Here is a 132,054-nt window from a genome sequence, read left to right as displayed (position 1 = left end):
TCTGCTTTCTGATACAATCTACCAGCCCAGGAGGACAGCTGTCCTGAGGACAAGCCATCCTGAAGCTACCAGCACTTCAGGGTGGATTCCTTTAACAGGGAAGACAGGGAACACTCACTTTTGGATGAGTGACTAAAAGTACTAAGATCCTGATAAATACAGATATACAATCTTGAATTAGCTATATAGGTGCTCTCTTGCTTTACAATTGAGAATTCTGCAAGGCAAAGACTGTAAACTTATACATTTCTAGCCAAACCTCCTTATATTTATAACCCTTCAGACACTATAATCCATTTTAATAGATGATAAAGCTTTTATTTATATGCTGCATTGGCAATATTTATATACTGTACTAGCAATAAATCTGATCATGATCATGCATACATTGATTGTGTCCTACTTCTCACACCTGGCTGAGAACACTCCCTCAACTCCTCTGCTACACCTCCCACCCTCCGAGTCCCTCATTAAGGGAAAGGTTGCAGAGGATCCACGCAACAGCCGCAAGGCACAGCAGAGATGTCTGTCTGTATTATTACAAAGATGTTTCCTGGAGGAAGCTGAGTTACCAGCAATTCAGCCTTCTAGGACATGGGCTTAAAAAGCTTGCCCTGTGCTGCACAGAACTAGCGCTGTGCTGGGGGAGGTAGGGTTCATCTCACCTGTCTTAGACTGCCTAGAAGTTAGGCATGTAATTCCAAGTTTGTTTTCTAAACCGAATGACATGCTGGTGACAGAGAAGCATTCAAAACAGAGAAGATGAATCACACTTTCACCACTGGCTACAGACAGAAAAGAGGCAATTATCCCACCAAACCTATCCTCTACAAAATCGTCTCTCTGTGTAATAAAAATGTTTCCCTTCTGACCTAAATTGCCTTCATGCTCAGCTCAGAGGCCTATTGCTCCTTTAACTGATGGGAGCCCAGAACCAGCCTGACAGCATCAGCCCACTAACACAGCAGGGAGCTCCACAGAGCTACTAACCTCAGCATGACATTTTTTCGAAACTAAACATCAGAAGTGACAGAGTTTGCTTGTATTGCAGGATCTTCCATTGCTTACCAGAAATGTCTAACAAGCTGCATGAAATAATGGAAAAAAGTCCCTGCACAATGCAAAGTTAATTCTGCTACAACCTGGTTTTATCACCTATAAGAATTCTCTTGCATACTGCTTTTATCTGTTTCTCTTTAATCAAAACTCAGGTAAAGCACAGGTTTTAACATGTCTGTGAAAATTAAACAAGAGTTCAAGTGGCAATTTCAGGAAGCATTCATAAACATTCTTAAATCAATCAATTTTCATCACTACACAGTTATACTGTCTGATTCCATACTTTGTCCCTGAAATAATTTCTCCAAATTACAGCTGAGATTACTTCCAACACAGGAAGGAAAGGTTTTGGCTGTCCTTTCTAATAAGCCAGCTGAATTTTTTATTCAGCTTCATTTTGAACACAGAGAAAGTCAAATACCTATACCTTCAATAAGCATGTACTAATAACTGCTGTGGTATTAGTAGTCTGCAAAGATCTGCATACACACAGGCAAGTCATTAACATTTTGAATACATCAAATCCACTTCCACAACTGAAGACAGAACCAGCACACAGTAGATGCTACTTCAATTTTTTGAAAGCTGAAATTGCAAGCAAGACAAAGTGATGCTTTTATCAAAGTATGGAAGTGGGTGACAATTGAGCACTAAATACTAAATTATTAATAACAGTCTAGTAACACATGTTTCAGTATCAACTTTGAATCTCTTTTCCCCTCCTCCACTGAATGAGAGCCATGTTGGTTGCTCTCCAGATCTTTGTCATCTAGAGATGCAACTTGGAATCACAGTGCTTGTATCTGTTTTTCTTCTCCTTGATTTCTTACTCAATTTCTGATTACTGACAATGCTTGACTATGCACTAGAGGTCTCTGATGTAACAAAACATTTTCCAACAGACAAAATCACCTTGGAAATAACAGGCAATTGAGCTGTCTTCAAGGATCCAGAAACAATATATAACTGCCATTGGAAGAACGCATCACCTGAAATGAAGCAGCTGACCGTCTTGCACAGCAGCAAAATAGAGCTATTTCATCTCAACAATGGACTGAGAACAGCTTAGTTACTTGCATCACATCAATTTAAATTAAATTTAAAATGCTAAGTGAGCACATCTTTTGGACACAATATTAATTCATCAGTCTGTGCCATTTTAAGGACAGCAAGCCCTGCTATTCCATCAGTTAATGGTCTTGCACTATTCAATGCTCATTGGTTACACTAGCTAATTTTACTCTCCATTTCTCTCTTGCTTATATGAAACTGCTATGTGTAGCAGGGCAAGGAACAAGTCAAGTGATATTGACACAGCATACATGGAGTAATACTGCTAGATTAAATATGACTTATTAGGACAATTAGAGTGGTATGAAACCTGCTGCATTTCAAATAAAAGAAATATTATAAAAAATAGAGTTTCTGCAATAATGAGGTTGACCCAGATGAAGTAGCACTGAAACCAATGGTAACACCCTCTTACAGAGGCCAAGTCAGGGCAGCTCTTCAGCCAAGCAAAAGCCACATTTGTAGCTTTTCAGGTGATTTCCTCAAACTCCCATCATTCAGAATGCTCAATCATGTGTGCTTGGATAGGTCAGGCCTGAGCAGGGTCTGACAAGCCAAGTCAAAGCACTTTTACTGCTGAAAGTCTCTGTGCCTGTCCCTGCAAATCCCACTTCAGTTGGTGACCTGGTCCTTAATTGGTTAAATGTGAACAAGGATGAGATTTATAAGGTCATGGCTTCAGCTTGTAGGCAGTGCTGTACAAAAGCACTGGTACATGAGGCTAAGATCTCCAGAAACTTTTATGGTTAATGGAGACCCTGTTCTCTATCACCAAACCCTGTGTGCCACATGGAAAGCAAAGAGGAATACATCTCTCTTCTCTCACTTTCTTAGCCGTTATATCTGTTGCCACAACAGATGTCAGCTGATGTGAGTCTAATGTTTAGTGCAAACAAACCACAAATATCTTACTCATGCTTATCTCCCCAGGAAACACAAAGCCCCATGCCAGCCCAGCCTCAGTGTTTGCCACAAACAAATACCCCTACAAAATGCTAATCTACTTGTTCTGCCTTTCCACAGTTGCATTTTCCTTGCAATTAGGCAGAAAGATCTTGGATACCCTGATAGAAGACCAGCACTGGTCTTCTTGTCTTCCTTCCTCTTTCTTTCAAAACCTATCCATGCCCTTTCCTTTCAAGTCTTGATGCTTCCCCTTATTTCTATTACGCTGATCACTTTCTAAGTAGGAGGATAGACCAAAACAGCCTGTGGGGAAAAAAACCCCAACAAACCCAAACAAACCAAATCCCTAGAGTTTCTTCTGGCTTTATTACTTTTACCTAAAAGACTTCAGGAGGGCATTGATGCCACCTGTGATACTTTTATTTCTACTCTATTAGTCCTTCCATGTTATGATCCAGGCAGGGAGAATATGGCAAGCACATACAACTTCAAACTGTTAAGGAGCAATACTTAGCAATTTTTTTCCTTTTTAAAGCGACTCAAAATAATCTACTATTAAACAGATAATTTTAACTTTCAAGTATTAAACAAGCTATTTCAATGTAATTTGTTCTTTCAGGATTTCACGGAAATTTTTTGTTCAGGATTAATTGGGGCAGCTTGATATTTCATCCCTAGACACATACTGCTGTTGTCAGCCCTCACCCACTAAAGATTTTGATAAGCAGAGTACACAGAAGACCTAAAGAGATTAATTCAAGAACTGCAAAAACCTACTTGACAGGGAGGGGAAACAGGAAGTTAATCCACCTAATTTGATAAGGAAAAGTTTCACAAAGTATTTTTAGTGTTTGAATAACAAAGCTCTACTATTCCCAGATAACTTACAAGGAAAATCTGGTGTTCAGAATAAAAACCACATGGAAGCACAGACAAGCCTGCCAAGATGAACTGCTCGTGAGGGCTATTAACCACGGATGTAATTAACCAAGAATTGCACTGGCTCCTATTGAACAAACAGTCCTGTTGCAATTTTATTATTTTTTTCCAGAGATACTCTTGATGTTCTACCTAGGTCACTGCAGTCTTCTCTGACCTTGACATCTTTGGGTACTGGCAGGCAATTTCTTTATCTCAGCTGCAGGGATGTTAATCTTCATTAAGGGTTGATCACCAGCTGAATATCTGCTTGTGCCCTTGGGAAATAACAGAAAGAAGTTAAGAGGATCTGGACTGATGGAAACAAATGAAAGTCTAAATATAAAACTTGCTACTGTGATCCACACAAGCTGCATTTTCTCTCCTGCCTGCTAGATTCTGCATTACAGAGATTGCTGTTTGTATGTTGGTTAGAGAAGCAGGACTTCCAGGGTTGGATATGGGCATGTTCTGCATGTGGCAATGTCCTTACACATTTGCTGCCCTGTGAAGAAACTGTAAGGAACTTTAAACAGGAGGGAGCTACAGCTCTGTCTGCTCCATTTACAGTATAATCATTTTTTTTAAAAAAATCTTACTGTAGTTTGAACTACAGCTGAGGGGATTTGGTTTTGTTTTTATGTTTTGTGTCTGCCATGTGGAAGGTCAGCAGAAACACCATTTCCATCTGCTTTATCTCCACACAGCCTCAACACAAAGAGCTTGTGAACCTTTCTTCAGCCCCATCATGTTATCCAGCTCCATCAGTCAACATTTCACAGCAACACCCCTTGAGCCAGCTTTTTGAACAAAAGCTTTACTTGGAATTTAAATACTGTATTTTCCCATAAGCAGGTCCTATCCCATATTCTTCAAGAAGCTTCAACTGTCCCAATGTTAGAGCTAATCACCTTGTAAAAAGTAAAATGAAACTAATCAAGACCATTGGGGAAATCAGTCTTATCAGCAATTTGCCAAAACAGGCAAGCCACCTGAGATTTGTTTAGGGATCAGGTGGATATCACAGCACACAAGCTGATCACACATGTACAAGTACAGTGCAAGTAAGGGTAGCTGCTCACATAAGCAGCACCTGCCTACTGCAGCGAAATTTCAGTATCCTTTGTTGTCTGGAAAGCATGGGAGAAGATCCCCACACTAAATCCTTTGTGTACAGTAATGTCAGAACCTGCAAAGACCGCACTTCCTGCATGTAACACAGAAGTGCTGAATGTCTGTCCCTTGACCTTCAGACACAGGGAGCTCCCTATGATCACTTCCACGTTGGCTACCTTTTGCTTGTCCAGACTTGTAGTGGATTTATTTTAACAGGCCAGCTGGATTCCTCATGGTGTTTTGATGAGTCAAAAGGAGCAGAGAGCTAATTTAGGATCATCTGAGATGCTGGCAGAGCCACCTTTTTTACTGCTATGGCCACAAAACAATATGTTTTATTATTTTATTTAAACAAAATTATACAAGACAAAAAAAAACACCCTACACTTCTATAAGGACAGCCTGGGCCCCTCCTCACACAGTACAGAATTTTGTGCACCCTCATGTTGTCTCAGCTCTTAGTTTTGCAAGTGACATGCAGGGCTGCCAGTATTTCTCCTCCAGCGCATTCATTACACACTGAACCTATCACATGGCTGGGATCCTGTTCAAGACATCAAATCTCAGAGCTTGCCTTCAGCCTCATCATTTCTCAAACTTCTTTCTCATTATATTTCAAAGAATATATTTAACTCAAATTTCCCTTTGGGGTGGACGTGGGGAGGTGAGGACATGACACATAACCGTATGTGCATGATTTCAAATTGGTTATAGATACTGTATTTTTCAATGAGTCTTCATAATACCCTGCATTTTCAGTGCAGCCCACTTCATGATGATTATAAAGAGCTCCCAGACACAATAATAAGGCTGAGAAGTGCTTTGCATTTGTAATAAATCCTAAGAGAGGAAACATGATTCATTCTGTAAAACACTGAGCACATGGCAATAGCCACATCCTTGATCCCAAAGGACAAAGGGTAGTTAAAAGCACCCAGCTCATAAGTAAATCAATAGTAAGAACTATTTTTGTTAGTTTTCCTCACTCCAAGGAGCAAAACAGTGTTCTTAAACATAAAATTTTAAAAAAATGTTCTTTTAGAGGTCCTGGTTGCCTTTTGATGGATAGACACTCGTCTACATTGGATTAAAAACACCTTAGTCAGACCGCTGTCTTTTATTTCTTTGTTTATTGAGTAGCTCCTGCTGGACACAGGAACAGTTTTTCCCAGTGCAGCAGCTCTGCCTGCACAGAGGGGAGGATCTGGAGATATAATGTGCTTTTTGCTGTGCATTCAGTCTTATTTTAAGACAGCCAAATAAACAAGCAAATGCCAGTTCTCTTTAAGCAATGCACATTACTGGTCTCTGCTATGAACAGCTTCCCACAAATGTGAATAAAGATCTGCCTTCCCTAGTTCCCAGCCAAGATGACAGGACATGCACCTTCACTTGCTATATATAGATTTAAATTAGAAATACTAACTGAGCCTATACAAACATTGACCAAACCAAAATCTGAGGCCCCTGGTGACCTTTGTTGACAGAAGAGGTGGTATTGATGACATTAAATATGACTGGTTTACGTTGCCATTTGTAGAAATCCTTCATTTCCTTCTCCCAAATGAGGGAGATGCTCCTTTTTTCTAAAGGAACAGCTGGTTACCCTCCACTGTAGTCTGTAGCAATGGGGAACAAAGAGACACAGACCCCCTTATGCATCTGAAGGAGATCACTTTATTGTAGAAATCACCCCCCTTTATACCTTTAATCTCAACCAGACAAAACCCAGACTTGACAGAAGAAGGGCACCCACTGGCTGGCTCAGCTGCAGTGCTGCTGTCCATGAGCCATGACTGCCTCTCACCCCCCAACCCACTTCCAACCATGCAGCCTGCAGCTGTGCCTTCCCACAGGGCCTTCTGGTGAGCATAAGCCTTAACCACTTCAACAATTATAACCCCATATCTCACAGTAGTCTTTTGTTCCCAAGAATTTACTTTATTCTGTTCATATTTTCCTGTGTTTTATGGGTTAATTTTCCCTGTATTTCACTGGTTTTTTCAAGTCTGCTTACAGGAAAGAAAGCTTTAAAATCATTTATTCTTCCAATTAATTTTTCTTCCTAATTTGTATTTTTTTTTTCCTAAAGACCTACCACATGTATAAAACAGGCAGGTTACCAGCAGGTAGAAATTGTTTGCACTTAGTTTTTATTTGCTGTAAGACTGCATCTGCTCCCCTTTTCAGAGTTAAGCAAGGTGCTCAGGAATAATAAGCCAAATAAAATAAGCCAGGAATAAAAGCCAAAACCAACAAAAAAACCTCTCTTGTTTGCTCTGCCCATTAGAGAGTGTTATCTTCCTCAGCCCCACCTAGGCCAGCCATGACCACTGCAGTTCAGTTCCCTGAAGGCTTTGCTGACCACACTGTACGGGTTCACATCTCACCACCATGACACAACAAGCAAACAAGTAAATCCAGCTGTTTCCATGCTCCATCATCTCATACTCTAAAAATACCACTGTAAGGTTTGGAAGTATAAAGCATGTTAACTGTTCTCTGCTAGCCTTGATCACACGTGTTACACCTCCAATACAATTAAACTAACTATCATTTTAAGGAGGTTCGCCTAAACACAAAGCTAAAATGCCCCTTTTATTTCAAAATCAGTATAGAGAATGTAGCGTTTTCTGAAATTCACTGTGCTCAAAACTAAAGCTTCATTCTAGATGTATGTAAAGGTTTATGATTCATCCCATTAGAGCTAGTACAGAGCCTCTGAAAAGAAGAAGACAATGTTTAGAACTAAAACCTCCTTCCTTTATCCCTCCTGCTTTTGTAAGAGCCAGCATTTACACTTAGCTGAAGGGCAAGAGCATCATTGCTCCTGCAGTTAAGTGCTCCCTGGGCCCATTCATCTCCAGCTAATAATCCAATTTGCCTGGATGTACTTGACTCCAGTAGGAGTGCAATTCACAGAGCAACTGCAGAAGGTAGTTCTTAAGGGACTCATCATATTACACGGAGACAGGCATTTTAAATAGAGAACATATTCTGCTAGAGTGAGGTACACTCATGCAGCCTGCTTCAGTGACATGGCAGTACTATGGCTTGCTTTATTTCACAACTCCCACTTAAAAAGCAAGCAGCACAAAAACTGTTTAATCATTCATGGATTCATTTTACAGAATGCAGAGGCTGTAAACAGTAATTTTACTTTTGATTCTCATCCTACGCCAAGTATAAAGAAAGAAAGTGAAAAAGACAGAAGTAATAAAAAATAAGGAAAATAGCCACTTATTGTAAAAGCATCACTCTCTTTTTTCTACTTACTTTCATTCAATGGGTTACATGTGTCTCACATCCAGAGAACACAGAAATATACCACAACAATCACTTTCACATAATACTTCATATTCTTTCTTGAAAGGTTATGGAAAAGCTTGACTTATTAATGCATAACCCTCCTCACCACCACAAAAAATCCCCCAAAAACATCTCTGTTCTAACCATTGTATTTGGCACCTCATAATCCAGCTCACATTATGGCAATGCTTCTGGGGGAAGTATTTACATAATTAAACATGTCACAGCACAAAAAGATTTGGGCTTTTGAGCAAAACCTCAAGGGCCAAGTAAATTTCTTACAAAACACAGTATGATTTTAGTGGATCTCTTTTTGGGACCCAAGCAGAAATGTTTTTTAATTGCAGTAAGAAGCCCTAAAGAGAAGATCTCCAAGAAAAAAAGGTACAGAATGAAACCGAATGCATAGAACCTGAACAAAAAAAAAAAACAAAACAAAAAAAAAAAAGGAAAAAAATTAAAATTCCCAGTACTCAAAAGCTGCAGGTCTGTTGCCTAAACCTCAAAGCATTGACCTTCACAGTGGCGGCCAGCACATGCGAGCGGGCCGGGCCGGTGTGGGGGAGGCGGCCCCGGGCCGCGGGCCTGGCCTCGGGCCTGCCGCCTCACACGGCCGCGTGCAGCGCTGTGCCACGCTGCCTCTGTTTAACAACAGCTTCACCGACATCCGGCAACAAAACACACTCGGTAATAAACAGCCAGCGAGGATTAGTAGCTGCTTTGCCACAGTCCCAGCAGCACCTGCCCCTGCTGAGCCCTTTTAGGGACATTCTCTAGAGCAAAGTCCCCCACAAAGTTCACCTCAGCTTACACACGTGAGGCTGGGTGTTGTTTACCTCACCTTCTGTCTCCTCAGGTAGTTCACTGCAGTTCCTTCATGCACTCTAGCTACCAAATTCACCTGGCTACAGCCCTAGCTCTTGCTTTTCAGCAGCAAAAACCTCTTCAGCTGCTACTTGTGTGGGGACACAGCTGAAGCTCCTCTTCACAGAAATCATACAGTTATTTAGGTTAGAAAATACCCTAATACTGAGAACTTTAATTGAGTCTGATCATTATCCATAATTCAAAATACACTTCTTAGGTAGGGGAATCTAAGAAATACTGCTTTGATTTAACATCACTGTCAGAGCTGTTGTGGCAGATTCAGGGAAAAGAAGAAAGGTTTTTAAGAATGCCAGGAGATGATGAACATTCCTGGCACACACACAGATTCACTTGACCTCTCATTTGCACCTTCCAAACCTGAATTATTGATTTTCCCTCCTTGAATCAAAAGGTTTTTCTATTCTCTCAGAAGACTAATGTTGCCATGGTATCCCAGCACTTTAAAGCCAAACCTGAATTTATATGACTTTTCCTGAAGGTGAGGAAGGGGATTTGCCCCCTTTTTCCAAGAACCACACCAACAAAGACCATGTCCATTGCTTAGCAGCCCTGGGAGTGCTGGGACATATCCATGGGTGCCAGCACTCCTCCAGCAGATTTGAAAACCTGGTCAAAATAATGTTTGGGCTGAGTGCTGGAAGTTGAGTGCTGGGAGGAGCTGGGGAGGAGTTACCCTTACATTTACATTATGTGTGGGACCTAATACAAAGAAACGTAGAATGAAGCGTTGACTCATAATGACACTAATACAAAACCTGTTCCTAAAAACAAACCCTGTTCATTTTTGCTGGCCTTTCCGTGTCTTGACAAGAAATGAGAAAAACAGCATTTAGTTGATTCTTGTGCAAACAAAAAAGCTTTTATCCATCTCACATCTTTGCTGACAAGATGACAATGCATGCCCTTTCTTCAAATTCAGTTTGGAAGTACCCAACAGTGATGCCTGAAGATTTTTGCTTGTCATATATTTTTCATATACTTGTAGTTTTGTAGCCCGTTAATACATAGTTATATAGCTTCTAGTACTTTTCCTGGCATTTCTCTCGCATTTTAGAACAACAAGCTAACCCTTTCTAACACATTCCTGAAATTCTGTTTAGTCTTATTTTCAAGAAGAGGAATTCTAAAAAGGACACTGTTTTGCACTAGAACTTAGAAGACATTACAAGAAAAAAGGACAAAGAAATGCCTGGAAGAACTCCAAGGTGCAGACCCCAAGGGTGGGTTGCTGGGGCAACTGGTCTCTTATTGGCTGTATCTGCTAGATACACTAATTAATTAACCTTATAAAATTTGTAGTAAATCAATTGTACATGTGTGCAGAGCCGTCTTTGTGCGTCTGAAAGCTTTCATTAAAGATCTGGTTTTTATATTAGCACTCTTAATACCATTTGGAAAGTTTTTGTCTTTGATTATGGGCAACAGCAGTCTCAGACGTGCTGCTTCCAGCCCCCAAAAGCCACATGCCTGGAGTTGCCTGCTCCTTCCCTCTAGCACTCTGCCCCTTCCCTCACCAGAAAGCTGGGCACTGCAGATCTCAGCAAAGCAGAACTCTCGCCTGAGTTTCTGGACATCACTTCTTCTGAACCTAGACATAAACATTGAAGCTGCCACATGGTCTGCAGAGCACTGACTCACTGGAGCATGAGATTTACTGCTGCCCAATAACAGAGTAACATTTCTACCAAAGTGAGCCCTTTAGCAGAAATTTCATTAGGGAGAAAGGTCACCTCTCTAATTTCCCCCATAAATCCAATAGTACCACAGACAAATCTATTTCTACAACTGAGGAATGGCTTTATAACTGCACTTGAATGTCACAGCAACACACACAGTGTGGTAGTACAAACAATGCAGGTGAAAGCAGAAGAATTTCCTTCCATCCAAGGCAGTGATTTTCCCTCTGTGGTAACAGTTAATACTTTTTTTGTCCCCCTCTGCCATTTTATCTAATGGTTTTGTACTGCTCAGCCTTAGTTGTAGAACTGTGGTAGTTTTATTTTGGAGATTCATGTGGGAAGAACAACCTCAGCAAAGTTAAAATAGATACATTGATTTGTTAGAGTGGGAAGTAGTGGCTGCCTCTGAATGTTTTCCTACTAGTGGCTTGTGCTGTCTTCTTGCCTGCCCTTTCTGCAGGATGACAAGCCCCATAGAAGAGGAAAATAGTTTGTTTCCCATCAAGAGCATATTCAAAATTCGTGCTCAAAAACTCATGCTGACAAAATTGTCTGTTACTCTGTCTGTTTGGTGACAGCCTTAAATATAGGGTTGTTTCCTTTGGTAGCTCATGCATGCATTAAAACTATCAGCTTTTATGTTTCTCTTAAAGTTTATAGAAGACGGAATAGCTGTAGGAAGGTCTGTGTACACAGGCTTGTCTGCAGCCTTGGTAACTCCTTGCTCCCTTGCTCAGGATCTACCATGGCAATCACAGAACACCCTTAGAGTAAATGACCGAATTTCTTTCCTCTAAAGGTGCTCACTTCCCTTCTCAGTATATTTAAACCTTATTTCTAGTTAGGAGACACTACCATATCAGTTATGCTATTAATATCTGAGCTGTTCAAACCATCACTATTGTTAGTATTTCCCATTAGAGGAATGGAGGTAGCCAATTCCAACAATGCAGCTAGAGCCAAATGCAATCAATTACAGACATAGAAATGCAACTTTTATTTCCTGGGTCCTTATCCTTGCTCCTTGGAGACTCTGTTTTGGCCTAAGAAGTCAGTAAAACAAGACAGCTTGGTCTGAATGCATTGTGGCCTGTGAACAGCCCAAACAGACAGCTCCCAGGTGACAGGGACAGGGCTACTGCTGCCCATTGCTGCAAGTAGCACCTTCCTTCTCCTTTGAGCCCTGCTATGTGTGGGAGAGGCTGTTTAGCACAGGCATCTTAGAAAGTGGTGCTGCAGGCTGATTTACTGGAGAGTGAAGCCTCTTCATGCTGTTCACCCTCATTAATTTTTATTTTAAACATATCTTATGATAATAAACATATCATGTTTATTTTGCCTGACAGTCCTCAAACTCCAGCTTAATTGAACTGGCCAAACTTAATACTTTCTGTGCATTGTATTTTCTTTCTGCTCTTCTTATACATGGAGATAAACTTGGATCCTATACTCATGTATGCAGTTCTTCCTCCCTCACACAGCTGTTGAGCATCCTTTCAGAAGGTCATTAGATGCCAACTTAATGTTAAAAATAAGTTATTTAGCAATTGTCCATAATGAGGTCATGGTCTCAAAACCTCTATAAAGGCAGATAAACGTCATTTACTTGTCTACAAGTATGGCAAATTGAAGCTCACAGGTGACAATGTTTAAGGTGTTTCTGGTCCAGCCTGCTCTGATGGGGCTTTCTCTAGGACAGCTGTTGAAGGGGATGATATCATGATATTTGAAGCACTTTATTACAAAAATATTCTATTCTATTCTATTCTATTCTATTCTATTCTATTCTATTCTATTCTATTCTATTCTATTCTATTCTATTCTATTCTATTCTATTCTATTCCATTCCATTCCATTCCATTCCATTCCTGGGATAGCTCATCAAGTTACAACCAGTCTTCAAACAGGATTATAGGCAGTGTGTGGAAAATCTTGTCTTGGCTTGTCCTTGCTGTCAAACTGAGTCCAAAGCCTCAGGAAGGAAAGGAAAACCCTCCCCTAAGCATTAGAGAGCTAAGTGGGAAAACACATAAACCCCTCCTCCCAAACACACACTCTACCCCTCAATGTTCAAAGCTCCTGTATGTCTTTATTCTAATGTATATCAAGGCTTTTAACTAGTAACAATGCAGAAGGTTATCACATAAATTAATTAGTCTTCTGGGAGACCTGCATAGGTGCTTTTGATGCCATAGAAGCAAATTTACAATGGCTTATTGCTAATTTAAGAGAAGTGATGATGTTTTCTGCTAACTTGGTTGCAACTAATAATGTACCGTATTAATTTACTTCTCAGCTTAGGATGTTAGTAAACTTAGTAGTTAGGATATCTGAATAGAAGAATATTAGTAGGCCAGAGCATATTAATAGCATTTAATTAACAATAACATTAATATTTCTATATCTGTCATATGGGGATATGAAAGGATAAAGCTAACTCCCAGAATAAAGTCTACTTTGCAGCACTGACTGCCAGATATTAACAGCTAGATTAGTTTGATTGATTAAGGTAATGAAAGAATATGTTATCATCTTGGGGATGGGTTGCCAAAAATAAGATCCTGGGGAATCAGTATTTTTGGCCATTGTTCCCACACCAACCAGGTCCTGTGTCTGGAGCTACATGGTATAGATTTTCTTTCCTGGAGCACTTAGGGTTTTTTCTCCCTAATATAGTTGGTAATTTTTATTTTTTAATATACAAGCACACAATGTTTTCTATAACTTCAATGAGAAGTTATAGACCTCATTGTTCTATATTAGAATCAGAAATAGAGAAATATACCCTGGGAATTTAATTGTCATGTAGCTCTTAAAAATGGTGTTTTCAGGAAGACATGTGAGTGGAAAATGCAATGAAAATTCTGCAGCCAGAGAGGGGAGGCCAAGGTCACCAAATTCGGGATGGATCCTGCAGGCTGTGTCCCCTCTGAGGGTGGTGTGGGGTAGAGGGTCAGGTTGGGACCTCTCAGACCTCTTACCTACCTGCAAGGCAGTTCTTCCAGCTCCTCCCATACAGCCGTTTCGCCCGCTATGACTTTGTAGTTTTGATTAGAGGAAGGTGGCTGCCGTTCACATTCACCAAGGTGAAATTTCTGGTGGCGGGCATTTGTCTTGCCATCAGCCCAGATTTCTTTATTCAGTTTGTTTGGTTTTAGTAAGAAAACCTGCTAGTCTCTTCATGCTACACAAATGTCTTATCTAGGGGGAAGTTATGTACTATTCTTTGCACTGAGCTACTGCCCTACGATAGCTGAAATGTGAGCTCCCCTACCGGAGATGCACCATCTGGAGTTGTCATCTGCTCCTGTGCAGAGTTAATTCACCTGGGTAACAGAAGAATAGCCCTGAACAGGGCTACACTTTGTAGTGTACTTTTATACTGCACTTTGTAGTAAACACAAACCAGTGAGGCAGTAGGACAGTGGAGGAGCCAAGATGTCCTGGCAGCTGTAAAAGGAGGTACAAGTGGGAACAAGACCTTTTCAGTGGCAGGTACTGCAGATCCACACAGTCCCAGTGATATAACATGACCTTCACATCACTTTCTCTGCAGTGCTTGGCTGAAGTGGGGAGATGTTACTGTCTTCTTCTGACAGGGAAGATTGAGTTTCCCATGAGCTGGAGGAACCATCCTTTCAGTTTACACAGTGGTAGAAATTTTTGAAGCCACATGAATCTGTGTGTGGCTGGCCCTAGGGCTACTTAGTAAACACCTAGCTGTCAGCATGTGTCACTGGGTTCAAAGCCAGACAAAAATCACCCTATCTATGTATGTAGGCACTCAGAGAGCTGTCAGAACAGATTAATCTTCATTTGATGCCTGCCTAGATATTATGTTTTCAGGCTTTCTTGGAAGACTGTTATGAATTAAAAAGAAAAAAACCAAACAAACAAAGAACCCATAGAGTTCAATGATTATGTTTCTCTTCCCTCTTGCTTGTGGGGAAGAAGTGAATGGGCTTTGTGAGTGAAAGCCCAGAGACAGTCAATAGCAAGGAAACCCTGCAGAGAAAATGGTGTGCACCCCTCAAGTGGGTGTGGGGCTCAGCCCCAAGGCAGTTGTGCTGACTGTCAAGTCAAGTACTCAGAGAATGCTCTGGTAATCTTTGGTGGCCAAGTGACTGTGTCAGCCACTTCTTCTGTTGACACTCCAGCAAACTGTCTCCAAATGAACCACTAGCCGCATTTATAGTATATTTTATGCCCTTCATAGATAAGCATAACAGATTATTTGATTTTTAACTGTGGGTGTTTCTCAGGTCAGAAGCATTCTGGTACTTTTGTTCTATTTCTTGCTTTGCATATTAAAACACAACTTGTTTTTTGCTTTGCTTGGTATAGTACCAACTATACCAAGCCTGTTCTCACCTCTGACAGACTGGTCATTCATAGTGAAGAATTCCTTAAGTTTGGAGACTCACCTGCTGCTGGGTGTACTGAATCTGGCTGGGTGCTGTGCTTTGGACGGGGGACTAAAGAAGTTGATAACTCACCAGTAGTGGCTACTGCCAAACTGCCTGCACAGTGCCAAGGTCTTTTCTCTTTCTCATTCTGTCCCCACAGCTGGGAGTAGGCGAGAAGCTGGGAGAGCTCACCTGGCCAAAGGAAATCCCATACATATTGTGTCATGGTCAGCAGCAATAGCTCAGGGAAGAGGAAGAAGGGAATAACTGTGGTGACAAGCAACCATCATGCATGCTGAGGCCTTGCTTTCCAGGAAGTGGCTAAATGTCTACCTGCCAATGGGAAATAGTGAATTAATCCTTATTTTGCTTTGTTTTCATACATAGCTTTTGCTTTCCCTATAAAAATGATTTTAGCTCAATCCGCAAATTTGTGGGCTGCAGATGACCCAGTACACTAGGTCAAGAAAAATCTGAGCTAAACTGGCTGGGACTACATGAATCAGACTCATTGGATAATAAATATTTTCTTCTTTTTAGGGAAAAACTTTGGGTGTACCTTCAGGCAAACACTAAATTGAACATGTAACACAGACTGCAAACACTATAGCAGGGAGTCACTCGGAGAGGGTTATGGGTTAGAGATAAGAGAGATTGACCATTGAAAGTATTTAACTCATCTGCACTGTACCATGTGGTCCTTGGTTTTGGCTTCTACCTCCATTAAATAACGAGTCCTTGAGGTGTCTTTATTTGTCTTTATTCTTCAGTCAAACAATATCATCACTGAATTGAAGAACGAGGTTACTGGTTGAAATACAAGTGCAGTGTGAGACAAATATGGAAGATAACACTTTGCAAATAAATTAATACAGAATAATTGTCTTTGCATAGTTCAGAAGTGAAAAGTAGGAGGCAGCAGTGCGCACGTGCTGTGAACTGACACACACCACCACAAAAACCCAAGTTCCTAGGCGAACTCTTGCAGCTGCAAAGAAAACAAACCAAACCAAAAATGCCCCAAACCTTAGAGAGCACTAACTATTAAAAACCAGGCAGAAAGGGAACTAATAAGCATTTTTTTTCTTTTTCTTTTTTTTTTTTTTTTTCCCTTAACAGACCATGCTGCAGAAAGAGTGTTTTCTCCACAGACAGAGATGCTTTTAGATAATCTGCCTTGGCATCCCATAGCCTGTCATACCCGACTGTGACGCTCCTTTGTTGCTGCCCATCTGAAGGCCTATTACGTTCTGTCCCTGCCGAAGCTGCTCTTCTGAAAATCCTCGTCGATTCTGCTGTGCTTTCCTGTCCAGATACACACACAAAAAAGCAACATACTTACATACCATCATTCTGTGTATGATCATGAAATCACAAAGGAATTGTCATCATGAGAATCTGAAACTGGCTCACATCCCTTGTAATGCAATAAGTCATGTGCACCACCCCATGTGCTGGACAATACTGTCTGGGCTAATTGCTTTCCTGCAAACAGAAGTAATGCTTTAGTCAAACTGACAACACTTTAGACTTTCACTGTCACTGTTATTCCAGAACTCCAAGGGACTTCTCCAGAAGCTGTGACAGGTAAACTATTTATGCAGTGTTGTGTATTAAACACAAAATAGGGTTAATTTGTGTTGAGCCTTATAGCTCTTAAGAGCTGTAGTCCATGGGATCTGATCCATGAGACACTTACCTGTGCTGTACTACAAGTTTATACCCATCTAGAGCAACAGTAAAAACTAAAAACTGGTATAATTTAACTCAGTGGAGTAAATAAAAGCTGAGTGTACCCAGAGCAGCAATGGGTCAGAAAAGGGACTTGCTTGTTTTTGCAGAGGGGACATTGGTTGTCTGCAGGACAGAATGTTTGCTTTGTTGCCATTTCCAGATCTCTCACCTCCTAAGCAATAGACTTTGCACCTGTGTCTTAACTGTATGACAGTCCTTTATCTTCTGTCAAAACACACCGACCACTTTTGTTCAGTGTCCCTGGTCTCAAAAGCTCTTTGGATCAATGAACCTTTGTTGGAGTATAAAAGGAGCCTTTTTTCTCCCTGAAAATAGCATTGAAGGCCAAAGTGGCAGCTAAGAAGGACAAAAGTTTGCACTCTGCTGCCTCACAAGAAACTTCATCTTGGATTCATCTTTCATTTCTACTAAGTGGGGAAAACAAGCGATTTACAGTGGAGAAGGATCAGTCTGTTGCTATCAAATGCTACCATATGAATACCATATTAAATCATATGAATCTGCAGAGTCCCAGACTGGGTGAGGCTTTCCATCGACCAGCCCCTACTCCCACGTGGGTAGAATCTATTTGCCTGCTGTGTCTGTTTGTCCTGCCATCAGGTTACAGGTTACTCTGCAATATGGCATCGAGTTACAGTCCCCCTTTCCTTCCCCACCCCTCCACTAGATAAGAATAATAGATTAGGTACCTGCTGTGATTGAAAACCATCAACATGATCCTCTCTATGAGGCTCAGATCTTGCTGGGAACCCTGGCTCAAGTCCAAAAAAACCACTTAAACTCTCTGCTGGGCTCAGGGTGTTCAGGGCATTGCAGGAGACGAACCCATGTCCACATGAAAGCCCAGCAAAGCAGAGGGGGGAGAAGGATCCTCAGGACACCAGGACTGACAAGTCATTTTTCAGAGTGAGTCCTCAAGTGGTGAAGTACAGACTAGTAAGAGGGCTTATAGAGGCCCACCACAGGCTCTCAGATCCCACAGCTCTTGCCAGAAAGCTCAGAGTTTTGGGGGAGGCACACAGAACTGTGGTGCCTCAGAAAGCGGGCCCCTCTCACTGCTGCTTAATTTCTTTTCCAGAATACTTACACAGGCAGCAAGCTACTGCCAGGATGTCCAGAAGAGGATGTTTTTAGATCAACTCCTATTACCTAATTGAATCTCAGGTTCACTGTGTCTGCCTCTATTTTAATTAAAAAAACAGGAAAGCATTCTACTGTTCTTTTCTCTTTTGTCCTAGAATTTTTTGCTATGTTGATGAATACTTCCACAGAAAGTCAAAGAGTAATTAAACAGGGAAAAAAATGAGAACTGCAAAGAAGAAATAAAAGAAGAGACTAAAGTATAGGCTGGATATCCTAATAAAAGTTGATTACATATATAGCTTGGATCATATAGTGTTATTTTTACATTCATAAGCCCCACATTTAGTATATGAAGGTCTCAGAGATAACTTGTACAATATTTGTTTTTAGGTGGGTGGAAATGGCCTTAAATGAGACTAAGAAAAGAGGTGAAGGCAAGTCTACTCACCATGTCTCACACTATGTCCAGTTCTGTTTGGCCAGTCTGGCATCACTCGTACCTAAAGGCCACCAGAGCTGTCAAATTTTTGTGCCAGCTTTACACCAGTGCTTGTGTTTGTCAAGCCACAGGATAACAAACAGCTATGGATCCACGAACCTTGCTAAGGCATGCAAGGAAGGGGGCATCAGTCTGATGGCTCTGGGCATGTGAGACACTGGCAATGGAAAGTTAAATGGCTTAGCTCAAGTGTGGCATTAACCTAATCACTGCAGATCCCTGCAAGGATACTCTTACGCCGTTTGATATTGGTGCCTCAATTTAACTTAAGGTGATTAAGAATCAGCCTGAAAGCCCTGAATTATGAGTAACACTGGGTGGCAGTGAGGGAGTTTGGTCTGCCCGAAGGGATAGGGAAGCTTCTCAGAAAACAGGTCCTAATTGGCAACATGCCCCAACACCAGCTTTCCTTAAAGCAGCAGCTATAACATGGTATTTCACAGGGACTGCAATAGATATGGGTTGGCTATCCAAGCAGCTAGAAGAGAAGGGAGGTGATCACATCTTCATCCATGCCAACAAAAACTCTTCCCACCCACAATTAAGAGTCCAGATGAAAATTAATTTTTCCATGTGGGACTTTGTTTTAGTTACGTAAAACAAATAAGTCTGTCTGGGTCATAGTGATTTCATGTCTGGTTTATATTAAAAAATGTAACTGGATTTGAAATCAATTTTAAACCTAATTATACTCCATAAATATAAATCTATTTGTGCAGTGTATTAAGTGAATGCAACCTGATTTCATAAAAACAATGCATAAGAGTTTGCACTTATTCACCTAAAATCCAAATCTCAGTTTCAGTTTAACCAGCTCAGGGTTTAAGACAAACAAAGTGAAGTTTGCTTTATTTTTGCTGAGCCTCACCTAGACATCAGAAAATTCAGGCAAAGAAAAGACAAGCAGTCAGCACTCTTACTTTCTAACCTGCCTTCGACATTTCTGTGTAAGGGATACTCTTGGATGGCAGAAACTCGTGTCAATAATATGCCTGTGGGGCAGGAGAGTAACTGCAGGAGGATTTCCTTTTCTTCCTGTTCCTGCTTTACAGCCTCCCTAGCCAAAACAAACGGAATTTCAGAACAAATAAGCAGCTTTGCCAAGACAGAGAATTCTTCACAGATAAGAGGTGCTCCCAGAGAAAAAAAAAGCCTAGGAAATTAAATCATTTGTGGTTTGATGAAAAAAGTAGAGAGACTTCATGCCTTCTCTTTGCTCAGTGAAGGGGTCACTACTTGGGGGTTCACAGACATCCTTAACAGCCTTGTCTTCATTAGTCTTTCCGTATGCTATCTGATGTGAGAGAGCAAACCTGATGACAAAAGTACATTTTCCTGCTTCCCTTCTCCAGCCTCCAGAGAGAAAAACCTCCCTATTACAAGGAAACTTGGGAAATATTCTTCCTTTCCTTTCCCAATAAATTTCCCTAAAGCCTAAAGGCAGATGATATTACCAGCTCCCCAGGGAAGACATCTCTGAGCAGCTGAGCTCTGGACTTTACCTGTGGAACCAGGATGGATCTCCTTTGTAGCAGCCGTCATCCTTGGTGACTGCCAAACTGCCCAAAGCCATTAAGGTTCTCTGCACTGCTGCCATGTCCTTCCCTAGAAAGCCAGACAGTGAAATTAATATAGGAAATCCTTGCACAACAGATAGCTTGGCACACTGAAAAACAGTTTTATCTGATGTATTAACAAATTCCCTCAGGTCCCTGAAGATGTGCATTTATAGAATTATAAATGCTATTTTACTATTGCTGAAATGAAAGTACTGACATGCAAAAGCTTATTAAACATCAACAAAGGCATAGAGTTAAAGGAAAACTTAATTTTTCAGACATTTCTAGGTTTCCAGGCCTTTGATTATTTTAATGCCTTCTTCCATACCATTTTAAGTCTATAGTATTCCTTTGACAAAATTTTCTCCTAAGGAGAGATTACTTTGGTATACAAATAATGTAATATCATCAGTAAATATATTCAGTAAAATGTGGCTGAAGGAGAATAGTGTTATAGTTAAATAACAGTGCTGTGTCTCAGTTTATTCAGAGCAAGTTTGATCCCTGTGCCAACAGAGCTCACAGCAGTTCTGGGAGCTCCTGTGCAGATAAATTCTATCAGTCCTTCCCAAATTAACCATCAAAGTTCCTCCCTAAACCTTCCTGCTTACTATGATGCTGCTCAGTTTCATACCTTTAATTCCTCTCATTTGGTCCACTATTTTTCCACATTCTCCCTATTCTATCTCACTTCATTCATCAGTTCAAAAAGTCAGGGTTTGTCTCATCTTTAGCCAAATAAAAGTTACGTAACCCGTTACCCAATCCAGACATGCTACCTTTTGGAATTCTTTCTAGCAAAAATAAGTTGCAGCAGATATTTCCAGTTGTGTGAGGTGGTAAGTTGTTGGAAATCTGCCTTTTGCTTCTCCCTTATGAAATCCTTCCATAAGCATTTCTATGACTCGACTTCCCTCTTTCATTCCCGTTCTTCCTCTTTCCTAAAGTAATGTATCTAGTTAACAGATGTGATTCTGGTTCTTCACATGTGAAAACAAGCAATTCAGAAAAAAGGAGACACCAGAGACACCATGATAACAGAATTCAGAGATACCTCCAGTGGACCAGTATTAATGAACATCACTAGTGGATGAGCTAGAGTGTAGAGGGAAGGGAGCAGTGCACACTCTGTGTTTATGTAGTGCATCACCCTGATCACAGGCAGATGCAGTCCAGGGCTCTGTAGCACAGTGGCTGAAGTGAGGACAGCAGACTAAAGCTGAAAACATCTATCAGCTTCCAACTGTGGCTGTCATATATACTACTAAAGTTTATAAAAATCCTATCTGCAGGGGACCATTTGCTCAGAAAATAAATTGTCAGTTCTCCAGAACGGATGTATTTTACTGTATTTAAGGCACACTGCATCAGACAGGGTCCTTGCTCGGGAGGGGGCTGCAGAGCTGACATCCCCCACGCACGTCCACAGGCGCACACGGAGGAGCATGAGGCAGGAACCCTCAGAGCTCCCCGGAGCAGCAGATGTTCCATATGCTCTAACAGATGCCACATACAACGTCCTTGGGATGCCTCCCATTTAACAGGAGTGCAGTGACTGCCTGGGATGAAAAGAGATGCGGAGAAGGATTTAAAAGTGAATCAGCTGAATAATGACGGCAAGCGAAGAAAAAAAGCAAAAGGAACAAAAGACAGGCAGTGAAATATGATGATCAGCCTTGCAGAGCCATCTGGCAGCCCCCCCACGCTCTGTGCTCAGCTCTGCTTTATTTGTCAGTGACGAGTGGGAGATGCTGCAGGGGGAAAACTGAGTGAGTGGGAGCTGAATGACACGTCACAAAACAAAGCCATGGCTCTACTCTGCAGAGACTCCTTGCTGCATATGAGGAGTGCTGTGGGTGAGGGAAGACCTGAATCCAAGTGGTCTTGTGTCACTTGCCCTCTTCTAGCAAAGGATATGAAGAGCTTGATGGTCAGTATTTAAAAAACCCCCAAAAAGAACAACAACAAACCCAAAAAAACAAACAAACAAACCCCCAACAACAAAAAACCCAAAACCAACAAAAAGCAAAAAAAAAAAAAACCAAACCAAAACAAAAAAGCAAGGAAAAATTTTAAATTTCTAGTGCAGTCACCTGACAAAGGATCATACACCTCCCCTGAAGCCGGATTTGACTCTGGCATTGCAGCAAATTGTATTCAGTGCCTTCCCTCAGCTCCAGTACTTGTTTACTGACAGCCATGTGGGCCGCCCACCTGGCCCACATCTTCAGCCTCTCTGCAGGGACCCACACTGATGACACTGATGTCAGTGTCTTCTGCAGTGTGCTTTGAATAGCACAGCCTTGTAGAGGAACTTGGCACTGTTCTTAAAACAAGGAGGAAGGGGTCTCTGCTCACTTCTTGTGCTAAGCCTTTCTCTTTAGGGAAAACCTATCTGGAAGGACCTCCTCTCCAGGTCCAGAAAGGAGAAGGTTCAAACATAAAGATGGAGAACTGCTCTGCAGAGTACTCCTGAAATGATTTTTTGTAAATGTTGAACAAATACCCAGTGGTGAAGCTGCCTCTTGCCTGCCTGGAAATATATCAAGGAGGGATCTGTAAAAGGCAGCAAACATGTCTTGGATGTGGATCAGGGAAAGCTGCTCAGCACAATACATTTATGTAAGAAGGGGCCAAAAGAGAGACAATACCTTCCCTGGATCAAGAAGCCACAGAGATGGAGAAAAATGCAACAGATGGACTGAGTGAGTTTGAAACAGCAAACAGCAGATCATATCCTAAAACATTTTCATTAATCATTGCTAAGAATCACAAAGCAGAAACTCACAGAAAACAACTAATGCCACGGGAAAGCTGTTTCTCAGTCACATGCTTTTGTTTCCCTATAAACATACATTAACATCTCTCTTTCTAAAGAGATTATGGTGTGAAGTGTAGAAGTGCTGCAATTATGAAACAGTGAAAAAGACACTGTTCTTTTTGCCCAGCTTATGGACCCCTGTTCACACAATCCAGCCCTGAAGCAGCACAGATGCCAGAGGTCAGATTTACCGTGACACACGAAGAGCTCTCACTGCTGGAGAGACTGTTTCAGTGCTGTTTCATCCTAGCACTGAAATGAGCAGCAGAAAGGATGAAAAGGGAGTGGGAAAGTGAGGAGTCACAGATGAGCTTTGGGAAGTCTTAAAATAACAGTGAAGAAAAGCCTTGTATGTCTTCCTCCTAGGTTGCAACTTGTGTTTTGACTTCCTGTCCTTACTATCTTTTCACCTTGTATCTGTTGAGAAAAGGTGATGAATGAAAGGAAATCAGGAGACAGCCACTAGCATTAAGAGCATTTTGTCTTCAAAGCAAGATCCTTTTCCTTGTAAGGATCATTTCACATTTTCAGAGGAGTGATCTCTTCCACATGTATCCTGACTGCCTGTGAAAACACACCCCAGTTTTTCCTCTTGATGTGTACTCCTACACAAACTATGCTGGCCAGCTTTCTCAGAGGATCATTTTCCTCTTTCCACTGTTTGATTTTCATGGAAGATTTTTGACCCTTTCATATGTTCCTTTCACTGCCCTGCAGCTGTCTTTGCTCTGAGCGCTCAGGCAAAGCATTGCATCACCTTGTCCAGGGAGATGCAGGATATACAGGGTGTTTGGTTAGAGCACCAGGATGAGATGTACCACCACAGAAGTGGGCAAAACCAGCCCCATGAATGCACAAATGACTCAGCTCTTCAGCAACTAGAACAAGCAGTTTCCATTTCGAGCATGGGATGGAGACAGACTTCACCTGCCTCACTGTAAAACCACAGGAGCACCCTGAGTTTTTTTGCTGTTGCCATAGTGACCTCTCCCAAAAGACTGTCTCCTTAGAGAGAGAAGCTCAACTAACGTGGCATTAAGCAGTGAGTTTTGTTTCTCACTAGTCATAAATGAACCCTCAGAAGCTTCACAGAGGCATATATGCTCCTGGGAATGCATTTTTTTAGCTCCAATTTAAGCTTTGCTTATAATTTGAAGACTGCAATAAAATTTTGTCATCAGAAAATCAGGGTTTTCCATGTTCTTATTAGGAGCTATTTACTTTGAAATAATTAGCAGTGAGAACAGTTGTTTTATTAGGTCTGTGAATTTCTATCAGAGTGATGGGGTTTTGGATAACACATGAGCTTGGAAAGCCCTCAGGGCAATATATTTCCCTCAGAGGAAATAATGCAGCACTGGAAGAACATGGTAATGAGGTAAGGCAAAAAGAAACAAAAGGTAATTACATTAGAGAATATGCCTAGACAAAATGCACATCAAAGCAAAGTAAAATGAAGACTGTAAATTGACTTTCAGTTTATTATTTTTACCTTCCCATAAATCCACTGTCTGGAAAATATCTGTTGTTCTTACTCCATAGATTTCAGCAGCTTTTAAGAACTGAGAAATTTGTTCCATCTGCTTGAAAGCCATTTTTGATTCAGAGATCTTTGCAATAGGCTCATTTCCCTTTGGATGCAAACTGTTTATTAACTTGCATAACAGCTGAGAGATAAAGACAGAAACAAAATTAGAAAGCAGGCACCAAACTAGAAGGCAATTTCTGCACATGAAATGATGCTGCATAATGCTTTTGACCTAGCCAGTTTCTGTCAGAGACATCATTTCTTCAGTAAAGAACAAAAAAGTGAATTGATAATAATCAGACTATATTAGAAAACCATTAACGCTTTCATTAACTGAGGTAAAAGCCTAACCATATAAATCCTAATCTGCTAGAAACAACAAAGCAATCACTGGTAGAGGTTATATAACAACTAACAGAGAAGAAGCCTCATGCCCAAGCCAAAAAATAAGCAATGTCAATTGAAATGTTGTTAAAGTCACTTTGGCAGAGATTCAATGATTAGCATAGTCTTACAGCCACTGCAAACAGCAGCATCTGCCTGTTGTTCAATAAACCAATGGAATACAATGTTTTAGCTACAGAATTATTCCCAAGAAGACAGTTATGACACAATCCTATCCTTCAAATTTGCTATATCTCCTCGCCTTTCCTTGTCATCACTGATTATTTCTTTAAGATAAAAGTATACATCTCATTTTAAAAAATATCTCATTTAACTGCATGAGAAAAATGCTGAAGGAATGAGTCATACTTATATATAAAACATGCATGACTCATAAGAATCATAAATATTGTACTGATCTCGGTGCACTAGTAGGATAATTTATCTTCTGAGATTAAGACTCTTGGTCAAAAGGAAATAAATCAGATACTAAGACATTTATTTCTGCACTGACCATGAGCTCTGACCAGTTTATCTAAATGAAGACAGAACAGAGGGGCACTGTGCCTATGAAAACACAAAAGTGTGCAATTGGACAAAACACTTACCGTTCCATCCATCAACCAGGTCTGAAAATGTTGCCTTCCAGGAGGAGGGTGTTCTATCTGTTCTCCACACTGTACAATAATCCAGTTCACCAGCCTAGACTCTAATTCTGGGTCGTATTTCTGTTCAATCTTTTCCTGAACTTCTCGGCTTAAGCCATAGCTTGGTCCTCTGTTAGCCATCTCTGAAACAAGGGAGAACTTACTTAGGGGGCAGAGTCCCAGTCTACACCTTTGAAGTATGCACAGGAAAATTCAAGGATAAAAGAGTGAGCAGCCTGCCCTAAGTGTTAGACAGTTAAACAGATGTTCATCAACACTGAAAGTAACTGTATGACACCGGGTTATAGCTCCACAGAACAGGGGAGGGACCAGTGAGGGAATATCCTTTTCCAAAAGCACAAATCAGCTACAACATCTTTTTTAAAAGGAAGGAAAAAAACAGCAGTCCCCCCCCTGCCCAACCGCAAAAACAGAAGAAAAGCAAGATTTAAAACACAGTAGGTTTTAAAGAGAGGCTTCTGCTATGTTTACAGAGATTACAATAGGGTTGTCAGATCAACATTACAGCTGCCTGCAAATCCAAAAGCACTTTAAAATTGCCTACCTAATACTTGCTAATAAGAAGGAGGTTGTGCATGGGAGTTCAAGCAATCCGATTAAAGATGCAGTCAGAGTCTTCCTCAGCAGAGATGCAAGAATGGATATCCAGAGATCAGCACACTGAAAAGCGAAGATGGATTTAAGAGATGAAGGCTGCCACAATGCCCTGCTGCTGCTGCAGCATCGTGGTTTGAAGAACAGTGTATTGATTTGATTTTCCTCACATATGAGGAGGGTCAGAGCAGGGGCGTTGCTAAGAGCCATTAAAGAGACCTGCCTCCTCAGTCACAGCCCAGGGATCCTGTTTATCTCGCCCATCTGTGGTCTGTTTTCACGCATCTTTCCTCAGCCTTGCGCTGCTCACCCCACCAGCTCAGATTTACTCCACCTAGTCTGCATCAACCCAAACTGCACCAAGCATCCCCGTGACAGATAGGAAGAAACACAAACAAGAGGCACTCTGTTAAATGAAGGTGACAGAAATTACCACACATCTAGTTTATTTTTAATCATAAGCCACAAACAAACCTTTTTTCTCTCTGTTCTGCATCTCGATGAAAACAGGAGGAGAGGGTGACAAATAATTTTTCCTCTTTCCTGTTCAAATGCTGATAAAAAGTTTGAACAGGGGGACAATAGGATGAAAAGTGAAGGAAAAGAAGGTATGTAGTAGAATATTATTATCACCCTCTCATCAGTATATATTAGGCTATCAAATAGTGGAATGGTGTTCTGAAAAACAACTCAAACCTCTGAAACCAAGGGGAAATCACTGAAAACTAGCAAACCTACTATTAAGCACAAGGATTTTGCTTTCTGCTGCTATGAGTCAGCTAATGTCCAGTGATAGGAAGGGAGCTATGGCCACGTACAGTTGTTTAAATTTTGATTATACCACACATACAGTGTGGAAGGGGAGAGAACAGTTAAGATGAGACTTTTCTTGTGGTCTGATTTAATCCTGTATTAAATAAAATCACTTTGCTTCTGAGTTATACAAGACTTCGTCAAATATATTTCATTCATGCTGCATTATCCACCCTGGTATGAAATAGTTGCCTTTTGGCAAATGATTAATGTTCAGCTTGATATGCAAGGAGGTTGATGAACCTGAGGTGGACACACAGTAACAAAAGTCCTTCTGCTGCATTTGAAAAGGAAAAATAAGGGGGGAAAGCAATGCAGTTCCTTGTATATCTGTTTCATAATGGGCTCTTCTTCCATTACTTTCTCATTTTAAGATTTTGAATTCTCAGATTTATACTGCTTTTGATGCTGCTGGGCTTGAACAGACTCAAGAGATGAAAAATTTAATAGATGACCCAATTCATTGTTGTCCTCCACAAGCATTTTATTTAATGCTTTCTCTTCTCTGCACTGGTGGTTTTAAACCCCTGTGAAGCACTCGATTACATAACTCAGAGCATGCTACGTGACAGGGCCACCACTTGAGCACTTTCCGTCTCAGTGAGCACGGGCTGAAGGCACAGCGGATGCGCAGGAACCAAGGCTGCAAGCCCAGCCTGGAGATCAGAGAAGGAACAGGCTGCAACTGCAACAGGAATATGGATTTGACATCCTTTCCCTTCAAGCAGCTGTTAAGGGCTGGGCTATACACTCTTTGGCCAGTCCCACAACCAATAAGCTTTATTTTGCACTTTGAGATCTTTTTGTGTTCTTCTGTTTAGAAGGAAGCTGCCCTGCCTGGCTGTTTCTGATCACACTGAAGGGCTCAGTGCTCACCGGCAACAAGATTTCATGGAAGTCACCTACCTTTGCATCAGCCTCTGTTTCCTAACTTGGGGGCAGGGATGAGTAATTTACTCTCCTAAGCTTCAGAATAAAGTTTCCCCCTTCACAGATGTTGGCCATGCAGCCTGTTCTCGAGGGATTGTTCCACACTGGGAAAACTGAAAAGCTTGTCCATCAATATCAATTTTTAATAAGGCTTTGAAAAACTGGGAAACTGCAGAGGATTGGAAAAATGCCAGCTCCCCACCAGTATCTTCCAAACTACCACTAAACAAATCATAAGCCTGCTTTCTGTGCCATCAATCCTGAGGAAAACAATAGGATTTTTTTTTTTTTAAGTGTTAATGTTGATGCAATTTACTAAATGCTCTGTAATATATTGGAGTGACATGACATGTTGATTAGGGAACTAAACCAATTCTGAAACAACATGACACATTAGAGAGATTAAAGATGGCTAACTAGTACACCCTGTAATATGACTGTAACTGAAAAATCATTAAGGATGGTGTATATTTATTCAGTTTGTACAAGAATATGTTCTCAGTCCTGAACTATTTATTAGAAGTCACAAAAAAAACCCCAGGCTCCTAAGAAGATCCTAGCTCATGTGAGTAAGCAAAAAAGACAAAAAAACCTCATTGAAAACAGTCTATGTGGAAGCAGATAAATAGTGTCTGATTGCAGCCAAAGTCCAGCAATAATTGAAAAAGTACTTTTAAGAATGCAACTCTGTACTGTGACAAAAAAAGATGTAAAAAAAAGTGCAGAGGACGATGAAGATGTTGGGCTGGCTTGGCTAAATAAAACATGGGAGGTGCACCAACAGCAATGGGACTATCATATCCAGTTCTGACAACTACTCTTCATAAAAAGGAGTGGACAAGTAAAGTAAATTTAAAAAGTGATTCTAGTGACTGGAGGATTAAAAATTAGAGCTTTTACAGTAATCACATCAGAAGGATTACCTATCTCACCAAAACCAGAAGTTAAGAAATGGCAAGCACATGTGCCTACACGTTAAAGAAAAACTGAAGAAGCTCAAGTTCCTTATGTCAGGCACAGGCAGATTAAAGCCTGATGGTTAGAAACGTGATGTGGAAGAAAGGGGCAGGTTTACAGCACAAAGGTACTACAATTAGAACACTTCACCTACTACTTCAAATGGATTCTGTCCACTTATTTTTCTTGGCAACAGAAGACTAGAATTTATGACTAAAAACTAGGGCTGAAGCTTGAATAATTGAAGTAGCATTTCATGCCTGTAAGCACCATGACTCACCTTATGCTCCCAAATAATCACAATATTATCCTATAAATTTAAAAAAATCTTTGTAAGCCTATAAACAAATGCTACCAAAATCAACAACAAAACTGACATTAACTAGCTCACTACCCATGTGTAGATCCAGGGTAACTCAATAGCTTTCAATGTCTTCCAACTGGAATATAGAAGAAAAAGTAAAACCTATCCTACCACAGGGCAATCATTAACCTTTGTCAGAGTCATGGTTTGGCAATTCATTCCTTAGAAAGAGCCTGGTATTTCAGCTATCCCAAGCACCATCTTACAAAGTATGGTGGGTTGAATCCCCATCATAAAGCTATCCAGCAATATCTGTGAAGTCCAGGCTTCATTTCCCTGGTATGCCACTGTACAATAATGGACCTTTCATTATTAAATTTTAAAAAAACCCAAAAAATAACAACCAAAACAAAAAGAGGGAGTTTTCCAAAACTTTTAGGTTTACAGAACCCCCCTTCAAAAGGAAATGTCCGATGAGCTGCTCAAAGATCCTCCCTGCATGAATGTCTATGTGTGATGTCAGATTTTCTAGAGCTGTGGAGAGGATGCTCAGGTCCAGTGCAAGCTCAATTCAAGTACAGGGTCTTTTTCTGGGAGCTTCATGGCAGGAAAGTGCTTTGCAGAGCCTTGGTTTTAGGCATGGCCTTGCTTTGTCATAAGATACCTATAGATGTTCTACAAAAGAGAGGACTAGGGGAAAAAGGTGGTATTGGAATATTGCCTTCTTTTCAAAAGTGCAAAAACAGGTGGCAGAGTTATCAGAACCAGGGGACAACATTAATTTTAGAAATTCTGACTTCTCCATATACTTTGAAATCTACAATCTCGAGGTTCTCGAAGACAAAAAGTGATAACTTGAGCAAGTATCTTCCTTTCCACCTGCAAAAAGGTTTATTTGTCAGCTCTGAAGATGCTATGCCCTTGCCCCAAGCAAGTGCATACTTGGAACACCTTAAATTTGGGTTTAAAAGAAAAGAAATTCAGGAAAGAAGGCCATTCCTATTTGTGTGACAAAAGAGAATGCACCAATACTCCAGCCTGCAGAACAAGGCTGCCATGAACAGGAGTGTTTCTGGACTTTGTAAGTCACTGACCACCTTCCAAGCAGCTTGCCAGCAGAAACAGTTACCACTTAGCACTGGAAACCAATTCCTGTGGATATAATTATCAGCATTCCCATTATTCAAGATGACCTTGGAAGTAAATTGTGCATTTATATTCTCAGGACCTCTTAAGTTTTGTGCTGGATTAACAGAGTCCTTTGAAAGAAACCCAGATGGTTTCATATCGATTGCTTATCTGTCCCCAGATAAAACAGTACCTCCTGAGAACTACTTTGGCTTGAAAACTATAAACTGTGATGCACACTCACAGTAGAACAGAAAGGAAGCAACATCTTTATTTCACTGAAACATAGGTCAAAAAAGACAGCAAAATTTACAATCAAGAACTGCCTAAAAGATCAAATGCTGTAACTACATAAATGCTGTTTCTTATGGTTAGGGATTTAGCTCTGCCCTAAGGAACTTTTTCAAGAGCTACTGTCCCAAGGACTAGCACATTCTGGCACACTTTCTGCCAGCAAGCCATAAACAATTAAACCCCAAAACCGAGGATTCTTGTAAGGTCTGATCCTAGGCAGCCTTCAGGGAATGCTTTTCCCAGGCTACAGTCTGGGCAGCCCACTGCATCACTCCAAGCCCTAAGTCTGCTACTGTTCAGCAGACCTTTGCCATCGACAGGAGCACCTGCTTCCACCCCAGCAGGCAGCAGTGACCTTCTCATGTTGCCACGTGGGAGGCGAGTGAACAGCATGGTGCAGATCAGAAGGCCCAAAAAGAGCACAACCTTTCACGTGCTAGCCTAGAAACATTTCAAATATGTTTTTTAATTTCAGAACCAAATGACTGGAAGTTTCAGGAGCTGTCATTTGCTTTTCCTTCCAAATATAAATGCAGAGCTGAAGCTCCTTGACAGACACAAATCAAGAGAGTCCAGCAGGTTGAATGTGTGTGTACCTGTGAGCTGCAATTACTGCATCATATGGAGGATGCCCCTTTCTCTTCAATGGAAAAGAAGCACTGATGAACTACATAACATACATATGCAAGACTTGAAAGAGAAATACAAGGTCAAGACTACAACCAAACTGCAATAAGTCCTGTAATTTAGATTTACACATTACATGATCAAGAATGTAACATTTTTCTGTTACAGGCAAATATATATTGAAGAGAGATGAGGTGCTACAGTCACAAAGCAAATGTGAGCTATAAAAATTTACCAACAAGCAGTAAATCTATGAGCAGTGCATTTCTGACCTTCATCTCTGCCGCTCTTTCCCAATAGTAAAATCTTCCCCTAGGAAATACCTGCCAGGAGCAAAGTGTCATGAACAGGGGCATTAAAACCTAATGCTCAGAAAGCTGGCTGCTATTTAACACAATGGCTGAGTTGCCTCTGCCTTTCCTGCCCCTGCTGGACTTGAGAACAAACTTAGAAGGGCGAGAGTGCACACAGATGTTTGGTATTTCTGTCTGCATTCCTTACACAGCTGATGAATTTTCACCAACCTTTGATGAAATTTTACATTCGTACACCTCTTAATCAATTTGGTCATCAACACAAAGCAGAGTGATTGCTCATCTCAAAGACAGGACAAACACAGAACCCTGGAAGCCTTTAGTATGGCCATAACTTTTCAGCACTCAAAAAAACTAAAAAAATGTGAAAGGGTAAGCTAGGTCTCTTTGTAGCAGCTTAACTGAGTAGCTTAGAAAACAAGTTCAAATCTCATTATTCTCCAGGACACAATTTTCCCTCCCACTTGTTTGGGCTTTTTCCTGCCACAGAGGAAAACGAAATTACAAGCACAAACCTAATGTAGAGACTCTGACCACAGCACTGGTTCAGAAAATGTTGCAAATCTGTGTTGAACCATGAGCAGAGCACTGAAGATACTTGAACAGCTGCAGACAAGTCACCAGTTGAATGTTCCTTTCTAAGCACGTTTTAATTTGATATGAAAAGTATGGTACCATAAATCTTTTAGCCCCATTGAATAACAGCATGTCCAAGAGAGCATGTAACCAAAATTAACATAAAAATGAAACAGCAGGAGGTGGTTCTTCTAAGGCCTATCCAGACAGGCTTTTTTGTGAACACTGCCTTGTTTGCATTTAGTGTTGAAGCAAGAGAAAACAGCTTAGCTAAACTGAAACTACATGAAACACTTACCACCAATTAAGTCAAAAAACCCCCCAAAACCAAGAAACCCAAGCCAGCTGGTGTGTAATACAAAGTCAAACAAGAGGAGAGACAAAACAATTAGAATATTTAACAAGATAAAAACACATGTATCTAAAACTGTGTAAGTACAGCTCAATATAAGCAGAATATGAGCACTTGTTTATTAGGAAACAAGTTGAATATGCTTTAGAAATTGATTATTTCATGTGAATCAATTATTGTTGAGGAAATGTACATTATATATTCACAAAATATACTTTGCATTTGTCAACAAATCAGCAGTCTGTTAAAAAAAAAAAAAAACAAACCAGAACATAATTCATTAGAAAGGATTTTAAGTATCTTCACCATGCAGAGCTTTCCCAGTGTGTAATATCCTATTTTAATATAGTATCTCTACAGAGGAATGAAATACTAGTTTTTAAACATGACTAATATGGAAAATATTAGTAGATGCCTGTGTAGGCATTAATGCAGTGGACAAAACGGTACCAATTTGGAATGACACTGTAATATGTGAATATGCCATTATTTCAGATTGTCAAAATTTCCTGGTAGGTCAACAGTGGCTCAGAGGTAGGATGTAAATCTCTCTAGTTATCACTGTGCCTTCTTTCAGTCATCTGAACATGCCAAGTTGACAACAGTCAAAACTTTAGTAATTTCCTGCATGAACACAGGGAAAATGCTTATGCTTGCAAAGATAAAAGTATCAATGGAACTACCACAGCAAAGTCAGAGAAAAAGGTCTGTCTGCACAAGGTCTTCCTCAGAGCCAGCTCTTCATACTTAAGCAAACCAGACTTAGAAAAACAAAAAGTGAGCACAGAGAGGGCTCTAGCATTCCCTGAATTTCAAAACACTACTTGGAACACTGTCTTTATGAATAAAGTATAATCTCTGCCTTTGCATTTAGGCCATATGTAACAAACATTGGGTGTACCTGTACTGTAAATGCTACCACTGATCTCCATTTAGCCAGCAGAGAAGGAAAACAGAACTACAAAACAAGTGGCAGCAAAACCCCCTCCCCTAAAATCAAGTTTTCAGTAATCCTGTGGTTTCAGCCACTGATGCTGCAGTTTTGTATTCTCAACAATTGTGTCAACCCTGTTACACTGAATTCTCCCACCTCATGTTATTACAGCAGAATAATGGAGGGGGCAACAACACAAAACACCAACAGCAAACAAGGGAAAAAAACCTCCTGAAAACTATTTACAACTGCTCCACATTTGCTTTCACCTATCTTGCTCTAAGGCACTGCAACAGACACCTTACCTGTAAAATATCAATTATTTAATAAAGGCTAACATGAAGCATGAATACAATGCAAGTCCTTCAAGAGGAATAGACAGCTATAGTTTATGCAGGCACACAAAGCCTTTTCCTCATCTGAAGTACTAAATTGAATGTTTACGTTTATAACTTCCTATTAAAAAAATAGGCACAAAACTTTTCAGTCACTGAAGTAACTTTAATATGTGTCATGAAAAAGTACATCTATTATAACTGAAACTCTTGGCATTAATTAAATTAATTAAAAGCAATTACTTTGGAATTACTGCAGTCCACTTGTTTCAGCCTTTTCTTTGATTATGAGCCAAACCAATCTAAGATGTGACAAAACTGAATTTAAAAAAAACCTCATGGCTTAGGGCACAATGTTTTGAAATAATTTTGATTTGACTGCATCTTTAAAACTCACAAAATCCATTTTTTAAGTCTTATCAGATGCAAGTCATACAAACACATATAAAGATGACAGCTGCTTAACACTACATAAACATGGACACAGTTCCAACTCCAGGAATGCAATTTGCATTTGATTTCTCAAAAGTTAAAAACATTTTCCAGAGGTTTTAAAGCTAAAGTGAATTGCATAGTGATACAAACAGAAGACCAGTCTATGCCAGAAATACTTGGGAACAAGATTTCATGAAATGTTCTAATTCCCCAAGCAATTATCCCAATCTAGATTATCCTGAGCTGGATAGAGACTATTTATTAAAGAGTATGTTGTGACACAACAAGGGGGAGAATGGGTTCAAACTCAGGTTTAGATCAGATAATTAGGGAAAAATTCCTTACTGTGAGGCACTGGAACATGTTGTCTGTGGGAGTTGGATACCCCATTTCTGGAAGTGTTCAAGGCCAGGTTGGATGGGGCTCTGAGCAACCTGGTACAGTGGAAGATATCCCTGCCCATGGCATGGTGGTTGAATCTAGATGATCTTTGAGGTCCCTTCCAACCCAAACCATTCTATGATTCTGTGACTAATTGAGTTAGGGAATTGGTACTTTAAGCAGAAAATCTGCATTTAAACAAGAGCCATCTTTTTCACTTTTATATCAAAATTCAATTTTTTTTATATCACAGCTTCTTGTTTTTCACAGTATTGAAGCCTAAATAAAACTGTACTTCAAAGGAAGTAATCTGAAATGTAGGTTTTGTTGTTGCTGGGTTTTTTTGCTTGATTTCTGTTTGGATTTTTTTTTATTTTTTTAGCTGTTTGTAGTGTTTTTAATTAAAACCCACTACCTCAGCAAAGCCTTGTTCAGCACACTTCTACTGACATAGCTAAAACTGAAAATGACAAACTCTCTAGAAATACCTTACCCCCAGCAGCTTCAGTCTTTTAAGGTAACAATAGTGATGTCATTTACTACTTCAAATAATAAACCCAGAAACAATTATATGCTTTTGACTGATAGTACACATTAATTCCAGCCTCTCACCTAAGCTCCTCTCTCTCAATTGTATGAATGGTACTGTATTTTTGTACAAAACCCAGGTAACACTCATATTTGCAATTAAATCAATTTCCTATTAAATTCTATGGATTTACATTTTAAGAATTATCCAACTATCGAGTTCCATTTACAGCTTCTCAGGGCTGGACTTAAGCAGCTGAAGAAGACAATTTGACAAGAAGAAGAGAAATGAAGAAGAATTTCCTGTTCCCAGTAATCCACAGCTCTCAAGTCATGGGAAGGAGGCAGTGGTGCTCTGTGGCACTGTACTCTCCATTTTGAAGAAGTTCCTATTAAAGTCACCTTATTGATCCAGTTTCAGTTTACACCAAGATTATTTATTGTTCCCTTAACAGTAGGCCCACAAATGAACAACGACAGACAGGCAGCCTGGAGAAGATGACACACACCCTCCTGATAAACACAGATAAAGAGCTCTTAAGGCTTTGAGGCCCTGCATTCTTAGAAGTCAAATTCTTCCCTATGCAGTACCCCAAGCACACCATCAGGGTGTGCCTTCCACTTTTTAACTGCATTTGAGAACAAAATAACCATTTATCTGAAATCTGTTTATTGTGTTTCATGGTACTCACTATACTAATAACTAACTTCAGTAAACACTCAAGCTGTATTTTGCCTTGCACAGATGGTTTCAGACATAAGATAGAATGATGGTACAGAGGAGGGACAATAGGTGTCAAAGATGTAAAAATAAAATTTTACTGTACAGGCCAATAGTAACAAAAAGTAATCAACATGTCAGTACAAAATTGTAGGAAATTTGTGAAAAAAACGGTTAAAGTGGTGAAGGAGAGGTTCTGAACACAATAGCAGCACTCCTTCACACTTTGGACTGTGTGCAAATGCAGCAATAATACAATACCTGTATTTACGAAACAGAGGTAAGGAAACAGCAGATAAAGCTTAGTTCCTACTGTGACAGTCAGAGGCCTGCCACCATCTGGGTAAGAACAGGGCTTCTGCAACTCAAGGAAAAGAGTCAGGTGTAGAGCTCATGCACTAATGCTACTCTTCAGCTTATGCTACCGTTGACAGCTTGTCAATTAGATCATCAACAGTATTCACAAGGAGCTTTGTATCCTCCTTGTCACTCATCCGATGCTGGCCGATTTTGCGGAGGATAACATCCACGTCCTTGCTCAAAACACGGTCAGCTACTTGCATAGAGATCTCCCAAGGGACATCACCATCCCTCATGCCGTGGATAAGGCGTATGGGACATGTTACAGGAATAGGACTATTCAGCACACAGTGATTTTCTGCTTCTCTGATAAAGTCATAGGTCAAGGAGTAATATCCTTCCTCATTTTGCTTTGTTCGATACTTCCATTCACCCTTTTCTTCTATTTCTTTTTGTGCCTATAAAAAAAGAGAGCAAAGAATAGACAAAAGAGATGTTAGGAGTACTTAAGAATACCTCAACTTATTCCTGTTCTAAAAGCAGTAAAACTCACCCAAGCACAAAATTTCACCTCGCTCATTTTTATTAGCAGAAGTGTATTCCTGCTCTCCTCCCAGCATCTGAGAAGACAAATCTCTTGCCATGTCACAAAGGCAGCTCTCCAAATTAATCTAGTTAAAATTCACCAATGAAATTAAGTTTCTTAGCCAAAATCTATCAGAAAAGAAAAAGATGTAATGCCACTAGAAACAGTAAATCTCCTTGGCTTCAATCGGTTCACAGATCGTCAAACAAGGAGAAACCCTAGAGAAAATACATTTTCCAGTGATCAGTCTTTGCCACAACAGGTGTCTCTAAACACTGCATTTCCAGATTCTTAAGTATTTTCAGAATCTGAGTCCTAAATGGTGATACTGACACTACAAAGTACCTTAGAAAAAACCCAAACAAATTGGGAAAATATCATTATTCTAAAGCACACATTACTTATTGCCATGTAATACCTCATTTACTTTCCTCAAGACTAGACATTATTACCATCAAGGAAGCATCTCAGAAGGGCAGTTCCCACTACCTAAATCTTATAGTCTTTACAAACACACTAACATGAAGAATTTGCTTTCTATGCACACAACCTGTGTCATACTTATCCAGTGCCATCACCTCAACTACTTTAGTGGCTACTTTTCCATCCTTCAAAGCATAAGATAAGCATTCTAATCAATGCAAATATCAAGATATTCAACACTGAAACTATCAGACTGCAAACAGCAGGGATCTGACTTCACAGCCTCTAAACCACAGTAGTATAAGGACACTCTGGCTAGTGTTCACACTAGTCTCATACTGTAAACTTACATAATCAAACACAGAAAACTTACCCTAAAATTTGCAGGAAAAGTAGAGTTTAAATAACATCATTTCTTAAATTCTTGGTAAGATTTTTAGAATGCATGAAAGCCAACCATCAACATTTACCTCAATGGGAAGCCTCTTAAAACTTGTTACAACGTGATCTGCTGCTACAGCTACTCCAACCAGAGCAGCTACTTTATCTGGGCGTGCTATTGCAGCATGAAGCATCAGCCATCCACCCATGCTGGAGCCCACCAGAATCTGGAAAAGAAAATTTGAAAAAGAGAAGAAAAGATAGTGTTTAACAAGAAATAGCTATTAGGTTTTCTCTTCTTGCACAAAGTATCAGTTTTCACTTGGTTTAACTATTTAAACCTTGGGCATAATCCTGTTGTCCTTATCCAGGCAGAACTGCTGTCACCTCCAGTGGAAATCTTGCCTGAGTAAGCACAAGATCTGGTATTTATTATTCTGTTTGGTATGGCTGGTTATTGCTGTCTGAGACTGAAACACTGTAAACAAAATGAGAATTGAAACAATTCAGTATCATATGCATACTTTTACGCTTTCTTCTCAAGATAAATGCACATGGTAAAGGCTCAGTGCAGTGAAATAAGTTAACAAAAGTGATTCATAATAAAGAATTGTTTTAAACACAATACTAGGTGTTTCTACGTTGAAGGAGATTCTAAATTTATCACAGTAATTTCTAAAGTAACTGAAGAATATCAAATGCTACTTCTCCTGCCTGTTTTTTAAAGCTGTTTTATCACATGGAGTATCTTGTAGTCTTCCTGCAAATCCATTAATTAATGCATCAGCATGGGTCAGTGACACACTTTTTCTTTAACGAGGCTGCACTGCACTGGAACAATTCCCTGTCCGCTGTCAGGTGGCACCTCCACCAGGAGGCTTTCTTAGACTCTCTGGGACAATAGCCCTGCTCTGAGCAGGAAATTCTAATAAACAACCTCCAGGAGGTCCTGCCAATCCATGCATTCATGATTTTGTGATTTTTGTGACCTACCTGCCTGCAAAAGAGCTCCTATGAATACAACCTCTCAAATGATTCAGCTTGGAAGTGAGCAGCTGTTTAGCTGTTCAGCAAAAGCTACTGTTGACCAGAGGTGTTATGGCATTTTTGATCAAGGTTCAACCCTGAGGGAAAACCAGCATTCTATATTTAAAAATAAAATATAACCTGTGGTCCATCTGTAAGTTCATCCAGTATAGACAGAACATCTTTCCTCCACTTCCCAACTGTACACTCTTCAAATTTACCATCTGAACTTCCACATCCTGTATAGTCAAATCTGAAAAAATAACCATCAACATGAAAGTCACAGTACTGTCTACAGCAACACAGACACTAACTAAATACTACTGTATAATCAAACCAGCAGGGGACAAGATACCACACTGAGTATTTTCTTACTTGGTCCTATCTATCACTAGGACCAGAAATCACATAGAAATGGTTTAAGTGTAACATACACAACTAAGTTGTGCAGCATTCTCTATCATTTGATATAATATCATAATTTAAAAGAACAGACAAAAAATTTCCCTTACAGACAATAAAAAAAATACCTCAGACACTTCAATTTTAAAGGTATTTTTAAAATGTACAAACTCTTTCAAACACTGAACCCAAATACAAAGATTTATTACACACAGCATTCCACCTCATCTATCAAAGGACAGCATCACCAAGCAGGGACATATTCTTTGAAACCCACAGAAGACACAGGGTAACTTAATCAGACGTGGCAGGTATGGATAGTGCTTATCATAGTAACTTACAAAACAGAACTCCAGGTCCTTAATTTTTATGCCTATAGCCTGACTGTAAAATGTAGCAATGGCTAGACTACAAAAAAATTAGAGCATTTTCTGAATTACTTTCAGAATACATTCTCCTGATTTACCTCAGTGTCTCTACTGACAGAAATCCTACATTTGGAAATGGAAGAAAGACTTCTTATCTGGTATACAAGCTCCCTTAGAACAGGGAGCATCCCAATCCAAATGCCAAAGTTTATGTATTTGTATTAAAACCTTCCCACAACCCATGAGATTAGTTTAATTTTCTCAAGAACAATACTCCTCTATGTACCTGATGAAGGCATGACCTAATGATTTGCAGAAATCTTCAAGGGCAGTTGCTTTCTGACCATTCATATTTGAATTGAAGCCTGGAAGGAAAATAACCCCTGGATTCCTCCCTTTTAGTTTCTGATAAGCAATATTTGGTCGATCTGGTCGAGTAAGAAAGCTGACTGATGACTTCAGCCTGCAAACTAATAAGAGGAGCTGTTTAGTACAACCATCATGATAACCTTGGCAGAAACACAAGTTTCTATAAACCCAGGGTTTGGCAGATATGGATGTATTATGTGAAAATAAGGCATTTTGGCTCAAGAGAGAACAAAAAAGCATCTTCTATATTCTTTAATGACTGACAAGTACTGATGAACCTGAAAGAGAAAGTTTATTGTGATTCATTCTCAAATGATTAAACGCCAACCACAGAGAATTCACTCAGCAATTAACAAAGTGGTTGACTGAAAACGAACACTAAGGCTTCCTAGACTTCATCAGTCCTCATTCTTCATACCACATCTTGAATACATTTACTCATTTCACAAAAAAAACCTTCCCATTTAGTATCTGCTTAGTTTAACCTTTTATTTTCAAAAAGCCTAATTTTGAGACTAGTGTACTCTGTGCAATGGAATTTTACAAGTACCTGAAGTGAGAAATTTTTCATGAAAATTAAAACAGAAGGATAATACTGAAACCTTATCAAAACCCTGGATCCACACAATATATGGAGATATACAGGCAAGTTCATAATCAAGAATTGGGGAAGAATCTTTGACTAACTTTTTCATCATAATGAGCATAAAACAACATTAGCATTGTTTAAACCAAATGAAATAAATAACATCAAACAAGGAAATAAGATTTACAGAGGAAATGCTAACTAATTAATAATTCTGCTGAATCTCAACAGCTGCTACAGGATTTACTCTAACTATAGCAGTCAGTTGTACCTCTACTGCAGGTAAGGACAAGTAATTTGTAGAGAGCTGTTTAGGAGACTTAATCCACTCTATTATCCAATTCAGCATGGTAATTTGCTAAACTGAAAGCCTGGTCAAGTCTTCTAAGACTTTGACACTCCTAATTCTTAGATTAGAAGATGACTGGCTCTTCAGCAGTGGGGCACAGAAACTATGCAACCTGAAATAAAGTGTCAGGGCTTCCTAGGGGGGGATAAATAGTGCAAAACCCAAGCCCTGACAGAATCACACAACTTAAGTGTCCTGCAGCTTTGAGTTCTGTTTTGTCACTATCAGAGAGATTATATTCAAGGGGTTTTGGGGGACTAGTTTGTTGTTATACTTGGATGTGCATGGGTAAGTGTGGATACATAACAGATACAGGGTGCAGCTAGCATTCAGCACTTTTCTACAGTCTAACAAAAAATTCATCATTTGAACTATGGATTAAAACCATTAAATAGCTCCTCAAACAATGAGGTAGTTCTTTATCCTACTGAGGCATGAGTTGTTTATAAATGTGAATGACTTCCACAGTAAAGGTATTCAGATGCATCCATTTTTTGTAGTTTTGTTTGTGTCTCTCTCACTAAACCAGACAATTCTTCAAGTACCAGTAAGAGCAGACACACCAAGAAGCATTAAATTTAATAGAAAAATAACTGGAGTATTTTTCTCCCCCTTAAGCCCTGATAGCCATCTCTGAAGCCACTTGTCTTCCATGCTGCAGCACTCTGGAGGTGTCCTCAAATTACTCTGACACTGGGCCTGCCAACTGCACCTACAAGACAGAACCACTGTCTCTAAGCTATTTCACAAACTATTCTTCCATTTAACAAGTTAATGGAAGCACCAGCAGCAATCTCAACCTGAATAATGCAAACCCCTAAAACAGCCACTGCAGCCAACCCAAAAGCAGAGCTCAATGCAGTCACCCTCTCAGACTTCTGTTTAGACAGACAAAACTATCAACAGCTACCCAGCAATTTCTTTTCCTTATTTTAGGAAAGACCTTCATAAGAGCAGGGAAGCATTTCTGAGGGGTGCAAGGCAGGTATTGGTGTTTATAAAAGCAACTTACAGACAGAAGGGGATAGCTACGGGAAGACCACATGACCCTTGCCTGATGGTATCTATGGAACTCTCTTCATACCGGAGTCACTGTGCACTTTTATGAACACCAGAAACTGTGACTGAGACCAGTGTTAAAGCCAAAGAAGTTCCCTGAACAACTCTGGGAAGGTTCCTGCACTGAGATCTCCCCACTTCCAGCAGAAGCAGATTAAGGCTGATGTGACAGGTAATGGACTCAGCTCTGTCCACACCTGGGTTCACAAACCACCCTCATTCCAGCAGGAACTGCTGCTTGGCCTGGTCCCAAAGCATCTAAAGACACACTCAAATGAACAGATACTCCCATAACGGTACCGTTATAAACACACAGAAAGGAAGAAAAACACAGTAACAAAATCCCCCTGCATTCAAGCTTTTATGCAGCTACAAAATGTGCACCCCTAGGGGCAAGTAAGTTTTACTTATTGAGCAACCTCAGATGACATTCATCTGTCCGATTAAAGGCAATGAATAAAACTCAACAGGTCAGACAAGCACGAGGTCTGACACATCAGGAAGGGATACTTCGTGTTTGGGCAGAGACCGATCTCACCCAGAAGTCGATGCCAGCAAAGTTTTTCAGGTGCCTGGCGGAGCTTTACAGGCACGCACGTTTCACACCCGATCAAGCGAACTGGCTCCTCAAAATTCACCAGGGGCAAGAGCTTGGAGCCAACAAAACACACGTGGGAAAGCAGCTGTCCTGCCCCATGCACAGACACCGAGCCCCCCCCGAGAGCCTGGCGGGGAGGAGAAGCCTGTCAGGAACCCCGTCGGAAGGGAACCGAGTTTAAGATGCCCATCCCCACCAGAGGGCCGCACCCCGGCCCTTCCCGATGGAGACGGCGCTGAAGGGAGGAAAGGGTGCCACCCACAGCTGCCCTAGAGCCGCCCGCCGGCACCGACACACATCCTCTCCCCTCCGACAGGCACCCCTTCTGCTCCGAGCTCCCCGCGGCCCTTCCCTTACCCAGGAGCGCCCGGGCCGCCCTCAGCGGTGACGGCGATCCCCGCAGGGCCGCGGCGCGGCCGGCCCGCACCAGCGCTCCCGCCATGGCCACCATGGCCGCCGCCCGCGCACGCGCACGAGCCGCCCGCCTCCCCCGCCTGAAGGCACGGGCGGGGCGGGCCGCGCTCTGCGCTCCGGGCCGAGCTTCCCTGGGAAACTGCAAAGTTGTGTCAATTGAAAAAAAAACCAAAGAATTGAGCGATCATGTCCCAGCGGGCGTGGTTCCCCCGAGCCAGCTGTGTCTTGCAGCTAAGAAGGCCAAGGGTGTGCATTGGAACGTTGCCAGCAGGTCGGGGGAGGTGATCCAGGCCCTCTGCTCAGCCCTGGTCAGGCACCTCTGGGGTGCTGTGTCCGGCTCCTCAGCACGGGGGGGACACAGAGCTCCTGCAGCGGGTCCAGCGGCAGGCAAGGAGGGTGACTGGAGCACCTCTCTTAGGAGAGGCCGAGGGAAAGGCCTGGGCCTGCTCAGCCTCAAGAAGAGATGGCTGAGAAGGGACCTCATTCACGGGCTCACACCTCCGCACCTTCTCTCAGTATAGATGAGCACAGGAGCCAAAACTACATCTTTATGCACTGTACCCTTTTATATACAGGCCACGGCAGCCACAAAGAAAAGAAAATAATCATAGAAACTACAAATAATTTAGACTGGAAAAGATCTCAAATATTGAGTCCAAGCTTTGACCAAATACCACGACTTCCACTAGACCATAGCGCTATGTGTCATGTCCCATCATTTCTTGAATACCTCCAAGGATGTCCCCCACCACCTCCCTGGGCAGCCCATTCCAGTGCTTGACAGCCCCTTCTGTGAAGAAATTCTTCCTGATATCCAACCTCCCACATGAAAACGAACGCTAGGAAAGGTCAGTGCCTGCCAAGGTAAGGGTGTTTTCCCATCCAAGCACCAGGCCCAGCACCTGTAGGTCATGGGACACAGCAGAGGTGGTTTTTAAGACTTAGACTCTGTGGTCTGCAATTGCCTGAGAGCCTTCAGGGTAAACTTGAAGGGCTTTGTATGATCAGTGCAGACTGATCATAAAAGGGGGTGCCTACCACCGTGCTCTACTTACGTTGTCTTGATGTACACCACTACAGAACCCACCCCACTTCATGATGATGATGGCAAACTTAAGAGAAAATAAATCAGTCAGAAAACCACACTGATTTCCACAGTGAGTTAATACTCTGATTCAGGTCATGTCTAAGTCAAATATTGTGAAAACTTCAAAATCCTTAAACTCAAGCAATTTCTGATTTGCAGTTAAACCAAAAAAATTGTCAATATCCAAAGCTGGTGATAAATTTTTCAAACAGATTCATAAAAAATGGAAAAGGTATTATATACATGCAGAAAACAGACTACACTCCTAATTTCACTGCCCTCCAAAATTATTTTCCATAGTTCTTCCATAGTTCTTTTATGGGAAAATATATAGAATAGTTCAATTAAATGTTACTGAGAAATACAGTATTGTTTGCACAACTGTATACAACTATTTAAAATAAAAGCAGAAATGTCTCAGGATAATGCAGCAAGAAAATATTTGAAACAAGTGTATTTTTAAAAATGTTTATTGAAATGCCTTCATTGCAGCATGCAGGATACAAAAATCATTATTAGAAAACCTTTATAAGTATACATAGGAATAAAATCAAGATACATCAGGGAAAAAATAATAACTGTATAAACAAAAGCAATTTATTTGATAGTGTTTTAAATTATAGGTTACAGGCTGTGATCTGCACAGATGATAACAGTTACCTTGCAACAACAGTCTCTTCTTTTATAATTCAAGTCAAAACTGATGTTTGTCATGCTAGAACAACCACATCACCTGTGTATACCACGAACCTGTTCATTACAGTTATAGGGTTTAAAAAGTGTAACAAAAATATTCTGCCAGCATACTTCTATTCTGTTTTCAGTTTATTTGTCCAGCCAAAAGCCATTAACTTTTCATCAAGGAAAGAAAAAAGGCTAATGTGCTTTCTTCTAGTACACAAACCACAGAGCATGTAAGTTTCAATTACTGAAATAGAACCTCTTTAAAGTCATGACACTTTCTTGAAGTTCATTTCAATTAATTGATTTATAGTTTTGCAATATTACTCAAGGACTTGGAGGTGATTTTAAACTGGGAGACTGCTGCACCCTCAGTATTTTTGCTGTTTTAGGAATCTCAATCCCTACTACTTCAAACTTTCAGGGTTTTTTATTCGTACACTGCTTAGTATAAACTCTTAGAACTCACCTCTCTCATTTTATTCTATTTAACAGCATTATTCTGTGCAGATATACATTAAACAACAAAACAAGTCTCTGGGACTGAAAGCTTGGCTCCACAGAATTCAGATAGGTAGAGATTTTGGTGCTGGCTTCAAGGCAGGCAATGTTTAAGAGATCTCAACAGAGCATTCACTTGGCACAGAGTAAGTGGGACCTTACTACATAAAAGAAAATTGCTGTAGGGTCCAGAATCAGCTTATTCTGTTTAACAGGGAAGATTAAAAAAAAAAATACCTCTTTATGAGGAAGCTAATACATGTGTTTCCATCTTGTGTTCCACCTGTTTCTCATCCTTGTGGACAAAAATGCATCTTTATAAAGCTATCTTTTTTATTGTTGTTGTTGAGCTCCATAGATGCAAACTTTAAACATACAGTTGTTTCCAAGAAGTGTTTGAACATACAGAATATAACAATTTAATTACATTAAAAGTCATTAAGAGTTTGGGCACTGTCCCCTTACAGAAAGTTAGGTACAAGTAACAATATGAAAAAGTAAGGGAATCATGTAACTCTTTGGCTCTGTTGTAACACTTATCTACTAAGGCTAGAATTGTGTGTACCTTAGGGCTGCTTGTTTGTATTTTTATAAAATATTTGACTAAAAGTTTTAAAAAGTCACCTAATCATCTATAAATGTCAAATGCCGCATATTAAAATATATGCTTATTACACCTTTTTGTTTCATTTTTGCATACCAATGAGAACACACACATTTGTAAACTGTTCAGTAAAAATTTATGAACACATTCTCATAAAGAGAATTTGTATAAGAGAATTTGTAGAAACTTATCATTCAATCAAGATGCTGTAATTAAAATTGCCTGATTATCCATTTTGGAGCACTATGATTCTCTCAACAGCTTTAGCTCGTTCATTCCTATAAAGATCAACTACAACAGTTAACAACCCCCCCTTTTCAATGCATTTGTAACCCCCTCTCAACCTGAGGTTTCGGGTGCACATCATAAGGAGGACATTTCTGGGACATTGACTGGCTTTTCACCTGTCACTAGCTATGGCTAACTTCACTAGGTACGTTATTGCAGGATGCCCTATTGCTCCCCATTTATTATAACATGAAGTGGGTGTAGCCTTCTGCGCCTGTAACAATGACATCCATCCATATCCTCATGGCTTCTGGAGAAGGAGCAACCATGTAGTAGATGCGGTCATGGGTCTTAACACTGAAGGTCAGCAACGGGTTGGGACTCTAGAATAAACACAAAGAAGGTATCAAAAGAGTGAAATCGAAGCTGGTACCAGAAGTGGAATTGCTTACAGGGAGTTTTATGAATAGGGTTAAGAAGAAAGATAAAATGCTGTACCACTGCATCTTATCAGCAGAGATGCATTTAAAGGGTTTGTAGCTACTATAAACACCTTTTACAGCATTTTCCCAGTAGACTATTATACAGCACTACAGGACTCCAAGCTGTTGTTTTATGCCCAAATAACTAACTCCCTCACTCCGTCCAGTGGCTTTCACGATTTGTTCACAGCTCACCTGAATTACAGATGAGAGACAGGGGGTTCCATGAGCTGCTGGCACAGTTAACTGCCCCCCAGGACAGAGGCATGCAGCCAACCCTTGACTTGTCCAAGCCACTGATTTCAATGGTCTTGTCCCTGGACTAAAGAACTCCTGGTAGCAAATCCCACGTTGCAGATACACACTTATCTCTGTTTCCATCAGTATATAAAAAAAAAACCCAAAACAGATGCTAATCACTGATTAGCCTCCTCTTCCTTTTCCTCCACTCCAGCATTTTCTTTTTAGTATTTCTTTTTTTTCCCCCAATAAAGTTAGCTCTCCCTTTAATTTTACAGCAGCTACCAATACTTTGAGTACTCTATGTGATATATGGTTAAAACAGCAGTAACGAAGTTTACCTTATATGCATTCTTTAGATGATCATAATAGACTTCTTCAATAGCTTGAAAATATATTACACCTTTTAATTTAGTTTCATGTTTGTCTAAAATGGAAAAGAGAGAATGACTTCAGAACCGAAATGAATAGTAAAAAGCAACAGCTTAATTTGCATTTCCATATATGTTCAGCTGATAAGCAACTGACTTAACAGTTCTGCTTCTGAAATCCCATGGAAACCTTCAACCTTTCTTACTAGTTTGTTGGATTTGTTGAGAGATGCATTTTTGACTTTAATATGTCTTCTTTTTCACCTATCTTCCAAGGTTAAAAGCTTTTGTAATTTCCTCATCTATTTGCAAATCACTCCCTTCACTGAAGTGTCTAAATGTTATGGAGGGTATTAGCCCACAGGACAGATGTCTCTCAGATATATCCACTCTTCCAATTCCATGAAAATCAGCCTGACTTGACACAGTTTGCAGGCTAAGACCTTCAGTTTGCCTTCAGGGGAAACTGTAATGATAATCAAATTTTCAATACAATCTGACAGCAAAATCTTTACATTAGAACATAGTTTGTGCATGTACTTTTTCAAAAATAAAGGCTTCTTCACATGTGAACTTAAGAGTCACCACTATAATTTTTCACAAGAAAAAGGAGGAGGACAGGGCAGCATACACCCTCCACTTTCCTGCAGTGAAGAAGGTCCCCAGCTGCATGTGGACACTGAAAAGCAAACTTCCTTTCACTCCCAGCACTTCTGTATTAGGGGAATATAATGCTTTCTGCCCCCAAGTCATAGTATCATCTCAACACTGAACAATGATGCAGAACATCTTTATCAGTCCCATGAGGGATTCTGCTGTCATTTAAACACTTGGGGAACTCAGTTTACATCCTATGTGTAGCTGCAGGCAATTCTGAAAGCTTCATAATATGGCAAAACGATGCAGCTTTGGGACTCTGTCTGCCAGCCCCCCGAGAAGCAGTACTGAAACACTGAGGTGCAGGTTTATGAGGTTACAGCATGCTGTAGTTACACTGACTTAAACACAGCACTATACAAAGCTGTCTGTGCACTGTAAGTAAGCAAGGGATCCACTCTCTTTTCAAGGCCCATCTGGGGGGAATACCAGACTATTTCAGGTACCCACAAGCTCCTACTGAGAGAGTCTTGGTAGAGTTCCCTGAATTCTCAGATCACAAAGTGCAGATGCTGCAGTCACCACATGAAGCTGTCAGACTTCAGGGTAAGTTCCTGGTTCAGTGCAGTGGCAGAACTAAAGCATTATCTCAGTACATTCACTTAAGAGATCAATTACTCTAAATTTACAGCACCATTATTTATTCTGGAAATCTACTACATATTTAAAGATCGGGATGAATCCTCACTCATACAAGCAGTGGCATTTTAGTGCAGCTGGTACAGACTTCTCATAAAACTCTGCTTGTTGGCTGAAGTCTTTGAGACATTAGCAGAAGTTTTCTTTGGTAATTGAGATTACATTATGGCAAATGTACTGCACTCAAAAGTGAAACCATTAAATGTTAACATAACTACTAAAAAAAGTCAAAAGAAGATCAGTACCCCATGGGAACACTTACTGTCTTACTGCCTGTGTTACAGGCCTTCCTAACCAATAAACCAGATGTTAAGAACAAAACAAAAAATATTTGTCAAATTCTTCATTGTATTACTGCAAACTGTTCAGTGGGTATGTAATAAACAAATGTAATGAATTCAATTTTAAGTTACTTATGAGTTGCTGGAAAGCAGTTATGTCAATAAAGTAAGTGAAACTCTTTGGGTGGTTTTTGTACTCGGTGTTTTCTTCTGCATCTTAGCAATGACCATCCTACACATGCCTCTTTCTGGCCACTCTGAACAATAAATATTCAGAGCACTTTGTTACTTTTATGACTTCCTCAGAACTGAAACTTCAAACTACACGCATATTTGCACAGCATTTGGAGAAGTAAGTATGTTCTTAAATTTCCCATTTCTAGGTTTACTCTAAGATAACAAAGTAACATAATGCTTATAATGGCTCCATATACTGTGTAACACAACTTTGTGTATAGAAACACCTTTAGAGTATTGCCTATTCTTCTTCTGAAACTCCTTACACTTTCAAAATACGGCAAACTCAAAAAAGTCTACCCCTGTATGTTTAACTCCCTGAAAACCTTTTCTTCACATTAAGCATAGGACTGTGGAAGCATTCACTTCAGTTTTCATGGTAAGTATAATGAATTATATTCTTATTTGAAAGGTAAAAAAAAATCATTCAGTCATTGGGGGAAGTATACAATATTTTAAAATAAAATATGTGGAACCATTATTCTGTGTACTTGTAACCTGATCTTCCGTTTTTTCTTCTTGCCCATCTGTATCTCCTCCTTTGCTTTGTTTTTTATGCTCAATTCTGCCTTACCTGGCATGAGGATTGAATGCTATAGGAAAGGCTTTACATAACCTCTAAGTGAATGAATGAAATGGAAACCTTGGTTTTATCTGGACTCCTTACTTGTTCATAACTCAGCTGAGTTTGATAAGAAAATAGAAGAACGGATGTACCCTCGTAGCAATCCTGCAACATACCTGCATAATAAGTAAAAGTTCTCTTGTTTCTGTCAAAAACAAACCACCGTTTTTTCCAAGTTTTAATTTTTCCTCCCATTTTAATCAGAAAGCCTCGGCAGGTCTTCTCAGTGAGAGAAATGTGGTAACAGGTCTCTATGTTGTGCCCAGCTGTTTCAATGTGACTGCGTAAGTCAAAGTCTTCCTTTCTAACGGGCAAATAGCGAGTCAAGGGACGGGCCTAGAGGAGAGAAAAGAAAATCAAATGATTTTTGAGAGAAGCTTTATCATCTCCTACCCTTTCTGCTGTAAGGATATAACTGAAAACTGCTCACAGAGTCTAAGAATAAATGTAAAAAAAACGAAGAGCTTTTACTGCAGCTCTAATTTTATGGAAAAGAAAAATTCTTTAAGCTTCTAACTTTACAGTGTTGGATAACTCTGTAAAAGCCAGATAGAGAATAGAAGATTCTTGAAATCAACAGCTGATAAACTGGTAAAACAGAGGCCACAGCACAGAAAGGCTGTCTTAGAATTAAGACATCAATTAAATGTAAGGGTGTGTTGCTGCCTTAGATGAAGTCCAAGAACTTCATATGTAGGGTGTTAAGCAAACCCTTTATTTCTCTGGATCAAGTACTCACTGCACACGTCACTCTTTAATTTTAATTCTGCTGCTACAGGTATTTTCATGCAGAGTATAATATATAAATTATAAGAACATGCTATTGCAGGAAACATTAATAATGAGAATGAACTGTAATCCCCGGTTAGTTAGGGATTGTGGTGAACAAAACAGAATTATTTTCTGCAGAATAAATTAACTGTGATTATTAGTTCACAGTACGGTACAGAGAGCTGAAGTGCATTCCTCTGCAAGAGACAGCAAAGCAGTGCAGGAGACAGTGCCTCATTCTTGATTGCAGTTCAAGGCTCTGCACCAAGCTTGGATAGTGTCAGCTGGGAGAACAAGCAGGAGGAGATGGTGATTTGGAGCCTCTGCCAGCTGAGGGAATATTCCTGCTTTTTGTGCCTGGAGGGTCTATGCACAATCACCACCCCCTCATTTTAAACAGAGAAGACAAGTCTCCCAGAGAAGGCTCCTGCTGCAGCTGAGGCAGAGAGAGGTTACTTTGGAACAAAGCTGATTTTAGACGCTTTCAAGGATCTGTGAAGGGAGCATCTCCCTGTCTCTCTCCTCATGGACTTCAGAGAAGTCAGCGACCTGGAGAAACTAATCTACCCCTGCTCCATTCCTCAAGTTATCCTGTTAAATTCCACTGTGAGTCTCAAATCAAAGGGACTTTCCCTCATTGCATTCTTAAGAGCCTCTTGGTGCAATAGGAGCTGTGTTGCTCACAAGAACTCTTAGCACCCTTCTAAAATTATACAGTCCTGTATGATATGAGCTGGCACCAGCTCTGGCAAGTGCAAAGGTGGAGTTCCTTTCTCTTGTTTACATTTCTGAGTGTCAAAACGTGCTGGGGAAAAAAAAAATGGTCTCACTGTACAAAGGAAAGCAAAAAGAAAAAAAAAATCAGTCATTTGTGACAGATATGTTTTTGTCTTTCTGCCAATTCAGACTTCTTCTCTCTGCCAAGTCTGACAATTAGTAGTAACTGACAGGACATTCTATTACAACACATGCATGCTCTAATTTGGGATAAAGATAACAGCACTGCATTGTTTAGGCCGTACTTGAGTTGTCAACAAAATTTCTTAGAAAAAAAGCAGTCTAGCAAGTAAAATTTAGTATTCCTGATTATATTTTATATATAAACAAATGAATGAATATATTTAACTAGAAACAGCTAGTTAAACATGAGCAAAGGTAGCACAGATAAAACCAAAAAGATATCCCAATATCATGTGGAATCTTCTGCACTCAAATACATCTGTTAAGATGGGGACATTGTCTTGCTCTGGGGTATACTAGCAATGACTGCCTAGTCTATTTGCTGTACCTTCTAGATATTATTGGTTTTGGAGGAATAAACAAATAGACAAAACCCTAAGCCTAAAGAGCACTCAAGGTACCTCTAAGCCCAAAGAAGAAGCAAAAATATGTGGGAGGTAACACTTTCTAAATTAAGTAATCTTTCTCATGTTGTACAGTCCTGTTAACTTGAGAAAAAATAATATTTACTCTCTACTGTAGATGTGGAGCTGAAAAAAACTTCCTTATTTGTCTTCTTCTTTTCAGTCAAATGTTTGGAAGTAATAATTCACATTTCAAGGTATTTTGTGTATTAAAAGAAAAAGCAAAACAAAACAAAAAACCCACTAACTCCATACCAATGGTTTATAAAATTAACACACTCACTAATTTCTGTTTTCTGGCCAAAAAATTCTGCTCTGCCTATATTCAGTAACAAATTTTATAGGATTAATATTGATACTTTAAATATAAAATGCTAACTAGATACCTATGCTGTTATCTAACTTTAAATGAATATTTGGCTCCAAGAGCCCAAACGTACTTTTAGCAAAGCTACTGCACCTCAGAAGTACCAAATCCAACTGTTCAGCTGAAAGCAGTTCTGTTTACCATTGGCAGAAATACACTTAGTCCTTTTCTGTATATGAAGGGGAAGTCTTGCATTTCAAAACCATTTCCTGTCCCCATATCTGACCTGTGCTCTTTGTTTCTCACGTATTTTGACTTCTTTTTCAATTAATTTTTGTCTCTGGCTCGTTTCTTCCTCCAGTCTTTTCTCCAGTTGCTCTCTGCGGCGTTTTTCTTCTTCCAGAGCTCGTTTCTTAGCTTCCATCTCCCGTTCCTAAATACCACAGCATACATAGAACTTCAATTATAAGCAAAACTATAGTTACCAATGTCACTACTAAGCTAGGGCTAAATACCTTTTTGTCCCTTAAGTAGGCAGAAATATCTATCCAGCACACTGGACTGAAATTTCGAGTAAGAATTGTGAATAGAAATGAAGGTTCTTCTTAAGCAACTCCCCCAGCAGGTGTGAAACCAACGCTGACCAAGTTTCTGGGGATTTTGCCATCAACTTGTCCTTTGAGACAGCAGATACTGCATATGGGCTCAAGGCTGTAGTGTCAGGTGAAGCCAAGGGGGAAGAGGTATTTTTTAAGTGTCTGTTAGGTGTAACAGGGTAGGTTTCTAAGTTGCATTAGGAGAATATTATCCAAACTTACATGCCTACTCTTAGTTACTCAAAATGACACTTACCCTAGTCTCAAGCAGCCGAGTTTTTTCAGCATGTGCTTGTTTGAGAAGTCTCTCCATCTCCTCTATTCTTGCAACATTTGAAGTGCTAGCACTGCAAAAAAACCCCATTATTTCTTATATAAAATAATAGTTGGTATTTAAAGAAATATTTTGCAGTCCAACATAATTTAAGAATGGAGTTGACAGTGCTCTGATCCAACTCAGTGCAATAGCCACTAACAAAAAAAGAGGTATGTTTGGTGAGCTGATGAATGACTACAGCAGTTCTGCTTCTTCTGTACTCTGAGCACCCAAAAATTTTAGGCATTTCTACAAAAAAGTATTTCTCTCGCCTTAAACATAGTAAAATATAACTTATACATTTTAAATTGGTCATAACAAAGCACATGAATTGTTTTCCTTTGAAGTCTGATATGGTTAGAAGATATTCTCAAACACCATTAATTTTACTTAAGGGAAATTTTGTCAAGGAAAATTTACTGCCTATCTTATAGATTTAATCAACAAAATTAGGTCACACTCTTCTTTCACCAAAGTTTGCCTTGTGAGAAACAGAAAGATCTGTTGTAAAGGTTTTCTGGGTTTTGTATTGATTTGGGCTATTTGTTTCTTTGTGTTGCTTCCTTTTGTTTTCCTTCTGGCATGCAAGAGTCAGAGGGAAGCAGAAGAGCAAAGAGTACCAGTGAAATTCAACAGCTGTTGGGGCTTCCCAGTCCTGGGCTGGAGACTGGACTTACAAGATGGTAAACTCAGACACAGACCGTCCTTCTTCCAAATGGTCAGAGCAGGAAGTCAGAGAGAAAGGTTTCATATCACTGGCACATTAGATCAATGCACAGAGTTAGTTACTAGCCTGTCTCCAGCTATGAGAAACTTGCTGACTATCCATTTAAAACAGAAATCCTTGAAACCCAAGTCCTAATGTTTTTTCCTTTAAAAAATCCAAAACCACATCAACCAATACAAAAAAGCCCAAGCAAACCAGCCAGGAGAATGACTGCCACTGGTATTTTCTGAAACTCTTAATGCTGCAATAATAATGACTAAAAGGGGAAAGCCAGGGGCTTCCCTGCCACAGCAAACAGATGTGAAGTAAAACACTACATGCTAGCCAAAAAAGCTGTCCTTGTGTTCATTCTTGCAGTGCTGTGACAATGTTGTACTTTATTATCAGCCTCTACTTATGCTTGTGAAACTGCTGGGGCAGGACTGTGAGCAGGGATGAAAGCATTACCATAATGTCAGAAATAAAAGACAGACTGTCAGGAGAAAATTGTTTGCACACAATTTTGAGACTCATCTGGACTTTTAACACAGATCATGGAAATCTCTTTCATCTGAGAAATGGTGTCTGAGCTGACAGCCTCTGAAGATGAGAAAAGCTTTCAGTGTCATCTCTTCATTTTTACTGACCCAGAAAAGGGAGAGGAAAGGGCAAAAAGACTTTTGGAGGTAGCCTAAGCATCTGTTAAGCAGCTGTTTCACCTTAAGCTTCTAGCTGGTTAACACTCTGGACTTGTAGAACAAGTGTACTTCATCAATGGTGCATGTCCTTGAGAAATTTCCTATCAGAGAAAATTCCTTCCCTGCAGTGATCAGGTGAGGAAGCACTGATTGCTCTGCAAACCTCAGCATTATCACTTAACTTTTCCATATTTTTATTTTCCATCTTTCAATAAACAGGTGAGATGTCGTTAAACCTGATTATGAGGAGCTAGACAAATGTGATGCCTGTCCAGCCATCTCACATTTTCTTAACCAATCAGCAGCATTCACACTGTCACAATATCAACATGTACACATTCTCTCTTTTCATTATCATCCTATGACCATTGCAGGATCAGAAGGAAAGATATACCTGGAAATGTTATCTGGTGAGCATGCTGATATGCTTGTCTCCATACTGTCAGAGCTATCTAAGCTTAACGTGTCAAAGGCATGGTCCTTGTAACTCCGGTCTGGGTAATGGAAACTGTTCAAATACACATTGGATTCCGATGCTGTTCTGCTGTAGAATTCCGGAGACTTCTGCCTTTGGTTGTCACAGATGCGCTGATGGTTATACCCTATAAAGTACAGAGGAAACACTGATTCCACACAAAAATTATGTGACAGGAGCACAACTAGTTAGGAGCACAAGCATTTTGAATGTCACCTCAATCTACACTGCACTGTGAACAAGGTACTACAATAATATGGTTAATTTTACAAGTTAATCATGCTGAAATAAAAGCTTTAAATACCTATTTTATCTATGATGGATTCAAATATATGTACATTAGTATAGCTGACTTTTCAATATATGTTCCTGCATGTGTATTATGAAAATCTAATTTGAAAAAATGAAATTCACATTTCAAAATATAAATTAGGGCTCATCTGGAAACTAATGCAGTTAAATTCAGGAATTTACAAGAAATGACACTGACTAAATAAGACAAAAAAGAACAAAGTCCTGATATTCATTAGTCTTAGGTACTTGTCTGGTTGACTTTATTGACTATGGAAAATATTTCTTTTGTCTGTTTGGGGAACTTTGCCTTCTGGTAACTGCAACTGGACTCTTAGTTTCAGCTGAAATAATCCAGGCTACTTGTTATAGAATCATAGTTACTAGCGTAGAAGTAATTTAGTGGAGTTTTGAAATTGCAGTTCACCTTAGAGGACTGAGGCAGATCCTTATAGCTCAATGATTCTGAAGAAAAATAAGGTTCATGCAAAGATTCTTCTGTTATTTTTCCACAAAAACACTTTTTCTGGAAAGTCATCCTTCTTGAACACAGGAAACTTTGTCAATGTGTCCTTTGAAAATGTCTCTTCACAATTATTTTTATCTCATGTCTCCATTGCTCTTTGAAAGTAATGCAGACCTAGAGGTTGTTGAGCTTGCCTGATGAGGAGGAGTTGTCATTTTAACTACTGAAGTATTTTACAATGACCTTTTAAGGTTGTTCCATCTAAGATTACAGATGCAATCGCACTGCTCATCTTTCCCTTCAAGGAATGCAAGATGTGAGACTTTCTCTCATAGTTCTGAGAGTTAGGTTTATAAGTCTCTGCATATTTCTGACCCAAATTCTGAGCTGCTGGCAGAGCTGGAGATTAGGAAGGACTGATGAGACTACATTAAAACCTCACATTCTTACAGGAAGGCTGCCACTAACATTCTACATATTTAAGATAAACAGACACAGGAAAAATGCAGACAAATGTACAAATGCAGCAAGGTCCAGATAAATTTTTTTACTAGACACCATTAAGACAGTGATGTTAAGAAAACATGCTTAAAGTGCAGTATTCTTCTGCCTTCTCATTCCCTATCTGTGTATACAAGGTTACTCTTTGGTATTTTTTGCCACGCCAGAGCTGGGAGAGTCCCAGTTCAGAGAGCCAAAAACTGCAGTTATCTGAAAAGTGTGTCTTCAGCTGAATCATTAAAGCATTTCATTAAAGAAACTGTTCCCTACAAGCATTTCCAAGGCAGTTTTCTCCTCACTTTCCTCTGTACCATACAAAGCTTTCTTGGAGACAGTTAAAGCTGGTTTCTAAGGAACTAATACGACTCACTTGCTATTTAAAAGAACACTAAAATTCAATCAAAGATTCAATTGCATCCATTAGTAAAAGAGACAAAAGGGACACAAATAGACCTCAGCAGCCATAAACAAGAGCATCACACAACACAGGTGTTACTGAGTCACATGTGTGGTTTGATTTTTCCCCCTTATTTTGGCAAATGCTTCTGTTATTGCAGATAAGCAATTACCTTTCATACTCGAACCTTTGGAATGACTAATTGCTCCTTTGAAATGGTTATCAATGATTCATTAGGGAAAGAAAGAAAAAATAAATTACTGAAAGAACTTCATTCAAATGGATGTTTTTCTGTTGAGCCCTCTACAAATCCTTGCCCACTCAGAAATCTTAATTCCCTATTTTATATTTCACTGAAAAATAAACACATCTAAAATGCATAGAGCAGCACAGCAGTGCTACAAATGCTCTACCCCTTAAGATAAAGAACCCATTTTTTAGGAAAACATTTATCAGTCAAATTTATGCAATCATGCAAATATAACTGAACACTGGAAGAAATCAACATTTGTTAGGTTGCAAAATGAGATGCATTCACAGAAACAAAGCATAATTCAGTATTCTCCTTTTATCTTCATGCTGTAAGCAGCAGGCAGCTCAAAGTTAGGATCAGCTGCATACCAGCACCATGAGGCTTCACAATCAACCTGCCTCCACTGCAGGCACACCTACACGTTGGTCAGGCACAATCTGTTGTTTAAGGAATTTTTAACTGCTCAGGCACCTATTCACACAACATGCACTTAAAAAATACTGGACTCCCTGTAAGATCCAGCACTTAACTAAAATCTCCCACAAGCAAAAATTTGTATCAGTTAAATCTAACCTGATACAAGAGCTAAAATGTTTGTTGTTGCATTGGCTTTACTACAGAGCTCCACTGCTTTGCAGCAAACCAGTAAACTTAACAATGTTAACAGCCACACTGTTGAAAAAAATACTGGAAAAATCTATAAAGCCATTCATCAGGGAAAAATATTCCAAAGGAGTTACTGCATAATCACAAAATCCAGGTATACCACCACAAAATTATTGTGAGGGTAGAACTGAAGGTGAAAGCTGTTATTAAAAGTGGCACTGTCAAGTATGTAAAAAACACACTAGTATTTTATGAAAATGATTCCATTATATTTTTCTTTTATTTTTCTTTTTTTTACTATTCTTTCTTCTTTCTCTTTTTTTTTTCCCCCCTTTTTAAAGACTGACATTAGCATGTCAAGATACATTTATTGTGTAGAAACATGCCAAAGTAGGAAGCCCAAGTCTGTCTACCTTGTCATTGTCACCCACAGAGCTGCAAAGATTTCTAAATTTTCTGCTCTACTTGTGTGGCTATGAGCAAAGAAGCAAAAAATTAGGCCTGTGCAAAGCAATAGGTCTGCAGATATTAGCATAAGTCAGAAGTTTTGTTGTGACAGGTTATTTGACAGCAGGAAAAAAAGAATTTTTGAAATTCTTTGATTATTTAACAATTATTTAAAAGTTTTTCAAGAGTCTAGGAACTACTTGACAGTGCTGATGCAACTGGTACTTTTGCAAAAACATCACATGAAAAATACAGCCAGGGAAGGGGATATTTTCATACCTTTTCTGTTTTTTCCTGAATTTGACAAGAAAAAGAGTGAAAAACAAACAAAAAAGGCAGACTGCTTTGAAAGGTTTCTAGACTGTTTGTACAAATATCCCTTTGCTTGCAGCATACTTGTTTTTTATGCAAAGCTTAGAAAGGACACAAATAAACACCTTGCTGGTTCCTAAGTTCTCTGTCCCAACATCTTCGTTCCCAGTGCTATGTCAGGTCTTACACCGTAATTCCCAGATAACCATTCCTTCCTCCCTTCTGGAGTCCATCCTGAAGTCAGTGGGACTGCATTGGCTAACCCTCCCTCCTTGCTCCTGCCTGTCCTTGTGCAAGCTTCTGGCACCAGGCACTCCCTGGCTCCAAGCATCCACCTGCGCAGGGTGAGGACTCGAGACCGCACCAAATAGTGGCTTCTTCATTCTGTTTTTGCATTTGGTTTGGTTACAAAGGCATGTCCACAGCAGGTGAATTTATACAGTCTTTTAAAATATCTCATGAATAGCTCCTAAGAAATACCTTTTTCCACTAAGGATTTATAACAAATATGTGTCCTCTTAAATATTTAAGTTGCCCTTAACTCAGGCTATGATTACTGGCAGTAACACTTTTGTTCAATAACAATTCTTGAACTCGTATGACTGACTGAACACGGATGGGCAATCATGGAACAAAGACTATTTAGTACTTAAAAATCCATGAAAATATTTATTACTGCATCCAGCCAAAAATTTATTCATAGATATTGCTTGCTCCTGCATATGGAAAATGAGAATGAAATCCATGTTCAAACCCAAGAGGCTGTTCTTAATTTCCTGATCTGGCTTTTAACTTTTCTTTCTTTCTTTCTCAGCTCAAAACCTTCTTGGACTGAAGTAAGAAAAACTGGAGAAAGCATTATTAGAGAAAACTCATTTCAGACCATGACCAGCTTCGTGGTAACACTCAGATAATATTTTTAAACCAGCTGAGCTGCTGCTGCTTCCAGCCAGCCTTGAATATACTGATTTTCAGATACACATGCACACACCAGAACATCTGGTCTAGAACTTTGCTCAAAGCTGTCGAGTCCAAAGGAGCACAGGAAGCTACTAACACCCAGGAACACATCATCCTCTCTGGATAGCAGTGTGTGGGTCACTGCTTGATAGCCATTGCTCCAGACTGAGCAGAAGAAGTGGCATTTACCACGTGAGACCCTGGCTCTCCACTGAACCCAGCTGCAGCGCACTGGGTGCAGCTCTATGCCCAAGGTATCAGGAAGCCCACGTCATTTGCAATAGATCACCTTGGCCACAGAAAACTGATGGAGTGAAAAACCTGTCAGGTGGGGAAAGAAACACAAGGAAGGCAAGCGCTGACTCACTACACATGACAGGTAGACAGCACTTTTTATCTATTTATCACCTTTTTTAGTTCAACAACTAACTTTTGGAGCAGGAAGATTAGAGAGCTCGTATTTATCAGTATAATCAGTCTCTGTACATTTATGAAGTTCCACTGATTTGTTGGTAAATCTTCTGGAAATACATACTCTGAAAAGGCAAGCCTGATCTACCTCAAGAATGTTTTTACAATAAATAAGCTGTATTTATTATAATATAAACATTTATCAATGAGTGATGGAATAAAAAAAACGTCTCCAAGGATGTCCACTGACATTACATCTGGTTTGGTTTTCAAAGATGTCTGATGAAATTAACCATAGTTATTCACACTCAAGTCCTGCTGATTTTAGTTCAAGAAAAGTAAGATTTCATCATTTTAATGGACAATGATATTCCATTTCAGTGGTCCTCTGTGGTGCACTGAAGCAGTACATCATGTTCAGAACATTACCCTAATCTCACAGTTCCACAGAAATGCACTTCCTTTACTTTTGACTGGAAGAAAGTTTGTTTTCCTTCTGTGCGCTGAATATGGGTGTGAAGTGTGAGGGAAAAACAGAAATCCCACCAAGTTCAACTCAGTCCTTTCCCTGCTCAAACCACAAAGGGACTTCTATTAAGGCTTCATCTGTAAGGCAGAATGAAAGGTGCTTGAAGACCCTGGCCCTTCTGTATAGCTGGATAGAAATATTCTGGGATCTGACTCCAGCCACCTGACTTGGATATTCCTGTTCTTGCTGAGTGCTGCACTGCAGTGCAGAAAGAGCCCTGCAAACACTTTTGTGGTGTGCTACCCAGACAAAGGAGCTTTCCCCAACTGAGAAACATGGCACTTCAGTGCAAAGCAGTTACACTCTCCAAGTTCCTCCATCAGCAATAAATTCAAGGAGCTTGAGGCTGAACAGAAAGGGAATAAACCCTTTAGTAACTACTAAGAGAGGCTACAAATGATCCTTGTGTTCCCATATCCTTCCTGTTAATGACATTTTGAAAATCCTGTGACAGTTCAAATAAAGCACCTGTCAGCAGCACTGTTTCCCTTTGGCAAAGCTGATGTTTCAGAAAAGGACATTTAGGGCTGTCCTCTTTCTCAGTACAAATTAATCCCTTAAGGCTCTATTCATAATTTTCTATTTCAATTCAAACTGCTGGATCTTTCAAAAAATAACAGCCAACTAGTATGGCAAGCAGTATAGCACATGGTTCCTCTATAACATATGAAAAGTGCTATGCCAACTGCCCCAATGAATACATATTCTCCCCTGACTCTTCTTTGTCAGGCCATAATTCAAGTTTGACTTATGAGTTTCTCTCTTTCTCACTCTTAAGACAAGAAATCTGACCCTGCTCTTAGATCATCTTAATTGCATACTGACAAAAAATTAAACATTGAAAGTGATTTATTTTTAAAACCTTTGTCTGTGTTAGGTTTGGTAACACTTTAAAGTTGTGTTTTAGGTCACACACTAACACTCTTTGCAGCTGTTTTACAGAAATAGTTCTAATTTTAAATACTTGATCTCTTGTCAAAGTTTAGCCAAAACATCCCTATTGGTTTTCAGACTGAAATAACGTCACAATGATGAGTCTGAACATAATTGTCAGCTATTCCACCTTTGCACACACGTTACATCAAAGACATTTTCCAAACTGAGCATGAAGCTCCTTTTGTGCTGTACCTGAAAAATCTAAAGCTAAGTTAGCCACAGCACTGCAGGTTTGTGTAAGGCCTGCTGCATAGCTAAAGCTCAAAACCAACAAATCACAACTGGATCAGCTCTATAAAGGAGCTGTAGTAAGTCATGATCCTTTTCCAGCTTGCTCGTTCCATCCCTGCATTGAGTCATCTTGGAGCACATGACTGACCTCAGTCACTGCTTTGACCTTTAACAGCTGCAAGCTCTGACAAGGCCTGTAAAACAAGGGGATGGATCTAGCTCAGCTCAGGCCCAGTTAGTGCAGCTCTGCACAAGGACCTGATATTGCACTGATATTGGTAATGGGGATGCAGATGCTGGAAAGAAAATAAACTGACAGATGGCACTGAGGAGTGCCTCCTTTTGAAGATGGGACACATGAATAATACATCTCATTGAAGCAGCAAATATGTTTATCGACTCAAGTCAACAAACAACAGACATAAGGTCATGTTTCAGTGGCATAGCTTGTTTTGGATCCAGAATTGCTGTGTCCCTATTAAAAAACACAGAACAGCTCTCTCCCTTCCTGTTTTGTAACCCAAATATCTAAGACCACTTATAATACCACAGTCAGAGCTTCTCAAAGTTCTCTGGGTAATTTTCCAGGCAAAAACATGTGCCTGTGAGAAACAATTTTTAAGATCCCAACATAAAAAAAAGAGAATAAAATAAAAGAAAGAACATGTAATATATTGCTTCAAAATCACTCACAGGAATTACACAGTGAACACAATGTGTATTTTCAATACACTTTTCTTGTTTACTGGATTATATTTGGTAACCATGTACTAAACAACTACACATGCACCTACATCATAATATTAATCTCTTATTTTGCCAATATCAAATTTAGAGCTTGCTCTTGTCACCAAGAAGCAAATTTTTATTTTGCAGACCTGTTGATTATAGCAACAGAAGTAAGTCTTTTTCAGGCTTATTTCTGAAAAACTGAACACTGATTTTAAACAGAAATGAAACAATGAAAAGGTCTTACCTTTGTGCATCCTTCTTGACTCAGACTCTTTGGTCATGGTTGCTAGGCAGTGAGGAAGTACGCTGCCACAGCTGTTGCTCTGTCCTAATGGTAAATGCCCCTGCAGGAAATTTTGTAAATATGTGCTTAAAACTGAATTTCAAGACTTTTTTTTACCAACAATGGCAAAACAATGTGCTTTGTCACAGATATTAATGTCATGTCATATCAAACAGCCATCAACATTTCAATTGTGTACAGTCTCTATTAGGCCAAAATGTTTTTCAAAGTAGTACCTCCACCTTCCTGCTGTTTGCTGATTTACCACAAATAAAGAGTACTTCCACTTCATACCTAACTTTATCTTTACAATTTAGAGGCCTTCAGTAGGAAAGAAAACTACAAGTTGTGTCCCTAGAATCAACTTAAACCAGCCCAAAAATACAATCCTTTAGATAGAAATCATGTATTTATGATTAATGTACTACAGCACAGCCTTTCCAGAGGTCAGAAGAATGGCTGGAACTACAAGTTTCATATACATTGTTATTTGTTAATAAACCTCAAGTCATTTCAAAGTCAACTTCGGAGTGTTAAATAACGCTTAGGATGCTACCCAGCCTTCCCTCTAGCCCAGTACAGGATTTCCTGCAGGGGCTGGGAGGCTGTGATTAGCAGCAGCCACGTACTTTGTTGGTGATGTTGCGTCCCAGCGTGGCACTGTTGAAGTGGGGAGACACAGATGGGGTTGTTTTCTTGCGGGGCAAGGTGTCGCTCAGGTATGTGCACTCCCTGTGCTGCTTCTTGCGCTCCTCCAGGTTTCTGAAATGCTTCACGGGGCATTTGTTAGTTTTGACAAAATGAATCGATGCACTTGCTCAGTTATGCTCTCTATGGAAAATACTGATAGTCTGGGAAGAACAAAATCTAACGTACAGAGCGCCTCCTGCTTCACAGTGCTCTCCATCACATAAAGTCATAAAGTCATACTGATTTAAAAAATGCATTCAATTCATGTGCACATTTTATGTACATGTCCCTGTTCCTTTTCTTTTGTTTTAAACCTTCAAGTCTAGTGTACAAGTGGAACCCAATTACAAAAGGAAATTTTTCCTTAAAAATTATTCTAATGAATTACTGGCTTAAAACCACTACAGCTTTTGAAAGGCATTGTTCAAATGTATATGAAAAATTAATTTAGGATTTCACATGTACATTATTGGTGCAAGTCCTCTGATAGTTACAATGGCTCCTGAATGTTAATATTTGCCTCTGCAATATAAGGTGAATTCTTTTTCAGAAACATTCTATAGTACATTGTGTTGATTTTTAAATGAGCAGTGCCTGTAAGTGCAACACACTGCAAGAACAATCAACTTACAGTCTATCACTCTAAAGTCCTCACACATAAATCAACTTTGTGGCCACCATAACAAAAGCAAACAAAACAAAATAATCCCAAGTTATCAGCTTTGAATCTGTTACCTGTTGTTGCCTGCGGTGTTTCTTAGCTGGCAGAGGTGGAGGTGTATCAGATAAAGGAATAGGATCTACATGAGTAGCCATGACCTCAGGCCAATGGACTGATGGAAGTTGAGCAATAGAGCGAGGAGAAAGAGAGTGAGGAAACACAAATCCAGAACAGAGAGGTGATCTTAGCTTTATAGAAAAAAGAGAAATTACACACAGAGTTTTCTTTCTGGAATTTCTCAAAAGATACGGCACATAAAAGCTGCAGTTTTAGCACTGTGTTTGTTGGAGTGTTTAGCAGGAAAGGAGGTGTACTCTACTGCAACTCTCAAGGCATACTGAGCAACCAGAAGCAGCACACAGATGCCAAATTCTAAACCAGTTTCTGCCTTATTGCAATGCAGAAGTACGTGGCTTTACAATTATAAGTTTACTCTGCTCCTTTAAAAGGGGATTTATTCAAAATTTCACAAGAATGAGGAAAAGAAAGTAAGCTAGAAAACAGACTGGACAGACTCCATGGAATAGCTAAGACAGGTAGAAGCTATTAATCTCCCATAACTATTCAAGATATACTTCTACCACCTTACAGGGGGGGAAGAAAAAGAAGCTACAAAACATACAAAATGAACACCTGAAAACCACTAATCAAGTTGTCATAAGCTTGTCCACAGACCGTTTCCCAAAGGTGCATTACATTATAGTGTTTGGCAGGCAAAGTTTGTCACTTAGTGCTGCTTGGGTCATAAGAATTCAGGGTTTTTGGCCTTCAGAGTCCCATCTACCTCATGAAAGACACTTTACAGCTGGAGCAGTCCTTCAGTGTTACTATTAACTTGCTATCTGACTTGGTAACTGGCAGAGGGCAGTTTGCTTTAGGGTCAGTTTGTTACACATTGAATTACCAAAAACTAAAAAAAATAAAGAAAATAAAAAGGCAGCCATGAAAGAACAATGCAAACAAAGGGAAATGTCTCTCAAACAAACCTCTTTATTTTGTGGCTGGCTCGTCAGCACAGCCGTGGAAGGCTCAGTGGCAACTGCTTCAACATCTGAGGGGGTCTGAGTGGAAGGGGATATATTCGTGGAATTGCCATACAGCTCACTAATTTCACTTACACTGATATAGCCCTAAAAGGAGGAATTCAGAAGTTAAAAGGAGCAAAAGCCAAAAGACATGCAAGAGTATTAATATATCCAGTACAATGAAAGTTAGTTTAGGGTGATTCAGCCAAATATTTCTTATCATTGAAATACTTAATCATAAATAAAGTAAAATTAGCACCAAGATTTTCAAATGTTAAATACTTAGATTCTGAAAGTTGTTCTTAATTTAATTACAAAAACATGTAATCAAAGTGCAAATGTACATTAAGTGTCCAAAAGATTTTACTAAAATGCAAATGCCCTTTAGAAATTATGTAGCTCTTTCTCATGAAAGCAGATTGGACGAAAAGGAAGAATAAATCTTATCCTGAGATCTTAATTTATTTTTTTTGTCCCTGATTAAATAACCTGATTTGTTTCTTGCCTAACTATTAGGCTAATTTGAGTAAATCAAATGACTAACAGAACTGGAAAGAACTTCTATAAGGACAAGCCATTCCCATAAATTACACTAACCCATCTTCCATTTGCATTGTCTGTAAGACACTTCTGACTTTTGATTGTTACCAGAAGAACCAGGTAAGAGATGCTGTAAGTTCTGTTAGCCCTGCAGCCATTACAATTTGCCTTTTTTTTTTTTTTTTTTAAATTAAGCAGTCATACAGAAAGTGATGGACTGAGGGACAGCAGGAACATCAGTGTGCTTCTGCCTGCTGAGAAGATTTATGCAAGCAGATTTAAAATATGATGGCAAAATGTAGTTATTGCATGTATTTTGTTGTTAACTGCACAAATGTTTTTTAAAAAGTAAAATATGGATTCTTATCCACTGTGCATAGGTTATCAGGCTGTAGAAAATCAAATGTCCTAATTTCTTTTCCATAGAAAACAAGGCTATGCAAAAGGAAGAGTAAATCACTGTTGAAGCAATGTCATAAAGATGAGCTAGAAATATTTTTAAATCAAGGTGTAAAGCTGCTTTCACACTGACAGTGTGTGGCAAGGGCTGTGCTTCCATTACTGCACCAAGAGAGTGACATACCACTGTGCACACATCAGCAATTCCATAAGAAAAGCCACAGACTGCTATAGTATTTCTTCTTTTTAGAAATGCCTAAATTTACCAATGATCATAGAAAACAACTTGAAAAGAAATACCAGCATTACTATCTATTAGCATAATTTTCAATGTACGACATCAAGTTATTTCAAGCAGATAAGACAATTCTGGAAAATTACGTATCATACAATGAACAAAGCACTCTACAAAAGGGAGGCAAATCTTAACCCTTATATTGTTTGATGACGCATTAATTGAGGAAACTGGCTAAGATACTAAAGTTTATCTCTCAAAACACGTGACAACAGTACAGTAAAATAGAATCCAGTAAGAAATAACATAAAACTTGCTTAACCATCTTGTAATGGCAGTTTATCAGTAACCAAAACTCAGCAATTCTGTAATGCAATATTGTGTTAATATTAAAGATACAAACACTTTCACCTTTATATAAAGAGCATTCAGTTCTGACTCACAATGCCAATGAGGATTTAGAAGGGGAATAAAAACCTAAGCAAGGAACAAATGACTGTGCTGTGCACTAGCTCAGGCCCCTGTTACATTTAATTAAATAAATGGTTTCAAGCAGATTAGTCATCCAAATAATTTTTTCAATGCTGAACTTTTAAAAAGCATTGATTTTCCTTGCTTATTTAAGTACTGGGATAAGCATCCTGCTTCTTTATGTGAGGCAGTGTCACTCTCTTGCTGTGCAGTCTGTGAGTCAGCTCACAAGGGATGGCAGAGGGTTACAAATGTGTGCTTTGGTGAAGAGGGCTGGCAAGCACTGAACCACAGACTTGACTGATGCATGAGCAACCCTATGGTGAAATGACCTGCTGTGCCAGCAGTCTCTGTAAATCTGTCTTTGGTGACTGATTTGTGAAGGTGCCAGGACAGTCAGAGAAGAATTAAACTGGACCAAGACAAACATGACATCTGGCAAAGGTATTTCTTTTGTAGGACAGTCTGTGGAAACTGAGGATGAAACAGATAACCCTTGCTGTTCCTTCTCTTATTTGCCTTGGAGCAAGTCCTGACTGACTTCGCTGCGGTGACTGGAATGACACCACTGAATAATCCATTTCATTAAAAAGAGCGTAGCCTCACTTAATTTAGTTGCATTTTCAAGTATGTGAGTAAACAAGTCATGGAGTGTATGTGGAAAAAAACAAGCAGATAGCACTCACTCTCCAGTGAAAGAATGGGCACATCCATCTCAAAAGGAAAAACATGAAGCTTAGACTTGCCAGATGTCCTGGTGGGAGGTCAGATGTCCAGATCAGAACACAACTCTGGACATTTAAAGTCTATACAATCAATGAAGGGTGCTCAATCCCACTGGTCTGTGAAACTGCACACTAGGAACTTGGAGATCAGATAAGCAAGACCCCAGTTCCCAGGTGCTGAAAGGATATGTAGTTGCTTTAGACTTTGGGAGCCCAACCTCCCAGAGTGACACCTACTTCATTAGATGTGGCAGACCTTGCTCAGGGCTTTGATACAAGCAGATCCAGCAAGTCCAGTCAGTACTCTTAAGCAGAAGTTAATGAAGCAGCCATAGATGCCTGTCAGTATATTTTAAATGCTAAATTTTCTGCTTCCTCTAACTGTTCAAAAAAGTGAAATAAGCATCTCAATATGTATCTTAGAACCACAATAGCTTGAAGTCTTCAAATTAATGCTTTTTAAAAAGAACAAAATGTACATTTGTGATTCTTTAGCAGAGTCTTAGAATAAGGGAGGGGAGGCAATGATAAAATCTACAGCGCAAAACTAAGACCAAATTGTGTTTGTACTTGAACAGTTACTCTGTTCTCATTCTTCTTCAATGAGGTTAATTGTCTATTTTGAGAAACTTAAGACATACACACACAGTCCACACACATAAAAACAATAATTTCTCCACAGCAAGAGATTAAAGCGATACCAGCTCCATTTGGAAGAATGTCAAGAGAAGCTATTGTTGCTCACTAATAAATTTAGACTTCTATGAATAACTTTAAAAAATGGTACGAAATTACATTGTAAAGATTTGATGACTAGGACTTCACTAAATCCTACATACTGAAGTGCTTTTCTATGAAGCATTATTAAAAATTAGTTATGGTAATGTCAAAAGCAGAGAAACTCTTTACCTCTTTCAGACTATTGGGACTGACAGGAAATCCCTTTCCTCCAGAAAGTGTGGAATATTTCTTTTCCAGATTACAGAGATTTTCTTTTTCCTGTTAAAACCAGACATTTTATATTAAATACCATCAGCCATGTAGTGAAAATAAATGTTAGTAATTTCCTTATCTGTGTGAAGAACTACTGGGACAGAAGACTGAAACTGCACAGCAGAGCTTCATCTTCATCCTTTTAGAACAGAACTGAACAAAAAACGGAGGTACAGAACAAAAAACAAATGAAAGACTTTATTTAACAGCCACAGCCAAACCAAGTCAGTGCTTCTTCAGCATTTTGAAAATGATAATTCTGCCTAGTGAACTAAACATGGTTTCTCTCATGATTAAAAGCAGAACATAAAATGCACGTGAAGGGCTCATGCCAGCTTTTTACCAGATGTTAGCTGCTGTGAAGTAGCTCATCTCATGGCCTTGCAGTAGCTATTACAGGCCAAAAATCTGAGCACTCTGTGCACAGTCCCAGTAGCCACACAGGGAGCACAAGCCTCCAGCTTCAGCACGCGGGTCCCGTGATTATCCACTGCCAGTAATGCTTTCTCTTAAGAATATCTGCTGATTGACTGCAAAAGATTTCCTTTTCTTTTAAAGTTGAATGTCTGTCACATTATTACCAACTTGCTATCTTCTGCACAATTGATGTTCTTCTTGTGCTCCACATTCTTTTACTCTATAAAATGCTCTATAAAATGCTTTTACTCTATAAAATGTTTGATAAGACAAAAAATACTTACCCTTTGCAGCATCATTATTAAGTTGTTTTTCTCTTTTACAAAATGATCTTGTTCTCTTTGTGCTTGTTGGACAATATGATTGGCTTGTTTTTTGAGAGCAGAAATCTTTTCCTAATATAAGAAAATCATAATTGACATGATTTTTCTTCAAATCTCAAGGCAACCTGCAGCAAAGATCCTATTCATGAAAGTTCACTTATTCATATGCATGACTAAGCAGCAGGAAAATAAGTTTTTACAAGACAGCTCACTGCTCTGAAGGAGATAATTAAATAAGAATTAGACAGTAAAGGGAAAACTTACTCAAGAGACAAAAGAATAACTGCATATATTCTTTGATAATACAGTGACAAGCATCTGTATACTAAACAGAACTGGTTTGGAGATCCAACCTTGGATTTCTGAAAAAAGTGGTATTTAATTGATTGAGATAGGACCTTCATAACTGATTTTTAAAATGACTGTATTTTCTTAATTTGGTGTTCTACTATTATTTTAACAAAACCATTTAACAGCAAAATCAATAACAAGCCTAAAATAACTGTAGTTTTGTCCAGAGTACAAATCTCCTTTCTTAAAGAGGGGGAAAAAAAAATCTTTGGTACTTTTTTTGGAGCAAATTAGTTTGATTTTCACATGAAATATGCAAACAGGGCATGAAATGTTACTAATTTCTTTCTTCTTGGATAAGGGCATTATTTGATCTGTGTGGGATGTCACTGGGCCATGGTCTTTGCTCTGCTTCAAAAAGTCTTTCAAAAAGGAACGTTTTGCATTATTTCTTGCAGATGGGCAGGTTGTAAGATCCATTTCCTTGCCTTTATGTTCAACAACAAAGAATTGAGTGTTGGTGCTCTTACCTTTCTACTGACAATGCTGCGCTGATATTCAGCTACTTCATGCAGGAGCTGTTGTGTCAGATTTTCCTTCTCTTCATCTAACCTGCTTTCATGTTCAAGCTGCTGAAATTCTAAATCTTCAAAGTGTTTGCTTTCTATGTCCAGAATATCAGCATCCTTAAGGGAAAAAAAAGGTAGTATCAAAAAACATAATCATGCTTTCACTGACACCAGAGTAGAGGTACTTACAAACAAAAATAAAAATCAACCTAAAAGTAATTATATTTATGTATTTTCTACAACATGTCTCACCAGGATCTCAATACTTTTAATGAACTACTTGCATAAGAGAGTAAATAGGGCTAATTATTATTTTGATGTTGGTTTCTCCATCATTCCTACTGTGCCTCTTGCTAAGAAGCACCTGCACGGTGAGGAGTTTTGCAGCCCTCAGAGCAAGTGGAGCCTCTCAAGCTGGCTGAGCTCTGCTGTAGCCTGGCTGGAACACCACCAAAGCCTGATGCCAAACTCTGAGGGCATCTGCTTTCCAACCAAAAAGGACACACCAGTACCCCCAGAGAAGTGCACATGGAATGAACTGCTGAAAATTGCTCTTTGTGCCATTAAGGACTCTAGTCATCCACCCTAGCCGGTAGGTACAGCACTTCAGAACATGTATCAGCCCACTTTTATGCATTCCCCTGAACAGATATCGTGTTTTGTCAGAAAAATAAGAAGTTGAATGCTGCTGAAATGAACCAAGAAATAAGAACACACCTGCCTTCCGCTTAGGGATGATGAGATAAAACTCATGGTGCTTTTCAGCACAAGAAATGAATGCTCATCTTCTTCCTGCAACATCTGTGCATTCATAATATGAACTCTTGCTTAAAAGTTTCAGAGTCCTGAAGAAAAGGGTGTGTTTAATAATTGCAGCATTAGTAAATGGTAAGGCTCTCTAAAACAAGCACATTGTACATGACTTGCTGCACAAGAAAACCTACATCCTGGAAGGAAAGCAAACTTGTTCCTTTCCTTATTTCAACCTAAGGCAAAGGTTAGTGGCCAAGATAAGCCACTGCTAAGGTAGGTCTCTACAAAAGGAATTTGATATCAGGTTCAGATGTGCCAGAGAAAGACACAGATGAAGAAACTGAAGAATCCCAAGTTCCTCCATGGAATACAAACATCTTCCCCTTACACTCCAAAGATGTACTCTTCACTTCAAGGAGACGGTGAAGAGATCAAAAGCAAAGGCATAGGCTAAAATTTACAGGAAAGCAGCTACTGGCCAGACATCTTCAGCATTCCCAAAAAACCCAAAAGGGCTTTTCCTGGGCCATGAAAGTCAGTAAATTCAGCCTATTGTACACAACAATAATTGCTTCTGAGGCAGTAGAACAAACTTCAGAGAAGGCAACTGATGATGAAAAAGCCAACTAGGGGCATTTAAAATACACATCCTGCCCAACAGGGAGAGTGTCTGTGTGTTTCAGACAGAGGGAAGCAAGAATTTTCCAGCTGCCCACCCCAACCAGGACTCCAGACCCACCCAGTAGTCAGCTGCTAAGTGAAATTGGCTGCCCGCTCCCCTGGGCACAAATTACCAAGTTACTGAAGCCCCAGAGAACCACAAGGGAATTTCTCTCCTTCATTCGTTCCTTGCTGTTAGTAAAGTAGCACAATAGAACGTGTTGCAGACTTGGGAATTTCACAGGATGGTTTGGGTTGGAAGAGGCCTTAAAGATCATCTCATTCCAAACCCCTGCCATGGGATGGGAACCCCTGCAATGGGCAGGGAACCTTACACTAGACCAAGTTGCTCAAAGTCCCATCCAACCTGGCTTTTAACCCTTCCAGGCATGAAGAGTCTACAGGTTTGCTGGGCCACCTGTTCCAGTGCCTTACTGAGCTGTGAGTAAAAAATTTCTTCCTCACATCTAATATGAACCTCCCCTCTTCCAGTTTGAAGTCATCACCCCTTGGGTTACCAGTACCTGCTCTTTTAAAAGGTGCCTCTCCAACTTCCTAGAAGACCCCTCCAGGTACTGGAAGGTGCTGTAAGGGCTCCCTGGAGCCTTCTCTTTTCCAGGCTGAAGGCAGCTCTCTCAGCCATTCCTCACAAGAGCAGTGCTCCAGCCATCTGCTCATCTTTGTGGCCTCCTCCCAATTACTCACTCCAACAGGTCCACATCTTTCTCTTGTTGTTTCTCCCCAGCTACTTTTGGGGAAGATATTTTCTCCATTTTGTGTACAATACTTAAAATCATTTAATAACTGCTCTCACACCTGAGATCAGTTTGAGAGCTACTGGGCACAGATTCAGTGATAGCTTCTACTACACTGACCACAGCAGCCACAGCAAACTCCCACTACAACTGACCTGGAATAATGTGCATTAGAACTAACTGGACACTTAACTACACCCCCACATTTCCAGTTTCATCCCACTTTCAAATCTAAAATCATTATTAAGACAACTTGCAAGGAACAAAAACAAAAATTAAAAAAAAATTAAAATTTAACCTAGAACCCTCTTGGCAGTCAATAATGAAAAGAGATTTACTATCATCCCACAGCACAAGACTGCAGCATCTCATGAATTAATACATTCAAGCATGTGACTGCAGAGGAAAAGCTTCCTTTCTTTTAATATGTATGAGACATTACGTAATACCTCTCCCCCTTTTTTAAGGCAACATACAAAAATCTTTAGGAGTCTCAAAACCAGAACACTTTTTCTGTAGCAACTGAGAATTTAACATTGTTGTTTCCAAAACTGGGCTTTTTTAAATTTTTTGCTCTGAAAAAAAATAAAATAGAGTTCTGCAAATAAAACTACATCTAAAGACTACTTCCTAAAAAGCAGAAAAACCTTTCTTTCATTGCTGCTATTACAGCCTTTATTCCTGATACAAACATCCAAGACAGAAGAGAAGATTTAACTCTTAGATGGTCTCTTGAGCTTCCCCTAACAATGCTTTTAAACTTGTAAAATTATTATAAAATAACAGTATGTGCTGTATAACCCACTTAAGGCTAATGAATACTAAGATTTTTCCACAGAAACTAAGGGTGCTTTCACTGACAATATTGTCATTTTCTTGCTTACAAATAATACAAACTAAAATAAAATTGCAAATGGTCTTTATGCACAGTTCATTTATACAAGTGTGACACTGTTGAAAATGGAGACCAAAATAAAGCTATTTTAGTAAGTGATAAAATCTTCAAAATTAATTTTTCAAAGTACAGCTCAGGCTGACAGCTAAGTTATATAGTGAAAAATAGAAGTTATCCATGGCTTTACTGAGATGGTAATTTACTGGACAATTCCTGTCTTTGCTAACAGAGGTAAAGAATGATGTTCCACCATCCATCTAAACATCACAACAGCTACCACATCATCCAGCAGGCCTAAAGGGCTAATTACAGGCAAGTGACCCAAAGCTTTAGAAACATTCAACTCCATATGATTTCTAATCCACACATTTGCACATTACTTATTTGCCATCATGCACATAATCTATTATAAGCATTCAAAAAAACCCCAAAAAAACAACATAACCCTCATGACTATTACAATTCTAAGTTGCAAATATGTTCAGACACTGGATACTTGAAAGAGAAAATGTTACACTTAACTACAGAAAAAAATTAAAAATCGACAAAATAAAAAAAATTAGCACAATCTTGAAGCTTTCTACTGACCCTCTTCAGCTGCTGCTGTAACTGTTCCCTCATGGACTCAGGGCAATTATCAAGCTGCGTCTTCTGCTCGGAGTAAAGCTCCTGAAGCCTCTCTAGTTTTTCCCTCTCAGCATCAAGTTTTAACTTTTCCTGAAGCATGAACCAGAAAATAAAGACAATTATCTTCAAACCCAAGCAGTTGTTAGTGATTATGACTGTGTGGCGAAACCTTACTGAACAATTGAAGCATGCAGGTCAGAGACAGAAACCTCATTAGTTGAAATGCAATGGTGGGATGCAAAAGGATCAAAACAAAACATTCATCATTTTAGTGGAGTGATTAATTCTCTCCCTCATCACTGTGCTTTGGACCTGTGCCTGGATGATGCTGTTAAAGCCCCCCGCCCAAACACTTGTCTCACCAAACGTAAAAAGAAAAATAAATTTAAGGGAACTGTAGCCATGTTAGTGAGGTAACTGATGAAGCTGAGAGAGAGAGCAGCTTTTAGAAAGGAAAGTGGATGGAAAATGACTGCAGTTTGGTGGTGAGGGAGAAATGGACCTTCCCAGGAGAATGAATTTCATGCCTGTGTGGCTGTGTACAGATAAGTACATTTAGCAAGCAGTGGAAAGCCAGAATGAGACAGAGCATTATAAAGAAAACTCTGGGCTAGGAAATCCTGTTGCAGCAGAAACACCAAGTGATCCAGCCTTTTTGCTTCAGAATACAGGAACTGAAACCTGTTCAGGGGGATCACAGGGGAAAGATTCCTTGGTCTCCTTCAACTAGTTCAGCTTTCCTTTTGTTCTACTCAACCAGCAGTAATCAGCACACTGTCACCCTCCAAAGCCTTTGGCCTTTTAATCTTTGTAATCAAATACTACATGATTTACTGTGCAACACTGCTCCAAAGACTGGCTGTACATCACTTAAAACTTGCCTGTAGACTGTCATTTATCTGCGGACCAAAGTTTGGGAACCAATAAATCAGAGCACAGAGAATTTTTTCAATGTCTTTCACTTACATCTACACTGGCTGACATGGCAGATGCATTTTCAGCAGTTAATAAATGGAAAAAAACAATTTATGCCTGATCTGCCAGGCATAAATAATGAAGCCAGGCTCTCTGCTGTCTTCTAGCACCTGCATCACACCTGCATAGCTCTCTTTTCTTACTTGCTGTTCTGACTTTTTGTCTTCTCTTTTATTACTTGTTGTTTGGTGGTAATGTATCTCCTTCCAGACGGTCTCTAGCTCTCCTTAATACTCAAAAATTAGCAGTATTCTGACTACTCCAAGAAAAGTTGAATTCTGTCACAGCATCTATTTATTTCCACTCCTTCCAGTCCCAACTATTACTTAATTTTGAAATCAAACGTGTGGCGCAGCAGGTGCTGTATGACTGGACATTGCATCACCCTTTGCCACAGAGAAGGAATGTCTTTCAGTACACAGTACTTGCCATTTCAAACTGTGGGAAAACTTCCTCTTTGCTATGCCTGACAAGTTTCTCAAACCCTTATGCATGGCAGAGGCATAGTAATAAACATGTATTAGCTGCCTGCTTTCTTTATGATTTTATCTCTAAATCTGAGTGGGATCAGGGGATGGGATTCAGTTTTCCCAGTATCTAAAAACAACAGGAAGAATTTTTATTCAAGCCCAATGTCAACCAGAGTCTCAGCTCCATTATGTTCATTTACACGTGCAGCTTCTCAGTTCATACAATCAGATGAACACAAATACATTTTAATAAGCGTGTGAAAATGAGCAACTGAGCCAGCATATTCTATGCCCTGAACTTCCTGTACTAGCCTCTATCTTACAACAGCAGCAGCAGGCATCAGAAATACAGAGGATGTAGCTGCACTGTGAGGGAGAAGCATGCAATTCCTGAGAGGTCACCTCCAGACTGCTGTCCCCAAGAAGCTCCATTTGCTGACTCATCCCTACTTCCAACACAGAAGGAAAGCCATGGATAAACTGGCAGTTCCCCTCCACACAAACTCTGCTGTCCATTTAACATTCAGCCCGCAATCTGCCACCTTGTTTCACACCTGCCTTTTCTGCCCACCCAGCCATCCAAAGCAGCAAGGACTTCTCTGACCTTAGCTGCAGTGCCTCTGAAACTATAAATAGCTCTCTAAATGTCTATGCACTGCTACAAGCATGCTCATTCATCAACAAGCAAGTCAAACCTCGAGTGTGAGGAGACATCATCACCAAGGATAAAACTCCCTGAGAATCCTGCCAGAGATACTGTTACATGCATCAAGAAATTAGAAATGTATTCCTTTGAGATTGAAAGTGATACTCATCTGGTCTATTTATAGCATAGGAAGTGCTAATATCCCACCAAACTGGCTCCCTTCAAAATGTGCAGTCTTAACAGGAAATATCACCTTCAGCAATGAGACGCATTACATGTTTTGCAGCTGTGGAGTTAAGTTTGCTGACAACTCAGGCTGCGCATTGGTGAAGTCCATTTAATTCACAAAAAGTAATTTGAATGAGGATGAGAAAAGAGAAGTGAACGAGAAATTTTTCATGCAGTGTTTTCTATAAGTGAATCAGGGCAAGTTCTTCTAGAAGTTCTTTGTGAATCTTTCTTCATGACTTTGCAGCTGAGGCAGGTGTGTGGCTGCCTCCACATCTGCTTGGCATGGGAACAAAATCCATGCTCCTGCTGCTCATCCTCACTTAACTGCAGGATCTGGACTTGGTTAATGCTTCTCTGCAGACAGCCCCAGTGCTGACGCCAGAGGCACATCATGTGCAGTCTGGCTGAATTCTTATTATCCTATTTCCAGAGAAAACAAGTACAACATCTGGGCTTAGCCTACTGCCCAGCTTGGCCTATGCTCTGCCTCTACACGCATCTTATGAACTAACTTGCCCAAATAAAAAGCAGGACTGACTTGGGGTTTGATGATGCTGGGGCAATGCTTGGATCAGTTTTGGAGGACTTCTGGGAATTGTGAAGGATAGCAGTAGAAAGAATTGATGTGTTGATGATACTATCCCCAAAGACAGAGATGGAATGTCAGCAGAGAACACATAGTATGAGCACTGACCATAAGCGATCAACATGGGTCAGGAAAAGAAATCAATCTTTAGATTTGGTAGAACTGATTTTAGAGCAAAGAAAGAGAAAAAAATCCCAAAGTATATGTACACAACACATCTCATAGATGATCATGATGGAGAGGAGAGAAAAGGATGGTATTAAAGGCAATCATTGCTCCTACAGGAGTGGGAGCAACAAAAAGAAGGAGAAACAAATTGCTTCAGTGCTGTCCCCAGTGGTTAAAAATGCCCTATGCCTGATCAATACTGCTACTTTAAGCCTTAGTGGTCTTCCACACCCTTTCTGCAGAGAGCTGATGCTTTTCAATTTGTCTTTCATCCCAGTCTGCTATTGCAGGCAGGCAGGCTGGCTGAAGTTGTAGAGCAACATATGGCTGCGTGGACATGTTCCCTCTGAACCAACCTTCCTGCATAAACTCATGGAAACTCTAAAGAAATTAAGGTAAGAAATTAAAGTAAATTGAATGAAATAGAGAAAACTGGACAAAAACCTCCTAAACAAATAAGAACCCTATCATTTTACCAGCTCATGAAATAAATTCTATGGCTAGGTGATTTGGGCTCACTCACCAATGTTCCAAATCTCCCTGCCCTCCAAAATAACACAAAATGCCCCAAACCCCCCAGACAAACAAAAAATCCCTCTCCCAAACCCAAGGTGTGTGTTAGTTTCAGAGAGAAATTGTAAATAAGCCTACAATGCAAATGAAAGAGAAAAAGCCCAACAAGCTGAATGATTCACTTCTAATACTTTCCATGATCTAGTCTGAAGTACTCCAGGATCTTTCTCAATCCAATTCACATATAAATCATCATGTTTTAAGGTAGCAACATCTCATAATCCACACTAAACTTCAGACGTGCATGTTCAGTCTCTCTGAGGATGGAATCAACTAGTCTCACAGGTTTCTGAGAAATGTAACTGCATGTAACTGACCAGAAAAACCACACTGAAATAAAACAGAGTCTCTTGTGCAAACTGGACATGTTCCTTTTCTGTATTTTCTGACTCTTGCATTCCTCTATCTCTTTAAGGACAGACGCATTAAACTTGCCACAATTTAATTCTTTGTCACTAAATCCCTGCCATTTTCATTACAAAAGCTATTAAGAGAAGAAAATAAAAAGTATGCCAGGCATATGAAAAGGAGCACAGTAAGATAAAAGGAGGTTGTTCATAGTATTTTTTTTCTGTATGAGTGGTAACTAATTTATTCTGTAACAGTTCATATTCAGTGATGGCATCTATACAAGGGATCTCAATAGTTTTGTTTCAGATGCATGTATTAATCTACTGTTAAAAAGCATTTTAAATCAGAGTAAGTGATCCCTCTGCTTCAAATAAGAAAATCCCAAGAGGTGCACTCATTAACCTGCTCCTAAGACAACTCAAATTTTTTGGGATTTCTAAGCTCATTCTCTCATCATTGCAATGTGCTCCCCTAGTGAGCAGATGGGGAGGCAAAAGAAATGAGATCTGTGATTTAAACAACAAATCTGTGATTCTAAAGCACTGTTTCTTCATGAGTGTAAATGAGGAAACGATCATCCAAACCACAAGAAAAAAAAACATTCAAGTCAGAAAATTCAAATTCTTAAAGTCTTCAACATCTAGATGACAGTAAGAGGGTTCCCATTAGGGGCATAACCCATTCTGATATTTCTCTCATGAATGTTTTAAAATAAAGCTTGTGAATTCAGGTTTTTCTCCTTGAGTCTTCATAATAATCTTTGTGGTCATTAGTATTCTCTCTACAGGATAACCAGATACCAGTATCATAAAGTCACCCCAAGATATTTAATGTGGATATATCCAGCAGACACAAGTATTCCTCAAAACACTTCATCTTGTGTATTGTGTCTTAACAAAGGTAGATAATGTTATGGACATGGTAGCTCATCCTTTTAATCCTTTTAGCTTCTTGCTGAACTGGAATCTGCCCAGTAAATATTAAAGAGACTGTGCTACAAGACATAATTTTTTTTCAGATTCATCAGGATAAAACCCAGCAGCAGGAATTTTGCATCCAGAAGAGAAAGGATTGAGGAGAGACCAGTATATTTAACTTTGAATGCTGGGGGCTCATCAGACAGCTGCTCTTTTCCTTTACTCTATTCTTGCAAGTCTTTGTAGTACTAATTCAGCAAAGAGGTTGAGCATCAAATGTTTTGGCATGCCTGGGATTTTCTCTTAATGACTGAAATGATATTTCCACAAAAGCATGTGGACAAAATTTAATGTATTCCAAAAAAGATGAGTTATCCCTTGCCAGCTGCTCCTGATTTCTGCTCTTGAAGACAGCCCAGGAAGCCTGGGTTGATAAAGGAATTCCAGAGTACATATTTTCTTCATGACATAAGGCAAAGGTTCTCTAGAAGAAAAGGAATAATCCCCCTCCTTTTTTAAGAGTCTCAACTTTTGCATAAATACTTGCTTTGAAACAGTCTCTCAAAATTGCCATTTGGCTGTGATTACCTCCCACAGCACATCTGCTGAATTCACTACTGATTTTCAGTTACTCCTGTTTATTCATGATTACTGATCTATTCTTTCTTTCCATGGCTATGCAGTCACTTTCAGCCTCACACTTTACTTGGAGACACGGGGTGTGGGGAATCATTACCCATCCTTCTCCACACATGTTGGACTGCATGTTTTAAGACAGCACAGATTATGGAGGCACTGTGTGAAAACAAGGTACATGGCAGAGCTGGCATCCAATCAGGCAAATACAATTTTCTACAACTTCCTTATAGACAAATGTCAATCCTGATCTAAGGTTCATCTGAAGGAAGTTGTAAATGTAAACAGCACCCTGGACCTGAGGTGCTGCTCCACTGTAAACAACAGCAGCACTGTTGTATTTTACACTGACAGGACTGCCATGGGAGTAACTACAGGGACCCAGGCCCTGGTGGCAGGGAGAAGGGAAGAGGGAAAGGCTTCATCTGCTTCCTCATTTCGGCTACTGTCCAGTTCAGCTCCCTCTAGAGCAGGCTGTGCTCAAAGTAATTTTGTCAAGATCTGTAACTAAGCTCCTTCCCAGAGAGCTTCAAGCTGTATCTGTCAAATTGTGTTAGTAAGGACTTATCAGGGCTCTCTCTGCATAAATGGAACTTGTGATTAATAGCTTAAATAGCTGCTATTCACGTGTGTAAGATGTCATCTTTTTCTGTAGGGAAAAATAAAGGATGAAGAAGGGAAGAAGAAAGGAAGATGATTGTAAGTTGTTCTCAGGAAGGACAGCCAAGGAGGCAAAGCTGGACTTTTCTCCATATCACAGCACAGTTTCCAGCACAGCTGAAAGCACAGGGCATGTGAAACAGCTCTGGAAGCAGCTACCTGAGCCAGGACAACTGAGTCCTGACAGCACTTGTACCTGGCTGACAGGCCAGGTACCACATCAGAACTATGCCAAGTCCTGCAGACAGTGCTGAAAGGTTCTGTCATCTATTTGAAACAGCAATCACCCATAGCTCTGATTTTTAAAACCCAAGTAAACCAATACAAGTTGCTTCACTCCTCACAATGTGTGTGGTGGCATGATCACAACGGCAAAGGAAATGCTTTCAACTCACCTGAGGGTGTGCACTACACTGGGTCATTTATTCTCTCCCCACATTAATCCCACCTCATAATCTAAGAGAGCTGAGCACAGGACTCGGATGAGACCAGCATGCAGCTCAACATACAATGTACAAACCCACTCACAAAACTCATCCCTGGTTTACAAGCAAGGGGCTGGGACAAAGAGACACTGCACCACAGCAAAGAGCACACCGACAGCACAAACCTGAACTCACTCCTGCCTTCTGACTCCCAGTATGTTTTCCAGTCAATTCTTTTGCCTTGCAAGGACTAAAAATTGTGGCTTTAATACTCTGAAAAATTGGCTAAACTTTGTGTCACCACCTAAATGAAATGTGCACAGGGCATTTAAAAAAATAATGATTAAAAAACCCAGTAGTCAGGTAGAAGATACTACCTACAGTCCATGTCAAGTACATAACATCGCCCAAAATTTAGACTGTAGTTTATTATCTCTCTTTTTAAGAATTTCACAGGTTTTTCAAACAGGTGCACGGGTCAGGATGAGACTCAAGCAGGCAGGAGTTTCCTGTCAAACAGGTGCCAAGATCAGTGGCAAATTCCATGAGATGCTCAAGTTGCTTCAGAGGCAAGTGCCATCCTATACAGCACTACTGCCCTACCATCATTTCACAAGTGAAATGAACTCTCCCTCAAACCTCCAGAGAACCAGCACCATGTGGTAAATTCAGATATCACTCCCTCACCCTGGCAGAAATGTAACCACTGTTTGAGATATGGGACCCCAACAGCCTCTTGCCTTGCAGCCCCACCAAAACCAAGACCCCAGGTTATCAGTTGGGGTGAAATATTCAGGCAACCAATAGAAACTGTGGACACTGGGACACTTGTTTCAGCAAGACAACACAAAAAGTACCATCAGTAGAGTGGAAACTCCTGGTCAAAACCCAAGCCTTAATTCTGTCCTAACTTTCAAATTATTTCAGCTAAAGGGACAACCTATCACTTCTACCTGAGCCCCCTTTTAGAGTGCAGGGGTTGATCCTGTATTACTACAGAACCAAGATGTTGACTACCTTGCATCAGATCTCCATGGCTGAACTTCAACATAGACACAATAATCAAGCTTTAAAAAATGCTACCGTTCCAAGACAGCAAGAACTTTTGTTTGTTGACAGGATCAGTGCCATCTGTTTCACTGGCTGACACTACTTTCCCCAGAACACTTCAGCTGTCACTTTATATTTTACTCCCCTTGTAGAAGCCTGTCTCCCATTTCTATTTTCAACTTTCACTTTTATGCAACGCTTTCAGACATATTCCAAAACAAAAAAAAGGAATTCCTAGAAAGATAATTATATTATTAACTGAGCCATGGCTTGATGTTTAGCATACACACAGCTTGGTTTGTTTGTTTAAAACAAAGAGGAACACACAAAAGAAAATACAACTAAAATTTTGTAGCTGATCTGACTAGTGCCATGCCTCATACTGAAAAAAAATGTTTTGAATGAACTTGCCTTTTAAACAACAAGTGCTTTTTATAGGCTGCTTTCCATGTTTCACTTCAACTGAAAGTTTAAGCTAGACCTGTCATTTGAATTTTCTGACTGCTATCTACACGCTAACAGGTGACTGCAAGGAAATTTAAATTTCCTCCAGCTTTTACAATAACTTCCATTAGTTTAACTGAACTTTCAGGCTACTAGAAAGCCAGTACAAAAGACAAAAGATCTCTTGAACTTCTGAACATGTTATTTATTACCACTTACCAACCGAAACTTCCAGTGGCATCCTTTTGAAGGGGATCTGGTTGCACACCCTATCTGCTGACACCCACTTTAAACTCATCTTTCTGCCAAAAACATGTCCCATAGGCAATTTAAAATGTGATCACAGGCAACACTGAAAGCTGAAGGATCAGTGAGGGGTACACAAACACAAGAAGTGCAGACAGGGAGGTCCAGGGAGGTTCAAATTCAAATTGGATGTGTATTGTCTCCCCACAGAGTGGTGATGTGGGAGCACTACTCTCCTTTCCAGACACAGGCTTGATAAGCACAGCCACAAAACAGCAGCCAGGCTCCTGACAGGGCAGGCAGAAATGGAAGACAGAAAGCTCAGAATAAAACAATGCAAGCTGTAAGTTGTGAATTAAATGGGAACTGTGAAAGTGCTCAGAACATGCAGCTTTCCTAAGCAAAAAATGCAGAAAACTTCCAGATATTTCTGGAAAGCTTAAGAAAAGAGGAGAGACTAGTTAGAGCAATTCCACAAGTGACAAGTCTAAATTATGAGGTAGAGGATGAAATTGAAAAGGGAAACAACACTGGCTGAAATCCCTGGAAAAACTTCCTGACCTTGAGGTATTATTGGCCGTGGCACATCCCCTGTGGAGAAGCCACACGCCTGGAGAAGCCAGCAAAGAGCCTGCTGGAGGGAACTGGCACTCCCTGGTTCCAGTGATACAACTTCATTTTGCAAGCCCTTTCCATTTCTGCACTTAAAATCTACTTACACTGCTATCTTAATTTGGAAAGATAGGCTTATCTATTTCTTTTGCAGCTGAGAGCAATTAAGTATATGATTGTATATCAAAACTAATTAATTTCTGAGGCTTAATTACAGAGGGAATATTCAACAGTACTTAAATTGTCAGTCAGCAAACAAAACAATATTAAAATTACTTACTTGATTAATGTCTTATAATATATATTCTATATGATATTAGATAAAAACTGCACCCTTTTTCATTTTGTAGTTTTGTTGAGAAAGTAATTTCTTTTTTTCCCCCCAATTTATATAACGGAGAGTACTGGAACAGTTCAATTAATAATGTTCTTTTAAACAACAGATAAACCAACTACAAGCCCTATATGGTGTTTTTATCACTAGAAGTATCTTCACAGTAGGTCAGGTCTTTTTACTTCAGCTTACTGTATTTTGCTTGTCAATTATGGACAAATTACTGGAAAATTACACTGTTAAAGAGAAATTATGGTGAAAAAATGATTTTTTCTTCCATATTTATCAAGAAAATTTACTTCTAGGCAGTATTTCATCAAATAAGCTCCATTAATATTAACAGTATAAATATATCTTGAAAATCAAGGGGAACAGAGCACACAGCAGGCTACAACAACTGAATTACCTTTGTCTTTTCACCAATAACATTTCTCTCCAGTTCAGCTATTTTTCTGTTTAGATGATCCAATATTTCCTTCTCTTTCAGCAGCTCTGTTGTTTCAGATTTCTGTTCCCCATCCAAAAGGGCACATTCCATATCCAACTAGGAACATAAAACATCTTTCAGAAGCAGTCCAGATTCAGAAGAAATCTTGATACACATTATTTTCAGTGGGGAAGGGAAAGAGTCGGTTCAGAAGAGAGAAATATTTTTTTAAAAGGGGAGGGGAAAAAAAATAACCCCGTAAGTTTTTCTGCCACAAAAGTTAAAAAGAGGTCACAAATTTGAGAAAAAGTAAAATTGCAACATAAAACATTGCAAAATAAAGTCCAAACCAACTTTAGCTTGAAGATTCTTTTTTCCAAAACTTTTTGTTTTCTGTCTCTTCTCTGTGCTTCTTCCTATTATGATACTGTCTCTGTGCCCAGGCTCTGTAGGAAACCCTTCTGGAACAGCTGTTTCTTTCCTGTTGTGGATAATTGGAGCAGGCACAACCCAAATGCCTGGCCAGCTTAGTTCGCAACTGTGAGATTCCAGAAGTCAAGAGGGTGCCAACATACCCTTGCAGCTGTAAAGCCAAGGAGGTTTGAAAGGAAGTTGTCTCACTTCCTTTCTCTTTAAACAGTCACAGGAGATACCACCATAAAACTCCCAAGTGACACAAGGTATTTGGATCAACTGAGTGACCATTAAACAAGCAAGATTGTTCCAATTCCACTTCAGAGTGTAATGGTTACAGCTGGGAAAGGCTAATCCAAGCATCATAAACATCCCCCAGCTGAAGAAAAATACCCTTCATAACAGGAGACTGCCAGGTTTGTGATCCTGGTGAAAAAGCACAGAATATGAAGGCTACACACACCCATGAGTTCCCTCATGTTGTGCCTGCTGAACCCATCAGACTTAGGCTATGTAGACACACCTAACAGGCAAGACATTTTCATACCTCTCTTGAGGATTCATCCATCTGGTCATTTAAATCTTTGATCTTCTGCTCAAGTTCTTCCAAGTTATTCAGTATTACTATGCGTTCCTCCTCCAGTCGACCAAGCTCCTGCCTTCTCTGCTCTTCACTGGTGCATTCTGCTATCTGCAGTTCACATCACAAGAATTGCATTAGAAAAAGAGGGAAATGCTGTCTTTTCTCCCCCCTTTCAAATGGTTTTCATTTTAGACATGTATGGCACTGTTGGTTTTGAACTTGTTACATATTTCCTATCTACTATATTGCTATTTCTATATTTAGGAGGCATACAGGAGAAATAAACATGATACTTTATTTCCAGGCATTGGAAGTAACTACTATACTTAACAGTAAATACTGTTCATTCTAAATGAATTACTAAAACTTAACCTTTGAGAATACTTTACATGCTGTGCTATTTAGGTTGTAAAAATCCAATTGTTCCCTTAAAAATAACACAGGGAGATGAAGATGCTTTTTATGTAAATTTCAGCTGTTCATTTAATACAGGTCAGGAGGTAGAATAGTACATTTTTGTAAGCAGTCATTAAGATTGGCAGCTTCTGTAAAATAAGGACAAAAGGTGGTTCCACCTTAGTGCTCCTCTTTTCACTGCCATTTCCTTACTAGAAACCTCAGTCAAGAATTAAACAAGATTATGAAGAAAACACCTGTGATATAACAGCATCCTACACTAGATCAAACAGTACTGAGTTTGACATGCATTCTTCACGTTCACCCGACCCCAGGGGCTTGCAATCCACTTCCTCTGGGAAGGCTGCTGGCTTATTATCCCCAACCAGGAGTAGAGTTGAGCTGTGAGCAGGGCTTTGCAGTCACCTCTGGGCCACACAGCCTTGCCCAAGACAGGCTCAGTTCAGCTACTGAATGGCTACTCTGAGAGCAGGCATTTTATCCTGGACAAATCTGAGCTCAGTATTTTAAAACGAGCTTCACTCGTTAAAACGAGCACTTCATTAACGCAGTTGCTTGGTGCTGCTTTTCTCAGGACTTAACAGAACTCCCTTTACAATGAATGAATGAATGGTATTCCTTGATTTAGCAATAGTAATCCTAGCAGCAAAGCCTCCTTTTGTCCGGTCTCCTGTTTGGATAATGCTGACATAACATCTTTCATTTCAACTCCCTAATAAGGATTTAAAATAGGATCTCTGACTTGCGTGAAGAAAGCAACAAATGGGAAGGAAATGCAAAGACCACAGCAACTTGTAAGTGAAATGTGTTACCATCTTTTCAACATGGAAAGACCAAGTCAAGTCATAAGAGCATGTTTCTGTTCAACACAATTTCACACCAGAAGGCTCAGCAGATTTCCAGAGAGATCGCCCTTTGGAAGTGAAAATGTGTTACTATCATACCTCTCTCTCTCTCTACACACACACCATTGACTCTCAAGTTGTGAATGTAGGGGTTAAATACAACTCACCTGAGGCATATAACCATGCTGAAGATCATATAGTGTGTAAATAACAATAAATGGAAGAGACTAAGTATTTTGAAAGTGTGAACTTGTTAAACAGAAACCTGCTTTTATGGCTTTGCTTGGTCTCATTTCACTCCTAATTCCAGCCCTTGAATCCAGTTATTTAACACATTGCCTGCCACTGGGATTGACTACACTGCTGCTCTGGCACAGCCTGGAGGAGGCTGCTGCTGCTCTAGTAAGGAAATGGTTAGGAATGCTGTTACCTCTTTTATTAAAGGACAACTTCCTTTCTGTAATGAAACAGCAGTGAGAAGCACACAGGAAAGGAAGTGCAGCTTATTAAAGGCAGCAGTTGGGTTGGAGGGGCAGGAAGCTTGCTGCCACTGCATTATCCCCAAGAGACAACAGCTGATCTGACAAGTGGCTCAAGTCTAACCCCAGGAAAGGAGACAGGACAGTAAATTCGGCTCAGGCAACTCCTCTTCACCTCCCATGTGAGTGTGAGAAAACATACTCCTCTTACAAGAGCCTCAGGTTGGGAGACAAAGCAGAGCATCCCTACCCTTCTACGTCTCAGCAGGATGCTAAGCTGGGTTCTGAAAACCTTCTTTATTTAAGTAGCTGTAATTGTTCAAGCAAATCCTTTTTCCTTGGGAGACCTTAAAACTCTTCCTGAACAGTACATCCCGCTAAAACAAAATCAACTTCCAATGCCATTAGCTTCCACAAGATACGGAATAATCATTTGCTGGCTGCTACATTTTGCTGGCTGTATTTTCTACATTTGATGGCTTATAAAGCTGTACGAGTTCTGAGATTAATTCTCATACCTAAGCCAGCCTAGTTGTGGCCCCCACCAGGACAGCCAACTCCCAGAGGAGGATTTCAAGCCTGGATTACAGTGTCTGCCCCTACAGAGCATTACCTTTGGTGTGATGCTCAGGTAGGATGACTCGGTGGTGTCCTTCAGGAAGCTGGGAGCAGCAAAAGGTGGAGGCTTGGTGCTTTCACTGAAGGGCTCATCAGCCCTCAGCCCCCGTGGGGGCAGGTAAGCAGCAGTGCCACGGCTGTGGCTGCTCAGCTCCGAGAAATCCGAGTCGCTTGCGGATGATTTCAAATGGCTTCTGAACCTCGTTTCCAGATTCGTCTGGGAGTCTTCGAACACGGAATCCTCATCAGAGAGCTGAAGTTTTTCGAGTTCTTTGTTAATTTTTTGAACATCAGCAACTGTAGTAGCTGCAGCAGGGTCGCTGTCAGATTTGGAGTACTCTGCACACAGATTGAGGATTGTCTCAAGCCGCTGTCGTTCCTAGTTCAGAAAAAGATAATAGCACTGAGTGTCACATGGGAGCTAAGGTAAAGATGAAGTTAAAAAAAGCTTGCTTTGGGTTTGGTTTTTTTGTTTTAGTGAAAGATTAAAGTCCATATGAAGTCCATCTACCACTTAGAGATAATACACTGTAATAAATAAATTATAGTGCAAGATGAAGAATCAAAATTAATATGAAAGAAGATTTTAAGAATATTAAAACCTTCTACATTGGAAAGATAAATAAGTATTAGGACATCTTATTTAACTAGCTATTAATTTCTGTGAAATGTACTTTTAAATTTTTTATTGAGGTTTTTGTGTCTACACCCCATTTGTATGTACACACATCCAGTGATCTCACTACGTAAATCACTACTTGTTCCACTTCACACTTACGCTATATTCCTACCAAGCTGCAAAATACTGCACAGATTTTCCATGAACTCACCCATTCCTGACTTTTTTAGATTGTCCATTTTGTTAACTGTGATTCCTCCTTTGAGAGAATTACTCCACATTTTGCAAAACAGTTTTAGAAGCATTAACAGAAAAAAGAGGAATCACATCTAAAATACAACATCTGTCAAAGGCACAGAATTGGAGGAAATCTTTATTTACCAGTTTACTTCAAATTCCCTATGGATTCATACCAACATTTCAAAGCTGAGTCTCAGAGTAGCTGTGCCATTCTGACTTGATATGTTTCAAGTTGAGAGAAACATTCAATTTCTGAAGGATTTCTAGATCTCTACGATACCTTTTATCAACTGTTAGCAAGCTATATTTGTTTTATTTTACCGTTTGCATAGCTTCTGGTAGCTTCTATTTCAGATGGATTATTTTTTTTTTATACCTTTTCACTTTTAAGAGGTAAAAGCGTTTATGTAATTTCATGTTACTTTTGTTAAAGAAAAAAAAAAATAAATTGCTTACCATAAGTCTATTGAAAATTTTGCTGGAAAAAAAGACCACTGTGAGGGTTCCATGCTTGGCATTAATACCTGCACTAATGATCTAATTTCTGATTTCTAGCAAATCCTTCTACAGTAATATTTAAAAAGAAAGCCAAAAACCCAGCATCCTCAGCCTCCCTCCCCAGGAACCACTGGTATATTTGGTTTCCCAGCTCTGCCTGGCATTACATTTGCAAAGAGGATTTACACAGCAGCTACCTCTGCCCGCCCCAACACTTCCTATGCCCAACAGCAAGTGATAACAAGGATCAAGCAGAATAGGGCAGGCAGTGCACTGCCTCAGCTTTCCCTTTGCAGGATGCAATGCAACACAAATGCAAACCTTTGCATTCTGTGAAAATTTAACACTGGTTACACGCACCCAGAGTTTTATACGGATACTGAGAGATTACCTGGTTGTACGCACCACACGTGCACATCACCTGCAATTAAGACCTCTGAGCTGGAGAACCTGTCTGAACCCACCCCTTTCCAAGCACTACCCAAACAAGGGAGTGCTGTGAGAGAGCAGTTCTGCCTTTGGGTGGCTTATTCCCAGCTTTCTTCGGAATCCTCCTGCAACGAGATGAGCCACTGAAACAATGGAGCCCGGTGCAGCGACCACAAACTTCTATTTTCCAATAAATCCGTCCAGCAGATTCTCAGACATCCTTTAACCCCAAACGGTGGACATAATTGTAACTCTCCAAAGCCTTGCTGCCTCCAGGCAGCCGCTGCCAGACCCTAAGCCTCTTCCCTTACCCTTCCAGTGCCGCTACCCTCCCTCTTACTTTTGGCCAGGCAACCCAATTCCTCAAGCGCTGTGCAAGCGCCTGCCTGGGACAGCCGGTAATTATGCAGCTCTCCCTGTTGTGACGGCATCCAGCCTGTCCTAATGGTTATAGATGGGAAACATGGACATCAGGACACGAGGTCCCACCCCTCCTGCAACAACAGGCTGTATCGGGTTCCCCCATGCCGAGCTTCCATCCCTTGGGCAATAATAGGAAACGGCAAATTTCAAAGCAAGGCCACTGTGCATTCTAGCCCAAGTGCTCAGGTGAGGGGCTCTGGCTCGGCCCTTTCCCCAGCAGACAGGAAAAAAAGGGGTTCTTTTTACCCCCCCATCAAGTCTCAGCTGCTCAGAAAAAGCTTAAAAATTGCAGGAAAACCAGTCTTCAAAAAATTCCTGATGAGCTTTCAGACACATTACACAAATACTGATATTTCTCACTTCTATTTTGACATGTGCTGAGAGGATTATGGACAGGAAGCTCTGTGGTTATTTTATACACTCTATTCTCATCATTTCATCTCAGCCAGCTCATTCCAGTTCCAGCACACCTGCATGTAACTGCTTCCAGAATGAATTTCTCAGTGAAGAAGCAGGCTAGGAAAGCACCCTTGCAATGAAGAACACAGGACAAGTAGCCCATGGAAAATCCAGTCAATAATTTTGCAAGATACCACACATGTTATTTGTGACACTGAATAGCAGAGGGAAAAAACCAAAAGGTATGTCAAAAGCAGGAAATGGATTTAAAATTGGCTCTGGTGGGAGGGGGGTGATGTTGAACCAAGCCTTATAAGCTGGTATGTTTCCCCATAAAATGTCTTTTCTAACAGATTAAAACATATCTGTGTATTTTCTGTAATTTTCTTCCCCGCTACAAAAAGGGGTAACAGGTCTTGTGCAGCTTCTGCCTGAGCTGCTTCACTACTCCTGGCTTTGAAAAAGCTACACATTACACGTGGTTGTCTGCAAATTTAAGTGCTGAAGGACAAGGGTAGGATAAGGAGATAATAACCATCTTCTGCTATTGATTATCAATGACATTAAGAGACATCCCTGGTACACATTAAAAAAAAATTCCAAACTAGCAGAGATAAATATCCCAATTTTTTAACAGCAACCATGTGGTGATTCCTAGATTTGTTCATCTGCTACATACCATATTTATGAATTTTACAAATGTGTAGAAGTGCTGCTATATCTGGATATCAAGGCAAGCCTTGGTTAATCAGCTGTGGCAAACAGGAAACTTTTCAGGTAAGTGCCATTAACTAGATAACCCCGAATTTAATTAAAAATACATATGCAGTCCATCCCTTGTGACAAAGACTAGCAGCTGCCAAAGAACAGTGTTTTCCTACTGTTGCTGAGACAGACAAACCACCACCTTCTCAGCAAAAGCTGGGAACAGCAGCTAGTCAAAAACCCCTAAACTTTCTTACAAGTACATTCACTACCTCATGGACGAGAGGCTAGAGAAAGCTTTCTCTTTCTTTCCTACATTTCTAAGGAGCTTATTTCAATGATAAACTTGAGCCGGGTCTGAGAACAGTTCGCCAAGTGTTGCAGGAATCCAGAACTGGAGAAACATTTCTCTGCTTGTCCTATTATCCAAAAAGGTATTAATCTTGTCTGACACGGACAGAAAGGCTTCCAAATATCCCTGGGTAAACCAGGATTTATAAAAAATTAAGTAGAAAGCAGTATAATGTTTAGTATGTCACTGAAGTAAAAAATATAGATTTTAAGAGTGTTTAATACATGGAGTAAAGATGGAGGAAAAAGGGTGTGGTTCTTAGCTCTCCTTCCTTCTTCTCCACGATTCTGCAGTTTTTAGAAGCACAAAGAGTGACTGGTTGAAACTCAGTTGCCGTTTTAGTTATGTAAGTAGATATAGAAAACTTATTTGTTAATATATAAAAACAATACACGTGTCTATTGTTAATAGGGTAAAAATGGATATAAAGATGAAACAGACGTGTGGTTCTGGGCCATTTTATGCCTTCAGAGCCAAAGTGAGCCAGGTTATACTGAATTGAACTTGTGCAGAAAGTCTGGGAAGGCCTGCCAAGTTTTGTGATAACATCCTAATAAACACAAGAAACAAGATCCTAACAGGCTTTGGAGTTTTCTTCCTGACCTGGAGAACTGAGATAAACGGAGCTCCCCGTGAAGGAGAATCCCAAAGGAGCTCGGCTCTGAAGAGACTGAGAAATCTGCTTTGAGAAGTGCAGCATCAAAACAGAGAAAAGCTTCAAGTGTTCTTCCTCTTCTCTTCGGTTTCCACCAGTTTCTCACTCCAGACTAGTCTGTTTTCTCATTGCCAGCCCTCGTTTTCCCAGGGTTATTGCTTCAGCTCCAAAGTTACCACCAGCAGCACAGCTCTCAGAAGCAGCACCTGCATTTCATGTCCCTCTCTCAGAGGCAGCTGTGACAGCAGAGACACCTGCACAGGAAGGGGTGTGGAGAGCCCGAGGTGACAGGAGAGAAGCACCTGTGCCTCGTCCTTCCCTTCCAGAGCAGGCACAGGAGAAATGGACTGGTTAAAAACAGGAGACACCAGTGGCACAGAGTAGAGACAGCCTGCAGGGAGGAGCTGAGCACATGACCTTCCAAGAATTAGCTCCTGTACCTGAGGCACGTGTTCTGCTCCTGAGGGAATGCCACTGGCTGCCAAAATAACAGCACTGTTCAGCCCTTTTGTCCCTGTAGTACCTATGCAGATTCTCCTTTTCAAACCACACTGAGGGCAGGAGCCTGAAGACCAGACTTCCAGAGCACTACTTAAGTTCTGTAAATGAGAACAGGTCTCCTGGGATTGATTTCTTCCTGGACCACAGTGTTAATTTGCATAATATACATAGCTGCAAAAATTAAATGTATGTAATCCGGACTTTGACTTATTAAAGACCCCACAGAAATGTTTTATGACACAATTGAAACTGAATGTTCCTGTAAAGTTATGGAGTCATCAATATTAGTTATATTCTGCAGGGGGTTTTATCCTATTATACAGCACTTGTTCAATTACAAAACTAAATGATGTTAAGTAGCTGTTCTGTAACACTATAGAAACTGTCAAATACTAGTGGTGGAAAAAATTACCTTGAAGCTAGCCTTTGTCTGCTTGGCTGGGACTCCTTTGAGAGCTAATCCCTCACAGTTTTACACACAGCTTGGGTACTTTATGATTAAAGGATCTGTAGAAAGACACAGTGCCAATACAGATTTATAAAACATGTATATGAGGTTTTGCACAAACCACATGAAGATTTACATAAGCTCTATTAACCATGATTTTAAAGCAGTACCATCTTAAAATCTCAAAAATAGTTTAATTTCATTTTCCCTTTGCATAAGCACATATTACCAAATTGCAAGGCATCAATGCAAACCAGGCACAAGGATATTCTGTATTATTCCCTACATCTGAATAAACTAATGAAATGCAGTGCTTTTCCAACTGTGACAAAGTGGACTATGGAATAAGCCCCTTGAATTTTATTACTTCTAATTCAGGCATAGATAAATTGAAACCCTTCCCAGTACAAATCCTGGATCTAGTAAAATTTTATTAACAATGTTTATGTATGTTTACAGATCCCTACAGACAGCTGGGCAATGAAAGGCATCACGAATCTACTGCACATCTAATTTTTAGGTACCTACCACCATCTAGAGGAAATACACAGTACTGCCTAAAAACCAGCACTGAAAACTTTAGTGCTATTTAAACAAGTGGCTATCAAAGAAAACAGATGGCCCTTAATATCAACCCGATGATGTTACCTGTGCAGTTCCACTCCCAACCACCCCATCATCTGAAGAAAAAGAGCCTTTTTTAGTTCCAGCAGCTACCACAATTGGGCTTTCATCTCAGATAGGGAAAAAAAAAGTGAGATGTCGTCTTTAAAGAATAATAATAAATTTAAAAAAAAAAGCTAACTGAATCACATTGAACATTATCAGATCACAGCAGTAATTTCCTCCCTTGTTTATAAGGCTCCTGGGTTAGTGTCAGCAGTATCTACTTGTGTGCAGCTCGTGTAAACATCCCCATGCCAGGATGCGATGTCCGGTCAGCTGGGCTGCAGAGGAAGCCGAAGCAGGTCGTGACCCTGCTGCCTGTGCCAGGAGCAGCCCTGGGCTGCCCCAGCTGCTCCCACAGCCTATCAGCCCCCAGAGCCATGGCAGCAGGGAGCATGTCAGCTCCCCCTGCTCTTCAAACCAAAAGGAACAGGCTGGCAAAGCTAAAGTGGCACCGGTCTTCAGCTGATTTATGTGAACCCAGCCACAGACAGCAGATCTAAAGAAACAGGTAAGAAAAAACACCAAATCCTGCACAAGTAACCCTGTCTTTTGTTTTGGTGCACAGGAACAAATTAAAACTTGGACTTTTAAACAATTAAAGAAAAAAAACAACTACATATTTTTACTATTTGTACATTTTTTGTTTTTTATCTCTGATTATTTCTTTGGGCAATGACAGCAGATCTTTTGTTGTCATCTGCAGGCTGCAGCAGCAGCTCTAAACGCAAACTTCCAGAGGCACCTCTGACACTTAAAAGCAAACTAAACACAAGCAGAACTCATGGAATAATTTATATGGAAAAGAAAAAGTAAACAAGTGAAAGTAAACAGAAGAGTTCAAGGGCAGATACTAGGTCAGACTGCAATGAGTGCATGGATTTTACTACCAAAAAAAATCCGGAAGCGAGTATCAGCTATCAAATAGAACATTTTCAAGCCACTCTGTGCCAGCAGAATAGTTACAGGGACAGTGATGGTGCAAAGGAAGATATTCTCCACTTCTTATCTGGGCCACAGAGCAGTCTAGTCCTCTAAAAAAGCATGTTATTTTTCTGATGGACTTATCTGAGTATTCCTATTACTGTTCTTCTCCCCACCATGCTTCAAAAACCCAGTATGGAAATTCCTGATACTTGTGCACAGACTTCATTCCCCTTGCCATTCACTTACCAGCTACTCAGCCTGTCCTTTTACACAGTACTTAAAGCTCACAGCACACAGTTTTGATATCCATGAGTGCTTCTTTGGTTGGGGTTTTTATTCATACCTTCCCCAAACCCATAAAAAAGAAAGACCTGAGCAGGCATGGATCCTTTGCCTGTATCAGTACCTAAGGGCTGACAAAATTTTTCTTTGGAAGCTCTGGCTGGATATATAAATGCCCTGTTTGGACAGATCCTTGACTATCCTCTGGACAGGGATCCACGCAGAGGGCCAAAATAACACCAGAACAGGACAGGCCCTAATATACAAAGAACTGATGTGTGGATTTTTTAATATCTATCTTTCTACTTCTCAAGAGATCTAGAAATCTGCTTATGCCATTTTGCAGACTCTCAAACCAAAGAGGCACTGTCCTGATATTTCACTCTTCTACCAGATAGCTCTAGCAAATGGAGAATAGAGCAGGTATGGAGCAGTATCTTGAGTATAAGATGTACTGAAGCAGGAGGAAAATCTTTCGTGTTCAAATTATATGCAATACACAAAACATCATCTTGTTTTCAAAAGCTTTGTAAAAACAGTAAGCAAATTCTCTTTTTGAAGATCTGGGACTTGAAGGAAATATTGCTGAGCAAGAGAAAATATTGAGGGGTGAGAATGTAGCCATTTCATACAAATATAAAGCCAGAATGATTATCAGGATCACTGAATCCTGAAACAACCCAGTATCTTTCATCTCTCACTACAAATAATAATGAAAACAAAACAAAACAAAAAAAAAGGCTGTTCTCTTTGAAATACAAATACGTTGCTTTTATGACTGATTATCTCAGGTTTTACTGCATCACTGCCTGCAAAACCTTCTGATCAGAAGCAAAGAAGCAATCACCACTACACACACAACACACCAGGACTAGAGAGGAGATTACTGAAAGGAGCAAAGGAATGGCAGGACAGAGGCAGCAAGAAAGGGAGAAACAACTTTTCTTCTGACGTTTCCCAAAACACTTGTCCTAAGCCACCCAACCATCTCACTCACAGCTGGTCCTTCTTGCCCCAGGGAACCCAGTCCCTGCTCCAGAGAAGCTGCAGCTTCAAGGGGAGCCAGCAAAGGTTTTGGGGAGCAAAGCAGGGCAGGGGTGGACTTGCCCTGACACTCATGGAGTGGGGAGGGAGCAGTACCTGTCTCAACACTACAGCCTTTGAGCAGGCAAAGACTAACTTTTTCTCATCTTGCAAACACCAGTGTTTATCTTATAAACTATAGTGATCAGTGGAATGGGGGGAAAGGCAGACTCCTGTCTGTGTAATAGGCTCCTCACCAATTTACATCACGGACACAGGTGAGATGGGGAGGGGGGAGAAGTCTCTCTGGGTTACAATTCTTCAGTGAACCTGCTCACTGGTATGGTTCAAGATGGGAACTGTGGCCCTTCACAGGCACCAGGTCACTGTTGGTGGTCGTTGTCAGGCATCCCCTTCTCCCAAATCCCCACTACCCCTGCATCCATCCTTCCCATGGATTTTCACCCCAAGTCTGCCCAGAAGGTGAATTTTCCTGCAGGCTTGCTGTCTGTATGCAAACTAGACAGGTTTAAGAGTATCCTACTGCCATTTTGCTCAAATTCATGAGATATGAATGAAAGCACACAAATGTAAAGTTAATGTCTCAAATTTAAGACTCAGGAATACCAACTGGCCCGTCTAATGACCTCTGTTTCTATGTGGATGATAAAATATGAATGCATGTTAACAGGGTCAGAGAGTCCCAAAGCCACTTTGAAAACCCTTTGGAAGAGCTGTTATATGTTCTTCCAGAGACAGTTTCAATACAAAACTGTTTCAAACACCTCTCTGGGTTCTGAAGACCTTTTCACTTTTCCTAACCACAAGTTGTTTCAGTAACACATAAATTACATTTTACTACCTAGATAAACCCAAGCTGAGGCATGCACTGCTTTACACTGAGACAAAGAGAGAAACTGTCCCCCTCTGCTGCTCTCCATCTTGGGAGGGGGAGAAGCAAGGAAGTATCTTTTTTAATGAACATCTCAGAAGGAAAAAATTACAACTAAGCAGAAAAAACTCTGCTGATGGCTGTTTAGCCCACACCAATGTATACCCGACCCTGCAGCACACAAGGCTGAGCAGTTTATAGCAGAATCTCTTTGCCCACTTAGCACAAAACAGTGCCATCATCTAAAACAAAAAGTCCTGCAGGATCCCTGTGGTGTAATTTGTGGGTTTTATGTACGCAGACGTTTTAACACAGCCTGCAGGAAAACTGAACACAATTTACATGGGTTCCAACATTTTTTCAGGGTGGCTGAATGCTACTGTCTATCTAAGCAGCACACTTTGTAAGCATCAGCTTTATGGACTGTGAGAATAAACAAGGTATCTGGAGCAGGCTGCATTTGAATTTCAAAACAGAGCAGCTTATTCTTTGCTGTACCTTCCTGATGGCTAGACCTGGGATGGGTGTTTTTCAAATGCTAAATATCACAGATAACTAAGAGGAAGAGAAAAATTACCAGCCGTTCCATCTCCTGCTCCCGAAGTCGCTCTTCCCTCTGCCTCCTGTGATAGTCCATGAGGTCTTCCCTTCCTGAAATCGAGCTAATGCTGTTCTTCCGCTCTCGCATCGACGTCTGCAGAGAATTGGGAGTCTGTCTGTAACTTTCCAGATCTGGATCATCAAGTTCCATGGAACTGGTGGAAAGGTTTCTTCGGACGGAGAATGACCTGTCAAAATCCACTGGGGAGAAAGAACTACTGGGACTTGTTCCTGAGAGTCCAAGTCTATCAAAATCATCCAGGAGATATGGGGAAGAAGGTGCTAAAAGCATTTTTTTAGCAATACGAGGGCTTGCAGGAACACTGAGAGTTGAACTGACATAGGGATTACTCCCAGAGACAGAGTTTGCGTGTGGTGAAACCCCTGAGCTGCAAGAAGAAAAATTCAGGTAATTATCAGCATCAAAAACATTCTGAGGTAGATCTTTTTCTCCAAGTTTTTTCCTTTTACTATTACCCAGAGAGCTTCTGGGGGGCAAACTTAATGGCACCAGCTGGTTTTCTGTTGATCTATGAAGTCTGGGTAGGGAACGACTGTACATTCCCATATGACTTAGAGATCCACCAGAATATTTCCTAGGCCGTGAACCCAGGGTTTCCATCATCCCATCCTTGTACTTAATTGGCTTTATGTGAAGGGCCAGACTGTTTTCAGCATTCATTCTCCTGCCTTGCTTTGGGCTAGAAGGCATGCTGGCTGCCCCAGAATTGCTACCAGGTGAAAGCACCAGCTCATTCCCCGAGCTTCCATTCCACATAGTCAGCAGAGAGCCTGAGATCTTCTTTGACTCCAGCATTCCTGGGAAGTAGATGTTGTCATAAGATTTATTTCTCTGACTGTACTTTAAGTAGTGAAACTTATCCATCTGTCCAAGGGATTTTTCATTTTCTCTGCTGGCATGCATGTCAAAATCTGTCCTTCCTGAACTATACCCGCTGAGTGATGGAGACATGCCTGATATGGAACCCAAATGCTTTACAGAGATGCTTTTATCTGGAAGATACGGGCTTTCACAGGGGAACTGCTTGCCTCCTTGAATTTTGTTAATAGAGTGTGTATTTTTACCACTGGTGGAAGGATTAGGTTTAATTGGCATAGGTTGTGAAAGGGTTAAGTAAGAGCCAGCATAGTCCCCATTTGTTTTAAATTTAAGAGTTGATGAATATTTCTTCGTGTTGAGGTTTTCCATAATATCCTGGAGACCATTTTCAAGGGAATTCGCCACAGAACCCTTTCCCAAACTAGCATTTTGTAATTCCATCTGTTTTTGTGAGTGGCTATAGTCTGCCATAATCTTACTGGAATCTGTAAAGAAGAAAAAACAAGAAAAAAAAAAAATCAGCAAATAAGTAGCCTCTTGCATGTGCATGCCTGCAAAATAACGTGAACACTTTTTGCAATAATTACTGTGCTTGTAGTAAATGTGTCTCAGATCACTATGCAAAGGAGGAGATGCACAATTTTTCCATCTGTTTCTGCAAAAGATGGGAGACTGAAAAAGAAAGGGTAGAGGCACAAAACCACACCAAAATCAGCAACACAACTGGAGAGAGGCTAGACTCTCTCTTTGCTCTCCTATCCATTGCAGGAGGCTATGGCTCAGCCTCTATAATTCTGAGCCTCTTGAGATATCTGTGAAGTAAGGAAGAATTACTGTCCTGATGTTTTACAGCTGAGGAACTGAGGCACAGGGAGAATATGCAATGCAGACAGCAGAGCAAAGAACTCCAGCTCAGGTCTCCCAGGGCCAGAAACAGACACTGCTCTGGATCACCTCTTCCTTTAATCTGTTCAGCTAGTGCATCTGAGCCCCAGTACACTAGTGAGCTCAGTTTAAAGCTCAGTAGGAGCTTGTCACCTTTCTGCTTACTTTGTGGATGGTCCTGCAAAGCTTAATAGGAAAGTACAAAACCAAGGCACTTTTTTAAGGTGTTTCAGCTCATTGCTTCAAAGATATAAGGCTGTAACTACATCTGCAAAGAGCACTTTGGTTAAAAGATAACCTTAAGGAAGCAGAATGCTAGGCTGCATAACTTCATTCAAAACAACAAAACCACATGACTATTAAAAGTACTGCTGGGAGGAAGGTTACAGATCCTAATGATTTTTCATAAATCTAATTTATACGCAGGAAGAAAGCAAAGACCAAAAAAGCCTTTGCTGTGGTGGGTGTTATTGCTCAACCATGTATCAAGCTCTAGCACACAGTTCTGAGCTCCACTTTGCCAAAAGCAAAGAAAGAACTCGGCTCCTGACAGTGCCAGTTACTGCAGGAGATAAACAGGACCCCCAGCAGGCTTACACTTAGACCTCAGCTGATGTAGAAATGACACCATTAACATTTACAGCAGCTCCTGAGATGTCCTAGTCTACACTCTGAACTAATAAAGCACTCCTGAGTGTCAGTTACTGCAGTGCCAGCAAGTGCTGTTTCTTAAAATAAGGGTCAAATCTGGGATTTAATCTTGGCTCAGTCACATTTCACCTGTGATTTCAGCATCCTCATGAGAAACTGAATTTCAGCTTGTCACTCAGTGGGGAAATCTAATGTGCCCATAATGTCCTCGGAGACAATACTTTAGTCCAAGTACTGCTTCAAGCAATTGTATGAACCAAGAGACAGAATCTGGGATTCCTGTCCGCCACCAGAGTTTGTATGACCTGGTTTCATTGAGAATCACTAGGTTCAGTTCTTGTGGAAGGTGGCAATGCATTCTTCACAGGGCTCCTGGTTTCTGGAACCTTCCTTGCTAATAAGGCAAAACACCATGGAATTCACCACTGTCCATCAGCAGTCCTCTGCTACCCAGGCCTCCCGGCACAACCCAGGCGTGCAACAACAGCTGCTCCTTGGTTATTAAGGAAAAAAACCCTAAGTTTGAGAACAAAGGCAATCATCATTACTAGCGGAATTGAATAGGCAGAAGATAGAAGGACCATCAGGGGACACAAACACGAAAATCAAAGTAAAATACTTCTTGGCTATAGTGGACCTGGTTAAGTAGTTGTTAATTACAAACTCTGGTAATGGCCAAAAGCATTAACTTGCACCTTCAAAACTAAACCTCAAGTCCACCACTATACAGAATTTAATATTTTTATGCTGGCTGTAATTATGGCTGGATTTATATTATATTTATAATTTTAACACACTTATTATGATGATACAGCTACCGAAGTTGCCTTTGAACCACTTTGAACCACTGAGTTCTCTACCACTCCGAGCAGTGAAACTGCAGTTTCTTATATTGTGGTATTTTACTTGACATTTTTTAGCTATTTTTATAAATTTTGATAACAGCAATGATGAAGTTCAAATGAACAAAAGGATAAATGTGACCCAAATTTAAGAGAACTCTTGTCAGGACAAGAAAACATCATCCGGATAAATCAAACATTCATCGTATTAGTGATGTTTTAAGCAAGAAGAATATGATGCATAAGTTATTTAAGAGCCCAGATGTAAAGCACAATGTATATGCCTTTTATACTTAACCTTTCATTGTGGAACTGACCATAATTTCCATCTCAGTCTCTTGTTCTCCTCCCCTCTTCCAAATCTCTCTTAAAACTATCTCCAAAACTCTCTTAAATCTCATTTCATATGAAAATTGTACTGTCCAAACCTTAACTAACCCAGCTAAGTTCAAATATTTCTGCATAAATTTCACTGGCTCCTCTATAAATAGCTTGGCAGACATATTAATGGGACATTAATAATTGTTCATTACTCCCTTGCAATAGCAGTAGGGCACATTTAATCCTTCAAAGACTGGATGCTTTTGCCAAAAAACAAGTTAGCTCATGGAAACTTTCATGCCTGTTCACCACAGCAGTGAAGGGTTCATTGTACTTGAAATCCAAGCAAGTACAGTAAGAAAAGGTCACGATACCTTTACGTAGCCACTCCAGCTTTTCTCTACTATCACTCATGCCAGTTCTTCTGTGTTTTTGCTTCCAGCACCACAGTGCCCACAATCATACAGTTAAATCCCAACTGGACAACAGCACATGTTTAAATAAACCATAGCTGCTTCCCACCAACCAGATCTTGCTCATTTTGTTTATTTTTAGGGCAATGTTTGAGTAGAAACTTGATGAATATGCCAAGATGTGTTACACATCCTGGCTGATGCTGTCTTTGCATGCAGCTATAGAGACTGAGGATGGAAGCTTCAGCTCGTGATGTGCCCTGAACCCATCCTACATCCAGGTCAGATCCAGCTTTCATGCTCAGCACAAGGGTCCTCTGTTTAGCGAAGTATTTGCTGCCTGGAGCTACAGAAAGAAATTCTTCCTTTTTCTTTTTTTTTTTTTTAATTTTATTTTCCCTCTCTCATTCCTTTTCTTCCTTTCCCGAGCTGTTTAGCTGGGGGTCACTGATATCTGTTCCAGACAGGCATTAAAGTGATGGGGGAGGGTTGGCTGTCTGCAGCACATCCAGCTGTGGCCTTGTTCTGCCTGGTAAATGGAGTTAGACATGGAGTAAGAACAGAGCACTGATCTTACCCATGTGTCAGGAGAATTAAAGGGCCAAACTCAATTAGAAATTCTGAAAGATCTCAGTGTATTACAAACAAACTTCATTTTAATTGATTACCTGATCCAACATTCTGGAAGGAGGAGAGGTTACTTCTGTTTGGCATCATATTTCTCTTCTACAGGATGGTTACAATTACATTAATTTGAATGAACCAGATAAATTTTGACCTGTAAATAAAGAAAAAAATAGAACAAAAAAAGTCATTGCGTTAAGAAGTGTATCCTGGGAACATTTTTCGAGTGCATAATACAGAACACAACTGGCTTTTCTTACGGCAAAATTTCCAGAGCCAACTCAAAGAGAAATATGTAAAAGATATTTGGAAAGGACACACCACGTTTAATACGGTGACTGTGAAAAAAAAAGTGCCAAACCTGTCTGCAGCTGGTTTATCCATTTAAAAGTACACGTAATACTAATGGCTTGATAACTAGCCATTATCTATGATCCTGACTCTGTATAGGCAGTTACTGGTCACAGCTCCTGAGTTTTGTCTGTAATCCTGTGGCTTCCTTAAGAAATCACTAACAAGGTTGCACTTCACTGCTGAAGACTTTATTTGGAAAGCCAGTAGCCCAAGTTCAGCCCACGCAACACCAGCATCCTGCAATCATGAATAAACCTATGCAAAACCAGGTATGTGATCCAAAACAAAGAAGATGTTTTGGCATGCAATGATTTCTGAGATTCCAAAGAAGCCAGACTAGGAGCACAAAGGGAATCCTGAAAACTTATTTAAGATCAAATTGAAAATTGATATGGCTACAAGAGAGACTTGGTTTAAAAGAAATGCCAAAATTTAATTCCAGCCACTAAAAACTAAAATTAAACCTAAATCCAAATAGAAGACCTCTAGTGAGTTGTTATATTAAAAGATTTTTTTAAAATACAGATCTGTTTCTAAGAGGTTGAGAAAAAAAATTTAAAAATTGCATCAAGTGACAAAATTGATGGTGACCATTTGTAAGACCCCTGGGCTTAGTTCTGGACAAGCAAATAGAAACATGTCAGAAAACCCAAGTGAAGAATGGAGACAGATGTCTGGGGCTGTCTAGAGACAAGCCACCTATTTAATTAACTGCAGTCATCACAGCCCCAAGGTTGCAGGTCTGTGGTGCGCAGACTTTCCGTGCCATGCTTTTTCATGTTATTCTCCTGGGAGAACAGCCCTGGGAGAAGGGAGCTGGCTGCTGATCCTTGCAGAGGGAGGCTCCTTCTCTCCGACCTCAGCTCCTGCCTTTTCTGCTCCACACAAGCTGCTCTCCCAAGGGGGGACAGTCCCTGTCCTGTCACTCTGTTCCCCAAGGAGCCCCCCCTGTGCTGGCCACACTTTTCAATGCTTTATCTTTCTCTGTAGAGGTCATTTCTCAGTCCTAAGGAAAGTTTTAACCCCACTGTGCACATCCTGCCCCTCACAGCAAGATGCAGCTTCCTCCAAGACCACACAATCCACAGTTCCCCGAAAATGGCACTACTGTCCAAGGAGCCAGAGAACAGGAAGCCTCCCCAGAGTGCTGCAGCTCCTGAAGGGACTCACCCACATGTCCGGGCTCTCCAGCACAGCAGGACTGAAATTCTCCAGCTGATGGGAAAGAACCTGGGCATCAGAGAGCTTTTCAACCCAATTTTCATCCACCAAAGGTTATTTTATTGACATGAAACATTTACCATCCTTCTTACCTTATTTATCTTCCAACCCATGGACAGACCCGTTCCCCAGTTCCTTCCAGCTTGCCTCAGACCCTCAAACCCAAAGGCTGTACAGCATCCCAGGCACCCAGCTTTGCTGGAGCGGGGCTGGGCACTGCCCTGGACCCACAGCTGACCCCAACAAGAGGTGACAGCAGCTCTCCCACTTCTCTGCAGACCAAACACTGAAGGATCAGGACACAAATCCAGTTCATACTGCCACTATGTTGACACCTTGGCATATTGCTTGCATCATCTCTATTAAAAATACTGAACTTTGTGCCCAGAGGTCCCCAGAAAAGAACCAAAAGCTTTTCAGGCCATGTTCAACTTGACACAGAAAACAAGTAACACTCATTTCACAGCTGTCCGCAACAAAGATGTCACCGCATCTTTAAACAGAAAAACAAAACATGGACAACTTGGAATTAGAAGACAGAACAAAGAGTTGGTTAAAAAGACAGGAAGATTCACTGCATTTCCTGTGTCTCTAATATTACTGATTTGTGGCTAGGATCACCAAAACCGCATCCTTCCTATCTCATGATGTGACAGCTACCACTTCATCAATGTGACAAACGTTAAGGAGAGCACAGCTGAAAGAGGAGGGTTTCTATGCAATTAAAAATTCAATCTTTTATTCAATTTCGTGAATACCTGGGTTTGCTAATAACCATTTTAAGGTTAAATATTTATATGGTTTCATTTTAGGTTTGAGAACTCATTACACATCTCCCTTCCTAGAGGATGAGAGATCAGAGAAGTCATCACTTACCAATAATCGGATTTGAAGGGGAAAAGAACTTTTTAAAAAACTTTCCACTGTGAGCAAAACCAAGAAACAATCAACAAATTAATGAGCTAACATAACAAGCAGCTCAACATCCACAGTATATATGCTCTCATGAAATCATATTCTTTCAGATGAGGTTATGCAGGGCCTCCAGCAAGGCTGACTCTCATTACAGAGCACATGCCACGCTCTGCCTTGTCTGGAACGAAGCAAAATGATTTCATCTGGGATTTATAAAGTCATCTGAAGTGAATGTATACAGCAGTACCAATCATGTTTCATCTCTACAGTGCCCAGGCCAAATTAAGTTTTGTTTCACTAACGACCAGAAGAAACAGTGATTCAGAACTCAAGCAGAGAGTCAAACAAAGGATTCAAAATTTTTTAAGATATTATAGCACTGGGTGGCTTTACAGTAAGAACTCCTTTCCCTTGTGCAGTGGTTTAACCCCTGCTGGGCAACTCAGGCCCCCCAGTTCCTTGTCGACCTCCACCCAGGATGGGGGAGAGAATCATAAAAGAGGGAAAACATGTATTAAATTAGTGACAGTTTGATAGATAAAGCAAAAGTCATGTACAAAGCAAAGCAAAATAAGGAATTAAACCCCTAGGAAAGTGGGGTTCCATCACTCCAAATGTTCGAGACCCTTTTTCCTTCTTCTCCCAGCTTTATATGCTGATTATGATGCCATAGGATGTGGGATATCCCATGGGTCAGCTGTCCCAGCTATGTGCCCTCCAAACTTCCCCATGCCCACCCAGCCTCCTCACTGGTGTGCTGTAAGAATGTGAACAGTCCTTGACTCAACAGAAGCTCTGCATAGCAACAACCGAAAACATCAGTATGTTATCAACATTATTCTCATACTAAATCCAAAACACAATGCTCTAACAGCTATCAGGAAGAAATGAACTGTACCCCAGCCAAAACCAGGACACTTTAGTGTAGGAGCCAAAAGCTGCAGCTCAACCAAGCCACAAGTACACTACCTGTGTACACAGCACTTCCCAGCATTTCATCCATGGATTTAGGGCAAAGTTTTCCCAGCCCATAAGCTTCTCACCTCTTCTTCACTTCTGCCTGGGCTGATACCCACCTCCCTTTAGCCTGCTCTGGCACCCACTTTGTTCTTATGTTACCCATCAAGAGGGTTGCAGTGCCTCAAGAATTGCCAATGTGCTTCCCTGACTGAAAATAAATGGTTTTAAACAAAACTCCCAAACTCTCTTTTAAGGCTTTTCTGCTTTTCTGTTCTTCATTTTCAGTTTCTCACTGAACATTAACAGTGGCTCCCTACAGCTCCTGGCACCTCTATTATCTCTGACATTTCTCTTCAGAAACTCCTACAGCAGTGTATTGCCACTCTTGGAAAACAGATGAAACCCCAGCTGATGAAGGGTGCAGACAAAAGCCCAACACTGGCACTGTCTGCACATCATTAGAGTTTCATTTGTTCAGCAACAAGATCTTCAAATGATTAGGGTCAGTTTCAACTATTCCAATAAAACACACATTGTTTTACAAACAAGAAAGCCTCTTGAATTTTCACACTCTGAACAAAATTTGGTGAATGAGTGCTTATTAGCTTCAGTGTCTGGAAGTTTCATTTTCTCACAGTATAGCACGCCTGCGTGCATAAACAGACTGTTCCATCACCAAGCTGATTTACCTTTTTCCTGCATAATGTGAGGACAATGTACTTACTCCTGATTAAATCAAACCTGTTTTTATTCCTGACTTACTCTGCTTACTTACAAACAGAAGTATTGATAGGCTCAGTCTGGTGGCAAAGTAAAACTCACTGTAATCTACTGCTTACTTCCAAAACACTTACGTGAAAATCTACCCTTCCCCAAGCCCACTGCAATAATAAAACAATATATTCACAGAAAGGCACCTGCATGATTTGGTGGAGATTCTGTACCCACGAATGGACACATCCTTAAGAGACAGAGCAAAGTCATCTCTGCCAAAAACTGGACAAGTCAGCAAGGCTGTGATCTAAAGGTAGCCTTAAACATCCTTCTTCATTTCCTCTTCCTCCCCCACAACATAATACCTAGACCCCAAACTACACCTGATTTCTTGCCAGCATAGCCCTGAAATCTGCTCAGTCCCTGTCTTTTCAAGATACAAATCCTGCAACATATAGGTCCTTGCATGCAAATGAGCACAAAGTCTGGTGACAGGCAGAGTGCTTTAGTTCTAAAACTCATAGCCTGGCACCTTCAGCAACACTAAGTAAGTTAAAACCCAAGTATCTGTGAATCATATTTGACTAAGTCACTCCCTTGCAATCCTGCATGTTTCCGATGTGGAAAAGGGAGTGGCAGAGGAAGTCACTCTTATGGCTTACCTCTTCCTCTGCGAAATTATCACACTGGATATTGGAGACACAGGAGAAATAAAACAGTGCAAGAGGAAACACCCTAAGTAACATTATCCCCGTCATAAACCACATCTATTTTACTGTAATAATCCGCCCAACTACTTCAAAAATTGCACTTAAATATGACATTTTTAATTACTCTGTCTTAGTGTTAAAACATGATTCTCTCCTGTTTGATAAGGATTGATGTTGCAGGCATTGTCACATCAATTGCTCTTTCCAATAGATGTAAATAATCATTTTAATCAGGTCACAACAGCTGACAATTTTAAATGCCCATCAAAAATGAAAACACTCATGACCATATAAATACTTCAGTATGGGTGACGATAAACTAAGGGTCGAGCCATGGATGTATGAAACACAAATAAAAGTGCTGGAGAAAATGTTGAAGTTTTATAACTTTTGGTGCCATAATAGCTACTCTTACCTGAAACTGAAACTTAAAGCACTGATTTCAAGGATCTCAACTAATTCCTATGCATTTGGTAAGACAAGATACAAGACCATCTACTCAAACAGCATTCCTTTAGTAGACATCACTGCCTCCTCCTTACCTTGCAGTCACACTAGCCACTGTTTAATCTGGAGTAGTTCACTGAGATAAGTTGAAAGAAGGAGAGTTAATTCTTTTCTGCTCCAACAAAAGCCACGGACAGGTAGAAATGTACTAGAAGAGATTTCTCTTGAAACAATGGACTCCTTTCATCATGCAGAAAAACAGGGTTGACAGAGGACAAGCCGAACTCCAGTCATACTCATCTTTTCTATTTTGGTACCTTTCTGTTAAGCTCCAGAGTCAGTTATCTGACCCAATGACTGCATCATCTCATGACAGTAGTGACAAGCTCCCTGGTATCATTCTGATGCTATTTCATTAATTCCCTTCCTATTGAAAAACTGATTATGCTCATAAGATTTGCAAACTGAAACACTAAAGTTTCACACAGAGATGGCAAATAGAAAGCACTGCTGGTGGGCTGTGACTGCTTACTGTGTAGACTAAGAAAACCCAAACCAAACAACATAGCTGGTGTACAAATAAATACACTTCAATACTCTAGACCAATATAATTCTCATTCCTGAAGCCAAATAAATACAGACTTTCTTCATCTAAAATTCCAGGAAGGGGACTGGAAAACAATTATGTATCCAAATTCATATCATACAGGAGCAGAAATTCTGTCTGTACAAGAGCAGAAAGACCTTAAAGTTTCTCTGTTCCCATCCTATTTGACATGACAAATTTGACCCTAGGGCACCCCTGACAAATTCCATGAGAACAGGTAGGTAGATAAGGCCCAGAAAATCTAAGGAGATAGAAAAACTGATGAAAACAGCTTCATCCACTCTTTTTTTCTTCCATCTATTGCATTTTCCCAGTCTCAGGCAACCTTTGCCCATGATCTGCTTTGCTCTGTGCCCATTTCTTTCACTGCCACTTTGTGCCTGTCACTTCCTTCCGTTAATCAGTTCTCTCCAGTGCCCACTTACTCTGACAGCTTCTGTCTCCTGTTTCGCTCATCCATTTCTCCACAATTTGCCTCCTTCCCGGGATGCTTGCCCCATATTTCCAAACGTCCCCTCCAGCTCTTTAACGCTCCATCCTTTCCCAGCACTCTCAGGGCAGCAAGCATGCCCCCAGACTAAATGCTTCTCATCACACGTGCTTGGCAAACCTCAGCAGGGCAGTGACAGCTCGAGTGGCACCAGCCATGGCTGCTGTGCCACCAAGCCAACGTGGGGCAGCATTTATCAGCAGGTTCCATACTGCTTTCCCCTGGGAAGGGGAGGAACAGGGGTGCTACACCTGCAGTTACACCATTTACTATAATAAAGGAAGTTAAATAAAGTGGTTCACTTAAAAACTGACTCTGCCTGCATGAGACATGAGTAAGAAAAAAACCCGAAGTTGGTCATATTTACACAGTTCGCTCTACACTGTAGTCTCTGGAGTACCCTCATTCTACAGGGGAAAACTCCCCTTGGATTTCTGTGGCACCTTGAATGTGCTCCACCAGTCTAAAACTAATCCTAAACAAATAGCACTTGCTCAAAACACCCAGAGCATAGTTTTATAGCTGCTAGTTTAATTCAGTGGGAAACACTGTTTGCCTTGCTGGCAGTTACTACACACCAGAATTAACCATTCATTTTGACAAATTAAAATGGAAATAATACACTACATGTGCAATGAACACAACATTAATCTCTTCATTAACAATCACCTGTACTTGCCCACACCTAATTTGATTGTTTCAGGTTTTCTCTGGATATGCAAGTGGAAAAGACAAAAAAGTTCTTTTCCATTTAAACACCTTTAGTCCTTCTGATCCAGCTGCAGCCTCAAGATGGATCTGCAACCTTTAGCTCACGTAATCTCCACTTCAAATCTAAACCCAAAATACTTCAAATTTTTCATGCTGGGCTTTGTTCCTTCTCAGCAATAGTCAACTGATGCCTTTTACTACTTCCAAAGATATGGCTGATAATTGCATCTGATAAGCATAGACATAAACTGATACAGAAAAAAATGACCACTCTTCCTGCACTGGCTGATGGCAAAGATTTCCATTCTCTCAGTAAAAAGAGACACACTAATGAGTCAGTTAAGCATTTGTCAAAATGGAAGCAGAATAAATTGCTGGTGTAGAAAAGGATCTGTGTAAAATTAACCATATAGAAATGGTAGGATGTTACTAATTGACAGTCCTAAAGGAATCTCTTTTTCTGTAACCCTCTTAGTTCAGACTACCCCTCCCCATGACAGCAAAGGTAGGCACTGTCACATCTTCTGATGACTTAATCTCCTTTTTTTCCTACAGTGCTTCCTTCTGTTGTGGGAAAGCAAGCCTGTCCTCACCCTTTGCAATTCCATTCTATCATGTCTTACTTCCATCTCTGATCCTTTCCCATGTTAATAACTTATTTTTGAGGACATTATCCACAAGAATATAGAAAATGCAAGAACTAAAAAGTTCACTCAACACGAATATTTGCAAGAAAGGCTGCTCTTGTGTCCCTCTTCCTCCAAAACAGAGGAAAGGTGTGGCACAGAAATGAAATGTTCACCATGTTCTGACTGGCAACATATTCACCCAGATGCCCTGAAGATGCAGACACAGAAGATTCGGGTGTGTGCAGAGTCAAGGCACAGAGACAAGATGACAGGTTGACAAGATGAGCATTTGGGGGAAAAGGAACTGGTGACAAAAGCCATGTGTGTGAGATCAAGCAAGCACTCCGTGGCAGGAGCAGAAAGCCCATCTCTTGAGTCTTTATGTAAGCGCAGTCAGACTATTTACACTTCTGCACAGGGGTAAATTCCTCCGGCAGCTTTGGGGCAGGAGGAGAAGGATCGGAGCCCGCAGTTTCCAGCCCGCTCCTCCCTTTGCTCGTGGGCAGCAGGTATCTTTCCGAGGAAAGCGCTGATCTCCAAGCTGAACTCACCACCGAGAGCAGGGCTCCTGGCGCCGCCGAATCCCACCCGGCTACTGACAGAGCTACACGAGGGGGGACTGAGGAGCTGTGACTCTGTCAGGGCACATGGAGCCCAAAACCCCGATTTCCGTCCGCAAGGCGATCCGCCGGGTTCCTGTTGCTGAACTCCAGTGATGCCGAGACGGCATCCATCGCCGGCTCAGCGCCGGGAACCCATCCCCGCCGGGCACGGCAGCCCTCGCACAGCCGCAGGAGCCTTTATAAGCCACCAGCCGAACAAAGGATCGCGGACAAAGAGCCTTGTCCCACGTCTTCCCCTCCACCAGGTAGATTATTTACGATGGAAAACCAAACCAACCAAAGCCAAGCCCCGCCGTTCCTCCCTTGCTTCCTCGGACCTCGGACGGATGTCCCCGGCGCACCCGGGGCAGAGGCTTTGTTCGCCAGCGGGGACGCGGCAGAACCGGGGGGAGCACCCGGACAAAGAGGGAGAAGCGTCTGGCGACGAAAGGGACAGGGAGGGAGCCCCGTCTCTTTCAGCTGCGGGGTCCCTGCCGAGCCGGGCGGCAAGGGGGGACCCCACCGCCCGCACCCGTCAGACGTGCGAAGGGACCGGAGGCGGGGGAGTGGATGGGGGTGGTGGTGGCACAAACTCCCGTAAAAGTAGCCCAAAAAACGGGGACGGTTGCGAGCAGCTCCGCCGGCTTCAGCCCAGGCTCTGCGTGCCCGAAAGGGACCCCCTTCCCATCCCCGCGGGGCCCCGCCGCCCCTGTCCATCCTCGCGGCCCGGGAGGGCTTCCCTCACCCCGCGGGACGGCGCTTCCCCCGCACTCACCGCCGCCTCCCGCCGCCGCTGCCCGCGCATCCCGGTCCCCGCCGCCCGCCCGGCTGCAGGAGCGCCGCCGCCCCCGGGAGCCGCCCCCCGCCGCAGCGCCCGCCCCCCGGCGGGGCCGGGGCACCCCCGCGGGCGGAATGGTTCGCTCCCCTCAGGCCGGGGTCGCGGGAGCGGGGCGGGCAAAGGGCAGCCGGGACGGGGGGTGGAGGGACGGAGCAGGGGGTGGGCGGGTGAGAACGGGAAACGGGCACGGGGATATCCCCGGAGGGGCCACCGTGGAGCTCTTCACGATCCATAAATATGAGTCGCCAAGCAATTTCCTGCCCGCGAGATTAGCTCGGCAAACAGGGCGGCGCTGGCAGGGCGCGGGCCCCGTTTGCCGTGCCTGGGGCTGGGGTGCGCTTTACCTGCGCCTGCCTTCCACCTCATCTTCCTCCTCCTCATCCCCGGGGAAGCCGCGTGTCGGAGGGTGCTGCCCTCCGCCCTCCCGGTCCCGGAGCGGAGCTGGGTTGCCTCCTTTCCCTGGTTGGGGCGCCCCTGCCACTCACCCAGCCCAGGGTCACACCCTGTTGCTGCCTCTGCCTGAGGTGTCCCGAAATTCAAGATTCTCTCTTACCTGAGAAAAATACACCCACGAAAGTATGTGTGTAATACATAGATACCCTCGTGTGTATGCACACACACGGCGCTCCCAAAAGACCCCGTCCATTCCCCACGCATCACCGAAGGATGCAGCTGCCACCAGCAGCATTTTGGTGTTCCCAAAGCAGGGAAGGGGGCTGGTGAGCCCGGCTGGCCCTTACCGGAGGGCTTTTCACACCAAAGCAATCCCACAAACCAGCCCCAGCTCGGCAAAGCGTGCTGCCAGAGCAGCGCGTCCCGCCCGCCCCGTGTTTGGCCCGCGGACCCTTCAGGGCTCCTGCCTCAGGGGCCTGCTCGGTGACAGAGGCAGCGAGGCCACCAGCGGGGCTGGAGCTGCTACAAGGGGGGAAAAAATGGGACAAAGCCTTCGGGGAGGGGTCGTCCCTCCGTGGGGATCACGGTGCTGGCAGCCCAGGGCATATAACCAAGCTTCGCTTTCGGAGCGCCTGTGCAGTGTCAGGCTCGGTAAGGAAAAGCCGGCGGGGAGAGATGCGAGCCGGCCTGGAGGGCTCAGGGCAGTGGGCCAGAGTTTCCTGCATAGCGATCTTGTTTCGTGCTGTGTGGCCTCGTCACTCTGCCTTTCCCCATTTGTTTCCCAAAGAGGAAATTCGGGAATAGCAGCACTGAGATGGGTCCGAGCTCACCCAGCACCCGGCCAGGTAAAGCCCTGCCGTCACTGCTGACTGCTCCCCTGTGCCATGAGGAAACGGAGTTTGCTGCGATAAACTTCCTGCCTGACGTGTTCCAGGGGGTCTTTTACTTGGCTAGAACCGTAACTTCACTACAATATAAACTTTGTAATACCTCGTTAATGTGTATAGTGACGCCCACAATACTAGAGAGAATATTTTAAAAGAGCGCCCTTGACTGTCCTGGTGTCTACTTTAGCTTACTACAAAAAGACAAGCTTTGAGACCAGTTACTCTAAAAGGACACAACCTAGATTGTCTCTTCTGTGATACCTCCACAAACATCCCAGTGTTCCGTTTTCCACTAGCACTGAACCTGACTCTTCTCTTTAGTTCACTGAGCAAGCAAAGAGAAGTACACACACTTAAAAAATAAAGGCATATGCATGTAATAAATGCAGAGTTAAGGACATGCTCACAGTTGGTGGAACTGAAAATTACTTTTAATCCTGCCACAGACAGAACCAAAAGTAGCCAGCCTTCCCTTCATCTCACATGATCTTCCTTTTCCTTTTAAGTTGGAAAAACTGTAAGTAATAGTCTGCAAAAATCTCCCTAGGGAATGTGAAGCATAGGAGTACGGAAAGCTTCAACTTTGCTCTTGCGGTCAAACTTGCTCTCAAGGACTTGTGATAAGTCGGCTGAAATGTTCCTTCACTCAGTTCCTACCTAGTAGGTGAGGAGGCAGCAAAACTGGGTAAGGCCGACCATAAGCTTCCCCTGATACCTGTATGCTAGGAAAACTTTGTCCAAATCAATGTCTTCTGTTTCTTTTCAGCAAAAGAAATAAAAATACAATAGAATAAAAAATAGAATAAAAATACAGAATGGGACTTATTTCTAAAATGACTACTCAAAACCAGCCATAGCTGAGGCTCTAAATAGCTTGGTAAATTGTAATGCTTAACAGGCAAGAGTCTGGCAATATAAAGCAGCAACAAAAACCCCATCTTATATTTTATGAGTAGGAAATAGTTAAAAATTAGGAAACAAGTGAACCTCTAAAGCGGTTTCACTAAAGAGCTGAAAACTCTTACTGGAGCAAAACAAGCAATGCTACTATTAAATAAAAAAATATCAGGAAAAAGTATATGGAAACTTGCATGAGAGCTGCAAGATGGTTTCAACAGTCCATCTAGCTAGCATTAACAGTTTTCATGGCAATTGCACTTCAAGAACAACTGCATATCACAGAGGCTTTTAAAATTCTCCATCCCTCAGTATGCAAGCATGCCTGATAAAAGTTTGGTTTCCATGGTAATTTATATAAGTAGAAATCAAATTCTGGAATGTTTACAAAAAGCATGCTTTAATCAGGAGCATTGAAAATGGTAATAAAGTGCCATTTTGTTGCCATGCTTCTATAAGATAAGAGAGATCACTTCAGCTGCTTCAGAACTAAAGTAACCTCTGAGCAGGCACCTGCAGCCACTACCTCTGTGTTACCTGGTCCCTTAGCTTCACAGGTTTTATCCACATCAGGTGTGGACATGACTGCATTTCTGTCACATGAGCCAGAGCCCACAGCTGGGAGTTGGTTCTGGCTTTATGTTACCTGCAGGAGGAGAGGCAATTCCCAGCCTGACAAAATCGATTGAGATAAAGCTTCCCATTGATGGCTGGGTGCTGTTACACCCAGCCTTTTCTTTGGTGGCAAAACTGTTCTGGTGCCTTCCATTTTGTGCCTTACCTACTCATTTGGATTCACAATCTATGATTTGTTGCATTCTTTGGTGGGGTGATGCAATTATTTATGAGAACTAGATCAAGAAAATGATCCAGGTTAAACCTCTTCCCAGCACCTCTACCTCTTTTGAAAAATGTCCAAAAAGTACTTGCATTAGAGTGACTGATGAGAAGAGAAATAAATAGATCTGAGCAGCTGTGCTTGAGACTGAACTTCTGTTTTTTGGACCAGCATCACCAACACACCAATTGATTATTAAGTTGCATCATTTTGAACAAACCTGTCAAAACAAGGGAAGTCATAAGGATTCGGTGCTTTCCAGCATGTAACCAGAGCATTTTGAACCACTTGTTTATAGCTTGAAAACCAGAACTTTGGGTGAAACTTCAAAGCAAGCAGTGATTCCTCTGCTGTAACTTCCTCAAAGACATTTTGAGGCAGCGTAGCAGGCTGGATTCTAGGTTATGAAAGAATCTTGATTTTTAAAGCTTCCCCCTTTTAAGGGAATCTCTGCAAAATCAAAAGGCAACTTGGAGGATGACTGCATTTATCAGTACCATTCTGGTGAAAAAAAAAATTATGCCCTGTAATTGCACTGATCATCCTAGTTAATAATCTAAAAATCTCTTATGCAGCACACAGTAGAAATGTATATCAGTAATAAAAGAAGTTTGGGCTCAACCAGTGGAGTGTTCTTGTGACTCGTCCTGAAACTTTCTTGGACTGTCACACAAGAGCTAGCAAGAAGAAACTGCCTGGGGAAAATAAGTTACATGAGTAATCAAATCTCATGCTTCAGGGCACAAGTCAATTGCTGGAAGGGTCAAGAAAGGAATTTCCTTACTCTCTTCCTTTGCACAGTTGTACACAATTAACTAGGCTGTAATTGCAAGGCAAAAAAAAGCGATTATATTTTGCATTTTTCTGAATCATCAGGCACTGGCTGCTTTTACAGCTGGATTCAGAGCTTAAGGGACAGGTCTGGTAGGTGGGTTTTGTTGCACTTCTGCGAGTTTTTTGCCTAGATTTACAGCATATTTGGGAGGTTTGCTCTTCCTTTATGCTGACTGCCCATCTCACAGCATAACTGTGTTGCAGAACTACCATTAAAGGGAGATTAATTTAGGCAGTTAATTTTCTGTTACTAATAAGTAGTTACCTTTAAAAGTCCCTCTGTCTGTAATTGCACAACTCATGACTCATTTAAGTAGCAGCAGTATTGTATCCATAATGGCCTAAAGATATAAACAAGACAAGATTTGTCAGAGATGTAACCATTTTTATTAAGCAACTGGACTATTTAATGCAACAGAAGAGCACGCTATTTCTTCATTAAATAGGGTATTTTAGTAATCAAAATGATTTTTGCTACCACACTACGGACATTCCTTCAAGTCACAAAAGCACTCCCCTATTAGCTTGTGTATGGTCCTCTGTCTTCACTGCTGATTAATTGCTTCCCTTTTCTAGAATCTGCGTGTGCCCTGGTCAGTGGGGGTGGCTTAGAGCTTCATCAGCCAGCTCTGCTACTGCTGCTAAGCTCTCTAGTAGTGTTTTTTCCTGTACACAAGTACGTTTTTGATATATGAGCTGTGAGAAAACATGTTGAAAACTGCAAGCACTGGCAAAACCTTGGTCAGTGCTCCTCATAGATGCCAAAGCAGTAGGGAATCAGCTGGGACAAGACATGGTGCAAATTCTGTAGCCACACTGGTTTACAATTATAGTCATAGTTTAGGACAGCTAATCGTTTTGTGCTCAGTGGTTGGATACATGGATATCTTCATTCCATAGTTGCCCCTTCTAGAATTATCTTTTACCCAGTAAGTAATAAGCTGACTCATGAGTCCTTACATGCACTGGAGTTTGGGACCCTATGATTTCCTTCTGATGCCAAGCCCGGGAAGTTTTCTATTCTCCTTTGGTCCCTCTCAAATCTGGATGCATATATAACAATACTGTGGGTCATGTCAGTAAGACACTACTTCCTTTAGTGGGAAGTGAGAAGAAATCAAAAGCAATTTAAGCTATTTTCCCAAGGTTACACAAGAAATCTCAGTGGGGGCATGGTATGGAACAGAAGAACCAAAGTTACTGCCTTAACTTCACAGTTAATCTGTGTAAAGATGGAGCTCTCTGTGTTGAAATAAATTCTCATTTGTTTTCTTCCTCCTGAAAAAAAGTATTCTTTCCCTTCAATTAATTAAATTAAAATTAAATTAATTAGTATGGAGTCAAAAGAGGTAAAACAATGTATTTGTACCAAGAAGAAAGATGGTTGCCAAAACTTCTTTCATTCTCTTTGGAGTCATTTGGGCATTTCTAAAGGAAAAAGCTTTGCCTAACGAAGTTTATATAAAATATATTCTCACAACTTATTCATGAAGCTGGTTTTGCAGACAAGTTTTTATATGTGCATCCAGAAGGGTTGTAGAGGTTTTCTTTTCAGCAGATGGCCCCCAAATGTGGAATTATCTCCCATTAGCAGCACAAAGGATGACACAATATTGCTACTACTTTCTCACAGTAATAGGGGCAGAATAAGATGCAGAGATATATTTTAGCCTCAGATTTCTGAGGTTTTTCTCCTAACAGAGGCATTATTAAAAACATTTGAAAAATGTAAATTATAACAATTCTCTCCCTTGGCCCTTACTTAAGATTCCATAAATGCTTAGACAAGATATACTAAAACCAAAGACAGACATCCTGAAGATGTGCTAATAAGCAAGGCCCTTGACACTGTCTCCCACAGCACATTTCTGAAAAAGCTGTCAGCCCTCAGCTTGGACAGGAGCACTCTGTGCTGGGTTAGGAACTGGCTGGATGGCCGGGCCCAGGGAGTGATGATGCATCCAGCTGGTGACAGTCACCAGTGGTGTCCCTCAGGGGGCTGTGCTGGGGCCAGTTCTGTTCAATATTTTTATTGGTCACATGGATGAGGGAATTGAGTCCTTCATTAGTAAATTTGCAGGCAACATTAAGCTGGGAGCATGTGTCAGTCTGTTGGAAGGTAGGAGGGCTCTGCAGAGATCCCTGGAAGTGTTGGATGGATGGGCAGAATCCAACAGGATGAAGCTTAACAAGTCCAAGTGCTGGTCCTGCATTTTGGCCTCAGTAAGCCCCTGCAATGTCATAGGCTGGGAACATTGTGACTGGACAGTGCCCAGGCAGAAAGGGACCTGGGGGTGCTGGTGACAGCAGGCTGGACATGAGCCAGCAGTGTGCCCTGGTGGCCGAGAAGGCCAATGGCCCCTGGCCTGGATCAGGAATGGTGTGGCCAGCAGGAGCAGGGAGGTCATTCTCCCCCTGTAGTCAGCACTGGTGAGGCCACACCTCAAGGGCTGTGTCCAGTTCTGGCACCTCAGTTTGGGAAGGACATTGGGACTCTTGAAGATGTCCAGAGGAGACAACGAGGCTGGGAACACAAACCCTGTGAGGAACAGCTGAGGGAGCTGGGGTTGTTTAGCCTGGAGAAAAGGAGACTCAGAGGTGACCTTATCACTCTCTACAACTTCCTGAAAGGTGGCTGTAGGCAGGTGGGACTTGGTCTCTCTCCAGGCAGCAGCTGACAGAACAAGAGGGCACAGTCTTAACTGTGCTAAGGGATATATAGATTGGATATTAGGAAAAAGTTTTTTATGAAAAGTGTGATAAAATACTGGAATGGTCTGCCTGGGCAGGTGGTGGAGTCACCATCCCTGGATATGTTTAAAAAAAGACTGGATGTGGCACTTGGTGCCATGGTTTAGTTGAGGTGTTAGGGCTGGGTTGGACTTGATGATCTTGAAGGTCTCTTCCAACCTAATAATTCTGTGGTTCTGTGATTTAAGTGGCACATGCACTGCAATAAGACCCAAGGTAAAACCAACCTAAAACGAAATAGAAGTCAAACAACAGCCCACCACCTAGCTTTCCTACTGCACTTGTGCCCCCTTCAACAAAATCCTAAAATTATAACAGGATAGCAGAGAATGTCACAAAATGCAATACATTCATCTCCCAACAGAATATGCAAGGGAAAGGGGAAATGCTCCAGCATTTCCCCACAGATTTTTAATGGATGGGTGCTGTACAAATCTGGCTCCTGGGGCCAGGATATATATGCCCTGTGCCAAATTAATGTGTATCCTGTTCTTCTCTCCTTATGTCAGCCCCGGTTTGGGTTACCCAGGGCAATAATGGGAGACTGTGCCCAGCCTTGCTCCAGGTGTTCCCTGTGCCTGCTGCTGGATGTGCCACCTGCCTTACAGGGTCTGTCACAGGCCAGTAACAGGACTGGGTTCCAGCAGGCTGGGCAGGGGATGAAACTGGGAGGGCTCTGGATCACCTTGCCCTTTGTGCAGGCTGCAAGCTGCTGGAAGAGCTTCTGGCACCTGAGCTCAGTGTAAAGAGAGTAACACATTTGGGTACTTCAGAGCTCTGCATCTCTCCATCTACCCAGCCTGTGGTCAGTGGGAACTCTGCTCTTTAACCAGAAGCTAAAGCTTTACAGGGCAGCACCCCAGCTAATGGTACAAGGTAAACTGAAAAGCAAATAAACACAGGTATTTTGGGAATATGAGTAGTTTGAAAATGCTGTTTTACAGGAGCTGAGCCATGTAAAGTCTGCTGGCTTATGCACATGTCCTTGTCTATGCTGCTCCCCACAGAGCACCTGTCCCTGTCCTGCCACGCTGCTCCTGGAGCTTGGGTGCCCCTTTTCCACAGAGCCCCATATGTGCTCTGTGCTCTTGCAACACTGTGTCGTGTTGTGGCCACGACACCACACATTTCCCATGAAAATCCCACTGACTGATGTAGGATTAGGCCCACAGGAAGCAATAAAATATGCTTGCTGATCCCAGAGTATCACAGGAAATTAACATGTGACAATCTTTAACACATTATTTTAATAAATTTTAATTTTGTACTATAGTTTAAAGACCACTGTAAAATCAGAGATAGAAAGCTGGGGGTAGTCTGGCTTCTTTGTCATAATGCCTTGTTTACATACTCCTTTTTTTTTCTTCTTTGTACTACTGAAACCTTAAAGCACTCAAGGGGAGGCATCTCAGTGTTGGTAAGCAACACCCTTCTTTTTGGTTGCATGGTCCTCAGACCATCCTGTAAAGTAGAAACCCATTCTAAACACAAAGAGAAATGCACTGTTTCAGTGATACACTTTGCTAACAGGACATAAATTACTAAGCAATATGAGATGGGAATATGAAAGTAGCCCATAGGAGCCAGGTGATTAATGCATAGAGAGGAGGTATGACAGCAGACCCTCCTTAGACTTAGAAACAGTTTGTCATTAGTGCATTTTTTTTAAACTTCAGAATTTTAATGGGAGAAAAGTGTTTCTTTTTGCCTCCAATCTCCTCTTTAGTTAACGGAGGCTTCGGGTTCCCCCTCCCCCTTCATTTCTGGAGAGGCTGCCAAGTTTTCCCAGAGCTAAAAGCAACAACTTTCTGTTAAACGTTACTTCATGCTTCTGGTATTAATCTAATAGGAGGCTGGATGGGGAGGAGGGGGAAGCAGCAATGAAATCTGATTTCCTGCCATCCATGAAATCCATAGAAAATTCAGATCTAACACTAATTTTAACAGCTGGATGACTGCTTTGGCTTTTACTTGCCATAGGAACACACAACTGCATACAGTTTTATTGATTATAAAAAGAAAAGAAAGTCAGGCAAAAGGCAAAATTAAAAGGAGGCTTCCATTTGTAAATACCCTGATTAAACCATCCTTTTCCATTATGCTAGAAATATCAACAAATTTTGCAAATTGTTTCTCATTTCTGTTAACATTTCTAATAAGAATGTTCATGGAAAGAGAAAATACCCAAGGAAATTGTCTTGCTAATAAGCACTTCAACAAATATTTACTTGGGAAGTGCTCCAGCAACCACTTTGAAAAGGGCATTAATGGGTTTGAGAATCACACAATAGGGACATTTAAATAAATCTCCTTTATGGAGGTGAAAAAAAATCATAACAAAAGCAGTAGACTGGGAACACTCAAAATGTAAGTCAGAAAACTGTCCTATAGCAATTCCTGTCCATAGACAACATACAGCACAGAACTGTTAGCAGCACATCCGTCAGGTTTGGCTATTCTGTTAATAATTGTTTGGAGGATGATGGCCACAAATGTAATCCTTTATCTTGATTATTTTAAATAATGGCTGTTTTCTTCTTTCAGTGCTTGTTGCTCAGCCTTTGCTCCACCTGTTTCTTACACACCATATGGCTCAAATCACGACATATTGCAGATTTCTTTTACATTGATGCAAAGAAAGCTTAATACAGTACACATGCTGAAACTGAATGCTGTTTTGCAGATGAAGCAGTGCTGTAGCCTGTGTGTGTATACAAGGAAGGACCCGTACCACAGATTATATTGATTATAAAGCTTTACCTGCCTGCTGATGCATGCAATCAACAGGACATGGCAGCTGGTTTTTATGTCCCTAGCTGCAGCCAGCTGTTAGGCTGAAAGCGTTAATCACCCTTTTCATCGGTCCCAGGCTTGCATTAAGCAAACTAGAAGACTCTCAGGAGCAGCGATGCCTGAGAAATCCCAGAAGCTAACACCCAAAACACGAAGTAGAAGTTATGCTGTGTGAGCAGTGAGGCTTCTCGAGGGGCAGATAAGCACAGGGCTGGAACATTTGATAGTCTCAAGTACTGATGGGCAGGAGAGACGAGGAATGAAAGCCTGGAAAATGAGAGAATGAGAAAAGTTCCTGTGGATATCACATTAGAAAGAACTTTTAACAGATGAAGCTGCTTAGAGTGTTGAAAAGGCAGAGACCTCTAAGAAGAAAATTGTTTCCAGTTTCTTTAGTCTGTGTTCCTAAACCCCAGGACATTATGCATAGTTTTTAAGTCAACAGGACTATTGCCATTGATCTCTCTGTACTCCAAAAATTCCAGCTGGTATCAGGTTTTCCTTGTAATGGAAACAAGCTGGCAGAACTTCAAAGTCTTGATAACAGTTTATACAGAGAAAGGACAGCAACAGTTAGTTATAGTTCCCTATTAAAAATGTTGTTTTCACCTCTCTATTTTTTTATAGAAGTTGGATAGAATTTGGTAATGAAATGGTGCCACTTATATCTGGTCAAAGCTCAGGAAGAGAATGTCAAAATGTAGCTGTACTGGAATTTGTTTGGGAAACGTTATCTGAGAGCTCAGCTTTTGTTTAATATGCCATGACCAGGGGCTATGAGCATTATGAAATCCTTGATCTCAGTTGGACAGCTTTTAAATGGCTAAGAAACTGAAATGTAAGTTTGAAAAATAGGGATATATGAGTATCCTAGTTCTCTATTGGAAGACACAGAAATCATGCAATCCTGATAAACACTAGACAGTATGAAGACAGTATGAACCATCCAAAGAACATAGGAAACTGAGTGAAAAAATGTTGAGTAAGTAAAAATAACACTTGAAAATAAATTTGCCTTTGATTAACAAATCCAATTCAAACAATTCCATTGGAGTCTTAATCTTTTCTAAGATTTTACCACAGTGGGATTGTCGTTTCAGTTTCAAAGTTGTCCTAACTTTCCATTTTTACTTATCTGCAAAAAATGTTTCTCTTTTAAAAAAGTACTACAGTCCCTCATTTATTTTCTTCCTCCTTTCCTTCTTCCCTGATGATATGCAACAGCAGAAATGGTCTTTGTTAGCTTTTTCTGGGCTGGCAAGAAGCCCAAAGATCCAGCTGACAAAAACCTCAAGTCAGCAGTTCCAGAGTGAAGAATGTCCTTTTCAGAGCCCCCATTTCACAGGCTCCCTGTCACGGAGCATCTCAGCAGCACCACACAGAAGAGCCTTGCATTGCCCTTCCTTCCAAGGTGAATTATCTTCGCTCTGTACCTTGTGCTTCGGTGCTCAGCTCTCCTCACCCACACATTGCTGCCCGGCGTTTGTGTGCTGAGCTCTGGGGAAGGCTGATGGGACAGCATCGGTCCAAAACAAAGCTCCCATCAGTGGGTTCAAGGAGCGACTGCAAGGCTCAGTGGGCCAGCTTGTACCTCCCAGCCCTCATAACATCTGAAACAGAGCATCCTGAACTCGGAGGGAAGCAGAATGAGAGGCTTTGTGAGCCCAGACACAGTATGGTCAGCACAAGGTCCCCGAGTTAAAAACACGTGTGCTGCTGTAATCCTCACCCACTGCTGGATCACTGAGTTTGCACCAAAATTTCTAACTCAAAAGAGTCAAGAGCTTCACAAAGAAAAGAAAGAGCTTCTTTCACTCAGAAAAACAAGTGTTGTGAACAAACTTAGAGTCTGTCTCATGCTTTAGTTAAATAACGTGAATTTTTATTTTTCTTTTTTTTTCCCCCCCAAAGGAATTCAATTATTTTTAAGGAAACAAAGAATACAGTAAATAAAGACTTCAGGGGGCTGCACAGTGATCCAAACTACAGCTTTGCAGCACGGAAGTGGTTCATCCTGCAATCACAGTACTTAATTTAATATCAAAATAAGCACTTATTTCTCATGCAGTTTTCTTTCCTGAGCCTTTCTGTAGTGGACACAACAAGTGAACACTGTGCTTTTTGTTCTTTCTCCTCCCCTTTCCTCAGTGGTTCTTTAGTATTTACCTCCTCTCATTTTGGATTTCCTGTCTGTACCCTAGGGAAAGGATTTTCCTGTGAGAAACAAATGTCACATTGCTGATCTGTTTGGATGACAATAGTTCAAGCCTATCCTCTGATGAGAGCTCTCATCTACCTGCTACCAGAAGAGTACTGCTCTCAGATTATTATTTTTCCTGAACCATTTCATTTGGAACTAGCTTTATGGAATCAATTTTCTGGTCCCTAGCAGAGCTGCTACTTCCATTTTTTAAATTAAGGTGGATGCAACTGTTTTGGGTAAGTGAAAACCTAAACTGGATTAAATCTCAATATTCAAACCAAACATCATTTTCAAAACATACCTACTTTCTATAGGGTCCTGTGTAGCACATATGTTTTGGTTACTGCATTTGATGTTTTGCTCTGAGAGGGGGAAAAAAGCAAGTGAGAATACTCTCTATTTCTTCTGCATAGATACAGAGAGCACGGCACAGTGACTCTGGTAGAAGCATCCAGATATGGTGATATTAAACACACACAGCTGTTTCTGAAATTACAGAAGGTGGTTTTGCACAAGGGAAGGAATATTCCTGGCAACTCACACCTAATTATTCATGGAAATAAAAGTCACCAGCAGGACAAGAGAAGGAAAAAAAGCTCTGCATTTGAGCAGCAAAAGTCCCAGAAGGTATGTCTGCTCAAACAATTGAGACCCAAAACTTTCTTCCTCTCAAACACAGATCAGAGCTTTTGGTTTTTTCCAGTCATCAGAGAGACCAAAAAGCCTTTAGCCTCTGGATCACGTCCAAGGCTGCTGAGCTTCGGGTGGCTTGCTGACAGGCTTTGCAAGTGCTTGGGAAGAGAGGTGCCACCTCTCTTCTCTGGCTCTGGAGAGGGAAGAAGACACACCACAATTGTGAAGATGGAAAAGTAGTTTTTGGAAGCTCCCTGGGGATTATATTTATGTACATGAATGATCAAGTGCAAGGTATGAGTCCTGTACTGAGCATGTGTCATACCAGCAGAGTGCAGAAGTAGGGCTGAGGAATGGGGTAGGATATATTGCTTAGTGCATTTTCATTCAGAGGTCTTCAGGGTGTTTGGTGCTCAGGCTGTCATAGCTTAGAAAATGCCATAGATTTCTTTGCTATCCTCTTGTGGTATGCGATAAGAGCTTGCAGTGGCCCAACGGTGGCAAACAACAGTCTGTGTCTTTGAGAGGCTGTGCTGTATAACTTCAAGCTGTTACAGAGCACTGGGGAGGGTTTTGTGGCTTGTGGTGTGTGCAGAATGGGTGATTTATAGACCTTCTGGGTCTGCAGACCCTGTGCTTGTGAGGTATTGGATTGGATGACCATGGTGGCTTATTCCATGTACGGTGTGTGATACCACACACTGCTCACTATTTTAAGAGAAATAATTGCCTTTGTTGTATTCTCACATTGAAAATTGACTAAAAACTTATTTTAAAACACATGAAAGAATGTCTAGATGTTGAGCTGTTTGTAATGCATTCTGGAAAGGTCAGAAAAGCCAGTGCTCCTGCCAGTGCACCACCAGAGAGCTAGCTGGGGTTCAGAAGAATGCAGCAGAATTATGTACAGCCTTGCTTCAGTCTTACCTTGAACCCATTTGCTTTTCATTTGCTGCAATGCAAGTGTAAGGAGGATCTAAATCTACACTTAGTGATGGGGCTAATGAAAGGCAGATGCAGACAGTGCTTTAATAAAAGTGAGACTTGGTTGCAGGGGAAATTGTGTGGAGCCTGCAGACACTTTCAAACCAGAGGAACTACCTGTGAAAGGCACAGTTTGGAGAGTCTTGGACTTTGTCTCATAAACTCACAATGTTAGGAATCACTTAAGGTCAGGCACATAAATAGATTGCCAAAAGCCTTTTTTTTTTTTTTCAAATAAAGACACGAGGGACAACCTTTCTGTCACAGCAGGCAACCCATGCACATGCTAAATCTAGTCAATAAAACAAATATTGTGCAAAAAACCTTCTAGGCAGTGAGGTAGGTGATTAACCAAGGAAAGCTCATTCAAGGGAGAGACCGTGCTGGACACTGTAGTAATCAAAGGGTAAAACTGAACTGTGATCGTGCTGACTGTACAATAAAGAAAAAAGCAAACCTCCAAGTAAGTGCAACTCTCACTTTGCCAAATTCAACTCTGTAGAAAGTAAATATTGCTATGTGGAAAGCTCCAGTAGAATTGGCTTAGGCCAGGTGGGTCTGGTTTGTGTGTTATTCTGACCTGACCTTTTCCTTCTAATTGATGCTAATTTATATTTTCCACACTGGAATCTGGAGTTGCATTCCAAATAAAGGGTTCACTTGCTTAACTAGAGATAAAAGCTGAGATACCTGGTTCTTTGCCACTGCAACAATGAGGAGATCCATTAGAGCATTGCCACGTCCTAACTGGTCAATACTTTTGCATAATTTGTCTGCAGCAGTTGGACAAATGTTGGAATCTGGTACTGCATTTTTCTGATACAAAGCCTTCTGATTTCAGAGCAACTCCTTAAACACAAGTTCTCACATATCAGTGAGAACTTCAGAAGAGATAGCACCTTGCTTGCTTGAATCTCCAGGTGCCTGACTTCTGAAAACTCAGCTGTTACTCAGTCAGAGAGAAAGTATTTATTTAGCTGTGACTTTCTTTATGCCTTCTCTTCATGCTGTCCTGATGTCTTTCTGGTTTCTCTTCCACATGAACAGCATTCAATCACCTGCATGTTAATTCAGCCTGTTATCAAACCCTCCACCTACACAACACATTCTTAAACAGCTTTGTGCATACCCTCATTTTTGGGGTGGTGGCTCCTATTGTTTCAGCTATCTGTTCCCTAAAGCCTAATTGCACTCTGCAGTTGGTTTAAGTGAAGGGTGGTTGTTACACCCACTACCTTCAGCAGCTGCCAGCATCACAAGATGCACATTTTTAGTACCCAGGCAAGCCACTGTGTTTATGTCCCTCAGAACGACTCAGCAGGACACTAACCACGGACAGCAAGTTTGCTCAGACACACAGATCTCTTCCCAGGGAGCTTCTAGAGCTGCAGACCACCTTCCTCTACATTCCTACAGTAATGAAACCCTGCATTTAAATGCAATGGCTCCCTTTTTTTAGACAAAACTAGGCTCTGAGTACTACAGGAAAATGGCCTGTTCCACTCTACCTCTTGCTCTATAAATCATTTTTCTATCCCCAGCTAAATCTGTTTTCCAGCTAAATATGCCAACAGTGTTCTCGTTGCTGAAAGATCTGGATTTTGCCTTAACTGTAGATTTGTTACTTTGTGAAACACAACTCTACACATTTCAAAATTAACCTGTATTGTCAGCTAGCCTTAATGTGGTAAGATGCAGCATAGCCAGAATAAAGAAATTTTTACGTTTCAGTCAAAACTGGCATTTATGGCAATGAGTAGAAGCTGGCTTCATTCTCTGGAAAGCTCTTGACATTGGGACACCCACATTCAAGTTCCTGCTTTGCTTATCTCAGTGGGTCTGGAGTAAAAATCTCTGGTCCAACTTAGGCAGAACTTTTAAGTGGGACCCTGCATCAGGTCAGTTCCTGATACCACATTCAACAACAAACATTCACGAATGAAAACATCCCATTAACATCCAAAAGCAAACATTAGTGCAACTGAGTTAACATGAAAAATATATATGGGAAAAAAAAAAAAAAAGAACATTTCAACAGTTCTCTTTTCACTCCAGCATTGAATAAATCAATTTCAAACTTCCAGTGCTGCTGAGGAGCAAATGTTGTGCTGCAGCAGCTACAAAACTGCAGCACTGGTAGCTGTGGGGTTGGGGTAGAAACCTTTAGGATTCCCACTGTTCATTAGGGTATTTCCAGACTTTTGGATGGTTCTTCAGACACGAGTCTCCTAGGAGCCAAATTGTGCCAACTTGTCTCTCCCCAGCTTGTCCAGGATTCTTTACTGCCTTTGTTTCCTGGGGAAAAGCTGACACCTGACAGAGCAAAGGCTGCTGCCCCTTGCAGAGCTTTGCAAAGCACAGGATGGTGCTCTGAGTGCAGCAACAAGCTCTTCTCCCTGCGGTGCTGCAGATCCTCCACCCTGATCCTGCCCTTTCCAATCATCCCCTTTAGCACAGCTTCCAAGTGCTCAGCTCCATCTTGGGCCACTTCCAAGGCTGAGGAACAACCCTCGTTTACCTAATGACACCCGCCTGGCCTAGAGCAGGGATGTCCTTTCTCTGACCCATTTGACAGAGGAAATTTATCAGCTTTGGAGCTTTTCCACTTTAAACAGAGACTTGCTTCAATGCCGCTTGCCATGACTTGCTCCACGGAGCACACAAAGGAGCACAGTGTCATGGAAATAAATGAGCCACCTCCTTGGAACTCTTCAGCCTGGCAGTCGTGCCCTGGCAGGAGCCGCACCTGGCACCAGTTTTTGTCAACCAACAGGTCATAACCTGGAGGCAACACACTACTGCAAACAGGCACAAGCTGTTCATAGGAACAAATAAAAGTGAATGCATGGGCAGGCTTTGGAAATCCCATGGAAGTTTTACCTGATGAATAACAAGCAGATTGCAAAAACACTTAGATACTTCTGGGAAGTACCTGATCCCATAACTGCTCCATCCCAGGAAATTGCCTCATCACTAGGCAGAGCAGTCATGCTACCTCTAGCTTTTTGCTTTGTGGCTTGATGAGTCTTTTTCAGGTGAAATCATGACTTCACATCCACAGGTGAGGTGAAGAGCCTCTCTGTGTCAATTCTTTAACTGGAAAAGCCAATTATCCTGCACAGGGGGTGTAAGTTTGAGCTGCCTCAGGAAGGGGAAGAAGCTCATGCTGAACTGATTCTCCTGCTTCCTGGATGAGAGATGGGCACTGACACAACTCCAAAGAGAACAGCAAATCCCCCAATATATAAAGTGACAATGCAAGCACCTGAGCCCAAGCCATGAATCTTTATTTCAAATAATCTCTTATTTCAAAGTAGTGAGCATGTAATCAACTTGGGAGAGTTATGGGAATTTTTGGCACATTTTTATTCTTATCAGTAGCCTCTTCTTGGCTGTTTGCTCTCTCCAGTAGGCTATGGCTAGTAGCCCCATTTTGGACACTTGGACTAGGACTTGGAAATGCAGCCCAGGCTCTCAGTTTTTAAAAGTTAGACACGTTGCAACTCCATGTTCCCATTCTGCTGTTGTCCAAAATGTCATGTGCTGCAGAGTAGACCCACAGAGGAATCACACAGGTGACTGACAGCTGGGAATTTTCTGCCTTTCAAGCACTCAGCTCTCTTTTAATAAGATTCTAAAAACACACCTGGATATGTTTCTAAAAGAAAGTTTAAAAAAGTGTGGAAATAATATCACATAGAAATTTCAGAATTTGGTGTGAACCCCTGATCTCTGGGTTTAATGGCAAAGTACATTTCTGCCTTAAAGAATGAGGTACTACTATTCCTCTCTGCAAAAGTATGTACATTTCCCAACCTATGTTCAGAGACCCTCAGTGAAACATCCTGTAATATTCAGCATGAGCCATATGTCCACTTACTGAATAGTCCATGCTTGACTTTTGGGATTCATAACACCCAAAATAGTCAAATGGAACCCTTAACATATTTTTAAAGTAGCCTTGAATGCACACATTTGTATTTGCTCTTTCTGTTACAACACTGTGCTCCTGAAGGAATGGCTGACAGAGCATGGATGCTCACTATGCTTCTAAAATGGGCAGTCTGGGAGAGAACGAGCTTTTGCAATGCTCAGGAGGAGGCAACAAAACCGGCTGTTCAGCTTAGCTGGCTTGTCAACACATTGTCCCCATAATTAGCTGTGCCCTCTGCAACCTCTTATTAGCCAGCTGACCTAAGAAACATCAACATCTCCTCAGACCTGGAAAGTGTAGAGTCCCGGTCAAGAAATGGCATGAGCTCACCTTCAGAGAGACGTGGTAATCCTCAGTGTGAATGACTCCTCAAGTTTAGTCGTCACTCTCCAAAAGCTGGGCTCAGCACCCAGGACTTCACTGATGAAGACATATTAAACCCTGTCCGGCTCAGAGCACACACAGACTGAGGCTGCTGAAGGCAGAATAACCATACAGCCAGAGCCAAGTCACACTGATATTGTAGGGAGCCTATTTGGAGGCTTGGCCTCAATTAGCATATAAATGAAGTGGTACACGTAGTCACAGCTTGCCAGAAAATGAGACAAAATAATCTCCCCAGTTTGGCAGCTCTCTAGAGCATTTAGTTTGTGAATGAAGAGCCAGGCACACTTCGAAGCCAAGCTGGGTCCACAGCTTACAGCCAACTGAGTTTACGTGGCAAAAACAGGTCTTGAGAAGTCATGAAGGAGACCAATGCTTTTCCTGCTCTTAAACTAAGTTTCTGTTATAGGAAAATTACTTTAAAGATACTCAGTGCCGTTCCAGAAGACTGATAGCATTTCACCTATTGCATCCACAGGCCCAGATGAGCTGTGGTATGGCCCTCCTGCTGCAGGCTTCTGGCCATTAACAGAATGCTTGATTTTATTCCAAGTAAAGGAGAAGGAATGGAAAGTTCACAGGAAAAATGATACAGAGAGATGTGACCACGTAGCTGCTGAGCTTAGACACAGATAGAAATTTTACTTAGGGATCTTTATGAGGTAAAGAATAAGGACACAAAAGCAGTATCAAGGACCTTCAAAACCGGTTCACAACAGCATAGAGGGAATGAGTAGCCGTGTTTACTTTTATAGCTTATACAAGCCTTTAAATGTATTTCAGTTGAGACAGAAGAAAGAAGGCTTGTGTTTTTGTGCAGATGCCTTTCACATTCATTAGGGTTTAGTTTTTCTTCTTTAAATATTTTCAGTTGTCAGGGGCTCAGCCCAGACGCAAAAGGAGGGGAATGTAAGCACAAAGGTATGCAGATTTTTCCATGAGTAGTGCAGTCTTATTCCTGTAACTACATAATCTACTTTGGGGAGAATTGAATTTCTTGGAGAGAAAGCAAAATAGATTTAAATGCAGGTAAAATGCAAAGGGAAGATCAGCGCTGGGCAAGAATGGTCCTTTTCTTCATACTTTAAACTCTGGTTTAAATATAGTGCCTTGGAAAAAAAAAATCCATTCTCCATTTGCATTAGCAACCATGGTCAAGCCTACTTTGACTACACCTGCATCTTGTTCCCTATCCTGGGAAAAATGCTTCTTTTCATTAATGGTAGAAGTTACAAGAAAATCTTAGAAGGCTCTATTAAAGTCCTCTTGGCACCCTTCAACTAACTTACAGTTTCTTTCTACAGCGAGTTTGTCCCTTCTCCTTGTTTTCAAGCTTCAGTTTAGTGCTTTCCTATGATGCTGTAGCAGCTGCACTCTGGAGCTGCACAGATGACTCACACTTTGCAAATGCCCTGGGCCTTCTCTTCAGTGGGGTGATGTGGGTGCTGTGCTTCTGCACTCCTACCCACTTGGCCTTGTAGGCACCTGAACTTGTGGTTCATGACTCTGTAAAAATCCAGAGTCATGACCTGGTCCTGGACTTGCTTTAGCAGTCAGGTAGATACAGTCCCATCTGCTCCTCACAACCAGGAAAGCTGTGATGTGAATAACCTCTTTTCCCATGGCATGAAAGAGTCAAACAACCTTAATGAAAAGCAGAAATGACAACGTGCTTGAGCAAGAGCTGGGAATTTTAACAACTTGGATTAAAGAAATATATGACATCCAACTTGATTCAGTGCAAAAAAAATTATTACATTAATATCACAAGACAAGAAACATCAAAATAGAAGTACCCCTTGAAAATCCCCCTCCTTGTCCCTTTCATTCACGTTACCCACCCCTCGGCAATCTGCTTTCCTGGTGAGCCATTTCTGGCACAGCTATTGTGTGAAGGGTGGCTTCTGATCCTGCACTCTGTAATATCCCATTCAAGTTTCAACAGGGGAGAAATATTTCACTGAGGAATTAACATTTGTTTAACCCACCCTCACAAAGAAAGGAAAAAAAAAAAAAAAAAAGGGAGCAAAGTGGTTCGTCAAAAATGAGTATAGCAGAATGAAATAATCCCATGACTCAGGGTTGAACCAGAGTGATGATGTAGATCTACTAGTAACTTCAACTTGCATCTGTTCAAATTAAAGGGCAAAACTACTCTGATCTTGTTAGGTCTTGTATATTCTGACACCACCACCTGAACTGGAACGGCAACATAATTTTCCAGTTGTCTCCACACTTTGCTTTCTTGTGGTCAGGAGCCTAAAAGTAGCTCTGGCAAAAAGAAAGAGAGGGCTGCTTCCAAAAAATTTTATTTCTGTAAATATATTTCTTATTCATGCTTCTAGGCACAAAACATCACCTCTAGGATCATGAACCTTTTATGACCATGACCTCCAGCTTAGAAACTACAGTCTGTTACAAAATGAAGATGCTAGCCCTGTCCTGAACTCACCCACAAAAGGTCCTGCACAGATTAATTTGCAAATCTTGTCTCTGTCTCTCTTCCTCCACCTCAAAACTGCAAAAAAGCATAGCTTTGCACAGAGCAAGAATAATGATAATTATGTGGAGCTTTTCCTTTATCTGTTTTATTTTAGCACACAGTCACACTGGTCACCTTCCTCTGCTTCATCCCCTTCCTCTACTTGCCTTGATGGCTGCCAGAGCTGCATCCAGCCCTGACACCAGCTCCTGCCTCTGGTGCGACTTCCAATTAGCAAAGTGTACACAGTGAACACATTTTAAGTACTCACAAAGTATTGAGCCTTCCTGTACCTATTGCTTATAGAACCTAGCATTAAGAAAGGTCAGGATGAAGGTTGGTTTCTCATTTTAAAGGAACTAGCATGTAAAACAAAGATCTCAGAGAAGCTGTCAACTTTCTGTGAGGTTCAATATAAACTACAGAGACCAGCTGCAAAATAACAGTTTGGTTTCAGATACAAACAGACTGAGTTCTACTGTGGGTTTATATATCTATTTTGGTGAAGTTATTTATTCTACAGGAAGAATGTTCTTTTTAAGTCCCCAGGAAGGCAGGGGGATGAGAGGAGAAAAGGAAGTCCTGCTTATGTTGTTAGAAGCAGCTTCACTTCTAGACTCAGAAAGGGACTGTAAAACAAATGTTTCACAAAGGCACAAATTTGGAAAGTCTTCAAGAAAATGATACCTTTTAAAAAAATAAATAAATCACACAGCCTTTCCATCAGGATATTTAAAGCTACTTTCCTGTCTTTAAAAGCACACCCTATCTTTTGTTTCCTGGCTGGATGGGGAAAAAAACCCCACAGAGGTACAGAGATTACAGCCCAAGGTAAACAAGAACAGTAGGTGTTTCAGTACCTGAATGAGGCAGTGGATGAACACTGAATTGAATATAAAGGAGAAGAAAGAGATAGATTGCTCAGATCAAAGCAAATCTTCAAATCTTTGAAGATTCAGATTAAAAACTGTCCTCTGTGGCCTTAATACAAACCATATATTTTAAATTAATTAATTAATAAAGTTGCTGCATAAGAGTAAAGCCCATGCTGAAAGAAGGGCAGCTCTAATTAAAAGAAGCTTCTAACTGAAAATAGGTGATATCTGTCATCTTCATCTAGTGTAAAACACACAAATACTAAAAACATGCCATTTCTCAGGCTATCCTGTTTTGTCCCCCAGAGAAATCCAGCTTCTTCCATAGTTTCTATTAAAAATATCAAGTGGAAAAAACCCAAAAGATGAGGTATTTGTTTTTTATTCTCAAATTTCTGCAAAACACTGAAGTGGTCTGGAAACCTAATTAAGAGTAACCGGCACCCAAATGGCACCAAAGCAGGAAACATTTCTAGAAGGCATCAAGCCAGTAGGACACTGTGAAACCAGCACAGCTTCACTGAAGGGCCTTCCCTGTCCCTTCCAAATATCAGTTTTGGGAGCCAGAAGCCATAGATCCTAAGTCATAAGACTACATCCGCCACTGATTCGTCATTACTTGGTTTCTTCTCCCACCGTAACCTATCCTACAGATATTTGGGTGTTTAATCATTAACTTAAACTAATACTTAAAAACCTAGTTTTGTGTCCCTTTTTCTTCTGCCTTATGATTTTATTCTCTGTATTAATAATGGCTGAAGTGTCTTTTTCTTGTTTAGTATACAATAAATACTATATATAAATATATATACTCTGCTAGTTCTGTCACTTATATTACACATTATATTTAATAATTTAATCCCAGAGCCTGCTTCGTGAAATTTGATGCATAAATAAAATTATTTTCTTATTCAGTAAGTATTAGCATAATATAGTGAGAAATTTATTCAAACCAAAAGTACAAACCAAAAATTCAGATCAAATTTGCTAAACCATTTTAGGCCAAATAGACAAGAGTACAAGGCGCAAAAAGCATGCTCCTCTTGGTGGACTCCAAATGCATCCTGTTGGAAAAAAAAATCAAACCACTGAAAATTTTTTAAGGCAAATTAATGGCATTTTTACTGTCTAGCTGATTCAGAGGCCACTGCTGTCACATTTCAGAAGGATGCACTTCTCCATCAGTATCTCCAACAACCAACCTCTGTGATTTTTGTTGTGTCCAAGCAGGACAGGAGCGTTGTCACACCCAGGCACCTGTGCCATGGCTGCTGACACAGGCAAGGCACCCAGCAGGGAAAGGATGGGCCTCAGGGAAACACTGACATGGGCACAGTGACATGGTTTAGGGTAATTCCAAATGTTAGCTTTTGTCTCAGCAGGTGAGCTCAAGGGGTATCCTGCTGGGCCTGGGAAGTTTGGTAAAGTATTAATATGGGTATTTGAATTATAATTCAAATATTTTAATAGAATTAATATATCAATAACATATTATTGAAATAACTCACATTTTCTAGGAACCATTGTAAAGATTCTAAGGGGACAGAAATCCAGTACTCTGCTTTTGACTAGCAGGTAGCT

General features: G+C 40.8%; 3 protein-coding genes across 11 annotated transcripts; all 3 read right to left on the bottom strand.

Annotated features, from left to right (window-relative positions):
* Window positions 1–16,096: 16,096 nt before the first annotated feature.
* On the bottom strand, window positions 16,097–35,824 carry TAGLN3 (transgelin 3). Of its 4 annotated transcripts, none has more exons than XM_088051104.1 (6): window positions 26,467–26,592; window positions 26,194–26,309; window positions 25,590–25,771; window positions 24,562–24,736; window positions 20,192–20,294; window positions 16,097–16,657 (listed from the first exon to the last, which is right to left on the bottom strand). In XM_088051104.1, exons 3-6 carry the CDS (start codon window positions 25,767–25,769, stop codon window positions 16,516–16,518), a joined length of 600 nt encoding a protein of 199 aa, XP_087907230.1. In that variant the 5' UTR covers window positions 25,770–25,771; window positions 26,194–26,309; window positions 26,467–26,592; the 3' UTR covers window positions 16,097–16,515. The 4 variants fall into 4 exon arrangements, with proteins under 4 accessions (XP_087907230.1, XP_087907231.1, XP_087907232.1 ...); XM_088051105.1 differs by lacking the exon at window positions 26,467–26,592 and adding an exon at window positions 26,414–26,448; XM_088051106.1 differs by lacking the exons at window positions 26,194–26,309; window positions 26,467–26,592 and adding an exon at window positions 30,975–35,824.
* A 123-nt stretch (window positions 35,825–35,947) lies between these two features.
* On the bottom strand, window positions 35,948–42,774 carry ABHD10 (abhydrolase domain containing 10, depalmitoylase). Its single transcript, XM_005523985.3, has 5 exons — window positions 42,677–42,774; window positions 39,645–39,828; window positions 38,730–38,841; window positions 37,652–37,789; window positions 35,948–36,630 (listed from the first exon to the last, which is right to left on the bottom strand). The coding sequence occupies exons 1-5, from the start codon at window positions 42,768–42,770 to the stop codon at window positions 36,289–36,291; spliced, it is 870 nt and encodes a 289-aa protein (XP_005524042.3). The 5' UTR covers window positions 42,771–42,774; the 3' UTR covers window positions 35,948–36,288.
* Window positions 42,775–44,268: 1,494 nt separating this feature from the next.
* On the bottom strand, window positions 44,269–109,584 carry PHLDB2 (pleckstrin homology like domain family B member 2). Of its 6 annotated transcripts, none has more exons than XM_005523983.3 (20): window positions 109,523–109,584; window positions 100,431–100,540; window positions 95,787–97,135; window positions 86,146–86,529; window positions 83,756–83,899; window positions 82,774–82,911; window positions 73,005–73,133; window positions 69,315–69,470; window positions 68,455–68,565; window positions 67,670–67,759; window positions 64,352–64,495; window positions 63,380–63,553; window positions 62,584–62,724; window positions 61,916–62,015; window positions 54,519–54,726; window positions 52,661–52,751; window positions 52,095–52,241; window positions 49,483–49,702; window positions 46,898–46,983; window positions 44,269–46,217 (listed from the first exon to the last, which is right to left on the bottom strand). In XM_005523983.3, exons 2-20 carry the CDS (start codon window positions 100,477–100,479, stop codon window positions 46,077–46,079), a joined length of 4,002 nt encoding a protein of 1,333 aa, XP_005524040.3. In that variant the 5' UTR covers window positions 100,480–100,540; window positions 109,523–109,584; the 3' UTR covers window positions 44,269–46,076. The 6 variants fall into 6 exon arrangements, with proteins under 6 accessions (XP_005524040.3, XP_014108888.2, XP_014108892.2 ...); XM_014253413.2 differs by lacking the exon at window positions 109,523–109,584 and adding an exon at window positions 108,697–108,970; XM_014253417.2 differs by lacking the exon at window positions 63,380–63,553.
* Window positions 109,585–132,054: the final 22,470 nt, after the last annotated feature.

The sequence above is a fragment of the Pseudopodoces humilis genome, chromosome 2 (assembly GCF_049639895.1).
Source record: "Pseudopodoces humilis isolate 2021_Gansu_Grassland_sample_001 chromosome 2, ASM4963989v1, whole genome shotgun sequence".
Lineage (NCBI taxonomy): Eukaryota > Metazoa > Chordata > Aves > Passeriformes > Paridae > Pseudopodoces > Pseudopodoces humilis.
The sequence above is the reverse complement of the archived record's forward strand: the minus strand, read 5'-3'. Positions and strand labels throughout refer to the sequence as shown.

Coding starts and splice junctions, on each gene's coding strand:
- ABHD10 (XM_005523985.3), bottom strand. CDS start 42,770: ATGGTGGCCATGGCGGGAGCGCTGGTGCGGGCCGGCCGCGCCGCGGCC. Junction 37,790..38,729: donor AACTTACAGATGGACCACAG/GTTATATTTTAT, acceptor TTTCTTTTCCAG/ATTCTGGTGGGCTCCAGCAT. Junction 36,631..37,651: donor TTAAGAGGCTTCCCATTGAG/GTAAATGTTGAT, acceptor CTTTTTTTATAG/GCACAAAAAGAAATAGAAGA.
- PHLDB2 (XM_005523983.3), bottom strand. CDS start 100,479: ATGATGCCAAACAGAAGTAACCTCTCCTCCTTCCAGAATGTTGGATCA. Junction 64,496..67,669: donor GTCCCAATAGTCTGAAAGAG/GTAAAGAGTTTC, acceptor TCCTCCTTTTAG/GGCTATATCAGTGTAAGTGA. Junction 62,725..63,379: donor AACACCGCAGGCAACAACAG/GTAACAGATTCA, acceptor TGCCCCGTGAAG/CATTTCAGAAACCTGGAGGA.
- TAGLN3 (XM_088051106.1), bottom strand. CDS start 31,062: ATGCTGTTCACTCGCCTCCCACGTGGCAACATGAGAAGGTCACTGCTG. Junction 20,295..24,561: donor GACAGTGGATTTATGGGAAG/GTAAAAATAATA, acceptor CTGGCTTTCTAG/GGAAGGACATGGCAGCAGTG. Junction 16,658..20,191: donor GATCCATCCTGGTTCCACAG/GTAAAGTCCAGA, acceptor GTATCTGGACAG/GAAAGCACAGCAGAATCGAC.